This window comes from Bufo gargarizans, chromosome 3, assembly GCF_014858855.1.
Source record: "Bufo gargarizans isolate SCDJY-AF-19 chromosome 3, ASM1485885v1, whole genome shotgun sequence".
Taxonomy (NCBI): Eukaryota; Metazoa; Chordata; class Amphibia; order Anura; family Bufonidae; genus Bufo; species Bufo gargarizans.
In genome coordinates this window covers 356,772,534-356,916,712 of record NC_058082.1, presented here as the reverse complement: position 1 = coordinate 356,916,712, position 144,179 = coordinate 356,772,534, and the positions used below count along the sequence as shown (strand labels likewise).

Here is a 144,179-nt window from a genome sequence, read left to right as displayed (position 1 = left end):
GGAAGGCAGCAAATGTTGTACTTTCTGGTTACAGTGCATTTCTCTCTTAAATTCTGAGGAAAATGGGTTATTCCAGACATTGTTCAGAAGAACAGTGTACCTTGATAAAAAAAAATTGATTGGAGAAGGGAAAACATATAAAGAAGTGCAGAAAATGATAGGCTGCTCAGCAAAAATTATTGCAAATGCTTTATAATGGCAACCAAAACCTTAAAGACGTGGAAGAAAGCGAAAAAACTACCATTCGAATGGATAGAAGAATAGCCAAAATGGTAAGGCCAACAATCAGCTCCAGGAAGATCAATGAAGGTCTAAAGTTTCCTGTGAGTACTGTTACAATTAGAATACACCTATGTGAAACCAAGCTATCTGCAAGAAGCCCCCGCAAAGTCCCACTGTTGAAAAAAAAAGACATGTGCTGAAGAGGTTACAATTTGCCAAAGAGCACATTGACTGGCCTAAAGAGAAATGGTGCAACATTTTGTGGATTGATGAAAGTAAGATTGTTCTTTTTGGGTCTAGTGGCTGGAGACAGTTTGTCAGATGACCCCCAAACACTGAATTCAAGCCATAGTACACTGTGAAGACAGTGAAGCATGGTGGCACAAGAATCATGATATGGGGATGTTTCTCATACTACGGTGTTGGGCCTATTTATCGCATACCAGGGATCATGGATCAGTTTGAATATATCAGAATACTTGAAGAGGTTATGCTGCCTTATGCTGAAGAGGAAATGCCCTTGAAATGGGTGTTCCAACAAGACAACGACCCAAAACACATCAGTAAACATGCAACATCTTGGTCCCAGACCAACAAGACTGATGTTATGGAGTGGCCAGCCCAATCCCCGGATCTTAATCCTATAGAAAACGTGTGGGGTGACATCAAAAATGCAGTTTCTGAGGCAAAACCAAGAAATAGAGAAGAACTGTGGAATGTAGTCCAATCATCCTGGGCTGGAATACCTGTTTACAGGTGCCAGAATGTCATGGTGGGGAGTGGGGGAAACTCCCCACTGTAAAATGTCACCATATACTAAGCCATAGGAAGGGGAAAGGGAGCTGGTCACCTCCTGAAGCTTCCCTAAAATATCCCTAGTCTACTGGCTGTATGAGCCGCCTTCAATGGTAAGGGGGCTCATACCCACAAACCTAGAAGTCTAGGAATCCCTTCATCACCCTCAACATCGTGACAGGGCAGAGTCTCCTGGTAATCCATCACCACGGATGAAAGGCGTCTCCAGCGGCCCAGTAGCTGACAGGGAGAAAGACAATGCAGCAACTGCACGGCAGGTAAGAACACAATGTAACAACGGAACATCAAACATTTACCTGCCGCAGCAAAGATGGAATAACCACACCAAAACAACCTGGACCCCCATGTGGACACCGAAGCAAGGTGGCTCCAGGCAAGGCTGCTAATGTCTTTAGATTTACCCCTCCGGGAAACCAATGGGACCCCCTTTCGGAGGTAACACACACAAGGGAGACGTCTTGCACACATGCAGGGACAAACACCAACAACATCCTAGACATGCAACCACAAACAAGACGTACACCAAATCTCCAACTTAAATGACACACCACACAGCAGGGAGACACTACTTAAAGGGGTATTGCACACACAGGCAAAAGGCAACAGGTTGCCGCAGACAACAGCATGCGTGGCCAGCAATTCACGGCGCACACAGCAAAACCCGTGACACTGCCACAACATGCCAAAACAGCAACATGTTGCCACTGGCAACAGCAAGCGTGGCAACATTGTCACGGTGTACATAATAGGCCATGACACTCCAACCCCTCAAAGCCCCTCCAAACAGAAAAATGGAAGCTAGTGGAGCACAAAAAACAACAGGGTGGAGGGGGGAGAAAAAAATAAAAAGTAGCAGATTCAGCGCCAGTCCAAGGAAGTCTCTACAAGACTGCCGCCAGCACCTGGAGCCACACACAGGAACCAGGGCGCCAGCCACCAAACAGCCAGAAGAGACTGCACTGAATTCTGCGTCCACCTCAGACACGGTTCGCACCAAGTCGCTGCCAGCATGCATCCCCAACCAGCGTACATCAAAGCCAGTTCAACAAAGAATGCAGCCAGCTACCACAACACAAGCGACAGAACCACTGAGACAAGGACAAGGGGAGACCAAACAAAAGTGACGTTTCACACCTACTGCAACCTCTGTTATAGAGAACCGCACTGTTAACAGGGTTCCCCTTTCACCCTCCCTCCAGAGGATAAGCATGTGCACCAGAAAATGGCAGGTGACACATGCTGTGCCCTCTTCCGAAGGCATGAATATACTGAGGAGCCTAAGTTTGACATACAGTCACGGTGGGGAGTGGAAAATCCCCACCGTACAATGTCACCATATACTAAGCCATAGGAAGGGAAAAGGGAGCTGGTCACCTCCTGAAGCTTCCCTAAAATATTCCTAGTCTCCTGGCTTTATGAGCCGCCTTCAATGGTAAGGGGGCTCATACCCACGAACCTAGAAGTCTAGGAATCCCTTCATCGTCCTCAACATCGTGACAGGGCAGAGACCTCCTGTTCATCCATCACCACGGATTAAAGGCGTCTCCAGCGGCCCAGTAGCTGACAGGGAGAAAGACAATGCAGCAACTGCATGGCAGGTAAGGACACAATGTAACAACAGAACATCAAACGCTTACCAGCCGCAGCAAAGATGGAATAACCACACCAAAACAACCTGGACCCCCATGCGGACACCGAAGCAAGATGGCTCCAGGCAAGGCTGCTAATGTCTTTAGGTTCACCCCTCCGGGAAACCAATGGGACCCCCTTTCGGAGGTAACACACACAAGGGAGACGTCTTGCACACATGCAGGGACAAACACCAACAACATCCCGGACATGCAACCACAAACAAGACGTACACCAAATCTCCAACTTAAACCCACACCATAAATGACACACCACACAGCAGGGAGACACTACTTAACCACTTCAACCCCCCTAGCTGAAACCCCCTTGATGACCAGGCCACTTTTTACACTTCTGCACTACACTACTTTCACCGTTTATTGCTCGGTCATGCAACTTACCACCCAAATTAATTTTAACTCCTTTTCTTCTCACTAATAGAGCTTTCATTTGGTGGTATTTCATTGCTGCTGACATTTTTACTTTTTTTGTTATTAATCGAAATTTAACGATTTTTTTGCAAAAAAATGACATTTTTCACTTACAGTTGTAAAGTTTTGCAAAAAAAAACGACATCCATATATAAATTTTTCGCTAAATTTATTGTTCTACATGTCTTTGATTAAAAAAAAATGTTTGGGTAAAAAGAAAATGGTTTGGGTAAAAGTTATAACGTTTACAAACTATGGTACAAAAATGTGAATTTCCGCTTTTTCAAGCAGCTCAGACTTTCTCAGCACCTGTCATGTTTCCTGAGGTTCTACAATGCCCAGACAGTACAAACACCCCACAAATGACCCCATTTCGGAAAGTAGACACCCTAAGGTATTCACTGATGGGCATAGTGAGTTCATAGAACTTTTTATTTTTTGTCACAAGTTAGCAATTTTATTTTCTTACAAAGTCTCATATTCCACTAACTTGTGACCAAAAATAAAAACTTCCATGAACTCACTATGCCCATCACAAAATACCTTGGGGTGTCTTCTTTTTTGCAGCCTAGATGCGCAAAGCGGCCCAAATTCCTTTTAGGAGGGCATTTTTAGACATTTGGATCCCAGACTTCTTCTCACGCTTTCGGGCCCCTAAAATGCCAGGGCAGTATAAATACCCCACATGTGACCCCATTTTGGAAAGAAGACACCCCAAGGTATTCCATGAGGGGCATGGCGAGTTCATAGAAATTCTTTTTTGGGGCACAAGTTAGCGGAAATTAATTTATTTTTGAATTTTCTCACAAAGTCTCCCTTTCCGCTAACTTGGGACAAAAAATAAAAACTTCCATGAACTCAATATGCCCCTCACGGAATACCTTGGGGTGTCTTCTTTCCAAAATGGGGTCACATGTGGGGTATTTATACTGCCCTGTCTAAAAAAATTTACGCATTTGGATTCCGTGAGGGGTATGGTGAGTTCATGTGAGATTTTATTTTTTGACACAAGTTAGTGGAATATGAGACTTTGTAAGAAAAAAATAAAAATAAATTTCCGCTAACTTGGGCCAAAAAAATGTCTGAATGGAGCCTTACAGGGGGGTGATCAATGACAGGGGGGTGATCACCCATATAGACTCCCTGATCACCCCCCTGTCATTGATCACCCCCCTGTCATTGATCACCCCCCTGTAAGGCTCCATTCAGACATCCGTATGCGTTTTGCGTATCCGATCCATGTATCCGTGGATCCGTAAAAATCATACGGACATCAGAATGGAGCCTTACAGGGGGGTGATCAATGACAGGGGGGTGATCAATGACAGGGGGGTGAACAGGGAGTCTATATGGGTGATCACCCCCGTCATTGATCACCCCCCTGTAAGGCTCCATTCAGACGTCCGTATGCGTTTTGCTGATCCGATCCATGTATCCGTGGATCCGTAAAAATCATACGGACGTCTGAATGGAGCCTTACAGGGGGGTGATCAATGACAGGGGGTGATCAATGACAGGGGGGTGATCAGGGAGTCTATATGGGTGATCACCCCTGTCATTGATCACCCCCCTGTAAAGGCTCCATTCAGACGTCCGTATGCGTTTTGCGGATCCGATCCATGTATCCGTGGATCCGTAAAAATCACACGGACGTCTGAATGGAGCCTTACAGGGGGGTGATCAATGACAGGGGGGTGATCAGGGGTGATCAGGGGTTCATAAGGGGTTAATAAGTGACAGGGGGGGGTGTAGTGTAGTGTAGTGGTGTTTGGTGCTACTTTACTGAGCTACCTGTGTCCTCTGGTGGTCGATCCAAACAAAAGGGACCACCAGAGGACCAGGTAGCAGGTATATTAGACGCTGTTATCAAAACAGCGTCTAATATACCTGTTAGGGGTTAAAAAAATCGCATCTCCAGCCTGCCAGTGAACGATCGCCGCTGGCAGGCTGGAGATCCACTCGCTTACCTTCCGTTCCTGTGAACGCGCGCGCCTGTGTGCGCGCATTCACAGGAAATCTCGGCTATCGCGAGATGACGCACAGAAGCGTCCAGGAGGAATGAATCAACCACCTTCCGCGTTAGGCGGTCCGGAGGTGGTTAAAGGGGTATTGCACACACAGGCAAAAGGCAACAGGTTGCCGCAGACAACAGCATGCGTAGCCAGCAATTCACGGCGCACACAGCAAAACCCGTGACACTGCCACAACATGCCAAAACAGCAACATGTTGCCACCGGCAACAGCAAGCGTGGCAACAGTGTCACGGTGTACATCATAGGCTGTGACACAGAAGTTGGTTGACTCCATGCAACACAAATGTACAGCAGTTCTCAGAAAAAGTGGTTATACAACTAAATATTAGTTAAGTCAGTTTATATAGTGAACGTTTGAGTTTGTAAAGAAGAATACAAACACTGCTACAACACAAATTTGATATATTTTTCGCCATGTTTTGATTTGGAATAGAATATGTAGTGCTCCTAATGCATTTGTGTGTATGGAAATAAAAGCTATTAGAAGGACTTTGAGCTTTATTCACTTTTTTAAACACTGCTATTATTTTGAACACAACTGTATATCCCACCCCTCAGTTGTTGTTTTTTTGCGGGGGGGGGGGGGGGGCAACAGGTATATCACACTAGCTGCAATTAGTTATTCCAATAGCGTTTGTCCCTCTATCTAGCTGCGGTATCTCAGCAGATCCGCACACAACTGCTGCACAATACAAATGCACTATAATATACTTTCTATGTTAGAAGGTATATTAAAGGTATATCACACCCCTCAATCAGTTTTTTTTTGGGGGGGAAACAGGTATATCACACCAGTTGCAATTAGTTATTCCAATAGCTTTTGTCCCTCTATATAGCTGCGGTATCTCAGCAGAACCAGACACAACAGCTGCACAATACAAATGCACTATAATATACTTTCTATGTTAGAAAGTATATTATAAGTATATCGCACCCCTCTGTGTATCACACCTATCGATAGCACACCCATACCAGTCCTTAAAAGGACTTTTGTGGCCCTATTAGCTAACTTTTGGTGTCCCTAAAAGTCTGTCCCTGCTCCACACAGCAACCTCTCCCTACACCGGCAAAAAAGAGAATGTAAAATGGCTGCCAGAACGGGTCTATGTATAAGGTAGGGGGTATGTCCATGTGCTGAAACATCTCAATTGGCTGTCCTGTCCCACCTGATGGATGTGTCATGGGTCAAAGTTCGGCACAATCCAAAAGAATATGGCGCCGGCGGACATCGCCATATGTTTGCATGTTTGTCAAACTGCAAACGAGCAAAGTTCACCACGAATCGCAAGGCCATCTCTATATACAACCACCCATTCACTCGGTCACATAACAAATATCAAAATAAAATAACCAGCAGGGTTGGATTTCTTGGGATTCTGCGACCCCACAAATTTCTAATGCTGCACTGCCTCTCTGTGATCCTTGGTTGCATGACAGCTGTTGCATCTAAGATCGCTCTTTAGCCCCAGCCTAACACACATGAATATTGCACCAAACAGAACTGTTTTGAATTTATTTGAATGTACTACTTTTTGGGTTAGCTGCTTCTTTTTTTTATCTTTCATGTATATTTTCTACCTAATTTTTATTTTTATATATGTACCCATTTATAATATCCTCTGATCAATATAGACCATAGACCTATTGAGACCAACTTAGACTGTATCAAACAGAGGTGCCCATCCTCATTGGAAATTAACTATGTATACACTTTCCCCTGGTAACATGCGATGCACTCCAGAGAGGAATGCAACCACTCTCTATACCCACTACCAGTGCATTCCAAGTTGGAACGCTACCACGATACGTCACCGGAAGTCTCGGCATGTGAGTTCCACGGTGGAATGCACAGAGATTTATCCATAGTGACCAGAGACCACACCCCTGGTGACGTCAATTCCGGTGCCGCATTCCAGCATGGCAATTTTAAACATTATCAGATCAACCATGTGTATCTAAGCCTTATAAGCATGTAGGATGTTACTATGTGTTGTTGTTTACATTGATCTGCTCCCGAGGAAGGGGGTATTGCTTAGAAGCCCCCGAAACGCGCTGATCCATATATTATCTTTATAAAGAGATTTACCTCAAGCCTTTTGAAGATTGTGCTGCCTTCGGTCTCCAACATTCTACATGCGATCCTGGCCAGGGGGGTTAAATGTCTCAGGTGTCTTGAGCTTATCCTGCTGACCAGACCCCAGCAAAGCAAGTGGATACCATTATTTAACTTATCATTTATTTATTTGCTTATTGTGGGGTTTAGTTCTGGTAGGTAGGGTAAGCAGGCGTAGTACAGAGGCAATATACAAGGCGATAAATACAAAATAAGTTCTTAACTCAAAACGTCATTGTTTATTCACACTGGGCAGGCACCAAAAGGTGGAACACACAGTGATAGAGATTTCAGCTGATATTCCAGTAATGTCGGACATCATTCACACCACAACGAACATGTTTACAGCTTGGACCGCATGACTTTTTATGGCACAACACCATCTAGATTACTAGTAGGAAGTCTTGTTCAGTCTTTTGACTTGATAAAGGGGTCCGTAGAACCCCGAAACGCATTGTCTCCCAGTAAACTTCATGACATTCTACATATGGTTGTGATCCTGCGCCTTATGTCTACATGCTCACTTGACTCTTATGGTCCAGTGGAGCTCCAGTACAATTGTTCACCCAGTTGGCGGTCTGGCCCCTGCCTAAGGAGATTTTGGACAGAATCAGCAGCACCAACCAGTTACCAGTTACTTCTCCAGTTGGCCTTCATTGTGGTTGCGCCCAATATTGGTGCAATCTGAACAGGTGAGCATAATTAACCTGCCTTTGTTTGGAGGACACTGTTTATTCGACATACTCACTCTATGAGCGCCATTCCCTACCCGTGGCCATTATTTGCTATTCACACTTGAGGCAATTGCACAAAACAGCACGTAACTTTGCAGTCTTGGTGTTAATTCACACACAATGGAAAGTTCATATAAAACAAGTCACCTTGCTGGCATTTATGCCTCCAGTAGTCCAAAGCAGGCTTTAGGGGCCTGTTTCCCCAGCATGCAGCTCTCAGCACGGCACCAAGCCTCTGATCCCAAAACAGAGACTTCTCTGCTGAGCCCAGCTGCCTATTTAAGGACAGCCAGGTGCTGCCAAAACCCGGACCGACACTTAAACTCCGGTCCGGTATTTGTCCTCACCTGGCTGGAAACCAGCCCAGCCGCACATGCTGGGAGGAAAATACTTACCTTTCCAGACACAACCTCTAACTGTGTAACATAACCCCTTTGTTCAACCCTGAGGGGGTGGACACATGCCAGACAATGCACCCAGGGCAGGGAATCCGCATTTCTCTGCAACCGGCCTGCACTGTGTTCTACTGAGAACATAAAGATCTGCAGAAACAAAAACCATCTGGTGACCCGGGCCTTCCTGTCTTTGGCCTGGCTCATCCACTTGAGAGGGGAGTGGTCGGTCACCAGGCGAAACTTTCTCCCCAACAAATAGTAGCGGAGAGACTCGAGTGCCCACTTGATAACCAGGCACTCTATCTCCACTATAATGTACCTGCTTTCGGCTGGGGTGATCTTGCAGCTTAGGAAGACAACGGATGCTTCTCCCTGTTGACTTCCTGAGACAGTACAGCACCAAGGCCTTCTTCGGAGGCATCCATTTGTACCACGAACTACCTCTTGAAGTCGGGCGTCACCAAAACCAGTGACCCACACAGGGCCGACTTCAAAGCGGCAAAAGCCTCTTCCACCCGATCATCCCAGCGAACCATCACTGATTTTCGCCCCTTCAAGAGCCCTGTCAATGGCGTGGCTAGAGTAGCAAAGTGGGGAGCAAACCTCATGTAATAGCCCACCATTTCCAGGAATTACTTTATTTGCGTAGTGGTGACAGGTCGGGGCCAATTCCGTATATTTTGTTCACTTGGGGTTTGATGACTCTGCGCCCAATGACATACCCCAGGTACTTAGCCTCTTCTAACCCTATTGCAAATTTTCGGGGTTAGCGGTTAGGCCAGCTTTCCGAAGGGAGTACACTACAGCCTGCACTTTGGGTAGGTGACTTTCCCAGTCGGTACTGTGGATGACAATATCGTCCAGGTAAGCCAAAGCGTACTGACGATGTAGACGAAGCACAATGTCCATTAGTGGCTAAAAAATAGCGGGGGTGCCATGCAGACCAAATGGTAAGACCTTATATTGATACAGCCCCTCAGGCGTGATGAAGGTAGTTTTCTCTTCGGCAGCCTCTGTTAAGGGCACCTGCCAGTACCCTTTCGTGAGGTTCAAAACAGAAAAATACCAGGCTTGTCCTAACCTCTCAATGAGCTTATCCACCCGGGGCATGGGATACGTATCGAATTTGGAAACCTCATTAAGTTTTCGAAAGTAGTTACAAAACTGCAACATCCCATCTGGCTTGGGTATCAATACTATAGGACTGGCCCACTGACTTTTGGACTCCTCAATGACGTCTAGCTGCAAAATTAGCTGCACCTCCTCCAATATGGCTTGTCGACGAGCCTCGAAAACCCAGTATGGATTTAATCAAACTTTTACCTGAGGCTCAATGACAATGTCATTCTGGATTATGGAAGTGCATCCAGGGAGGTCCGAGAACACATCAGTGTTCCAACTAACGAACTCCCTGGCCTCCTGAGTCTGTTTAGAGGTGAGGCTGTCAGCAATTTTTACTGTGGCAGCTGCCTCTCTTTCATCAGACAGAGAGGCCGGTATCTCTTCTCCTAGAAAACCCGGACACAGACTGTCTTCTGTACAGGTTTCCCTATCTTTCCACGGTTTCAGTAAATTCACAGGGCAAACCTGCTCTTGCTTTCGCCGCCCTGGCGGGTGTACCTTGTAGTCTACATCTCCAATTTTCTCGAGTACTTCGTAGGGCCCATGCAACCTATCCAGGAACTTACTGTCCACGGTCAGCACCAGAACCAAAACCTGATCACCCGGGTTAAAGATCCAGACCCGAGCCTGCTTATTATAGACCCGACTCTGGGCTCGCTTAGCTGCCTCCATATGCTCCCTAACAAGAGGCAACACTGTCTCTATCCGATCTTGCATCTGGTTAACTAAATTACACTTTTATGTGGAATGGGTTGTTGTTCCCACGCCACTTTGGCCACGTCTAAGAGACCACGAGGGTGTCTGCCATATAGCAGTTTGAAGGGCGAGAACCCAGTAGAGGCCTGGGGTACCTCTCGACAGAAGGAGGTCCCAGTCCTTCCCATCTTTAGAATGGGGAAACACTGACCCTGCTCCAGGTTGTTGTGGTTCACCATCTACTATTAACACATTTTCCCAGGCACGAGATAGGGTGGGTCCCGACATTGGGCAGTACCAAAATTATCCCCGGAGACATTGAGGTCTGCCAATTCAGGACCCGATGGCAAGTCCTCCACGTCTCCCACCATCACACTTAGCTGGGTTGTCTCCCCCTCTTCCACCGAAGTGATGGTAACCCCCACCGCTGGCCAGGTTCCCAGGGTTCTGGTCTCCTCTACCCCCTCAGCCAGGCCACTCTGCTAGGGTTACCCCTGTCTCATGGGTATCAGTCAGTCTCATAGCAGGCGGTAGTGCTGGGAAGCCCAGGAAGTCTCTCCCTATTATAAGTTCATAGTGTAAATTTGGGGCAACTGCCACTTTGTGAGTCCATCTGCCAGCCCCTGTGGTTAGAGACACCAGGGCAGTGGGATAGTCTTTTAATTCTCCATGGATGCACAAAACTCTGACTTTCCGGCCAGTATACTCCGCTGACCGTACCAGGGGAGCCCTTAATAGAGACAACAGACTCCCTGAGTCCAGCAGAGCCTCCGCTGGAGTATCTCCTACCTCCACCTGGCACAGGTGGTTTAGAGTTTTTGGGGTACCTGCTGCAAACAGCTTCCTGGCATATAGCGAGTGACGGTAGCCATAGTTAATATCCATGGATTCCACAGGATGTGGACAGTCAGCTCTTACATGGCCAGGCTCCTAACACCGCCAACCAACAAGAATAAACTGAGATTAATACCTAACTAATAATCTCAGTTTATTCTTGTTGGTTGGTGTATTCATGTACACTGAGTGGGTTTTTACTTACTCTTTCCGGGTTTATTTAACATAGTATATTTAATTACCGTTTATGTGTATGTCTATGTTTTGTGTAACCTACTTGTAATAATCCTAACACTGCCAGCAGACTATCGGAGCCAGGTCCGTAGAGGGTACACACCGGGTGGGTTTGGTTGGAACAAGTCGCCGGGTCTGGGATGGAGATTTACGCGGGTTGACTGCCCCCCTCCCAAAAGAATCCCCTGTAACAGTCTTAGTAGCCTCGTAGCACTCCACCAGGTCCACCATTTCTAGGGCGTTGCCAGCAGATACCTGGCCGATCCAGTGCTGGAGATGGGGTGGCAGAGCCCTCCAGAACATATCAGCCAATAGTCTATCCAGCATAGCCATGGGACTCAGCACATCAGGCTGTAGTCATTTCTTGCAAGAGGTGGAGTAAGTCATAATACTGTGTCCTCGCAGGCTCAGCATGCCTAAACCCCCACTGATGTACCCGCTGGGCACAGACCAACACATTCACTCTCAGTCATGCCAAAATTTCACTCTTTAATTTTTGGTAGTCGACAGCTTGATCATCCGCTGGGAATCGGATGCCAGGAATGGAGCGACAATCTCAGCCAACTGGTCACAAGCCTGATACCGACTCAATATGCGGATAAACTTCGTCATTTTTTTTCATCTGAACACATGATTCCTACCTGCTTCTTGCTTGTGGGCCAATGTCTCATTGGCCCACAAGCAACTTAAACAGGGAGGAATCATGACTTCAGATGGAAAAAAATGACAAATATTCGAAAAAACTAATATATAGCACTATATTCAATATAGTGCTATATATTATTTCTTTTTAATATTCATCATTTTTTTCCATCTGAAGTCATGATTCCTCCCTGCTTAAGTTGCTTGTAAGCCAATGACTCATTGGCCCACAAGCAAAAAGCACGGAGGAATCATGTGTTAAGATGAAAAAAAATTATGAATATTCGATATAACGAATATATAACACTATATTCTAAATATTTGCGAATTCTCAAAGTGGCGATATTCACGATAAAAGTTTGATTTTCGAATATTCGTGCTCAACACTACTCGATATCTCTACATATTCAGTGTCTCCATCTAGTCCTGAAAACAACTTTACCTAGAACTCTTTTTTAGATCATGTATCCCCCAACACCCCAAAAGGGTACTCCTGCCCCGCCCAGCCAGGCAGATTTTGACCAGTTTTTTAACCATGATTCGTCAAACAGACTCCCCACGCCTGTAAGCACTCCATCAACATCCCGATCCTAAAAAATCACTCACTTTTACACTCTCGAACATAAAAAAAAAGGTTAAACACAGATCTAGAGGATGCAGGGGAGGTAGGAATAGATGCACCTCTGCATAAATCCAAACCAAAACATTGAACAAGGATTCGAAAGAATCAGAGAGAGAGATCTGTATTTTCAATGTATCCAATCATATACTTGCACAAAATGAAATAGAACTTCTCACCAAAGGTCTCTCTTTCTGCCCCACCAACCAACCTGACTTATTTCAACTGTTCGTTGACCTCAATAAGTTCATCCCCAAACTCACTCTCCATCCACAGACAGTTCCTAATGTAAACATCAATAGTACCAATGCCATACACGCCCCCATGGATCTTCCTGTCCCTGGTGCCGTGTAATCGGAACCCCCTATCACCCCTATCTCATCCAATATGAAAATTAGATCCTCCTTTTATTCCCTAGAAAGTAGGGGCCCTCACATTGAGAGCTTTTATAACATGGTCATGGCCAACTTTAGGGAGACTGTCTGTTCAACATCCACCACAGAGGATACAAACAATTTGAACTCTAACCTACAAAAAGCTCTGAACTCTCTGACCAAAAATAGGGACATCGTCATTAAAAGTGCGGGTGGTGGGATTATAGTCATAGACGCAACATACTACAAATCCGAATCCCCCCGCATTCTGTCAGATAGTGTGTACTATAAACCATTAACATATGACCCTACCAATCGATACAAAAAGGAATTAGTTGACCTTATAGACAACGGTTTCAGCACCGGAGTCATTCGTGAAAAAGAACCTTTTAAAAAACACTCCACCCTTTCATAGCAATATTTTATTTCCTACTAAAGATCAAAAAATAATTAACCAAGCCCCCAGGAGACCCATTATATCTGGCGTTGGATCCGTTAATTCGACCCTCTCAGATTACATAGATAGTATCTTACAAAGATACGTATTCGAACTGCCCTCATCTCATCACCACTCTCGAGACATTTAATTGGAAAGAAGGTTACCGTTGGACTACTTTGGATGTGTGCTCATTGTACAGCAATATAACCTATACCTTAGGTTTAACATCAATAGAAAAAATATTACGTTCAGACCTTTGTCAACCAAAATAATAACAACGACTGGAATCTAGAATTTACGTTAGAACAGCACCCTACCGAAGCAATTTTTCCTCATCTACATTTGAGAATAATTAACAAAATTACCACCAAAACACACTTTAAAAAGGTGGATACATGATTTAAACAGTTGTCACCATCATAGATGGAAAAACAATATCCCATATAGTCAAATGAAGAGGATTAGAATAAATTGCTTGGATGATAAAATAATGAAGGAACAATTAGATATTCTAAAGAAAAGATTTAAGGATAAGGTTTTCCTACGAAACTAATACAGAAATCAGAAAAAATAATTTTGACAGAAAGTCAGAGAGAAAGTTTGAAAAGCAAAAAGAGACAAGAGAAAAGTCTAAAACATTAAATTTTCAGTCTGGTTACACGTTACAATATGAAACATATGAAGATAACAAAGATCCTGAATAAACACTGGAAAGTTTTATTGAAAGATCCCATTTTAGGGAAAAATATTCCAAAAGTTCCCACCCTAACCTTCTGGAAAGCCCGGACATTAAAAAATCTACTAGCACCTTCTTGTCTGAAATTAACGAAAGGTCACCATAGCCGAGGGCCCTCAGAGAGTAAAAGCATAATTAGACCAGGGTCCTTCAAATGCGAGATAAAGAGGTGAAAATGTTGTAATATCATTAATTGTGGTATTACAGTGGTACTACCATCCCCTAGAGAACCCATCCCATTACGTCACAGTATGAACTGTGGCAACTCTGATGTTATTTACTTAATTTATTGCCCCTGCAATTTAATTTATATTGGCTGCACAACCCAAACTTTACGGGAACGGGTGAAAAAACACAGATCTAATATTAAACGTAACGTCGGCATCTGACATTTTGCAGTATATCATGTAGGGGACCCCCCTCGAATGGATCCCTCAATCCTACCAGACCCTATGCAGGAAATAAATGTTCTGGATTTACCAGCTGAACACTCTAGTACCATTTGGTCTTAATGAATCACTCGAGCATGTGAATTATAAAAAATGATTTATTACCCAGCCGAGTATTCATATATTCACCCCTCCGTTGACTCATTCTTTTAATGATTTATCCATCTATATATGTATTTACTATCTATTATGTGTACGGTTAATTTTATAGAGAATTTTATACCGAATTCCTTTAATAGTCTATCTATGTATGTATTTACTATTTATCACGTGTGTGGTTAATTTAATACAGAATTATATACAGAATTCACTAAACTATTCCTTTAATAATTTATCCATTTATATATGTATTATTTAATTATGGATTACGTATGCGGTTAATTTTATATAGAGTTTTTAGAGAACTAATATAATATAATATAATTGTATCGCTAAGGAGTAGAAACAGACATATATAAGGGAACCAAATGTCTCTCTTTTACATAACTACTCTTTTAACGACCCATTCCATTCATTTTTTAACTATTACATTTTATACAAAATAGTTTTTTCTTAGGAGGTGAAACCATGTAGGTGATTAATAGAGACTTTAACCACAAATTCTTATAATCATGTATTCAATTTATTTATGTATTCATTCATTTCTTATTGTATTTATTGTGTATACACGTATACAATTTTATAAATTTTTATACATATATATGGAGAATTTGGTGTCTATTCTATCCGATTAGTCCGATTCGTTTATGGGGTAATATTTAAAATCCTATATTAATTATACATAGATTATTTATTTATTTAATTATTTAATTTATTTATTTGAATGTACTACTTTTTGGGTTGGCTACTTCTTATTTTTATCTTTCATGTATATTTTCAAATTTTTATTTTTATATATGTACCCATTTATAATATCCTATGATCAATATAGACCATAGAGCTATTGAGACCAACTTAAACTTAATCAAACAGAGGTGCCCATCCTCATTGGAAATAAACTATGTATACACTTTCCCCCGGTCACATGCGATGCGCTCCAGAAAGGAATGCAACCGCTCTCTATACCCACTACCGGTGCGTTCCAGGTTGGAACACAACCGCTCTTCCCCCTGTGAGTGCGATACATCACTTCCGGTGACGTCACCAGAAGTTGCGGCACATGCATTCCAGGGTGGAAGGCACAGAGGTTTATTACTTGTTGCGGTCCACAGTGACCAGAGACCCCCCCCCCCCCCCCGGTGATGTCACTTCCGGTGCCGCATTCCAGCACGCCAATTTTAAACATTATCAGACCAACCATGTGTATATAAGCATGTAAGTTGTTACTATGTGTTGTTGTTTACATTGATCTTCTCCTGAGAAAGCCCCCGAAGTGTGTTGAGCCATATATTATCTTAATAAAGAGATTGACCTAAAGCCTTTTCAAGATTGAGCTTCCTTCGGTCTCCAACATTCTACATAAGATCCTTCTAAATGTCTCAGGTGTCTTGAGCTTATCCTGCTGACAGCCCCCCAGCAAAGTGAGTGGATACCATTATTTGATTTATCATTTAATTATTTGCTTCTCTACAGATCATTTTACTTAATGATGACTTTATCCATTATCTCCTTTTAACTTTTTTTCATTTTTTATTGTATTATAATGTAATCCTTATATACTTACCTATCTGTAGACCATCCCATAGTGGACCTGTTTACACTTATCATTTGGACATTTTACACTCTGGTGTGTGAATTTATTCCGAACGGTTATTTAGTTTCAATAATGGTTACATGGGGAGTGGCGCTACCTCTCTGCACCTGCTGATTCCTACAAATCAGCATTAAATAGCGGAAATAAGTCTGCGGAATATTCCACCTTCCACCACCGCCACATTCTTTTTGTGCTCACTCTTTTATACGATTAAGTGTTCAGCACTCACTAACGCTATTTTCAGCGGCCTTCCCCCACTCCAATCTTACACCCACATTCTTTCTTGGATATTATCTTTCTCCCCATCCATCATTGCTGGCGCCCAAAGTTTACACACTTTCTTTAAGGGATTCCACTTTTCCCTTGAGGATTTGTTTAACCTCCTCCCTTTTTTCTTTCTATTTATTTATATCAATATTGTAGGCCAGGGATCAGCAACCATCTACATTCCAGCGGCTGTGACACTACAACTCCCAGCATGCGCACTTACTTGGCTGTTCTTGTAACTCCCTCAGAAGTGAAAGGATTCTGGGAATTGTAGTTTCAGAGCAGCTGGAGTGCCGGAGGTTACTAATTCCTGGTGTAGGCCATCAATACTGTTCATGGGGGTCTGAACTCCAGGTCCTTTAATAATCATCAGTGTAAAAGGAGCCGAACGTTTCTGCAAGTCATGCCCCCCATTTTTTTGTTTGCACAGACACAATGGCTCAATCCATATAACAGCTGTGCCGAACACTGCATCTTGTCCTGTTTAAGTGAAAAAGCAGAGATACAGCCAAATGTACATGGATGAAGAATTCATAGGAGTGCCATGGTTCCTTCAGAGTGAAGATCAGTATTTTTTTATCTAAATTTCCGTGAATATGCTACCCAGGAAGCGAGATGATAAATTGACGGATGCAGCAATGTAGAGGGAGTGGGGAAAGGGGACGACATTACCTGCAGCTCTATGAAAAGTCACAGATAACACAATGATAACTCTCTGAGTACAGATAATGAAGCAGATGTTACTTGCAGTCCTATGTAAAACCACAGATAGCACAATGATAACTCTCCATATGCAGATATTGTAGTAGATTTTACCTGCAGTCCTATGTAGCACCATAGAAAACACAATGATAAGACTCTCAGGGCAGATAATGTAGCAGATGTTGCCTTTACTCCTATATAACACAACAGATAACACAGTGATCTCTGTGAGTACAGATATTAGATGTCATCTGCTGTGCTATTAAACAACACAGATAACACTGTGTTATTTCTGAGTACAGAGCGTACATGTCACTTGCAGTCCTATGTAACACCACAGATAGCTCAGTGTTCACTGACTCAGTACAGATAACACAGTGTTCACTCTCTCTGTACAGATAACACAGTGATAACTCTCTCAGTACAGATAGTTGCCCATCTGAAGAGTCCTCACTGCAGGGGCAGGGCCTCCTGAGACTCTGGCCAATGCTCTGGCTCCTTTACAAGCTGCATCTTGATATGGACCTCAGAGATGGAGGGAAGGGGCCTGCGGGGCCTGACCTGACCGCTGCCTGGCTCCTATTATCAATAGACTCCTCTGTCTAGCGCAGCGCTGGACAGAGGGGTCGGATGGTGTCTCAGTCCTCAGTGTCCCCAGTCAATCAGTCATGTCTGTATGTTTTTGAATGTGACTGGGCCTGCTGCTTTTGCCCTATGTGTAAATAATAGCTAGTCTTGCACTGCCTGGCTGGTGCCCAGGCCTAGGCCTAGTAGCCCAGGCTCCCTGACGGTGCGCATCCCGTACCAGTGTTACGTCTGCTACAGAGCTAGTTATGCCCCTAGTAGTCAACATTGCTAAACTCTTATATCAACAACTAATAAATTGATGCTGTCATCTAAATAGAGCCTGCTACCATGAAATGCTGTGCAGTCTGCAGGCAGCATGTTATAGAGCAGGAGAAGCTGAGCAGATTGATATATAGTTTATGAGAAAAGCTTCAGTAAAATTTGTAATGTTTTTAATTTACATATCTGTTCAAGAGCCCAAGTGTGTGGTCTTGAGTGACTGACACCTATGTACACACAATGCTACACGGAGGGCTGTCAGTCACTGATAGGACAGCCCCCTGAACAACTGACGTCAGCAAGAGCTGAGATTTAAATGTATAAATAACAAGTTTTACTTTTCTTCTGCTCTTCTGTGACATTTTTTCTTTTTATTAGGCTCTAGTAAAGAAGAAAAGTAAGTATATGTCCTTCCTTAAAGGGGTTTTAATCTAAGGCCTGACAATGTACAGAGGACCACCCAAGCCTATGCTTGGTAAGGCATGGTGCACCCCAATAGGAAATAAGTCCAGAGAGTCAGGGTCTGCAGTAAACCTGTGTGCTTCTTTACTGAAGAAATTCAGGTGCAAAACAATACAGGTGAGGCATAGGGCTGGCTACTCCAGTCTCCTCCCTTGCAGAAGAAGGGTTTGATGATGAGGAAAGGCCTGAGCTGTCTCTCTGTCTTTCAGAAGGCTGGTACCCTGACAGAAGGCTTGAAGCCCGCGGTCTGTAGTTCAGTAGTTTGTGTGGCTCCATCGTCACAGGGCTGGTCACCCATGGTCTGTGGCTCAGCGGCCCCCTCTCAGCGGCTTTTTCTGGTCACTTATGCAGACTGGCAAAGTCTCCCCCCCCAAGCACTGGTCCCTAACTGCAGAACACTATGGGCTCTGACAGCCCTTTTTATATACAGTTTCTTGCTAAACTAGAACCTTCTAGTGGGAAGGGTGGAGTGGAGAAACTCAACACAAAGTTACAATGTAGCAACTTTCATCTCTCATAGACTTGCATTCGAGCTTCAATGATACTAAATGGCAAAAACACAGCAGTTTTTCCAGACACAAACAGGTTTTCAGACATAGCAACATAGCTAAACCAGACATTCAAAAGGTCAGTCTGGTTTCGGTGGTAAACAGTGATGGCCAGTTACGCAGTGTTCGCCGACGAACACATGCTATCTGCCATCCTCACTCCCAAGTCCGGCGCTGCAAAGGTAAGTCCTTACCTGTGCCTGCGCCGCAAGACGCTCTGAAACACATGTGATAACCGGGAGCAGGTAGTTCCGGGAACAGCCTTTATCAGGCTGTTCTCGGAACTGCCTGCTCCCGGTGACCGCATGTGTTTCAGAGCGGCTCGCGGAGCAGGCACAGGTAAGGACTTACCTCTGCATCGCCGGACTTGGGAGTGAAGATGGCAGATAGGATGTGTTCGTCGGCGAACACTGCGAACTGGCCATCACTGGTAGTAAACAACAGTCTAGCCTTTTCCTTCGAAAAGATGCTCTTCTTTAAACCCTATGGTAGCTGTGGAAAATTATCAGCTTCTCATTCAAAGTCCCAAAAGTCTCTCAGTATTCATTAACCCTTTCCACAGAGCCTTGCAAATACAGTACAAATGAACAGGATATATATCACAGCAAACATAAAAAAAAATTGGTTACACAGTATTAAACAGTACAGTATTTCACAAAGGTGAGTACACCCCTCACATTTTTGTAAATATGGTATAATATCTTTTCAAGGGAGAACACTGAAGATATGACATTTTAATACAATGTAAAGTAGTCAATGTACAGCGTGTATAACAGTGTAACGCACAGCTAATGTCTAAAAAGCTGGCAACAAAAGTGAGTACACCCCTAAGTGAAAATAGCCAAATTGTGCTCAAAGTGTCAATATTTTGAGTGATCACCATTATTTTCCAGCAGTGCCTTAACCCTCTTGGGCATGGAGTTCACTAGAGCTTGACATCACAGAGCTGGTGGATCTTTGAGACCTTGCACTCCTCCACCTTCTAGTTGAAGATGCCCCACAGATTTTCAATAGGGGTTAGGTCTGGAGACATGCTTGGTGAGTCCAGCACCATTATCCTCAGTTTCTTTAGCAAGGCAGTGGTCATCTTGGAGGTGTGTGGGGGGTCTTCAGCAAACTGTTTATGGGCATTCTTGTGCATCATCTTTAGAAGAGGCTTCCTTCTGGGACGACAGTCATGAAGACCAATTTGATGCAGTGTGTGGTGTATAGTCTGAGTACTGACAGGCTGACATCCCCCTCCTTTCACCTCTGCAGCAATGCTGGCAGCACTCATACGTCTGTTTTGAAAAGACAACTTCTGGATATGGAGCTGAGCATGTGCACTCAACCTCTTTGGTCAACCATGGCGAGACCTGTTTTGAGTGGAACCTGTCTTGTTAAACCGCTGTATGGTCTTGGCCACTGTGCTGCAGCTCAGTTTCAGAGTGGTGAAAATCTTCTTATAGTCTAGGCCATCTTTAAATAGAGCAACAATTCTTATTTTCAGATCCTCAGAAAGTTCTTTGCCATGAGGTGCTATGTTGAACTTCCAGTGACCAGTATGAGAGAGTGTGAGAGTGATAACACCAAATTTAGCACACCTGCTCCCCATTAATACCTAAGACCTTGTAATACTAATGAGTCACATGACACCAGGGAGGGAAAATGGCAAATTGGTCACAATTTGGTCATTTTTACTAAGGGGTGTACTCACTTTTGTTGCCAGCGGTTTAGACATTAATGGCTGTGTGTTGAGCTATTTTGAGGGCACACTAAATTTACACTGTTATACAAGCTGTACACTAACTATTTTACATTGTATCAAAGTGTCATATCTTCAGTGTTGTCCCATGAAAAGATATCATATAATATTTACAAAAATGTGAGGAACGTACTCACTTTTGCGAGATACTGTTTAAGTCAATGCAAGTTAACCCTTTTAAGTGAAATAAAGTAAGAAGTTGATGTCTTTCATAGGGTAAACAGGGCAAATGTTCACAAATTCCCAGACTTCAAAGTACCCCTGCTCCAGGGCACCACATGTATTCCATGTATTATATGCATGTGCTACTATCCCATAAGGTTGTATAGGGAGTGAGAGGTTCCAACTGACTAGGCTGGGCTTGCTTTACCCTTCCTACCTAGAAAGAAGTGTGTAAAAAAAGTCTATGGCTGTCACCTTAGACAGCAAGGAACAGATCTTGGAGGGAGATTCAACTCCCCTACAGACTACAAGCCTGGAGTGGACTAGCCATATACCCTACAGGGAAATTCCCCAGATGGCCGATGCCCAGAAGGCTGCCCAAGCTGTCCTCATGGCCGAAGGCCAGGTACATGAAAATCTGATGCTCTCATGATTATTAATGCTGAATTCTCTTGAATTCAACTGTATCACCATCCTCAAAATGGTGATAGGTCAGTATTTTATGCACTGCAGTATTGCTGAACCTGCCTACTTCTGTTTGCCCTGTCTACTTGAGGTTTGTGTTGGCTCTGACTACTGTCAATTTGGACTTGCCTACAACTTGGGCCACATTTAGTTTTTTTTTTTTACAGGGCCATATTAAGCTCACAGTCCACCCCTGCTACAAGTAGTTTATGTTCTAGCACTTGGAAAGGAAAAGATCTACAGAAGGTTTATCTGTCACAAAAAGAGATTGCGAACTAGCTTGGCAAATATGGTAACCAGTAATTTGGCTATAGCCTCCTCTGCATGTGGTAGGAACACTATAAGCTACAATCTGCCCCTGTTCAGAGACTGCATTCCCTTGAGAACACTATTTATATATATATATATATATATATTTGATGATAAAGAAAGTGCATCCCTTTAGGCCAGAAAAAGGAGAGATTTAACAGTCGGATTGTAAGAGAGAGAAACTAGCCTCCTTATACAACCTATAGAAATTACTCAAGTTAACTGTAAAGACTGCATTTTATGTGAATAGTGGTTATGAGGATCACCTGTTGACCTGCTTCAGTAAAGTGCTGTGGATCTGTTACACCAAAACCGGTCTCGTCATTATACCACACCACACTACAGTTTACTCCATTATTTTCGCTGCATGGCCTCAGGAAACGCTGGGGAGGACAACCACTGTGACTTAGGCTACTTTCACATCTGTGCTTTCCCTTTCCGCTATTGAGATCCGTCATAGGCTCTCAATATAGGGGGGGAAACACTTCAGTTTTGTCCACATTCATTGTCAATAGGGACATAACTGAACTGAACGAAACAGAATGTACCAGAATGCATTCCGTTCCGTTTGTTTGCTTCCCCATCGCAGACAGAATAACGCTGCAAGCAGCATTTTTCTGTCTGCGATGTGGTGCGGAGCAAGACGGATCCATCATGACACACAATGGTGGCGGATCCGTTTTCTCGGACACAAACGAAAACGGATTCGTCCCCCATTGACTTTCAAAGGTTTTCATGACGGATCCGTCATGGCTATTTTAGATATAATACAACTGCATTCTATCAGAACAGATGCAGATGGTTGTATTATTATGACGGAAGAATTTTTGCAGATCCATGACGGATCCAGCAAAAACGCTGGTGTGAAAGTAGCCTAATAAAACTCCTACCTGCACTACTATTCCTATCCTCTCCACTTCCATATAAGGTTCGTTGCATTATACACAATAGGGAATTATAACAGGGTAAGTTTTATTAGCAGTAAGAACAAGGAAAAAACCCTTTAAGCATTTTTTTTTATTAAATACATTATTAGCAATGATTGTTAATGGCAAAGTATAATACCAATTGTTTTAAAAATTTCTATGTTCAAGCTTTAAAGTTATCATTGCAAAGCTGGTTTGCCTTCATGAAAATGATCAGACTATTATGATATAGACACACGGCTTAACATTAAAGGTGTTTTCTTGTTCTTGGTCTCAGCTGTATAACCACAGCTAGGAGAAGTCTGTATGGAGCGTTGGTGGAGTATGTGACCCGGTATCCTTTTACAGTGGATAAGTGGTAAATAATTTTGTCTTGTATGACCCTTTGCCTTTGAGATATATGCATACATATATTTTTTTTAATGCTGGACATATATTTTTACTGACACTAGCAATGCCACTGGGGCCTACACTTTCAAGCAACACGCTGGTGGACGCAGTTAAAAAAATCTAGCCTTCGGCCCATAGGGCTCTTATTAGGCCCCTGCTAGTTCACGTGATTTTCAGTTGCAGAAATGAATCTGTGGCATGTAAATATATCCTTTATGTCAAATGAATATGATCAGAACAGGTTTTTGGAAAATATCAATAGTAGAAATTCCACATATATAAAAAAAAGTAAATGCTTTTACTTAACGGCATATTAAGGCCAGTTAATATTCCTTTTAGATTACGACTTGGTCTTTGTACCGAATCTGGTTTCCACTTCTCCAGGCTTTCCCATGCATTTATTTCAGTCTTTCCTTTAAAGAAACAGTCTCCGCATGCTCTTACTTTCTTTATTGCTTGCTTGCTGTGGGCGAGGCACCTCACCTTTCTCTGTATCACATATAGGATGAAAGGAAGCATTTAGCACAGAAGCAGAATTTTTGTAGCCTTTTAGTTAAACAGTGGAGTAGGGGGGCGGTAAATCTTTGAGTTCCATTTTTGTCGCCTCCTTGTAGGATGGAAGTGCTGCCTGTAAGGCACAATAAATGATTTAACAGAAATATACAAGTTCACAAAAATATGAATAAATAGTGGGAAAGCTACAATATCACAATATAAAATGTATTTTAAATGTCTAATGCATATTTTTTAATAGCCCTTGCATATAGAATAGTTTATATATGGCAAGTCTTCAAAATGATAATACGTTAGAAATATAAATTTCATGATCCTCATAAACTACAACATATTATTACATGTATTGGCATCATAACTGCCTGGAGATGTAGATACTGTATGCAAGCACATAAGCAGATCTGATGCAACTAGTAAGAAAAAGGGCGTTCATCTAATCAAGAAGACCCTATTCTAAAGTTTGTGGGTTTGTCCCACAAAAATTATTCCACATTTTTCCAAAACTGAATACTTTTGTAATTGCATATAATTTAAATTCAATAAAACAGATCTGTATCACGCCCATGCTGTTTGTTCTTTTCTTCATCTCTCTGTCCACCTTGCTGAGTTGGATGTACATACTCAGTCCCATCCTTCATATACCACAAGCCATATTGTCTCTTAGAAGATGTGACAGCTACAGGAAAAAAGTTACAGCAGAAAGGATACACCCCTGAGCAAGGACACACCCTAGAGCTGCCAGCTTGAAATAAATGGCGAGATCTCTGGATCCATGTGAGGTACAGGGCTGGTTCTAGCTTTGTTAGAAACAGCTTGTCAGGTACTATATGATGTCTGTTTTTTACATACACTCTGGACATTTTTGTGGAAGTTTCTATTACTGTGCCATAACGCCTTATGGGACTTTGGGAATCATAAAATACTTACACATGCAGAAACAATCCCTTATACATGTATAGAATAGATTTCCAGTCTACAAAAATTTTGCAACAAGTCTGCTGTGTGTGGACTTACCCTAATCACCTTAGTAGGTATTGTTGGGTTGGAATTGGTGTAAAATAATACTGGGTGCAGTGGTGACCTACCTCAGCCCAGTAACTGTGTGGCAAGAGTTACCAGGCTGAGATACCATTGGGTAATTCGGTAAGAGTTGGTGAGGTGAGTATCACATATTTATTGTATACCAATAGCAGCCTGTTTTAAAGAAAATCTGCAGTTGGAAATGTTATGTGACTAATTGTGTGTACCACTCCTATGAGGACCTATAGTCAGATTCTGCAGTCATATGTTTCTCTCTTCCATCTCACCCCTGCTTCTGCAGACAGTGGACAGTAGAAATGCTTGACTGCAGTTTTAGATAACACAAGATGTTTCTGTAATGGAGACACATAGGCCACATAGGAGCAGTAAACAGAAAATGGTAGGAGATTTTTAATCAACACAAACATGCTTCATGTTTTATTTGATATAGACTGGAACATCTAGGCGAGGTAGATAATACTACATGGACAAATGGCATTCAATGCATGTCAACACATATACCTGAAGGTGAAGATCTTTATGCATGGGCAATTACCGGGCACATCTATTAAATATCTGAAGATGATGTAGCATTGACTTCTTTACCATGATTGATGCAGTGTTGATGTGTACATACTGGTGTGCATGCTTCAGTGGCAGACAGTGGGTCAGGAATATCTCCAGCCACTGTACAACTGCTAAGAACCCTAACGTACCCTATCAAGAACATATTTTTTATGGACTAATAAGGAGACCAAAATGCTGTAAGAGCTAAAGGTCTACTTAATGAAACCATTCTTATCAACATGTACTTTTCTCAGTGCTGTACTTTTAACTATATGAATGACTTTGCGTCCTGATTCCTGAATTTTATGGATTATTTTTAAATATACACTATGTGTTATATCCTGGGGATGGATTTAGTGGATATTACCTTTGAGATTTCTTTCAGCATAAACATGTCTTTTGATTGATTCTTTGCTAATTCATTCGAACCCTTGCAGAATCTCCAGGCGCAACAGATCATCAGTGCCTAGAGAAAAAAACATTTATACATATGTCATACATTTGATACAGTATTTTTTACACTTTTTGTTTATTCTATGTGTAGATCACTTTATACTTAGAGACAGTAGCGTACATAGAGAAGTAAGGTCCCCATAGCAAGGATCAAACCAGGCCCTCCACACAGGACAGAAGGGTTTCTGCCTAAATCCCTTTCAATGACCATAGGGCCATTTTTTTCTACTGCCTCATTTGCTAAAAATTGTTCCTTTAGAGCAGGCATGCTCAACCTGCGGCCCTCCAGCTGTGGCAAAACTACAACTCCCAGCATTCTTGGACAGACTACAGCTATCAACCTACAGCAGGGCATTGTGGGAGTTGTAGTTTTACAACAGCTGGAGGGCCGCAGGTTGAGCATGCCTGCTTTAGAGGGTAGAGTCCTGATCAAGTTTTCACCCCAATTAGAAGAGGGGATGATCCCAACTGGGCCCCCTCTTGCCCTGGGCCCCATAGCATTCGCATGGTCTGCTGCTATAGTAGTTACTATAAATGAGCGAATCGAAGCTGACAAAATGGAATTCGATCTGAATTTCAGGAAAAATTTGATTTGCAGAAAATGCTAATTTCCTCGAGCTTCGTGGTAAAGAATTGCAATTTTCCTAAAATGGTGGCTACACGTGTGAAGACTGAGGACATGGGGCAAGGAACTCTGGGAAGGCGGGATCACCCATATTGACATGCCTGCATGCAGCCAATCAGTAGCCATTTCACTTCTGCAGTTATGTCTGTTGAAAGCGTATGGGGGCATATTTCAGTACAACAAGAAAAATATATACACACTGCACTGTTGCAGTTATTTGTGGTCAAAGCGTATAGGGGAGTATTACAGTAAAATAAGAAAGATATATAAGCACTGCACTGTTGCAGTTATTTCTAGTGAAAGCATAAAGGGGCATATTTCATTAAAATAAGAAAAATATATGCGCACTGCACTGTTGCAGTTATTTCTGGGGAAAGAGTATAGGGGCATATTACAGTAAAAAAAGATAAATATTTTCTCAGTGCATATCTGCAGTTAATTCTGGTGAAAGCGTATAGTGGCCTATTTCAGTCCAACAAGAAAAATATATGCTCAGTTCACTTCTGCAGTTATTTCTGTTGAAAGCGGATAGGGGCATATTAAAGTAAAAAAATTAAAATATATATGCATTTCACTGGTGCACTTATTTGTGGCAAAAGCATTCAGTGGCCTATTTCAGTTCAGAAAGAAAAATATATACGCATTTCACTGGTGCATTTATTTCTAGTGATGGACGAACATCGTCCGGGACGTTTCGCGAACGTGCATTCACGATCAAATGTTCGTGAACCGCGCATTCTCGTCGGACTCCATTGACTTTAATGGCAGGTAAACCTGAAAAAACAGGCCACCAAATACTTACTAAAAGTGCACAAATATTCCCATAACATGGACAGTGACATAACAGAGGAGAATCATTGGCAAAAATTCCCACAAATAATATGTACTTTAATGAGGGGACATTATTATGTGACTGTGACAGATCCATCTGTATAGACCTATATTGCTGGTTCGTCTGTTTGCCTTCATTTCGCTGGATTTCCTGTCCGTATGCCCCTGTTCGTGTGTTTCCCCACATACCGATTGGAACTACTGAACGGATGGCCACCCAGGAGAGGAGGGTGCTGCTAGTTAACCTAAATGGCCTCATTGTTCACAAAGGACTTGAACCAACTTGAACTCCTGGTCTAATTCGTGCCATTGTGGGATGCTAAATGTCTGTGTATTGAAAAGGGTTGTGACATTGTGTGTTTAAATGGTGATGTCTGTTCTGTTGTCCCCACATGTGTATTGGTGATTTCCCTCTGTCTTGGGAGATAATTGGATTATTCCTCGGGTGTCGCCAGGGCAGAGAGGAGAAAACCATAATGCATTGTGGGGATGTATTGTCTCTGTAGTGCTGCATGTCTGTCCTGTGTCACAGTCTCCATTCTGGGCCCCTAGGGGCGTGTCCACCAGATGGGGACCTGCATAAAAATGGGCGGGTAGCCCTCAATAAAACATTCCCTGTTTGACTTTCAAGACGGAGCTTGTTCTCGTTTATGGAGGGATTTATTATTGGGACAGCGCTTTCGTATATTGCTAGCTGTGGAAGGAGTTCGACTGAATTGCTGATCAGGAGTTGCCACGTTCGTATGCTCCATTCAGGGGGTTTGATGATCGGCTGGATTAAAAACTGCATTCCTGGAGAAAGGGGCTTATTCACTAACCAGCGGCATCATCGACCTGGCGGTGAGTGTCGTAACAATTGGTGGCAAGCAACGGGATGAATCCTACCGCCCAGAAGGCCAGCTACAAATCCCAGGGTGGAAATGCAGTATGAGGAATTAAGGCGTGCTACCCTTAAAGATATATTGGAACACAGAGGACGATCAGCGAGTAATCTCAAGAAGAGAGAGATTATTTCTATATTATTGGAGATGGATGCAGCACAGGGAACGGAGAGAGCTATTGTGCCTGGCATACTGGATTTAACACCCGAGGAGGTACAATTTAACCGGGCAGTCCAGATAAGGCTGGCACACTTTGGCCCCAACCCTGCAGCAGATATTGTGGTCCAGGTGCAAGCAGCAGTAGCAGCACAACAGGCGCTACAGGGAAGAGGAGCTGCAGCAGCAGAGGTACCCCATAATAACAATGGAAGGAGAAAGGTACCTTTTGCTGCATTTAGACATTTTGTGGAAGCGGAGGGAGAGATTGACGGGTTCCTGGCCGATTTTGAAAGGCAGTGTGCCTTACACCAGGTACCCGCAGAGGAATGGGTCACTATCCTCTCTGGGAAATTATCCGGGCCGGGCCAGTGAGGCTTTTCGGGCCATCCCAGAGGAGGAACTTACAAGTTACCGGGCAGTAAAAGATGCCCTTTTGGCCAGATACGCTGTCACCCCTGAGGCGTACCGGCGGCGATTCCGGGACACTAACAAGCAGGCTGGTGATTCTTATGTGGAGTGGGCATGCAGGGTACACCGCACCACAGCCCACTGGATGGCAGGGTGCCAAGCGGTAACTGGGGAAGAGGTGCTGCAAGTATTTTTGTTGGAGCACTGCTTTGATCGGTTACCTGCAGGAGTCAGAGAGTGGGTTAGGGACCGCAAACCCGCTACCTTACCTGAAGCTGCTCGTCTGGCCGATGAATACACAGATGCAGGAAGGCTAGACCAGACAGCAGCCAAGGTCCCTACCCAACCACTACTGTGTATCACCCCCCAGCGCAACGCACCCCCACAATACCACCAGCGAACAATTATGTTCAGCCAGCTCGGTTCAACGCCCGGGATTACTCTCAGCCTATCCGGTGCTATGGGTGCAAACAGCTGGGGCACAAGAGACCGGAGTGCCCATTGAACAATACCAACCCAGCGCAGTCGTGGAGAAAACCAGCCGGCGGAAATCAGCAGCCACCCCAGCCCTTCGCTCACTGTCTTGAGCAGGAGGAATTTTGGGGTATACTACATGAGGCGGATCCAGTACAAGCAGCCCAGCAGGATAACCGGCAGCAGCACAGGCAGACCGTTAGACTAAATGGCAAAGTGGTCACTGGTCTGAGAGACACCGGGGCCACTATGACCCTGCTCCAAAAGCACCTTGTTTCGGAACACCAACACACTGGAAATACTGTGGCAGTGAGGGTAGCAGGAGGCGCCGTGGTCCGTCTACCTGTTGCCCGGGTTCATTTGGATTGGGGAGTGGGCTCTGGACATGTGAATGTGGGGGTTATGAAAGACTTGCCTGCTGATGTCTTGCTCGGGAATGACCTGGCCCCTTTGGTTTCTGCTTATGCTCCAATGGGACCTGCTGATGTCCACCCAGTAACTACCCGGGCCCAGACCCGTGTTGCTGGAACCAGCCCACCTGCCGCCGAGACCCAGGTAAGACCCGATTCCCCGACTGATACCCTAGGACAGACCTTTGCTAGCTGGGATTCCCCAGAGGAGTTTGGGAGGGAAACTCAGGCAGATCCGACTCTCCAGAAGTATAGAGACAGAGCAGATACTGGAGAGGAAGGAGTAGATGGGGAGCGGTATGAATGGGTGGGGGACAGGTTATATAGGATCCCTAAACCGTCCCAGAAAAGTGTTGCCCATCCGCCGAATCGACAGCTGGTGGTGCCCGCAAAATACCGGCAGGAGATTCTGCGGATAGGGCATGACGTTCCATTAGCCGGACATCTAGGGTCCCGCCGCACAGCCTATAGGATCATGCAGAACTTCTTTTGGCCAAATTTTAATCAGGCTGTGCGGATACATTGTAGTACGTGTGACACTTGTCAACGGGTAGGAAAGCGGGGGGACCACCCAAGAGCTAGGCTTATGTCTATGCCTATCATTGGGGAGCCCTTTGCCCGCATAGCCGTTGACATTGTGGGTCCACTGGCCAGGGCTAGTCCATCCGGTAAGAAGTATATTCTCACCGTGGTGGACTATGCCACTCGCTATCCAGAGGCAGTAGCGCTGTCTAATATAGAGGCAGAGACAGTTGCTGATGCCCTGGCTAGGATTTTTACTAGGGTCGGGTTCCCTAAGGAGATTCTCTCTGACCAGGGAACCCAATTTACTGCTGTGCTCACCCAGCAACTGTGAAGGGTGTGCGGCATTAAACCGATACTTAGTTCCCCGTACCATCCACAGACTAACGGCCTCTGCGAGCCATTTAATGGCACCCTCAAACAGATGTTGAGGACCTTTTCTGACACTTGCAGAGACTGGGAGCGATTCCTGCCTCATCTGTTGTTTTCTTACAGAGAGGTGCCCCAGGAATCTACTAGGTTCTCCTCCTTTGAGTTGCTCTATGGGAGGAGGGTCCGCGGACCCCTAGATCTCATAAGAGGCCACTGGGAGGGGGAGACAGAGCAGGAAGGGACCCCCATAGTGCCGTATGTCCTGGAACTCCGGGACCGCATGGAGAAACTGTCCCTGATGGTAAGAGAGAATCTCCAGGTGGCCCAGGGGAGACAGAAGAGATGGTACGATCGGGGAGCCCGGCAGCGAGTCTTCCAGGTTGGGCAGAAAGTGCTAGTGCTCAAACCTGTGAAGGCGAACAAGATGCAAGCATCTTGGCAGGGCCCGTATAAGGTGGTAGCTCAGGTGTGTGATACTGCCTACCTTATAGCCAGCTGTTCAGATGACAGGATCCAGCGATCCTTTCATGTGAACATGCTAAAGGAGTATCAGGAGAGAACGGAGGATGTCGCTGCAGTATGTGCCCCTGCTGCAGACGATACAGAGAGTTTACCCTTACCCGATTTGTTAGAGAGGGACTCCCAGACTGACCTTACTAGTCTTGTACAGCTAGGGGATAGATTAAGCCCCACAGAGAAGGGACAGGCAAGACAGCTTCTGTGGGAGAAGCAGGCGACATTCTCCCAAGAGCCTGGCTACACTACCCTAGCTGTACATAAGGTAGAGACCCCTGGACAGAACCCTCTACGACAGCCCCCATACCGTATCCCTGAAGCAGTCCGAGAAGGAATGCGGAAGGAGATACAGGAGATGACCCAGCTTGGGGTCATCGAACACTCTGATAGCCCTTGGGCTTCGCCTGTAGTCCTGGTGCCTAAGAAGGATGGGACCACCCGGTTCTGTGTAGACTACAGGCGGCTTAACGAGCGGACCACCACTGACGCCTACCCGATGCCCCGGGTAGACGAATTATTAGATCGTATTGCCAGGGGACGCTATCTGACCACCATAGACCTGTGTAAAGGTTATTGGCAGATCCCCCTGGCCGAGGATGCTATCCCCAAGTCGGCCTTCGTCACCCCATTTGGCTTGTACCAATTTAAGGTCATGCCATTTGGGATGAAGAATGCCCCGGCTACCTTTCAGCGTATGGTGGATAGACTTCTCGATGGATTCCAGGAATTTGCTTGTGCATACCTGGATGACATTGCGATCTACAGTGGGTCCTGGGAGGAACACCTAGTACATGTAGGGGTAGTTTTGGACAAAATTCGGGCTGCTGGCCTGACATTGAAGCCAGAGAAGTGCCATCTAGGCATGGCTGAAGTGCAATACCTGGGTCACAGAGTGGGGTGTGGGAGCCAGAGACCGGAGCCGGCTAAGATAGAGGCAGTAGCTAACTGGCCCACACCTATCACTAAGACCCAGGTGTTAGCCTTCCTAGGGACAGCAGGGTATTACAGATGCTTTGTCCCAGACTACAGCACTATTGCTAAGCCCCTGACTGACCTGACCAAGAAAAATCTCCCTAAGCAGGTCCTGTGGTCTCCGGCTTGTGAAGCTGCGTTTCAAGCACTCAAACAGGCTCTTGTAAATGCCCCTGTCCTGGCTGCCCCAGTCCCTAACAAACGTTTTCTCGTCCATACCGATGCTTCCATGTATGGACTGGGGGCTGTGCTGAGCCAGGTCGGGGAAGATGGAGGAGAGCACCCTGTCGCATATCTCAGTAGAAAGCTGTTACCCCGAGAAGTGAGTTATGCCGCAGTGGAGAAGGAATGCTTGGCCCTGGTCTGGGCATTGAAAAAGTTTAGCCCTTATTTGTATGGACAGGAATTTTCCCTTGTGACGGACCACAATCCCCTTGTCTGGCTTAACCGGGTCTCAGGAGACAATGGGAGACTGCTGCGGTGGAGTTTAGCTTTACAACCGTATAACTTCACCATCAGCTACCGACCCGGTAAGCAGAATGGGAATGCAGATGGATTGCCCGGCAAACCGACGTTCTTGCTACCTCCTAGTCCGGTCATCCCCAAGTTGACCCGCTAAAGGGTCAAGCCGGGTCTGCCGGAGTGTCCCACAAGGGGGGAGCCGTGTGACAGATCCATCTGTATAGACCTATATTGCTGGTTCGTCTGTTTGCCTTCATTTTGCTGGATTTCCTGTCCGTATGCCCCTGTTCGTGTGTTTCCCCACATACCGATTGGAACTACTGAACGGATGGCCACCCAGGAGAGGAGGGTGCTGCTAGTTAACCTAAATGGCCTCATTGTTCACAAAGGACTTGAACTCCTGGTCTAATTCGTGCCATTGTGGGATGCTAAATGTCTGTGTATTGAAAAGGGTTGTGACATTGTGTGTTTAAATGGTGATGTCTGTTTTGTTGTCCCCACATGTGTATTGGTGATTTCCCTCTGTCTTGGGAGATAATTGGATTATTCCTCGGGTGTCGCCAGGGCAGAGAGGAGAAAACCATAATGCATTGTGGGGATGTATTGTCTCTGTAGTGCTGCATGTCTGTCCTGTGTCACAGTCTCCATTCTGGGCCCCTAGGGGTGTGTCAACCAGATGGGGACCTGCATAAAAATGGGCGGGTAGCCCTCAATAAAACATTCCCTGTTTGACTTTCAAGACGGAGCTTGGTCTCGTTTATGGAGGGATTTATTATTGGGACAGCGCTTTCGTATATTGCTAGCTGTGGAAGGAGTTCGACTGAATTGCTGATCGGGAGTTGCCACGTTCGTATGCTCCATTCAGGGGGTTTGATGATCGGCTGGATTAAAAACTGCATTCCTGGAGAAAGGGGCTTATTCACTAACCAGCGGCGTCATCTACCTGGCGGTGAGTGTCGTAACAGTGACTTAAAGGGAAACTTTGAAAAATGGGCCCTGCTGGATCCTAGAAAATTTTTATTTTAGGCCACGGGAGTACAGGCCCCAAAAATTAGGCATTCACCTGACAGAAAATAACTTGTGATGAAGTTGCTGGAGGTACATTAGGCGGTCACTGGATCAAAATTTTACTGTCGGCCAGTACAGGCCCCAAAAATTAGGCATTCACCTGACAGAAAAGAACTTGTGATGAAGTTGCTGGAGGTACATTAGGCGGTCACTGGATCCAAATTTTACTGTCGGCCAGTACAGGCCCCAAAAATTAGGCATTCACCTGACAGATAAGAACTTGCGATGATGTGGCTGAAGGTACATTAGGCGGTCACTGGATATGAATTTTACTGTAGGCCACGGGAGTACAGGCCTGAAAAATTTGGCATTCACCTGAAAGAAAAGAACTTGTGATGATGTGGCTAGAGGTACATTAGGTGGTCACTGGATGCAAATTTTACTGTAAGTCAGTACAGGCCTCAAAAATTAGGCATTCACTTGACAGAAAAGAACTTGTGATGATGTGGCTCAAGGTACATTAGGCGGTCACTGTATACAAATTTTACTTTAAGCCAGTACAGGCCCCAAAAATTAGGCATTCATCTGACAGAAAAGAACTTGTGATGATGTGGCTAGAGGTACATTAGGCGGTCACTGGATCCAAATTTTACTGTCGGCCAGTACAGGCCCCAAAAATTAGGCATTCACCTGACAGAAAAGAACTTGTGATGATGTGGTGAGAGGTACATTAGGCGGTCACTGGATACAAATTTTACTGTCGGCTGCACTGAACGCTCTTTCGGACAGGACACTCGACGAGGGGCAAGCCAAGAGTTACATGGCAAATTGTGCCAGCTCTGGCCACAGGTCAAGCCTGCACACCCAGTAGTCCAGGGGTTCCTCACTTATCAGAGCGTCCACATCGGCTGTTAACCCGATGTAGTCGGACACCTGTCGGTCTAGGCGTTCCCTGAGGCTGGATCCGGAGGGAGGGTGTCGATGCGTTGGCTGAAAGAAGGATCTCATATTCGAAGTGATCAAAACATATTCAAATCGCCCACTTCTTGCATACGCTGTTGGATTGGTACCCACAACTGTTTCTCTGTGAGTGAAAATTCTTCTGCCAGCACCCGCAAAAGCAAAATGCAGCATTTCTCGAAGCAAGGCCTGGAAGTGCTGCATTCTGACAGCCCTCTGTGATGCTGGTAACATGTCAGCCATTTTGTGTTTGTATCGGGGGTCTAAGTACATTGCCACCTAGTACTGGTCCTTGCCCTGTATGCTTTTTATACAGGGGTCTCTCTTCAAACACTGGAGCATGAAGGCCCCCATTTGCACTAAATTGGAAGAGGTGGAGCGCCCCTGGCTCCTACTCATGGCCCAGGATAATGTCGTCCTCTGTCTCCTCCCCCCAGCCACGGACAACACCAGGAATTCCCCAAAAGTTTAAAGTCCCCCTCAAAGCCTGCTCTTCTTGCGCCTCCTCCCCCCAGCCACCATCCTCTTCTGACTCTTCGTCAGACTCCTGCTGACTTGTCTCAGATGGAATAGCCCCCCCTGGGAATTCATTCAGCATTGCGACTTCCTCATCTTCCTGCTCCTCGACGGCTTCATCAATGACACGACGCAATGCACACTCCAGAAAGAAGTCGCAAGGTAAGATGTCACTGATGGTGCCCTAGCTGCGATCAAATGGCCGCAGAAGTCTGCATGCGTCGCGCATGAGCAGCCACTGGCACGGTGAAAAGAAACCAAGCTCCCCAGAACCTGTCCTGCTGCAGAGTTCGTACAGGTAGTCATTAACGGCACATTTCAAGCATATACAATGAGGAGTTCCAGCGCATTGGGCTGTCACAAATTAGTCGTCTGACGGGCAAGTGGTGTCACCACTGAGCCATGGCCGTGTAAGATCTTTTAAAATGGCCAGAGATTTTCCTGGCCTGCTGCAAGACGTCCTGGACCCCAGGGTATTTGGCAATGAATCGCTGTACGACTAAGTTCAGGACGTATGCCATACACGGTACGTGTGTCATTTTGCCCTTTTTCAGCGTGCTCAGCAGATTGGCACCGTTGTCGCACACCACATTAGCAACTGTTAAATTGACCTGGGTTTGCCATTGCTCAGCCTGTGACCGCAGAGCTGAAAGCAGTGCAGGACCGGTGTGACTCTTGGCTTCCAGGCACAACAGCCGCAGCACAGCATGGCAACGTCTCATCTGGCACATCAAATAGGTTCAGGGGAGCTTGGGGGGCACAGTGGAAGAGGCTGTAGCAGTGGAAAAGGAGGAGTCAGCCGAGGAGGAGATGGAGGATGGAGTAGGAGGAGAAGAAGAGGCAGGCCTGCATGCAATCCGTGTTAGTAACACCAAATCCACATGGGAGCCACGGGTTAGGCTACTTTCACACTCGCGTTCGGTGCGGATCCATCTTGTATCTGCACAGACGGATCCGCACCGATAATGCAAACGCTTGTATCCGTTCATAACGGATCCGTTTGTATCATTCATAAAAAAAAAAAAGTCTAAGTCAAAACAGATCCGTCTTGACTTACATTGAAAGTCAATAGGGGATGGATCCGTTTTCAATTGCACCATATTGTGTCAGTGAAAAACGGATCCGTCCCCATTGACTTATATTGTAAGTCAGGACGGATCCGTTTGGCTCCGCATCGTCAGACGGTCACCAAAACGCTGCAAGCTGCGTTTTAGTGACCGTCTAAAAAACGCAACGGGGACCAAACGCAGCCAAATTGATGCATTCTGAACGGATCCTTATCCATTCAGAATGCATTGGGGCTGAAGTGATCTGTTTTGGGCCTCTTGTGAGAGCCCTGAAACGGATCTCACAAGCGGACCCAGAAACGCCAGTGTGAAAGTAGCCTTACATGCTTGAGAACCGTCGGAAGGTACACCCAGTGGACAGTAAAAGTTATGTACCTTTCCTGCCCATGTTTGCTAGAGCACATGTCTGTGGTCAGATGTATCTTGGCACCGACACTTTATGCCAGATATATATTAACTTGCCGCTGAACGTGGCCTTATAGTTCAGGGATGCCCTTCTGGTAGAAATACTTCCTTCCAGGGACCTTCCATTGCGTTGTGCCAATGTCCACACATTTTCTAAAGGCCTCCGAGTCCACCAGTTTATATGGCAGTAGTTGGCGGGCAAGCGTTTCAGACAAGCGGGAAGTCATTTGTTGGGCTCGTTTACGCTCGAACATTTGGGAAGCCTGCCTTCAGCCAGATGAACGTGACGACGGCATGGTGGAAGGTGGAGGAGAAGGAGAAGAGGCAGGATGTGGAGCGCTGGGAGTATGGGTTTGTGGGTTCTGATGGTGTTGCTCCCACTGGGCTCGGTGATGGGAGGACAGGTGCCTTCTTAAGGCGGTCGTCCCTATGTAAGTGTTGGGATTACCATGACTAGAGTTGAGCGAACACCTGGATGTTCGGGTTCGAGAAGTTCGGCCGAACATCCCGGAAATGTTCGGGTTCGGGATCCGAACCCGATCCGAACTTCGTCCCGAACCCGAACCCCATTGAAGTCAATGGGGACCCGAACTTTTCGGCACTAAAACGGCTGTAAAACAGCCCAGGAAAGGGCTAGAGGGCTGCAAAAGGCAGCAACATGTAGGTAAATCCCCTGCAAACAAATGTGGATAGGGAAATTAATTAAAATAAAAATTAAATAAATAAAAATTAACCAAAATCAATTGGAGAGAGGTTCCATAGCAGAGAATCTGGCTTCCCGTCACCCACCACTGGAACAGTCCATTCTCAGATATTTAGGCCCCGGCACCCAGGCAGAGGAGAGAGGTCCCGTAACAGAGAATCTGTCTTCATGTCAGCAGAGAATTAGTCTGCATGTCATAGCAGAGAATGAGGCTTCACGTCAGCCACCACTGCAACAGTCCATTGGCATATATTTAGGCCTAGCACACAGGCAGAGGAGAGAGGTCCCGTAACAGAGAATCTGGCTTCATGTCAGCAGAGAATCAGTCTGCATGTCATAGCAGAGAATGAGGCTTCACGTCAGCCACCACTGCAACAGTCCATTGGCATATATTTAGGCCCAGCACACACACAGGCAGAGGAGAGAGGTCCCGTAACAGAGAATCTGTCTTCATGTCAGCAGAGAATTAGTCTGCATGTCATAGCAGAGAATGAGGCTTCACGTCACCCACCACTGCAACAGTCCATTGGCATATATTTAGGCCTAGCACACAGGCAGAGCAGAGAGGTCCCGTAACAGACAATCTGGCTTCATGACAGCAGAGAATCAGTCTGCATGTCATAGCAGAGAATGAGGCTTCACGTCACCCACCACTGCAACAGTCCATTGGCATATATTTAGGCCTAGCACACAGGCAGAGGAGAGAGGTCCCGTAACAGAGAATCTGTCTTCATGTCAGCAGAGAATCAGTCTGCATGTCATAGCAGAGAATGAGGCTTCACGTCAGCCACCACTGCAACAGTCCATTGGCATATATTTAGGCCCAGCACCCAGGCAGAGGAGGGAGGTCCCGTAACAGAGAATCTGTCTTCATGTCAGCAGAGAATTAGTCTGCATGTCATAGCAGAGAATGAGGCTTCACGTCAGCCACCACTGCAACAGTCCATTGGCATATATTTAGGCCCAGCACACACACAGGCAGAGGAGAGAGGTCCCGTAACAGAGAATCTGGCTTCATGTCAGCAGAGAATCAGTCTGCATGTCATAGCAGAGAATGAGGCTTCACGTCAGCCACCACTGCAACAGTCCATTGGCATATATTTAGGCCCAGCACACACACAGGCAGAGGAGAGAGGTCCCGTAACAGAGAATCTGGCTTCATGTCAGCAGAGAATCAGTCTGCATGTCATAGCAGAGAATGAGGCTTCACGTCAGCCACCACTGCAACAGTCCATTGGCATATATTTAGGCCCAGCACCCAGGCAGAGGAGGGAGGTCCCGTAACAGAGAATCTGTCTTCATGTCAGCAGAGAATTAGTCTGCATGTCATAGCAGAGAATGAGGCTTCACGTCAGCCACCACTGCAACAGTCCATTGGCATATATTTAGGCCCAGCACACACACAGGCAGAGGAGAGAGGTCCCGTAACAGAGAATCTGGCTTCATGTCAGCAGAGAATCAGTCTGCATGTCATAGCAGAGAATGAGGCTTCACGTCAGCCACCACTGCAACAGTCCATTGGCATATATTTAGGCCCAGCACACACACAGGCAGAGGAGAGAGGTCCCGTAACAGAGAATCTGGCTTCATGTCAGCAGAGAATCAGTCTGCATGTCATAGCAGAGAATGAGGCTTCACGTCAGCCACCACTGCAACAGTCCATTGGCATATATTTAGGCCCAGCACACACACAGGCAGAGGAGAGAGGTCCCGTAACAGAGAATCTGGCTTCATGTCAGCAGAGAATCAGTCTGCATGTCATAGCAGAGAATGAGGCTTCACGTCAGCCACCACTGCAACAGTCCATTGGCATATATTTAGGCCCAGCACACACACAGGCAGAGGAGAGAGGTCCCGTAACAGAGAATCTGTCTTCATGTCAGCAGAGAATTAGTCTGCATGTCATAGCAGAGAATGAGGCTTCACGTCACCCACCACTGCAACAGTCCATTGGCATATATTTAGGCCTAGCACACAGGCAGAGCAGAGAGGTCCCGTAACAGACAATCTGGCTTCATGACAGCAGAGAATCAGTCTGCATGTCATAGCAGAGAATGAGGCTTCACGTCACCCACCACTGCAACAGTCCATTGGCATATATTTAGGCCTAGCACACAGGCAGAGCAGAGAGGTCCCGTAACAGACAATCTGGCTTCATGTCAGCAGAGAATCAGTCTGCATGTCATAGCAGAGAATGAGGCTTCACGTCACCCACCACTGCAACAGTCCATTGGCATATATTTAGGCCTAGCACACAGGCAGAGCAGAGAGGTCCCGTAACAGACAATCTGGCTTCATGACAGCAGAGAATCAGTCTGCATGTCATAGCAGAGAATGAGGCTTCACGTCACCCACCACTGCAACAGTCCATTGGCATATATTTAGGCCTAGCACACAGGCAGAGCAGAGAGGTCCCGTAACAGACAATCTGGCTTCATGTCAGCAGAGAATCAGTCTGCATGTCATAGCAGAGAATGAGGCTTCACGTCACCCACCACTGCAACAGTCCATTGGCATATATTTAGGCCTAGCACACAGGCAGAGCAGAGAGGTCCCGTAACAGACGATCTGGCTTCATGTCAGCAGAGAATCAGTCTGCATGTCATAGCAGAGAATCAGGCTTCACGTCAGCCACCACTGCAACAGTCCATTGTCATAAATTTAGGCCCAGCACCCAGGCAGAGGAGAGAGGTCCCGTAACAGACAATCTGGCTTCATGTCAGCAGAGAATTAGTCTGCATGTCATAGCAGAGAATCAGGCTTCATGTCAGCCACCACTGCAACAGTCCATTGGCATATATTTAGGCCTAGCACACAGGCAGAGGAGAGGTTCATTCAACTTTGGGTAGCATCGCAATATAATGGTAAAATGAAAATAAAAATAGGATTGAATGAGGAAGTGCCCTGGAGTCCAATAATATATGGTTATGGGGAGGTAGTTAATGTCTAATCTGGACAAGGGACGGACAGGTCCTGTGGGATCCATGCCTGGTTCATTTTTATGAACGTCAGCTTGTCCACATTGGCTGTAGACAGGCGGCTGCGTTTGTCTGTAATGACGCCCCCTGCCGTGCTGAATACACGTTCAGACAAAACGCTGGCTGCCGGGCAGGCCAGCACCTCCAAGGCATAAAAGGCTAGCTCTGGCCACGTGGACAATTTAGAGACCCAGAAGTTGAATGGGGCCGAACCATCAGTCAGTACGTGGAGGGGTGTGCACACGTACTGTTCCACCATGTTAGTGAAATGTTGCCTCCTGCTAACACGTTGCGTATCAGGTGGTGGTGCAGTTAGCTGTGGCGTGTTGACAAAAGTTTTCCACATCTCTGCCATGCTAACCCTGCCCTCAGAGGAGCTGGCCGTGACACAGCTGCCTTGGCGACCTCTTGCTCCTCCTCTGCCTTGGCCTTGGGCTTCCACTTGTTCCCCTGTGACATTTGGGAATGCTCTCAGTAGCGCGTCTACCAACGTGCGCTTGTACTCGCGCATCTTCCTATCACGCTCCAGTGCAGGAAGTAAGGTGGGCACATTGTCTTTGTAGCGTGGATCCAGCAGGGTGGCAACCCAGTAGTCCGCACAGGTTAAAATGTGGGCAACTCTGCTGTCGTTGCGCAGGCACTGCAGCATGTAGTCGCTCATGTGTGCCAGGCTGCCCAGGGGTAAGGACAAGCTGTCCTCTGTGGGAGGCGTATCGTCATCGTCCTGCCTTTCCCCCCAGCCACGCACCAGTGATGGACCCGAGCTGCGTTGGGTGCCACCCCGCTGTGACCATGCTTCATCCTCATCCTCCTCCACCTCCTCCTCATCCTCGTCCTCCTCGTCCTCCAGTAGTGGGCCCTGGCTGGCCACATTTGTACCTGGCCTCTGCTGTTGCAAAAAACCTCCCTCTGAGTCACTTCGAAGAGACTGGCCTGAAAGTGCTAAAAATGACCCCTCTTCCTCATCCTCCTCCTCCTCCTCCTGGGCCACCTCCTGTTCCATCATCGCCCTAAGTGTTTTCTCAAGGAGACATAGAAGTGGTATTGTAACGCTGATAACGGTGTCATCGCCACTGGCCATGTTGGTGGAGTACTCGAAACAGCGCAACAGGGCACACAGGTCTCGCATGGAGGCCCAGTCATTGGTGGTGAAGTGGTGCTGTTCTGTAGTGCGACTGACCCGTGCGTGCTGCAGCTGAAACTCCACTATGGCCTGCTGCTGCTCGCACAGTCTGTCCAGCATGTGCAAGGTGGAGTTCCACCTGGTGGGCACGTCGCATATGAGGCGGTGAGCGGGAAGGCCGAAGTTACGCTGTAGCGCAGACAGGCGAGCAGCGGCAGGATGTGAACGCCGGAAGCGCGAACAGACGGCCCGCACTTTATGCAGCAGCTCTGACATGTCGGGGTAGTTGTGAATGAACTTCTGCACCACCAAATTCAGCACATGCGCCAAGCAAGGGATGTGCGTCAAATTGGCTAGTCCCAGAGCTGCAACGAGATTTCGCCCATTATCACACACCACCAGGCCGGGCTTGAGGCTCACCGGCAGCAACCACTCGTCGGTCTGTTGTTCAATACCCCGCCACAACTCCTGTGCGGTGTGGGGCCTGTCCCCCAAACATATGAGTTTCAGAATGGCCTGCTGACGTTTACCCCGGGCTGTGCTGAAGTTGGTGGTGAAGGTGTGTGGCTGACTGGATGAGCAGGTGGAAGAAGAGGAGGAGGAAGCCGAGAAGGAGGAGGTGGCAACAGGAGGCAAAGAATGTTGCCCTGCGATCCTTGGCGGCGGCAGGACGTGCGCCAAACAGCTCTCCGCCTGGGGCCCAGCTGCCACTACATTTACCCAGTGTGCAGTTAGGGAGATATAGCGTCCCTGGCCGTGCTTACTGGTCCACGTATCTGTGGTTAGGTGGACCTTGCTACAGATGGCGTTGCGCAGTGCACACTTGATTTTATCGGATACTTGGTTGTGCAGGGAAGGCACGGCTCTCTTGGAGAAGTAGTGCCGGCTGGGAACAACATACTGTGGGACAGCAAGCGACATGAGCTGTTTGAAGCTGTCTGTGTCCACCAGCCTAAATGACAGCATTTCATAGGCCAGTAGTTTAGAAATGCTGGCATTCAGGGCCAGGGATCGAGGGTGGCTAGGTGGGAATTTACGCTTTCTATCAAATGTTTGTGAGATGGAGAGCTGAACGCTGGCGTGTGACATGGTTGAGACGCTTGGTGACGGAGGTGGTGGTGGTGGTGTTGGTGGTACATCCCCTGTTTGCTGGGCGGCAGGTGCCAACGTTCCTCCAGAGGCGGAGGAAGAGGCCGAGGCGGCAGCAGCAGAATAGGCCGAGGCGGCAGCAGCAGAAGAGGTAGCAGGGGGAGCCTGAGTGACTTCCTTGGTTTTAAGGTGTTTACTCCACTGCAGTTCATGCTTTGCATGCAGGTGCCTGGTCATGCAGGTTGTGCTCAGGTTCAGAACGTTAATGCCTCGCTTCAGGCTCTGATGGCACAGCGTGCAAACCACTCGGGTCTTGTCGTCAGCACATTGTTTGAAGAAGTGCCATGCCAGGGAACTCCTTGAAGCTGCCTTTGGGGTGCTCGGTCCCAGATGGCGGCGGTCAGTAGCAGGCGGAGTCTCTTGGCGGCGGGTGTTCTGCTTTTGCCCACTGCTCCCTCTTTTGCTACGCTGTTGGCTCGGTCTCACCACTGCCTCTTCCTCCGAACTGTGAAAGTCAGTGGCACGACCTTCATTCCATGTGGGGTCTAGGACCTCATCGTCCCCTGCATCGTCTTCCACCCAGTCTTGATCCCTGACCTCCTGTTCAGTCTGCACACTGCAGAAAGACGCAGCAGTTGGCACCTGTGTTTCGTCATCATCAGAGACATGCTGAGGTGGTATTCCCATGTCCTCATCATCAGGAAACATAAGTGGTTGTGCGTCAGTGCATTCTATGTCTTTCACCGCTGGGGAAGGGCTAGGTGGATGCCCTTGGGAAACCCTGCCAGCGGAGTCTTCAAACAGCATAAGAGACTGCTGCATAACTTGAGGCTGAGACAGTTTCCCTGGTATGCATGGGGGTGATGTGACAGACTGATGGGGTTGGTTTTCAGGCGCCATCTGTGCGCTTTCTGCAGAAGACTGGGTGGGAGATAATGTGAACGTGCTGGATCCACTGTCGGCCACCCAATTGACTAATGCCTGTACCTGCTCAGGCCTTACCATCCTTAGAACGGCATTGGGCCCCACCATATATCGCTGTAAATTCTGGCGGCTACTGGGACCTGAGGTAGTTGGTACACTAGGACGTGTGGATGTGGCAGAACGGCCACGTCCTCTCCCAGCACCAGAGGGTCCACTAACACCACCACGACCATGTCCACGTCCGCGTCCCTTACTAGATGTTTTTCTCATTGTTATGGTTCACCACAACAACAAATATATTATTTGGCCCAATGTATTGTATTCAAATTCAGCGGGATATAAATTTGAGGCCTAGTATTTAGGCGCTGGGTGACCGGTATGGATTTAGTGACAGAATTAGACTTGGAAATGCACAGAAGCGTGTGTGTGAAGTTATTCTGAATGACCCAATGTGCACCTTGAATATTATATACCCTTTTTGGGATAGATTTCAAATAGCTCTGATATAGCAGGAACCACTAAATTATGAAATTGCTAAATTGGGAATTGTACTTCAACCCAGAACAAAAAATGTGCTTTGACGGGCACTAAATAACTTTCCCAGCTACAACAGTACAGCGGTAACGAGAGATTTAGAGGGATTTAAATTTGAGGCCTAGTATTTAGGCGCTGGGTGACAGGTATGGGTTTAGTGACAGAATTAGACTTGGAAATACACAGTAGCGGGTGTGTGTGAAGTTATTCTGAATGACCCAATGTGCACCTTCAATATTATATACCCTTTTTGGGATAGATTTCAAATAGCTCTGATATAGCAGGAACCACTAAATTATGAAATTGCTAAATTGGGAATTGTACTTCAACCCAGAACAAAAAATGTGCTTTGACGGACACTAAATATCTTGCCCAGCAACAACAGTACAGCGGTGGGTAACGAGAGATTTAGAGGGATTTAAATTTGAGGCCTAGTATTTAGGCGCTGGGTCACCGGTATGGATTTAGTGACAGAATTAGACTTGGAAATGCACAGAAGCGTGTGTGTGAAGTTATTCTGAATGACCCTATGTGCACCTTCAATATTATATACCCTTTTAGGGATAGATTTCAAATAGCTCTGATATAGCAGAAACCACTAAATTATGAAATTGCTAAATTGGGAATTGTACTTCAACCCAGAACAAAAAATGTGCTTTGACGGACACTAAATATCTTGCCCAGCAACAACAGTACAGCGGTGGGTAACGAGAGATTTAGAGGGATTTAAATTTGAGGCCTAGTATTTAGGCGCTGGGTCACCGGTATGGATTTAGTGACAGAATTAGACTTGGAAATGCACAGAAGCGTGTGTGTGAAGTTATTCTGAATGACCCTATGTGCACCTTCAATATTATATACCCTTTTAGGGATAGATTTCAAATAGCTCTGATATAGCAGAAACCACTAAATTATGAAATTGCTAAATTGGGAATTGTACTTCAACCCAGAACAAAAAATGTGCTTTGACGGACACTAAATATCTTGCCCAGCAACAACAGTACAGCGGTGGGTAACGAGAGATTTAGAGGGATTTAAATTTGAGGCCTAGTATTTAGGCGCTGGGTGACAGGTATGGGTTTAGTGACAGAATTAGACTTGGAAATACACAGTAGCGGGTGTGTGTGAAGTTATTCTGAATGACCCAATGTGCACCTTGAATATTATATACCCTTTTAGGGATAGATTTCAAATAGCTCTGATATAGCAGAAACCACTAAATTATGAAATTGTTAAATTGGGAATTGTATTTAAACCCAGAACAAAAAATGTGCTTTGACGGACACTAAATAACTTTCCCAGCCACAACAGGACAGCGTTAACGAGAGATTTAGCAGGATATAAATTTGAGGCCTAGTATTTAGGCGCTGGGTGACAGGTATGGGTTTAGTGACAGAATTAGACTTAGAAATACACAGTAGCGGGTGTGTGTGAAGTTATTCTGAATGACCCAATGTGCACCTTGAATATTATATACCCTTTTAGGGATAGATTTCAAATAGCTCTGATATAGCAGAAACCACTAAATTATGAAATTGCTAAATTGGGAATTGTATTTCAACCCAGAACAAAAAATGTGCTTTGACGGACACTAAATAACTTTCCCAGCCACAACAGGACAGCGTTAACGAGAGATTTAGCAGGATATAAATTTGAGGCCTAGTATTTAGGCGCTGGGTGACAGGTATGGGTTTAGTGACAGAATTAGACTTGGAAATACACAGTAGCGGGTGTGTGTGAAGTTATTCTGAATGACCCAATGTGCACCTTGAATATTATATACCCTTTTAGGGATAGATTTCAAATAGCTCTGATATAGCAGAAACCACTAAATTATGAAATTGCTAAATTGGGAATTGTATTTCAACCCAGAACAAAAAATGTGCTTTGACGGACACTAAATATCTTGCCCAGCAACAACAGTACAGCGGTGGGTAACGAGAGATTTAGAGGGATTTAAATTTGAGGCCTAGTATTTAGGCGCTGGGTCACCGGTATGGATTTAGTGACAGAATTAGACTTGGAAATGCACAGAAGCGTGTGTGTGAAGTTATTCTGAATGACCCTATGTGCACCTTCAATATTATATACCCTTTTAGGGATAGATTTCAAATAGCTCTGATATAGCAGAAACCACTAAATTATGAAATTGCTAAATTGGGAATTGTACTTCAACCCAGAACAAAAAATGTGCTTTGACGGACACTAAATATCTTGCCCAGCAACAACAGTACAGCGGTGGGTAACGAGAGATTTAGAGGGATTTAAATTTGAGGCCTAGTATTTAGGCGCTGGGTCACCGGTATGGATTTAGTGACAGAATTAGACTTGGAAATGCACAGAAGCGTGTGTGTGAAGTTATTCTGAATGACCCTATGTGCACCTTCAATATTATATACCCTTTTAGGGATAGATTTCAAATAGCTCTGATATAGCAGAAACCACTAAATTATGAAATTGCTAAATTGGGAATTGTACTTCAACCCAGAACAAAAAATGTGCTTTGACGGACACTAAATATCTTGCCCAGCAACAACAGTACAGCGGTGGGTAACGAGAGATTTAGAGGGATTTAAATTTGAGGCCTAGTATTTAGGCGCTGGGTGACAGGTATGGGTTTAGTGACAGAATTAGACTTGGAAATACACAGTAGCGGGTGTGTGTGAAGTTATTCTGAATGACCCAATGTGCACCTTCAATATTATATACCCTTTTTGGGATAGATTTCAAATAGCTCTGATATAGCAGGAACCACTAAATTATGAAATTGCTAAATTGGGAATTGTACTTCAACCCAGAACAAAAAATGTGCTTTGACGGACACTAAATATCTTGCCCAGCAACAACAGTACAGCGGTGGGTAACGAGAGATTTAGAGGGATTTAAATTTGAGGCCTAGTATTTAGGCGCTGGGTCACCGGTATGGATTTAGTGACAGAATTAGACTTGGAAATGCACAGAAGCGTGTGTGTGAAGTTATTCTGAATGACCCTATGTGCACCTTCAATATTATATACCCTTTTAGGGATAGATTTCAAATAGCTCTGATATAGCAGAAACCACTAAATTATGAAATTGCTAAATTGGGAATTGTACTTCAACCCAGAACAAAAAATGTGCTTTGACGGACACTAAATATCTTGCCCAGCAACAACAGTACAGCGGTGGGTAACGAGAGATTTAGAGGGATTTAAATTTGAGGCCTAGTATTTAGGCGCTGGGTCACCGGTATGGATTTAGTGACAGAATTAGACTTGGAAATGCACAGAAGCGTGTGTGTGAAGTTATTCTGAATGACCCTATGTGCACCTTCAATATTATATACCCTTTTAGGGATAGATTTCAAATAGCTCTGATATAGCAGAAACCACTAAATTATGAAATTGCTAAATTGGGAATTGTACTTCAACCCAGAACAAAAAATGTGCTTTGACGGACACTAAATATCTTGCCCAGCAACAACAGTACAGCGGTGGGTAACGAGAGATTTAGAGGGATTTAAATTTGAGGCCTAGTATTTAGGCGCTGGGTGACAGGTATGGGTTTAGTGACAGAATTAGACTTGGAAATACACAGTAGCGGGTGTGTGTGAAGTTATTCTGAATGACCCAATGTGCACCTTCAATATTATATACCCTTTTTGGGATAGATTTCAAATAGCTCTGATATAGCAGGAACCACTAAATTATGAAATTGCTAAATTGGGAATTGTATTTCAACCCAGAACAAGAAATGTGCTTGAACGGACACTAAATAACTCGCCCAGCTACAGCACTAGGGACAGATTTAGCTGGATATAAATTTGAGGCCTAGTATTTAGGCGCTGGGTGACCGGTATGGATTTAGTGACAGAATTAGACTGGGATATGGCCAAAAAATGAACAGACTATTGCTGGTTAAATGCACTTGGTGTGACAGCTTCACCCTGATGTAGGCTTTAGCCAAAAAACAACCACACCATTGAGGGTTAAATGCACTTGGTGACAGGCGCAGCTTGCCCCTGATTTTGTATATGGCCAAAAAATGAACAGACTATTGCTGGTTAAATGCACTTGGTGTGACAGCTTCACCCTGATGTAGGCTTTAGCCAAAAAACAACCACACCATTGAGGGTTAAATGCACTTGGTGACAGGCGCAGCTTGCCCCTGATTTTGTATATGGCCAAAAAATGAACAGACTATTGCTGGTTAAATGCACTTGGTGTGACAGCTTCACCCTGATGTAGGCTTTAGCCAAAAAACAACCACACCATTGAGGGTTAAATGCACTTGGTGACAGGCGCAGCTTGCCCCTGATTTTGTATATGGCCAAAAAATGAACAGACTATTGCTGGTTAAATGCACTTGGTGTGACAGCTTCACCCTGATGTAGGCTTTAGCCAAAAAACAACCACACCATTGAGGGTTAAATGCACTTGGTCGCAGCTTGTGCTGGCGCACCACAAGACACAAAATGGCCGCCGATCACCCCAGAAAAATGAGACTGACAAACGGTCTGTGCAGCCTAAAAACAGTGAGCAATTGAGGATCAGCAGCTCAATGATCCACAGCTGCAGATCGATCAGTTAATCAAGTCCTTTGGAGGAGTTAATCTGCCTAATCTCGCCCTACTGTCGCAGCCGCAACCTCTCCCTACGCTAATCAGAGCAGAGTGACGGGCGGCGCTATGTGACTCCAGCTTAAATAGAGGCTGGGTCACATGGTGCTCTGGCCAATCACAGCCATGCCAATAGTAGGCATGGCTGTGATGGCCTCTTGGGGCAAGTAGTATGACGCTTGTTGATTGGCTGCTTTGCAGCCTTTCAAAAAGCGCCAAGAAAGCGTCACAAAAGCGCGAAGAAAGCGACGAACACCGAACCCGAACCCGGACTTTTACGAAAATGTCCGGGTTCGGGTCCGTGTCACGGACACCCCAAAATTCGGTACGAACCCGAACTATACAGTTCGAGTTCGCTCATCCCTAACCATGACTTATGCGTTGACAGCACAGGCTGCAGATGGCAACACTATTGTCAGCAGAGGATACATAAAAAAAAGCCCACACTGCGGAGCCATGTGCTGGCATCCTGGGAGTGCCAGATGTGACCGTGCATGGTGGATGGCTCATTCCAGATACATTAGCAGTCTGATTTTTGCTTCTTGTGCATGGTAAGTTCTGCCTGCTTCTCATCCTTCTCCTCCATATCTGCTGCTCCGTCTCTCCCTCTGAACTCCCCTACTCTTCCTCTCTTGTGGGCACCCACGTGATGTCCATTGACTCGTCTTCATCGTCACCTTCAACACCACTGACATTTGAGATCTCGAAGTAGGTAGCAACAGAGGGGACCTCCCTCCTTGGGCTGATCAGGGTACTGTCGTTAGACTGCTGGGTGGCGGCCGTTGCCACCTCCTCTTCCTCATCCGATGTAAAGAATGGCTGCGCATCGGTAAAGTTAGGGAATGGATGAGAAAATAATTCCTCTGACTCGAGTGGAAAGGCTATGGTGGTGGTGTCTTTTGGTGTCCTTTGAAGTAATCGCACACACCTTCTCCAACTTCCCACTTAGGCTCCGGCGTGGTGCACCTGCCCGACCCTACCACCCCTGTGGAATGGCCTGCCTCTTCCTCTAACTGTCATTTTCAAAAGGACCCTGTGGATAAATCCCTAGAAAAGAGCAGTATTTGTGAAAGCAGGTATATTGCAGGCCTCAATCAATTTTTTGTGGAAGCAAGTATATCAAACCCCTTAATTAGTATTTTGTGGAAGCAGGTATCTCGCAGGCCTCAATCAATATTTGGTTGAAGCAGGTATATAAATACCCTTAATCAGTAGTTTGTTGAAGCAGGTATATCGCAGGCCGCAATCAATATTTTGTGGAAGCAGGTATATCAAGCTCCTTAATCAGTATTTTGTGGAAGCGGGTATCTCGCAGGCTTCAATCAATATTTGGTGGAAGCCGGAATATCAATCCCCTTAATCAGTATTTTGTGGAAGCAGGTATATCGCAGGCCTCAATCAATTTTTGGTGGAAACAGGTATATCAAACTCCTTAATCAGTATTTTGTGGAAGTAGGTATATCGCAGGTCTCAATCAATATTTTGTGGAAGCAGGTATATTAATCCCCTTAATCAGTATTTTGTGTAAGTAGGTATATCACAGGTCTCAATCAATATTTTGTGGAAGCAGGTATATTAAACCACTTAATCAGTATTTTGTCTAAGCAGGTATCTTGCAGGCCTCAATCAATATTTGGTGGAAGCAGGCATATCAATCCCCTTAATCAGTATTTTTTGTAATCAGGTATATCGCAGTCCTCAATCAATATTTGGTGGAAGCAGGTATATCAAAACCCTTAATCAGTATTTTATGGAAGCAGGTATATTGCAGGCCTCAATCAATATTTGGTGGAAGCAAGTATATCAAACCCCTTAATCAGTATAATGTGGAAGCAGGTATATCGCAGGCCTCAATCATTTTTTTTGTGGAAGCAGATATCTCACAGGCCTCAATCAATATTTGGTGGATGCAAGTATATCAATCCCCTAAATAAGTATTTTGTGGAAGCCGGTATATTGTAGGCCTCAAACAATATTTGATGGAAACAGGAATATCAAACCCCTTAATCAGTATTTTGTGGAAGCAGGTATATCGCAGGCCTCAATCAATAATTTGTGGAAGCAGGGATATCAAACCCCATAATCAGTATTTTGTGGAAGCAGCCTGCAGGTATCTCGCAGGCCTTAATCAATATTTTGTGGAAGCAGGCATATCAATCCCCTTAATCAGTATTTTGTGGAAGCAGGTATATCGCTGCCCTCAATCAGTATTTTGTGGTAGCAGGTATATCTCAGGCCTTAATCAGTATTTTGTGGAAGCAGGTATATCATTCACCTTAATCAGCATTTTATGGAAGCAGGTATATCGCAGGCCTCAATCAATAATTTGTGGAAGCAGGGATATCAAACCCCTTAATCAATATTTTGTGAAAGCAGGAATATCGCAGGCCTCAATCAATATTTTGTGGAAGCAAGTATATCAAACCCCATAATCATTATTTTGTGGAAGCAGGTATATTGCAGGCCTCAATCAATAATTTGTAAAAGCAGGTATATTAAACCCTTAATCAGTTTTTTGTTGAAGCAGCCTGCAGGTATCTCGCAGACCTCAATCAATTTTTTTTGGAAGCAGGTATATCAATCCCCTTTAATCATTTTTTTGTGGACGCAGGTATATCACAGGCCTCAAACAGTATTTTGTAGAAGCAGTTATATCAATCCCCTTAATCAGTATTTTGTGGAAGCAGGTATCACGCAGGCCTCAATCAATATTTGGTGGAAGCAGGTATATCAATCCCCTTAATCAGTATTTTGTGGAAGCAGGTATATCGTAGGCCTCAATCAATATTTGGTGGAAACAGGTATATCAAACCCCTTAATCAGTATTTTTTTGGAAGCAGGTATATCGCAGGCCTCAATCAATATTTGGTGGAAACAGGTATATAAATTCCCTTAATCAGTATTTTTGGGAAGCAGGAATATCGCAGCCCTCAATTAGTATTTTGTGGAAGCAGGTATCTTGTAGGCCTCAATCAATATTTGGTGGAAACAGTTATATCGAACCCCTTAATCAATATTTTGTGGAAGCAGGTATATTGCAGCCCTCAATCAGTATTTTGTGGAAGCAGGTATATCAATCCCCTTAATCAGTATTTTGTCGAAGCAGGTATATCGCAGGCCTTAATCAATATTTGGTGGAAGCAGGTATATTAAACCCCTTAATCAGTATTTTGTGGAAGCAGGTATAATGCGCCCCTAAATCAATATTTGGTCGAAGCAGGTATATCAAATCTCTTAAACAGCATTTTGTGGAAGCTGGTATATCATACCCCTCAATTATTTATTTTGCCACAACAGTTATATCACACCACCCTGTTTATTTGGTGCAATAGGTATATCGCAGAAAACCAAACTTGAATGTTCAATACTGATTCGATACTCACGTAGAAAATTCCTGCTATATATTAATATACATCTAAAGTGTAACAAATATTGATCATGATGGACCAAAAGAACACAGACATATATAAATGTATGCAGAAGGGAAGACGAGTAATGTGCGCTAGGGGGGTAAAAAAATCACTAATATGTCCCTAAGTAATGCGTGGGGTGGCCTGTGGTCCTAAGCCTGTGCTATCTCACCCTCGAAATGCCCTAAATATTCCCGACGCGTTTCCCCAGTAACTGGTTTATCAGGCGAAAAAATGGGGCAAAAAGTGAAAAGTACTAAACAAATTGGTCCAGAAAAAACTACTCAGTAACAAACTGATAATAAAACCATAAAAAGCTAACAATACAGTAAAATCTGGTTGTTAATACATTAAATATCCAAAGCATCTATTTGAACACACATCAATCAATACACGTGATCAGGCCTAAAACTCAAGAAACATTGATTGCAACAGTTCCCAATTCTCAAAAATTGGGTAATAACCCAGTAGACCGTGTTGATGCTAATCCATAGGCAGTTAATACGCATCCGTGAGACAATCAATTGATAGTTTCAGACATCAATACTCAAAACTATACACATAAAATTGATAGCCGGCACAAGACAAATAGAGAAACCCTCAGGTATAGATGTATACAATGCCAGATTACCTGAGGTATGGTCAACAGAGCCTCAATCAATTAAGCCTGGTACATAATTAATCGCTGATCTCAATCAGTATTTTGTGGAAGAAGGTATATCACACCCCTCAATCCGTTTTTTGGGGGGCAACAGGTATAACACACCTGTTGCAAATAGTTGTTCTAATAGCGCTTGTCCCTCTATATAGCTGCAGTATCACAGCAGAACCGCACACAACTGCATGCACAATACAAATGCACTATATACTTTCTATGTTAGAAAGTATATTATAGGTATATCACACCCTCAATCAGTTTTTTGGGGGGGCAACAAGTATATCACACCCGTTGTGATTAGTTGTTCCAATAGCGTTTCTCCCTCTTTATAGCTGCGGTATCGCAGCTGAAATGCAAACAACTCCTGCACAATGCAAATGCACTATAATATACTTTCTATGTTAGTATATTATAAGTATATCACACCCCTCAGTATATCACACCTATCGATAGCACACCTATACCAGTCCTTAAAAGGACTTTTGTGGCCCTATTAGCTAGTGTTTGGTGTCCCTGCTCCACAAAAGCAACCTCTCCCTACAATGGCAAAACACAAAATGAAAAAATGGCACAGATCGGGTTCTGTGATAGGGTGGGGGTATGTCCATGTGCTGAAATGTCTCAATTGGCTGTCCTGTCCCACCTGATGGATGTGTCATGGGTCAAAGTTCGGCGCAATCAAAATAATATGGTGCCGGCGGACATCGCCATATGTTCGTATGTTTGGCGAATCGCGATCACGCAAAGTTCACCGTGAAACAACCGCCGGGCGAACCACAAGGCCACCATCTGTATTTATTTCTGCTGAAAGTGTTTACTGGCCTATTTTAGTACAAAAAGAAAAATATATTCTCAGTTCACATCAGCGGTTATATGTCTTTAAAGGATGGGTGGGAGTCAGCAGGGTGGCAGCAGTGGAGGCCGGGAGCCAAACGTGCCTGGGGTAGAGAACCTGCTTCGCAGCAGCCTACCTACCTGGGAAGTAGTGGTGCAGGGGTTCACGGAAGTAGCGGCGGTAGCAGTCAGTGCGGCAGTTATATGTGGTAAAATCTTTTACAAGTATTTCATGATAAATCTGCAGCATGTGTGGCTTCTACACACATTCAAAATAATCCTTCCCGGGTGACCAGGACGCTCCATGACCAGGAGCTGCTGTCGAGAGCAGAGGTTCATTTCTGAGACGTCCATATAGTGTGGGGGGAATCCGAAGACTCTTTCCATCTCCGCGCTCCGTTATATGTGGTAAAATCTTTATTTAAGTATTTTGGTGCAAAAAAAAATAGTATTCCTGCGTTCAGCGCTGCACTTATATGCAGTAAAATCTTTTGTGAATTATTTCGGTGGAAAAACGAATTTCATTCAGCGTTCAGCGCTGCAGTTATATGTGGTAAAATCTTTTGTAACTTATTTTGTGGAAAAAAAATGTATTCAGCGTTAAGCGCTGCACTTATATGCAGTCAAATATTTTTTTAATTATTTCAGTGGAAAAACAAATTTAATTTAGCATTCAGCTCTGCAGTTCTATGTGGTAAAATCTTTTGTGATTTATTTCGGTGGAAAAACTAATTTCATTCACCGTTCAGCGCTGCAGTTATATGTGGTAAAATCTTTTGTAACTTATTTTGTGGAAAAAAAATGTATTCAGCGTTAAGCGCTGCACTTATATGCAGTCAAATATTTTTTTAATTATTTCAGTGGAAAAACAAATTTAATTTAGCATTCAGCTCTGCAGTTCTATGTGGTAAAATCTTTTGTGATTTATTTCGGTGGAAAAACTAATTTCATTCACCGTTCAGCGCTGCAGTTATATGTGGTAAAATCTCCATTAACTTCCTCCTCTCCTCATTTTCATCCTCAAAACACTCACTGAATTGATCCCCCCCCCCAGCTATATATATAAGTAGTGTCAGCACCACCTAGGGGCGAATAAAGGTAAATGACACTGCCAGCCTGTTAAAGAGAATTACAGCATGATACCATAATACATTTGATATGACATTTAGCAAGAGTTTAAAGTGCCCACATATAGCACATAGTGGGACACTGCATCAAGATGAATCAGGCGTGGATCAGCCAGGATTTACACACACCGATGCTTGATGCATCAGACTAGATCATCCATGGTGCCACACCAACAATTTGACAAAAGAGATCGGTTTCTTCTAGCTACCTGCCTCAGCTACTATTCTGATGCTGTTACCCGCCTGATGCCACACATCTGATGCCAAATGCTCCTTCTTTTACCCACCATCTTCAGCGGGTACTGGTATTGCCACCAACCTCCACAGTATGTCACCTTGCCTCTGTGGCCTCCTGATGCTGCCACCACCTCCAGGCTCTGTCATTGTGCCGCTCTGTGGTCTCCTTATGCTGCTGCTACCTCGAGACTCTATCATTGTGCCACTCTGTGGCCTCCTCCTGATGCTGCTGCCGCCACCTGCAGACTCTGCCATTGTGCCACTCTGTGGCCTCCTCATATTGCTTCCACCTCCAGACCCTGTCATTGGGCCACTCTGTGGTCTCCTCATGCTGCTTCCACCTCACCACTATGTCATAGGTCCACTCTGTGGACTTCTCATGCTGTTCCCACCCTCCCCACTTCATAACTGGTTCACTATTTTGGCTTTTGGCCTGGCTAACATGATAATTTATTTGACACTTCTTCTGATCTGTCAAAAGGAAGGAAAAATGAGACACACAACGGATCCTGTCTGTGTAGCAGCTGTAAGGCCTGTATGATACCATCAGAATTGGCTTATGATTTGGTAGCCAAAAGCAGGAGTGGGTAGAAAACACAGAAGACATGCAAATATTCCATTCACGTGTCATCTCTGTTTTAGATCCACTTAGGTTTGTTTTGGCCTTTAGCAATACTGATGGATTATTGAGCAAATGCTGACCGAGTGAAGGCTTATGCTCCACAGACAGGATCATTTTTTTCTGGGTAATTGCTCTGACAGATAAGAGAATGCGGAAAATTAATCAGTGATGTCAACACATACTTACTGCTGACACCCTCTCCACTCTGTTGGGGGCCTCTACTTGTATAAGTGTTTAATAGAATAGGTTTTGTAGACATCTATGTGGAATCAGCTGATGACGGTGTAAAAAGAGTGAGCTTCTTCTTGACACTAACATCTACCTGTAAGGCTGAGTTGATACTTGAGTTATTTGGTCAGTTTTGGCCCAGTGACCGCCCAAATAAGTGAAGTATGCAGTGATTCTAAGAGCGACGCCTGTCATCTGCATGTCATATAGACTCACAGTATTATTTCACTACCAAAGCGTGTTACTGCAAGGCACAGTGTTCTACACCACTATAAAGGCTCTCAGCAGCCAGGAAATAGCAGTTTATAATGAGATTTGCCGCAAATAAATTCGGATCAAAGCAAATATTTCAAAAAAATTCGGCGAACTGGCCGAATAGAATTTTTGAAAAATTCACTTATCTCTAGTAGTTACGCCTCTGCTTAGAGATGTTGTGAGACATGATTGACACTACCATACAGTCAGGATGAAAAACATTTTCATTAAGATATAATCAAAGCAAGAAAAAAAGCCATATTCTTCAAAGGCCAAGTGTCCTGTTACCCTTTGTAGTGTCTAAAAAAACAAGATAAATACAGGATATGAACGCTAATCCTATTTATGAACTCCAGGTAGATTCTAATAGAGATGCTCCAAGACTCACTGTTGTCAGATACAGCAACAGAAATGTAAGATTTGTGCTACTTTCCCCATAAACAACTTTTATATCCAATTAAATGTAGGTAGTTTATTTGACCCAATAAATAATTTGGTCTTTGGAACAGAAACCTCTATGTCCAGAGCACACTGAAATATATTATGTGGTTGAGCAAATATTTTGTCATTAATGCTGTCAGTCATTATGAAAGCAGCATCAGCATTTAATTCACCAGCAATCACAGGTCAATTGAATGGACAGGCTCATTATCTATAAAGAATTTAGACCCCTTTGTGAATGAAGCATCTTCTGAATTTCTTACTTGTAGCCCAGGGGTACTGACTCTTATTGGAGTGATCCATCCTAGATACAGAGTCCTACAGGTAATGATCCATGAGGAAAAGGATGCAAAGTAGCTTTCCTCTAAAAGGCCAATGTTTTAAAGCTCTCTTATGAGTCAGAAATTTACTTTGGCACTAGCAAGGCATCTTTCTTCCTTCTGGAAGAGAGCTAATTGGCATATTTTTTTCTCATGAAGCATTGCCTGTGCAGATCCACACCTTAGTTGAATCTAGTACCCCACAGAGAAGGCATCTCATCTAACCAGTACCCTACTTTGTACTAATGAGGAGCAGGAACCCTGAAACAGCTGCCTGCAGATGGTTGAATGATTTGGCTGATGTTTCGAGGCTCTGTGGGTCTGATATTGACTTACATGGTAGCCACATGCAACATCAATTATTTAAAAGTTAAAGGATAACTGTCATATTTTCATAAAAAAAAATATTTTAGCTTGTGATACTGCAACAGCAGCATTATGCATAAGGCAATCTTAAGTTTCTTCACTTACCACTGCTTTCCTTGAGTTTTCCCCTTAGTTACAGCTGTTTTGAATCCTACATTATGAGGATCTTCTAAAGATGGCTCCTATGCCAGTTCTCTGAGGCCAAAACTGCATTCCCTCAGGACACATACAAACTATCTATAGCCAGCAGCTCCCTGCCAGCCAATCAGATTGAATTACTGAGAGACACGCCTCCTCACTCTGAAGCCTAATGCAGGCATGCAGTGTGAAGGACCACCTCTCTGTCTTCCTAGCTGGAGACAGATGAGCCATAGCAACGGTCTTTTAAGGGAGCAGTGGAAAGGGACAGGAGACATGGCGTATACATAACATTTGGTAGTTTCAGGTGGCAAGCTAAAGTTGACCGCCCAAACAGCTTTATTCCTAAAAGGTTTTTTCTTGGTGAGGTAACCACTTCAAAGTAACCATTTAAGTGGTCTTCTATTCTATTTTTTAATATAATGGACATTTTTTCTGTACACAAAGCAAAAAGCTATTCAGAGAGAGAGAGAGAGAGAGAGAGAGAGAGAGAGAGAGCAATATCAAAGGGTTTCTCCGGGAATTAAGAAAATTAAAATACATAACGCAATTTTCCCAATTTTTTTTAAACTTTAGAGATTGCAATGCACTGTACACATTAAAAAATAAAGGCTTTGTAGTCACCAATCAATAATGAATTGTAAATCAGTCATATCAAACAGTAATAGTCCTTTCTAACAATTGCCATACCGTGAATTTGTTTTTAAATCATTTTAATGGTGTCTTAGAAACCATGTAGTTGACATTTTCTAGTGATTTCATATACTAAAAAAACCTCTTACAGTACTTATGTATTTTCTGCCGCCATATTCTGCAGCACTTTACCGGGATTGTCATCGCTCAATCCCTGTCCACAGGGGACTAACAATCTCATTTCTATATCTTAAACACAAACACATACACAAACACATACACTAGTGGCAATTTGTACTGGAAGCAATGTGTCTACTGTATCTGCATGTTTTTTTGGAGTTTGCCGGGGAATGCATGCAAACATAGAGACAGACTCCATGAGATGTTGGTTCATATTTCAGAGCAAATAGATTGTTGCGGAAATGTACAGATTGCTGGAATTAATAGTCTGAGATTTAGCAAACTTTACCCGTTTGCTATCGGTCTCTTAGTACCATATCTCTGGAAATGATGCCGTGTTTATTTCTACCAGATCATTGTGCTGGTGCTAAGTAAGGGAGTTTATGGAGCGGACATGGTACATATTCCTCTTGCTAATTGCATCGCTCGGAATTGCTGAATCATCTTTCTCTCTCTTTTGCTCACTTTAATTATACAGCTCACTGTAAAGTTTAGAAATGCATATTCAGAATTGAAAATGTTACCTTATATAAGATCACAGCAGTATAGAGCACTGAGAAGATGATCATTTTCTTGATGTATTTCTCAGAAGACATGCTCGCTGAAAAATAAGCCTAAGATAAAGAGCAACGTTTATTACTATTTCGCCCCATAAACAGAATTGCTAATGCATTTTATAATCCCATAGATTTAAGACAGATAATAAAGAGCATACATTTCACATCTTCTAAAGCAGCTGGAATATTGATTTATTCTGGAAGCAATATGGAGTTCAAATTTACCTTTAGATTGCTTTGCACAGAATTAGAAGCCACATGAACAGAGTATTTATGCTGTAATGTACATTCAGATGCAGCAGAGTTGAATTTGTCAATGTTGCAGAGTCTCATTTGGCACAACTTGTGCGAAAACCAAGCTATGTCTCAGGGTCCACAATTATTGCTCTATTTGTTCAAATTACATGTCCTGCTGTATTACATTTCTAAGCATTTAAATTCATTTGTATTGAAAGCAGGAGACAATGCTAACTGCTTTATTACTTTCTTATATGAACCCCTTATGCCGTGCATGTACGGCTGGGGATGCTGTGCCAGATCGCATTCCACCGTACATGCACGGCATTCATTTAAATGCTCCCCGGCTGAGATTGTGCGCCTGAAGCTCCACTTACCCCACTGTGTCGGTGACCGAACATCTCCTGCTTGACGGGCAGGGACCAATCAGCTGTGGTCCCGGCCTCAGATCACTGTGATACATCTGTTCCCCATTGCAGACAAAAAATGTATTTTGTTTGACTATAATGGGGACGGTGGTGGAGCTCCGGCGCAGCGCAGCACGGCAGTGCACGGTAGAGGCTGCTGGACTAAAAAGTCGGACATGCAGTACTTTTAGTCCTGCGGCCTTTCGCAGTGCACTGCCGTGCTGCGCCGGAGCTCCGCCCCCATCCCCATTATAGTCAAGGGGGACGGAGCAGCAGTCCGGCGGCACAGAGAAATAGCGGCAGGACGGATCCGACAGGGTGAACAGCCTGTCGGATCCGTCCTGCCGCTAGTGTGAAAGTAGCCTTACTTTCCTGGTTAGTATTAGTTGTTAAAGTTACATAATGTCTCAACGGGTGTACAGCGCTGAGGAGGCTTATGCCATACTAGCCTCAGAGTCTGACTGACAGTGGAGAAGAAGAACCTTTTCTTATGCATACCTCTTCTTCTGATTCATCAATTGACGAATCCAATTTACGAATCCTCTCACAGAAGCACTAGAGTTAGCAGCGAATCAGCCTTTACAAATGACCCCAGATGGACTTCTGCTAATAACTTTGTATCTCAGGTGCCGGACTTTACGGCCACTACAGGCATTTATGTGAACACTGAGAAAGCTTATTTTTTCCACCTTATTTTTTTTCTGATGAATTGATAGACAGTGGTGGAGCAAACTAATCTTTATGCCAATCAATTTTTAGCTTCCCACCCCAATTCATACTATGCAAGACCCCTTCAGTGGACTCCCACGGCCCCTGTGCAAATTTGGGGGTCTAAAACTTAATATGGGGATATTTAAAAAACCATCACTATGGTCACATTGGTGTAATGACCTTTTACATCACACACCAATATACTGCACCATTATGCCCAGGGACCGATTCAAAGTTCTCCTGAAATTTCTACATTGTAACAATAATGCAGATTGTCCACCCCCTAATGATCCTGGATATGATCGTTTATACAACATCCGGCCCATTATAGATTATTATAATCTCAAGTGTTCCCAGGTATACACCACCCAAAAGCATCTGTCCATTGATGAATCCCTTGTGCACTTCAAGGGCAGACTGCATTTTTGCCAATACCTGCCCAACAAATGGGCCAGATATGGCATCAAAATCTACAAATTATGTGAAAGCCAAAGTGGCTATACACATAAATTCTGAGTTTACGAGGGAAAAGATTAAAAATTTGAACCCCTAGAGTGCCCCCTGTCCTTGGAATAGCAGGCAAAATAGTATGCAACTTGATTCACCCCCTGCCCCCGGCTAGGTCAAGGGTACAACTTGTACCTTGACAACTTCTACACAAGTGTCCCACTACTGAAATGCCCGTTTTCCAGAGACACTGTTGCATGCAGAACTAATGAAACCAAAAACATCTGCCTAAAAATGTTATAGACAGTTTGCAGTGATAACATGTTGCTTGTTAAGTACAAAGACAAGCGTGACGTCTTTGTACTTACTACTATACATGCTGACAGGTCCACCCATGTCCCAGTTCGTGGATCCACAGAATCAGTCCCCAAACCTGTATGCATCCAGAACCATAATAAGTTTATGGGAGGGGTGGATATGTCAGACGAGGTACTGCAACCATACACTGCCGTCTGCAAAACTTAGGCATGGTATAAAAAAATTGTCATTGCACCTGACGCAAATAGCCCTCTATAATGCTTTTGTAATATACAAAAGTGCAGGAAGCAAAGGAAAATTCCTGCACTTTCAAGAAAAAGTAATAAAGACCTTTTTATTCGGGGAACAGGAAGGGGGAGGGAGCAGGGCCTCTGGAAGTGAGAGAAGAATAATACGAGGACATTTCCCTGGGGTAGTTCTCCCACAGAGACATGGAGAAAGCCACAAAGGGTATGCTCCAGAAATGGAATCAGGAAGGACACAATACATCATTGTGAGACGTTCTCCTCAAAGCCGGGACTTTGCATAAAAGATTGTTTTAGAATCTACCAGACCTCTGTTGACTATAACTAAACCCCCTTTGATCATTTTATCAATCACCCCCTTGAAACTGTATGCTGGTAAAAATTCTAATTCCCCTTTTCTCCACATTTTAATTGGCATTCTAATAAAACTCATAACAAAGCTAAAAATTCTCATTACAACCCTAGATAAATAGCTTGACGGGTGTTGTTTTATAAAAGGGGACTAGAAATTTGTATGTTCTGGTAACTCAGAGCCTCTGACAATATACTCTTTGATATCATCTGAGACCCTTTTTTCTTTTAGCTGCTATATTTAGCGACTATGTCCTACCATATAAAGCTTTTACATCAATATTAGGGTTTTTGCGGGTATCGAAATATTGATACCCAATTGATACTTTTGACATTTATTGATACTAGGCTGCCCTACTGCGCAGCCTAGCATCACATAACATGAGCGTGCTGCTGTCAGCACGCTCATGTTCCCTCAGCAGCACAGGGGAGAAGGAGTCAGTCTTTCCCTCCCCCCTGTGCCGTCGCTGCTGCCAATAAGAAGAGAAACGGGAGGAGGAGAGGCGGGCGTACTGCGCCACCAATGATAGTAGAGGACCTTTCATGGGTCCAAACACTGTAAACTAACTGTCAGGATATGTAGAGCTGCGCCCAACTGAACTTATTATTATTCCTGGTCTCCACTCCATTTGCCCGATGTGGCCTACGGTATATTCTCCAGCTCTGTATGCTAATTGCTAGCATCGGAGCAATGGGGAGGAGGCTGCCCTTTTTCTCAATGGGAGTTCCTTCAGTGGCTGTAGCGAGATCCAATCAAAGCGCAGAGTGTCACAGCCAGGGAAAAACAACTTCTCACCTGGGAGAAGGAACGCCCATTGAGAAAAAGGGCAGTCTCCTCCCCATTGCTCCGATGCTAGCAATTAGCATACAGGATGGGAGAATATACCGGGGGCCACATCGGGTGAATGGAGCGGCACCCAGGAATAATAGTAAGTTCAGTGAGATCCCTGGGCGCCTCTCTACATATCCTGATAGTTTGCAATGTTTGGACCCATGAAAGGTCCTCTTTAACCTTAAATGCAGAATCACATAGCTGGCACCCTGCCTCTGACAGGGAGCTGCGATCAGCGGCAGTTAACGATGGCACCTGAGGGGTTAACTGCCGCTGATCTGCTGCCGGCACCCGCCTCCTGTATTAAAGGTTAATTATCATTGGTGGTGCAGTGTGCCCGCCCCCCCTCCCCAGTATCAAAATCATTGGTGGCGCAGTGCGCCACCCCCCCCCCAGTATTAAAAACATTGGTGTCACTATGGGGTCACTTCTTGGGGGTTTCCACTGTAGGGGTATTTCAGGGTGTTCTCAATTGCGACATGGCACCTGAAAATTATTCCAGTGAAATCTGCCCTCCAGAAGCCATATCGTGCTCCATCTGTTCTAAGCTCTGCTGTACACCTATATAGCAGTTGACAACTACATATGGGGTGTTTCTGTACACTGCAGAATAAGGGTATTGAGTTTAGTTTGGCTGTTAACCCTTGTTGTGTTACAGGAAAGAATTTATTAAAATGGAAAATCAAAAATGTCATCTCCATTTTCCTTTAATTCTTGTGGAACACCTAAAGGGTTAACAAAGTTTGCAAAATCAATTTTGAATAACTTGAGGGATGTAGTTTCTAAAATGTGGTCATTTTTGGGTGGTTTCTACTACGTGCCTTACACATGAATGTGTGCACTCTGTGGTCGTATTTCGGACTGCATTACACGGGCACTGTTCTGTGTGCAAGCCGCATCACGGATGTGGACCCAATCACTTCAAAGGGTCCGAAAATCCGTAGATGCGGAAGGGTGCGGAACAGCAGCACAGAACTAAATCCTACAGATGCACTACGGAGTGCTTCCGTGGGGTTTCCTCCCGTACTTCCGTTCCGCAAAAAGATAGAACATGTCCTATCTTTTTGCTGAACGGCTGGATCGCGGACTCATTAAAGTGAACATTTTTAAAATAATGCCAACATAAAGTAGACACATGGGAAATGTAAAGTAATAACTATTTTGTGAGGTATCACTATCTGCCTTAAAAGCAGAGAAATTAAAGTTTTAAAAATTACAAATTTTTCCAAATCTTCTGTACATTTTTGGATTTTTTTAATAAGTAAAGGTGATACATATTGACTCAAATTTACCGCTAACATAAAGTACAATGTGTCACAAGAAAACCATCTCGGAATGGCTTAGATAAGTAAAAGCATTCCAAAGTTATTACCACATAAAGTGACATATGTCAGATTTGCAAAAATCAGTCTGGTCACAAAGGTGCAAAATGGCCTGGTCATTAAGGGGTTAATACTGAACTACATTTCCCAGCATGCCCTGTAAACAAAATAAGAAGAAAAAAAAACACACACACACACATTGTTATAGAACTCCCCTTCAAAAGGGATTGTGGCAAGTTTAAAGCTTATTTCTTATACACAGGATAGGTGACAACTATCTGATCGGTTGGGGTCCGACTGCTGGGACCCACACTATCCCAGTGAATAGTTGTCCTGTTCCCTAATCCTGTCGAGCCTATGCACTGCTGCTCCAATCATTCTCTATTGGACTGCCAGAGATAGGTGGCAGTAAAAGGAATGAAAACATGATAACTTGCTTATTGAGATTGCCAGGGAAACGTGGAAAAAGACATTTTGGGTGGATTAAGTGATAGACAGTATGCCTCTAAGCCTTTGTAGCTAGTGATTGGGACAGTTAGAGATCTGTCTACTGTTCTATCAATGCCAGCAATACAGATCAATGTCAAATATACAGCACCTGAACAATTAACTATGCAACAGTCACACAGCAGGACCACATAGCATACAGGTAAATAGCATTAGTAAGAATTCAGGCCTAAGGCATTGAAGGTTATTGTGTGCATCTCTGCTGGTCTTAAGCAGTGAGGGGGTTAATGTAAAAATTCCTGGAGGTCTAGTGCAGTTAAGGGGTTGCTGTCAGTATCCCTGGTGGTCTAGGGTAGTGAAAAGCGTTAATATCAACATCCCTGGTGGTGTAGGACTGTGAAGGGGTTAGTGTCAGTATCTCTGGTAGTTTAGAGTAGTGAAAAGCGTTAGTGTCAACATCCCTGGTGGTGTAGGACTGTGAAGGGGTTAGTGTCAATATCTCTGGTAGTTTAGAGTAGTGAAAAGCGTTAGTGTCAACATCCCTGGTGGTGTAGGACTGTGAAGGGGTTAGTGTCAGTATCTCTGATAGTTTAGAGTAGTGAAAAGCGTTAGTGTCAACATCCCTGGTGGTGTAGGACTGTGAAGGGGTTAGTGTCAATATCTCTGGTAGTTTAGAGTAGTGAAAAGCGTTAGTGTCAACATCCCTGGTGGTGTAGGACTGTGAAGGGGTTAGTGTCAGTATCTCTGGTAGTTTAGAGTAGTGAAAAGCGTTAGTGTCAACATCCCTGGTGGTGTAGGACTGTGAAGGGGTTAGTGTCAATATCTCTGGTAGTTTAGAGTAGTGAAAAGTGTTAGTGTCAACATCCCTGGTGGTGTAGGACTGTGAAGGGGTTAGTGTCAGTATCTCTGATAATTTAGAGTAGTGAAAAGCGTTAGTGTCAACATCCCTGGTGGTGTAGGACTGTGAAGGGGTTAGTGTCAATATCTCTGGTAGTTTAGAGTAGTAAAAAGCGTTAGTGTCAACATCCCTGGTGGTGTAGGACTGTGAAGGGGTTAGTGTCAGTATCTCTGATAGTTTAGAGTAGTGAAAAGCGTTAGTGTCAACATCCCTGGTGGTGTAGGACTGTGAAGGGGTTAGTGTCAATATCTCTGGAAGTCTGTGGTAGTGAAAAGCGTTAGTGTCAACATCCCTGGTGGTGTAGGACTGTGAAGGGGTTAGTGTCAGTATCTCTGATAGTTTAGAGTAGTGAAAAGCGTTAGTGTCAACATCCCTGGTGGTGTAGGACTGTGAAGGGGTTAGTGTCAATATCTCTGGTAGTTTAGAGTAGTGAAAAGCGTTAGTGTCAACATCCCTGGTGGTGTAGTACTGTGAAGGGGTTAGTGTCAGTATCTCTGGTAGTTTAGAGTAGTGAAAAGCGTTAGTGTCAACATCCCTGGTGGTGTAGGACTGTGAAGGGGTTAGTGTCAATATCTCTGGTAGTTTAGAGTAGTGAAAAGCGTTAGTGTCAACATCCCTGGTGGTGTAGGACTGTGAAGGGGTTAGTGTCAGTATCTCTGATAGTTTAGTGTAGTGAAAAGGTTAGTCTCAACATCCCTGGTGGTGTAGGACTGTGAAGGGGTTAGTGTCAATATCTCTGGAAGTCTGTGGTAGTGAAAAACGTTAGTGTCAACATCCCTGGTGGTGTAGGACTGTGAAGGGGTTAGTGTCAATATCTCTGGAAGTCTGTGGTAGTGAAAAGCGTTAGTGTCAACATCCCTGGTGGTGTAGGACTGTGAAGGGGTTAGTGTCAATATCTCTGGAAGTCTGTGGTAGTGAAAAGCGTTAGTGTCAACATCCCTGGTGGTGTAGGACTGTGAAGGGGTTAGTGTCAATATCTCTGGAAGTCTGTGGTAGTGAAAAGCGTTAGTGTCAACATCCCTGGTGGTGTAGGACTGTGAAGGGGTTAGTGTCAGTATCTCTGGTAGTTTAGAGTAGTGAAAAGCGTTAGTGTCAACATCCCTGGTGGTGTAGGACTGTGAAGGGGTTAGTGTCAGTATCTCTGGAAGTCTGTGGTAGTGAAAAGCGTTAGTGTCAACATCCCTGGTGGTGTAGGACTGTGAAGGGGTTAGTGTCAGTATCTCTGGTAGTTTAGAGTAGTGAAAAGCGTTAGTGTCAACATCCCTGGTGGTGTAGGGCAGTAAAAAAGTTAATGTCAGTACCTGATGGTCTAAGCACAGGGATCAGAAACCTCTGGCACTCCAGACGTTGTGAAACTACAACTCCCAGTATGCTCCATTCACTTCTGTGGGAGTCCTAAGACTAGCCAAACAAGTTTGCATGCTGGGAGTTGTAGTTTCACAACAGCTGGAGCGCCGGAGGTTGCTGACCCCCAGTCTAGCACATTGAGAGGGTTCATGGCAGTTGTTTGGTGGCTTAGGGTAGTGAAGAATAACTTAGAAAGGTGATATACAATCTGTATTAGACATCAAGCAGGATTCACAAGTGACTTCAATGCCAGGGCTGCACAGAGACTTTTTGTAGAGCTGCTGTAAGTAATAATATAAAGGCAGACTAGATGGACCATATGGCCCTTTTTTGCTGCTGTCAGACTTCAATGTTCTTATGACTTTAATTATTGAGTGGCAGCTGCAGATTATATATTGCGGGATGTGTTTCTTTGGACTGCAGCTGTAACTTGATAAATGTTAAAATCAATCAGCAATGCTACAAAAAGTCTTTGTGCAGCTCAGACCTTAAGGGTTATGGAAGCCTTCACATCACATGTTTTGGGATTTCATCTCTGATAAGATCATTTTGTAATTGTTTTTAATTAAACATTCTCAACCATTTGTCTTCAGCAGCCACCATGTGTTTCCACACGTTGCAAACTGCTAAGAGCGAAATCCATCAGATGGGCTATATGACAACTTACTCTGTAGCCCTTATCTCTCGTCTACTGAAGCATCTTTGAAGGTGACATCTTTACAAGCAAATAAATAAAAAAAACTCAAATAAAAATATGTCAGTTTAATAAAAGATTGTCCAGGAGAAAAATATCGCCACTGCGACTGCATAAAATGACTTAAATTACTTATCACAGTATGAAAAATAAAGCTTTCAACTCTGCTACATCTGTATGTCTGAGCAAAGCAAATCATTGCATACAGTGTACACATTTATTATCCTTAAATTCATGCATTAAGCAAATCTGGAGTTTAGAGTTAAAGGGGTTATCCAAACTATAAAACATGCCCCCCAATGCACGGGGCCCTGATATAGGTTATAGTTACCCCACAGGCCGCGACAGAGATAAGCCTCCCTAGCCTCACCCGCGATGCTAAGGAGGCTTGTCCCGAAGCGGCCTGCTATTGGCTGTTCCAACTGCCACCATTGGCACCCCACCCCTCCCCCCGCCAGATGTTTTGATCTGTGCGCTATGGATATGCAGCGGCAGCTGTGTGGGGATCAGGAGCAACGTGGGTGCAAGGGAATGGGGTAAGTATAACCTATATCAGGGGCCCGAGCATTGGGGGGTATGTTTTATAGTTTGGATAAACCCTTTAATCTACAGACTACAGTGCATAAATATATTCAGAAACATTGTAAGCATATTTTCAAATAAAAAGGTTACATGTGTGATCTAGATTTGCTAATTTGATAATGTGTGCATTAAAATAATTAGTGCGCAGTATTTCTATTTAAAGGGGTTCTCTGGTTCCATAATTTAAGTTTGCCACAAGCCATATAGGAGACACAGCAAACATATGGAAGAAGGTGCTATGGTGAGATAAGACTTAGGCCTCATGCACACGACAGTATTTTTTCACTGTCCGCAAAACGGGGTTCCGTTGGTCCGTGATCCGTGACCGTTTTTTCGTCCGTGGGTCTTCCTTGTTTTTTGGAGGATCCACGGACATGAAAAATGAAAAAAAAATCTAAGTCAAGTTTGCCATTGAAATGATAGGAAAAAACGGACACGGATAACGGACACGGATCACGGACACGGATGACAATCTTGTGTGCATCCGTGATTTTCACGGACCCATTGACTGGAATGGGTCCGTGAACCGTTGGCCGTGAAAAAAATAGGACAGGTCATATTTTTTTCACGGCCAGGAAAAATGGATCACGGATGCGGCTGCCAAACGGTGCAGTTTCCGATTTTTCCACGGACCCATTGAAAGTCAATGGGTTCGCAAAAAAAACGGAAAACGGCACAACGGCCACGGATGCACACAACGGTCGTGTGCATGAGGCCTTAGGCCTCATGCACACGACCGTTGTGTGCATCCGTGGCCGTTGTGCCGTTTTCCGTTTTTTTTCGCGGACCCATTGACTTTCAATGGGTCCGTGGAAAAATCGGAAAATGCACCGTTTTGCAGCCGAGGCCGTGATCCGTGTATCCTGTCCGTCAAAAAAATAGGACCTGTCCTATTTTTTTGACGGACAACGGTTCACGGACCCATTCAAGTCAATGGGTCCGTGAAAGAACACGGATGCACACAAGATTGGCATCCGTGTCCATGATCCGTGGCCGTAGGTTGCTTTCATACAGACGGATCCGAAGATCCGTCTGCATAAAAGCTTTTTCTGATCTAGGTTTTCACTTCGTGAAAACTCATTTCCGACAGTATATTCTAACACAGAAGCGTTCCCATGGTGATGGGGACGCTTCAGGTTAGAATACACTGCAAACTTGGTACAAGACTGCCCCCTGCTGCCTGGCACCACCCGATCTCTTACAGGGGGATATGATAGCACAATTAACCTCTTCAGGTGGGGCACCTAAAGGGGTTAATTGTACTATCATATTCTCCTGTAAGAGATCAGGGCTTCCAGGCAGCAGGGGGCAGACCCCCCCCTCCCCAGTTTGAATATCGTTGGTGGCACAGTGTGTGCCCATCGCCCCCCCCCTTCCTCCCTCTATAGTTAAAAATCGTTGGGGGCACAGTGTGTGCCCATGGCCCCCCCCCCCTTCCTCCCTCTATAGTTAAAAATCGTTGGTGGCACAGTGTGTGCCCATCGCCCCCCCCTTCCTCCCTCTATAGTTAAAAATAGTTGGGGGCACAGTGTGTGCCCATGGCCCCCCCCCCCTTCCTCCCTCTATAGTTAAAAATCGTTGGTGGCACAGTGTGTGCCCATCGCCCCCCCCCCCCTTCCTCCCTCTATAGTTAAAAATCATACTTACCTGCTTGCTGCTGCGATGTCTGTGACCGGCCGGGAGCTCCTCCTACTGGTAAGTGACAGTTCTTTAGCAATGCACCGCACAGACCTTTCACTTACCAGTAGGTGGAGCTCCCGGCCGGTCACAGACATCGCAGCAGCAGGCAGGTAAGTATGAATCTTCTACAATTGTACTATTGCTAAGTAACCATGGCAACCAGGGATGCAGTAGCTTCCTGGTTGCCATGGTTACCGATCGGAGCCCCAGCGATTAAACTGGGACTCCGATCGGAACTCCGCTGCCACCAATGATGGGGGGGGGGGGGAAAGATGGAGGGGGTCGATGGGCACACACTGTGCCACCAACGATTTTTAACTATAGAGGGAGGAAGGGGGGGGCGATGGGCACACACTGTGCCACCAACGAATTTTAACTATAGAGGGAGGAAGGGGGGGGCGATGGGCACACACTGTGCCACCAACGATATTCAAACTGGGGAGGGGGGGTCTGCCCCCTGCTGCCTGGCAGCCCTGATCTCTTACAGGAGAATATGATAGTACAATTAACCCCTTTAGGTGCCCCACCTGAAGAGGTTAATTGTGCTATCATATCCCCCTGTAAGAGATCGGGTGGTGCCAGGCAGCAGGGGGCAGTCTTGTACCAAGTTTGCAGTGTATTCTAACCTGAAGCGTCCCCATCACCATGGGAACGCCTCTGTGTTAGAATATACTGTCGGAAATGAGTTTCACGAAGTAGCTCATATCCGACAGTATATTCTAACGTAGAGGCGTTCCCATGGTGATGGGGACGCTTCAAGTTATGTTCGGGTGTCCGCCTGGCCGTGCGGAGGCAAGCGGATCCGTCCAGACTTATAATGTAAGTCAATGGGGACGGATCCGTTTGAAGATGACACACTGTGGCTCAATTTTCAAACGGATCCGTCCCCATTGACTTGCATTGTAATTCAGGACGGATCCGTTTGGCTCCGCACGGCCAGGCGGACGCCAAAACGACTTTTTTTTCATGTCCGTGGATCCTCCAAAAATCAAGGAAGACCCACGGACGAAAAAACGGTCACGGATCACGGACCCACGGACCCCGTTTTTTCGGACCGTGAAAAAAAACTGTCGTGTGCATGAGGCCTTAGGCTGAGTTCACACGAGCGTGACAGATTAGGTCCGGATGCGTTCAGGGTGCATTCAGTTAAACTCGCACCATTTTGCAAGCAAGTTCAGTCAGTTTTGTCTGCAATTGCGTTTAGTTGTTCAGTTTTTTCCGCGCGGGTGCAATGCGTTTTGATGCGTTTTTCACACGCGTGATAAAAAACTGAAGGTTTACAAACAACATCTCCTAGCAACCATCAGTGAAAAACGCATTGCATCCGCACTTGCTTGCGGATGCAATGCGTTATTAACGCAGCCCCATTCACTTCTATGGAGCCAGGGCTGCGTGAAAAACGCAGAATATAGAACATGCTGCGATTTTAAAGCATTGCAGAACTGATGCGTGAAAAAAAACGCTCATGTGCACAGCCCCATTGAAATGAATGCAGGTGCAATGCGTTCACCTCATGCATTGCACCCGCGCGGAAATCTCGCCCGTGTGAACGCAGCCTTAGTATCTGGGTTACTACTTATAGCACATGGTGCATTTTGCACATTGTATTTTGTCTTCATATGAAATGATGGACAGTACAAATAATATAACCCAGTAGTTTACATACAAATAATATCACTGACCATTACTTACAATGTAATCTGTAGGCTTTAAGTTTAGGTAGGTGGGGACTTCACCATAACAACTACAAGTTATCATCAATCTAAGGCTCAACCGAAGATATCTCCATTCTGTTGCCTGGGTATCCAGCTTGAATACTGCCTGGAAGATATAAAAAAAATATGTCATAGGTGTGCACAGGGGCATTTACAAGAATATAAAAAAGGTTTAGTTTTTTTTCCAGAAATAGTGCCACTCTTGTGTTAAGTATTTCACATAATGGGGTGCCACGGCAATTCCATATTAGAACAGGAGAGACTGACCCAACAGGGTTATTATGGTTACATCAATGCAACATAATTTATAAAATGTAAATTAATGAAAGTTGTGCTTTATTATAGGGTGAAATAAGGTACTGTAGTTGCCCTATGGCAAATTGTATGACATTCAATGTGATTCTAGACACAGCCCATGGGCAAGGGTGGTGCTGTTTTTTTACTTTTTTTTTTTTTCAATCTCATACAAGCTCTTTAAAGAGCCATGCAATAGCTAAAGAAAGTTGGTAACTTACCATGTTGTTTGGTTTTAATGTTTCTTTCATTGAAGGTATCTCACTATAACTGGTAAAGAACATCAGAACACTTAGGATAAAATCCATGATCTGCAAAGCCAAAAATGGCATAACAAACCTTCCTTGATTCTAGAATATAGAAAAATAAGTATATAAAAAAAGTGAACAAAAGTCGAATAATGACCTAGCCACTTTTCTAGTTTCACTTACAAGTGCATTCATCATTTTTTACATGCTGGTATACATGGTGCTAAAATGTTGTATAAATGTAAATCCAGGTGTTAAAAATGAATGAGCTATGAATGCAATATAAAAGGAATAGGTTTTCACTACAGGATGTGAAGCTGCCATTCAGGATCAGGATAAAATATGGACATTGTTAAAGAAGACTGAGATTTATAAAAAAATGTAATACAGCACACATTGTGAACCCAGCACATCATAATGCATTACATACATATCATATAAATAGCCAAAACTATAGGCACCATTCTGGAACTTAGTGAAAAGACCAAACAGTGGCTTAAGAAATTAAAATATACAATGATGCATTATATTACATATTTGCATCCCCTAACCCCTAAGCTCTAGGCCTATTCATCATTGACGCTAACATTATTTTATTACGTTTGGCTATACAGTATATCCTACTGAACATTCTTTACACTAGTTTTCATAAATCTACCGTATTGTATTGTGCATATAATGTAGGTGCAGCAGTGAAATCTCATTGACAAATCTGTTTTTCAAACTCTAGCTCGAAAAATCAAGCCCTTACACAGATCCATAGCAAGAAAAAGAAAACAAGTATTGGCCTTGGGATGCATCTATGCAAAAAAAAAAGGTAAATTTTGCAATAAAATGTAAAAAAAAATTATGAAAAATAATATATATATATATTCGGTATTGTTGTAATCGTAGTAACCCAGAGAGTAAAGTTATCATGTTTATGCCGAAAAATTAATTTATAACGTAAAAATTGTGTCAGTATTGCCAGGAAAAGTCAATAAATTGTAATCAATTAGTTATGTGTACCCCACAATGGTGCCATTAAAAGCTACAACTTAGCTCAAGAAAAAGCCCTAATGCAGCAATATTGAAGGAAAAATAAAAAAAAGTTCTACATCTTGAGATACGACAAAGAAAAAAATATTTTTCTAATTTGCCACGTGTGGGAAGGAAATATGTTATTTAACTGGGACTGTATGTTAGAGGGGCTGAGGGGAGGGGTGTCAGTTACATAGGACTGTATGTTATAGAAGACTATAAGAAAGATATGTTTTTTACATGGGACTGTATGTTTCAGAAGACTGGAGGGTAAGGAGTGATGTTATTTATATGGGACTATGTGTTGGAGGGGGTTGAAGGAGGGGATTTAAGTTATTTACATGGGACTGTATGTTATAGAGAACTGTAAGGAAGAGAAGTTATTTACATGGGACTGTAGGGAGAGGACTGGTGTTATTTACATGGGACTGCATGGTATACCAGACTGTAAGGAAGATAGGTTATTTACATGGGACTGTATCATATCTAAGACTGGTGGGAGCCGAGTGGTGTTATTTACATGGGGCTGCATGGTAGAGAAGACTGGAGGGACAGGATGGGCATTATAATTTATGGGGGCACTACAGAGAGGATTATAACTCCGGGGGGTATGGCAGGAGGTATTATAATTACAGGGGGCACGGCAGGGAACATTATAAGTACTGTGGGCAGTGGTGGAGGGCATTACTACTACTGAGGGCTCTATAGAAATGCCTTATAGATTATAAGAAATGCCCTATAGGGAGGTCTCATTAGTACTGAGGGCACTGTAGGGAGCATTATTACCACTGGAGATACTATTTGGGGGTGGCTTCTGCCTGGCAGTGAGCCCGGTGATGTCACTGTAAAATGCTTTAGCCTGTAAAATGGCTAGGGACCATGTTTATATATGCCTGCATTATTGAGAAAAAAAAAATATTTGAATATATGCAAATGATCCTCTAGGAGCAACGGGGGTGTTACCATTACACCGAGAGGCTCTGCTGTCTCCGCAACTGCCGCTCCCTGTCTACTTTGACAGGGCCTGGCAGTGAAAATGTCATCCCACTGGGCCATGTTAAAGTGCAGAGGGCGCGGCAGTTACAGAGAGAGCAGAGCCTCTAGGTGTAACGTTTGTATATAATAAAACATCACTTTTCTCAGCAATGCGGGCACATAAGAACATGGGACCAACACAGATGCCTTCAGCTGCCAAGCGCACACAGGTCAGTCCTTTAATTTTTGGGGAGTCCTGTGGGATAGATAGCTGAAGGCCTAGGGAGCATTTTACCGTCAGCTATGGACTTCATTGGGGGGAGAAAGCTGGCACTAAAGTGCCTAGGGTAGCATCAAATCTAAATATGGACCTGGCTCCACAGCAGTAGCAGGATGTAGTGTCACACATCACACTGCTGGTCTGTGTATGAGGAGGAGCGGTGTGGCCAGGAATCTACTGTGCTCCTCCTCCTACACAGCCCAGCAGAGCAATGTGTGACACTACAAGCTGCTACTGCTGTGGAGCGCCAGCAGCATAACTGTGATCATGAGGAACTAGGTGAGTATATTTTTTTTACTTCCTGTGAAAGGGGCACATATCTGACCATTACTTAAAAATAAAATAAAAATGTAACTCACCTTAATCCACTTGCTCGCGTAGCCGGCATCTCTCCTGTCTCTTTCTTTGCTGATTGTAGTCAAAGGACCTGTGGTGACGTCACTCCGGTCATCACATGATCCATCACCATGGTAAAAGATCATATGACGGACCATGTGATTAACATGTGACATCAACACAGGTCCTTTGACTACAATCAGCAAAGAAAGAGACAGGAGAGATGACGGCTACGCGAGCAAGTGGATTAAGGTGAGTTACATTTTTATTTTATTTTTTCTTAACCCCTCCAGCGCTATTGTACTATGCATTCTGTATTCAGAATGCTATTATTTTCCTTATAACCATGTTATAAGGTAAAATAATACAATCTACAGAACCCCGATCCCAAGCCCGGACTTTTGTGAAGAAGTTCGGGTTTGGGTACCAAACGAGCGTGCAAAGCGCATGACAATGTTTTGCACTCGTGCGACCTCTTATCCGGGCCAAAAATATGACGCGTGTGTGAAAGAGGCCTATCTCTAAAAATAATTAAAATGATGATCACTCCTCCAAAAATTCCAAATTGTAGGCATGGTGCTTTGGCTTATCTATATGCCGACTTGCATCTCTTGTATATTATAGTGCTTATACTGAACATGCCACCTACCGTCATGACACCAGTCAGCAATGAGACGCTAATTAGAAACAGGACCACGAGAAGGAGATAGCTTGATATTTGGTCTGCTGCAAAATAGGAACAGACATCTAAAGTGCATATTAAAGTTTATTTTTCATTGTCCTGACATTCCACTAGAATTAATAAACTCATTTGTCATAATTATAATCATCAATGTAATTGCGCTAGTAAAATAAAGTTAATTAGAAATCAAAAGAAATTTAGTGAAGTTAATAATAAATAAGATTTAATGAGAAGTGAGTCAGTGCATGCAGCTAAATCAACTGTGCTTTATGTTTGCATTTGGTTCCTATTCATCTGAAATCCACATATTGCAGATCTGGTAAAATTAATCATTTGCATAGAATTTGCAGTAAGTCTAATTGTTAGCATTAAAGATGTAAGAAAATAATGGGTGAATTACGTTCTCCATATTTGTAATGTGCTTCTCGGCAATCATTGTGATATACTTTATGATTCATACCCTAATTACAGTCTCTTCTCGATATAAATGCTTTTCTCATAACTAACTGTAGAACTGTTAAAGCACTAGAATATTTGGAATAAGGGAGACAGTAATGTCTGCACAAAGCTGTTGTCATCATCTTCTCAATGGATCCTAATCTTTATCAAGGGGCAGAAGGTAGTGTGCTGTCCCCTCTTTAAACATACATTCCCCGACCAACCTCCTCACCATGGCCATGGTGCTGCATAACGTAAAAGATCAACTCATGTCAGATGATGTTACAGGGAAGGCTACCAATACTTTGCTCTGTGTTATCAAATTCTTTGGCACTTATGTTATTTTCATGTTGACCACTTTTATTTTTTAATTAGAAACCCAATGGTGCAGTGAGCCTCATGCTTAATTGCTGTTGTGACAAAAACCATGATAATTGCTCGATGATGCCTAAATGAGCTGCTTCTTAAAGTCTAATACATAACTTATTGGCTAGTAGTATGACATGTGACCACAGGGTCCACTGACTGCAATGGTCATATGCTGGCCGCTTGTCCACAAAGAGCGACCTGTTGGAGCATCACCACTCGATCGATGTGGGATTAATGAGCTGAGTGGTGATTTTTAACCCCTTTTTGACGCGGCAATTTTCCGTTTTACCGTTTTCATTTTCAGCTACGTGCCTTCTCGGAGCCATAACTTCTTTTATATTTCTGTTCATATAGCTATATGAGTGCTTGTTTTTTTCAGAACAATTTGTACTTTCTAATGGTTCCATTTAATATTGCATGGAATGGAATTCATGGGTTTTCTTTTTATGGCATTCACTATGCGGTTAAGGGTACTTTCACACTAGCGGTAGGACGGATCCAACAGGCTGTTTACCCTATCGGATCCGTCCTTCTGCTATTTCGCCATGCTGCCGGACTGCCACTCTGTCCCCATTGACTATAATGGGGACGGGGGTGGAGCTCTGGTGCAGCACGGCGAAAGGCCGTCGGACTAAAAGTACTGCATGTTCAACTTTTTAGTCTGACATGACTTTTTGATCACTTTTTATTTAACATTTTCAGTTATTTTCTGCCATTTTTTTTCTCGTTACGCCATTCACCGTATTGGTAAGCTTTCTTTTAATATATTTTAATAGTACGGGTGGGGGGGGGGGGGGGTTTGCACACAGTGATGCCCATGGTGTTGATTTTTTTTGTTGCTTATGTATTATTATTTTTATTTTGGAGGCGATTTCAATTTTTCTATATTTTTTGTTATTTCTTTTTTAAACTTTTTTTTTACTTTTTTTTTTTTCTTTAGGTCCCCAAGTAGAACACAAAATGCAATAATCAGATTGCAATTTGTATACAGTAATGGAATTTTCTCCATTACCCCATACATAGATCACTAAATATATATTCAGTGCTGGTACCTGCTGGCCTGAATTGTGATATAGAAGTAATAAGCCTGGAAACCTAGTATAGGCTCAGGCCCATTACATACAAGGAACGCCTTTCCTCATCTCCAACCGGGGGTACACCAATTGCGGACATTAGCTGCAGGACTCTGCTGTATGAAACAGCAAGCAACCGCTAGGTATGGCACTCGCTCTGGAGCAGATGGCATCTTTAACCCTTTCATGACCAAAGGTCATTGATGCCCCAGTGTCCAGGTCAAAATTTACAAATCTGACATGCGTCACTTTATGTGGTAATAGCTTTGGAACACTTTTATTTATCCACGCCATTCTGAGATTGTTTTCTCGTGACACATTATACTTCACGACAGTCATAAATTTTAGTCAATATATTTAACCTTTATTTATGAAAAAATCCCAAATTTACCAACAATTTAGAAAAATTCACAATTTTCTAAATTTCTATTTCTCTGCTTCTAAAACAGAAAGTGATACCTCATAAAATATTTATTACTTAACATTCCCCATATGTATACCTTATGTTGGCATCATTTTAGAAATGTCATTTAATTTTTTTAGGACATTACAAGGCTTAGAAGTTTAGAAGCAATTCTTCAGGTCTGAAGTCACTTTGTGGGGCTTACATAGTGGATATGCAATGAGCAGGGACACTGGTACAATGGCCAATAATGCAGTGGGTCAGGATATGTATATGTATATATATATATATATATATATAGTACAGACCAAAAGTGTGGACACACCTTCTCATTCAAAGAGTTTTCTTTATTTTCATGACTATGAAAATTGTCGATTCACACTGAAGGCATCAAAACTATGAATTAACACATATGGAATTATATACATAACAAAAAAGTGTGAAACAACTGAAAATATGTCATATTCTAGGTTCTTCAAAGAAGCCACCTTTTTGCTTTGATTACTGCTTTGCACACTCTTGGCATTCTCTTGATGAGCTTCAAGAGGTAGTCACCTGAAATGGTTTTCACTTCCCAGGTGTGCCCTGTCAAGTTTAATAAGTGGGATTTCTTGCCTTATAAATGGGGTTGGGACCATCAATTGCATTGTGGAGAAGTCAGGTGGATACACAGCTGATAGTCCTACTGAATAGACTTAGAATTTGTATTATGGCAAGAAAAAAGCAGCTAAGTAAAGAAAAACTAGTGGCCATCATTACTTTAAGAAATTAAGGTCAGTCAGTCCGAAAAATTGGGAAAACTTTGAAAGTGTCCCCAAGTGCAGTCACAAAAACCATCAAGCGCTACAAAGAAACTGGCTCACATGCGGACCGCCCCAGGAAAGGAAGACCAAGAGTCACCTCTGCTGCGGAGGATAAGTTCATCCGAGTCACTAGCCTCAGAAATCGCAGATCTTTGGTTCCAACCACCGTGTCTTTGTGCGACGCAGAAAAGGTGAACGGATGGACTCTACATGCCTGGTTCCCACTGTGAAGCATGGAGGAGGAGGTGTGATGGTGTGGTGGTGATTTGCTGGTGACACTGTTGGGGATTTATTCAAAATTGAAGGCATACTTAACCAGCATGGCTACCACAGCATCTTGCAGCGGCATGCTATTCCATCCGCTTTGCGTTTAGTTGGACCATAATTTATTTTTTCAACAGGACAATGACCCCAAACACACCTCCAGGCTGTGTAAGGGCTATTTGACCATGAAGGAGAATGATGGGGTGCTGCGCCAGATGACCTGGCCTCCACAGTCACCGGACCTGAGCCCAATCGAGATGGTTTGGAGTAAGCTGGACTGCAGAGTGAAGGAAAAAGGGCCAAGAAGTGCTAAGCATCTCTGGGAACTCCTTCAAGACTGTTGGAAGACCATTTTGGGTGACTACCTCTTGAAGCTCATCAAGAGAATGCCAAGAGTGTGCAAAGCAGTAATCAAAGCAAAAGGTGGCTACTTTGAAGAACCTAGAATATGACATATTTTCAGTTGTTTCACACTTTTTTGTTATGTATATAATTCCACATGTGTTAATTCATAGTTTTAATGCCTTCAGTGTGAATCTACAATTTTCATAGTCATGCAAATAAAGAAAACTCTTTGAATGAGAAGGTGTGTCCAAACTTTTGGTCTGTACTGTATATGTAGATAAGGCTGCCGTGCAGCCTGTATTTGTGGGAGGGGCATAGGCCCCGCCCCCTTGCTATATATTCCTAGGAGTGCAAGGGACGGGACGTGCAGCCAGGTACTTCCGGGTCACGTCCATGCCTGTTTCCCTGCACGTCCCGCACCATCGCGTTCAGGTCTAGGTGAGTATCGTAGGTCGGCGGTTCGGCAGGTCATGCGGCCAGAGGTAAGCAGGGAGTCCGGTGCCGGGCATCGGCGGCGGCAGCAGCGGGCACGCAGCAACATATGTACTCACCCCTGTGCAGGGGGACGGAGGTCCGTCGGGGGGAGGGGGGGAGAGAGAGATATTCATGGGCCTCTGCTCGCGGCACAGGGCAGGCCGGGTGGCGCAGGGCCGCTCTCGTTCCGGTCACGTGTGCAAGAGGCTGCTGCGGGGGCCGGTTGCTAGGCACACCCAGCGGCTCCGCCCCCTGCCACGCTCGCTCCGTGTTACAGGGATCCCTCCTGCAGCCGGAGGCGTCCTGTATGTCACAATCATCGCCGCATGTGCCCCCTTGTGTCAGGTCATAACCGCATGGGAGCTGCCACCTCTTGTCACCTGTCCCCTTTTTCCTCATGAGCATCGGCGGTACATTCAACCTGCGGCCTTCCCCACACCAGTATACACGGCACATTATACACTGCCATATAGACAAGCACTTCCCACTGACCACCATATACACAAGCGCTTCCCGCTGATTGCTGTATGCTTGCTGACCACCATATACAGAACTGCTTATACTGACCACTGCATACATGTGCGCAGAACACCCTGTACAGGCGAGCACGTCGCAATGACCGCCATATACATGAGCGCTTTCACTGACCACTAAACATGAGCACTTCACACTGATGGGAAGATTATACGCGGCGGGACAACTTCAAATATATATATTCTCATGGCAAGGTGTTTTTCAGTTTTTAGTCTGTGATGACTACCATTTGCATTACTTTATAGAAGTTGGCCCAGTGCCTGTCTGTTTCGGTCATAGTTTCTTACTTTGAGCCTAGTGTTTTTTCTTCTATCCCGGCTCAAGGACTGTGTTGTGGGGCTCTCCGTGCTGGAGCAGCACGGCCTACGGTCTTTGGCTCCGGCGGGAAAGCTGGGTTGGCCCAGTTTAAAAATAAAGAATAAAATAATAATTATTTATTCACATGGTTTTCATGCATCATCATATTGCAGTGACTACTTCTGTTCGGTTATCTGACGCTCCACGCCATTCCAAGGATTCCTTACTTACAAGTAGGTTGCACTTCCTGAGTTCCATACGGGTTTTGGTATGTGTCACGGAGGTTTGGCCACAGGCACGTTCACACGTCTTCCATGTCATGCCGCACCAATGGCATGTGGTTCCCCTTGGCACGTCCAGGTTGTCAGACCCGTCTCTCTCGTTGCTCGTTTGCTTGAAACGTTCAGGCGCTATTCTGTGGGCCACCCCGGTGATTCATGACTCTCCCTGGAACGTCCAGGTTGTCACTTTGTCTATTTGTGGTACGTCTGCTTGAAGCGTTCAAGCTATGTTGCATTTGTCTCTTCTGTGGCATGTGGTCCTGCCTGGAACTCCAGGTTGTCACTTTGTTCATTGTGGGTCGCCTGTTTATTGTGGTACGTCTGCTTGAAGCGTTCAGGCATCGTTGCGTCCGCCACTCCTGTGGCATGTGGTCCTGCCTGGAACCCCAGGTTGTCACTTTGTTCATTGTGGTACGTCTGCTTGAAGCGTTCAGGCAATATTACGTCCTCCACTCCGTGGCACATTGTCCTGCCTGGATCTCCAGGGTGTCTGTTATCTCATGTGGTACGTCCGCTTGAAGCGTTCAAGTGTTATTGTGTTGGTCACTCCGGTGACAGCGGGTCCTGCCTGGAACATCCAGGTTGCCATACTCGTCTCCTGTTACACGTCTGCTTGAAACGTTCAGGCAAAGTATGTCTGCCATGCCGGTGGCACGTGGTCCTGCCTGGAACGTCCAGGTTGTCATATTTGTCTCCTGTGGCATGTCTGCTTGTAAACGTCGGTCAAATGTTACATCCGCTACCCCGGTGGCACGTGGTCCTGCCTGGTACGTCCAGGTTGTCTGCCTCGTCTCTTGTTGCACGTCTGTCTGAAGCGTTCAGGCAATGTCGCGTCAGCCGCCTCGGTGGCATGGTGTCCTGTCTAAGCACGTCCACAGGGTCTTTTTCACCAAGATTGGCACACATCCGCCCTTGGCGGCATGCATGACCTAGCAGCACGCCCGGGGGGCATATCATCCTGGTTGGTGGCACTTCAGTCCTCATCATTTTTGCCTAAAACGTTTAGGCCATGTTTTTCTTTTTCCCTTAGGGGCAGGCGGTACAGCCTGACGCAACCAGGTTGGTAATATTCCCGGTGCATTTAGATTTCATATTTGTTTTTGTTTGTACGGCAGCACGTTGGGGATCTCAGTGCCTTTGGCTTCCCGTTAAAAAGGCCTCCACCTCGGTCAGTGGTACGAGCCTCCAGTACGGTATCGGTACCATTTTCATCAAATTCCATAACCAGGTGAGTATCAATTCTCATCCATCAGGCCGGTCTTAGTCCAGGGGCGGTCTTACTGGTAGGGGTCAAAGGGGGGGCCACCGGGATGTCCTAGGCATGCCTGGTGTCCACACGAGTAACAAGGGTTTTGTCCTCAGGTGGTATCCAGGGCATAGAATTATTACAACACGGTCAACATGTCCCAGGCCTCAGACATCGATGACGCCTCGTCCATCTCCGGGTCCGTGGTTTCCGGTCTGGCTGGTCATGGATCCCTGAGGAACTGGACAATTCCGAAGCTCGTGGTGGAATTGAATAGAAGGGGCATCAGTCATCCGGCTTCGGCCAGGAAAGCCGAACTTTATAGGCTGCTGGTATCTAGCCCGGTTCCACCCAGTGAGCAGCTGGCAGTACCTACCATCCAGTCATCACTGGCTCAGTTGAATGCCACAATGGGGAGTCTGGCTGCCTCAGTAGTGGACATCCAGCACAGGGTCATGGAGCTGGAGTCCAGGACCGCCACCACTTCGCAGTCAGTGGCGCCCGTGACTGCGGTGTCATGGCCGTTGGCGGGTTCCCCAGGTATGTCCTCTACTCCGCCGGCCATTGTCCCAGCTCATTTTGTGGCCGAGAATATTAGAAAGGATATACTGGCAGGCAAAGAAGTAAACCTGGCATCTATCCTCATAGCATCGCACGATGCCAGCGAGCACAGAACAATTGATTGCGGGGAAGTGTCAGTGGTGATGAGGTCAAAGGATGCCCGGTTGAACCGCAAGCTGTCCATACCGGAGTTTGTTCTCGCATTCAGCTTGTTCCGAGACGTCATCTGCTCGGCGCAGCCGAGTAGGAGGGAGGAGCTGGACGCCTATTTATACCAAGTCACTGATTTGGGTCACAAGTATGGGGGCTCGGCGTTCTATGACTATCACCGGTCCTTCGCGGCTAAAGCCGCAGCCTCCCTAGCACAGTTCCAGTTTATGACCAATTGGGCTGTGCTGGATATGGAGCTTTTCTGCAGGCATTTTGCTGGTCTCCGAGCCCCCACTTGTGGCGCATGCCAGTCAATTTTCCATGCCACGGAATGGTGCCCCAACGAGGCATCTGCACATCCGGACAGAGCCCTTCCGGGAACATCGGGTGTCCCCAGGGGCCCGGCCCTCATGGACAAGTTTGGCAGGCCTATTGTGTATCTGGGCAAGAGCCAGATATGCAATAATTTCAACTTCGGTCACTGCATGTTCAGTGGGTGCAGGGCCCTTCACGTGTGCATGGTCTGCTTTCGGCAGCAGGAAATCATCCAGGTAGTGGATACACCATGATTTCCTGCTGGTGGAGCACCCCTCCCGTCAGCCCTCCGGTTTATCCTCCCTGCTGGAGTTGTTTTCGGCGCTTCAGGTTCCGGTCGCCGCGGGGAAGACGGTCGGTCCTTCCTCAACGATCACCTTCCTGGGGGTCATTCTGGATTCTGTAAAGTTGGAAGCAAGGCTCCCAGAGGAGAAATTACAACAGATCCGGTTAGCCATCCAGGAGGCGGCCAAATCCTGCTTCCTGACCAAGACAAGTCTCCAATCATTGCTGGGCCGGCTGAACTTCGCCATGAGGGTCATGCCCCAGGGGCGCACCTTTGTGTCTCGGCTCTTGCTGCTCCTGCCATCAGCCCCGGAACAGGACAGTGTTGTCCGGTTGGACCAACAGGCCATGGCAGACCTGTCCATGTGGAGCACGTTTATGTCCTCATGGAATGGCGTCAGGTTGTTTATTCCCCCCCGGGACCCGTCCTCTCCCACGGTCTATTCTGACACGGCTGCATCCAAGGGCTTTGCGGCCATATTTGGCAACCACTGGCTGGCCGGTGCCTGGCCGTCCCAGATTATGCTGGACGGGCAGGCCCTTCGGTCTTCTCCCTTGTTGGAGATCTATCCAGTGGTGGCAGCAGCCCATGTATGGGGTCACGTTTGGTCAAACTCAAGGGTATTATTCATTACCGATAGTCAGGACTTGGTCGACATCATCCGCAATGGCAGAGCCAAATCCCCTAAGATCATGTCTCTCATGCGTAGGCTGGTGTGGTTGTCCATGGTACACAATTTTTGCTTTGAGTGCTCCCACATTCAGGGTTCAAAGAATACGGCTGCTGATGCGCTGTCCAGGTTTAACGTCGATGTCTTCTTTCAGAACATGCCACTCGCAGACGTAACAGGGGCAGACGTTCCGGCATACAGCGATCATTGATCAGCAAAGCAAAGGACCTGTTGCACCAGAGCTTGTCTGAAAATACAGTCAGGAACTACCGTACGGGCTGGAATTTGTTTAGGAAATTTGCCGAGAGTCATCCAAAGGGCGACGTGGATGACGTGTCATTTATTATGGCCTTCATCGCACATTGCCATGCCAACCTCGGACTCGCTCACAATACCATCCGCCTGTATTTAGCGGGGGTGCAACATCAGTTCACATTGGACAATCCGGCCCGGATTTCGTTATTTACATCACAGGCCATCAAGGCCACGCTCCGGGGCAATGAGAAAGCCGGTGCAAGCAGGCCGGTGGTCCGGCAACCCATGTCCGGCTCCTTATTTAGGCAATTGTCCCTGGCTCTGGATGGTGATCCTTTTGGGCCCTTGATTAGCACAATCATCAAAGCCGCCCTTTACCTAGGGTTTTACGGGTTCCTTCGTCCAGGGGAATTCACCACCTCCGTCCGCAATAGGCCGTCATCTCCAGAAGCAGCACTTGTCCTGGCATCACGACCTGTTTGTGCTGAGCATTCCATCTACCAAGACCGCTCAGACAGGGCCTCCAACCCTGGTGTCTTTCTACCCCTCACACAACGCCTGGTGCCTGGTCAAGGTGCTGCGTCAGTTATCTGTGGCCCTGCAGGCTGCTGCAGCAGACAGCCCCCTACTCCCCTTCAATGGAGGGCCGTTGTCCACGCCTCAGTTCATGTCACATGTGCGTTTTCGCTAGTGGCGGGGTCAGGTCACGACCCGAAGGGCATCTCGGGGCATTCCTTTCGTATTGGGGCGGTCTCTGCGGCATCAAGGCACCAGATACCCCCTCATGTCATCAGGTGCATGGGGCGCTGGAAGTCATCATATTTCGCTAGGTACGTTCCGAATCCCCAATCCGAAATCCGTGATGCTTTCTGTTCTCTTGCCCTGTAACGGTACAATAAAGTATCTGTGGTACGATTGTGTCTCCTTTTTGGCCCCTTTTAGGCCTATCCTCGCTACAGGCTTCCGGCATTCACCAGCCAGAGGTCGGCGCTAGCTCCTTCATCCAGGGACCGTCGCCCTGACCACAAGTAGATAAGGCTGCCGTGCAGTCTGTATTTGTGGGAGGGGCATAGGCCCTGCCCCCTTGCTATATTCCTAGGAGTGCAAGGGACAGGACGTGCAGCCAGGTACCCCTCCCTGTCATGGAACCATGAACCAGACGTACAACAAGAGATAAGTGGGAATAAGAAGGCTTTATTGAAAATCAAGCTGTAAGCAAAAGTCCAAACGGATGGCTAAACCGAAGCAGGGACTTGCGTAGCCAGAGGTCAGGAACCAGAAGGGTAGTCAGACGAAGCCAGGATCAGGAACCAGCGGGGTAGTCAGACGAGGCCAGGATCAGGAACCAGAAGGGTAGTCAGACGAAGCCAGGATCAGGAACCAGCGGGGTAGTCAGACGAGGCCAGGATCAGGAACCAGAAGCAGCAGCAGTCTTAGAAGCATGTGAACACAGGAGGACCAAGCAAGGAACTGAAGCCACAGACCTCCTATATATATGAGCTAGGCATCCAGCTCCTCCCAGTGGGAAGGAGAAGCCGCAGGGTGGGAGGCTACAAGAAACCCAGAAACCAAGATGGCCACCAGCACATGTCAAACGAAGGAGAACAGCAAGAAGGTAAGACCATGACACTCCCTCCCTTCCCCTTTATTAGCTCTTCCTTTAGGATAGGCCCCCTTTTAGGCCTATCCTCATTACAGGCTTCCGGCATTCACCAGCCAGAGGTCGGCGCTAGCTCCTTCATCCAGGGACCGTCGCCCTGACCACAAGTAGATAAGGCTGCCGTGCAGCCTGTATTTGTGGGAGGGGCATAGGCCCCGCCCCCTTGCTATATTCCTAGGAGTGCAAGGGACAGGACGTGCAGCCAGGTACCCCTCCCTCCCTTCCCCTTTATTAGCTCTTCCTTTAGGATAGGCCCCCTTTTAGGCCTATCCTCATTACAGGCTTCCGGCATTCACCAGCCAGAGGTCGGCGCTAGCTCCTTCATCCAGGGACCGTCGCCCTGACCACAAATATATATATATATATATATATATATATATATATAATTTTTTTGGAGTAGTTTGTGACGCCAATTGCAGCTTGCGCAGGTAGTGTAGCAGGGCCCTTTAAGATGTTATAGCTCACGTACCAAGTGAGGAATGCCAGAGTGGGACAATGTCTCTGTGTAGTGTCAACGGTGTCTCCTACCTTGGTACGGCTGGACTCCTGGATCCTGACTCACTTGCAATAAAATAAGTGTTGTTAATAGGAGCAACTGAAGAACTTTGGTATTAGTAAATGAGATCCAGACTGGTAATATAATCCAACTTGTCTTTACTTGATGCAGCATAAATCCATACAAGTTACAGCAATAGTCTTGGGTCCCAGCAGGTATAGGCAATGTATGGCAGGGATCAATATCTCTTCTGCTTCTATACTATGTGCCTGGAGAATCTGGCAGGCATTTATCTTCTGCTCTGTCTGTCTTCTGCTTGTAATGGGCCTGACTAGCTGAGGAGGAATTTGGCTTCTTCTGGACTCTGGATATGTACTCACAGCTTGGCTCACAGAGAATGCTTCTTCCTGGAGGCTGGAGGTGGCTGATTTTCTTGTCAACCAGCTGAGGCTGATGGCTCAGGCTGGAAATGTCCTCTGGTCTCAACCGAGACAAGGTCCTGGTCTGGGATCCCTATTTTCTGGGAGCTCCAACTAACACAGCCTACCCCTAGCTGGGGTGGCTGGTACACTAACTAAACTTCCTTCTCCTCCCCATGAGACAGGACATGGGACCAGCCCACTTCTGCTCTATGAGGAGGGGGCTTCCAGTATAGCAATACTAAACTGGCTATGGACCTGATCACACATTGCTGCCACCTGCTGGTGTACAGGTAAATTACAGCATAATATATGAAACAGGCCTAGAAATACATTAAATGACATTAATGACAATATACTTATATAGACGGACAATAAAATTACACTTAACATGTTGCAGCAGGGAAAGAGAGTTTAGTAACATACTTCAGGATGTTACAGATACCCCCCATAAATGACTCCATTGTAGAAACTACACCCCTCAAGTTACTCAAAACTGATTTTTCAAACTTTGTTAACCCTTTAGGTGTTCCACAAGAATTAAAGGAAAATGGAAATGAAATTTCTAAATTTCACTTTTTTGGCAGATTTTCCATTTTATTACATTTTTTTCTTTAACACATTGAGGGTTAACAGACAAACAAAACTCAATATTTATTACCCTGATTCTGCGATTTACAGAAACACCCCACATGTGGTTGTAAACTGATGTAAGGGCGCACGGCAGGGCACAGAAGGAAAGGAGCGCCACATGGTTTTTGGAAGACAGATTTTGCTGGACTGGTTTTAGATGCCATGTCCCATTTAAAGCCCCCCTGATGCACCCATACAGTAGAAACTCCCAAAAAGTGACCCTATTTTGGAAACTAGGGGATAAGGTATCAGTTTTATTGGTACTATTTTGGGGTACATTTTTTGTGAGGCAATGTAACCAAAATATTGCTGTTTTGGCACAGTTTTGTTATCTTAAATTTTTTACAAGATTTATTCGACATGGTAGATCATGTGCTATTTTTATAGAGCAGGTTGTTACAGACGCAGTGATATCAAATATGTCTACTTTTTTTGTTTGTTTGTTTCAGTTTTACATAAGGCATTTTTGAAAAAGAAATTGTTTTTGTGTGTCCATTTTCTGAACGCCATATGCTTTTTATTTTTATGTCGATCATCTTGTGCAGGGGCTCATTTTTTGCAGAAAGAGTTGAGGTTTTTATTGGTACCATTTTTGGGTACATAAGATTTTTTGATCATTCATTATTACACATAATGGCGAAAGGTGACCCAAAAATTGGCTGTTTTGGAACAGTTTTTTTAATTAATTTTTTTACACCGTTCATCTGAGGGGTTAGGTCATGTGACAGTTTTATAGAGAAGATCGTTATGGATGTGGCAATACTCAATATGTATACTTTTTCTTATTTATTTAAGTTTTACACAATAAAACCTTTTCAACCCAAAAAATTTTTTGTGGGAAGAGGTTTGATTGGTACTATTTTGGGGTGTATACGCCTTTTTGATCCCTTGGTGTTGCTTTTCTGTCTCCTCCGCTCCTTCTCTCTCTCTACAAAATATGTCTGACTCAAATCACCAAAAATATGTTTTGAATCCAATTAAAATAAGAATTGATTCACTCTCCCTGTTAGTGACTATTTAAGGGTGGATACATCTGTAGATCTTTGCTGACATTGATTGCAATTGCTACTGTGTATTGTAGAAAAATCTGACATTTCGATATGTATTGGTGAAGCTGTTCTGTATTCCAAGACTTATGAGATTAGAGATTGTGTAATAAGCCAGACTTTTTGGCATCATTATCTTTATTTTTAATTGAGGCCTATTGTTTTAACATAGTGTAGAACATTTTTCTGGAAGGAAGTGTGATTACTCAAAAATTAAATCCATGTATTTGGGTAAAAGCCTGTGATTCCCTTTTTTTGGCATGAGTATGCGCTATTTCTTATATGCTGTTTTATTATTTGTCTTTAATAAGGATGTGGTGATTGTAGCACCAACTGTCTGTGCATGTTACATAATTATTCATGTAAACAGTTATTATGATAATAATGATCTAGCAAGAGAGATTGTGTCTGGAGTGGAAAGTAGTTTCCACATATAACAGCTTCAAGCACATTTTCCATTGATTTTAGACAATAAAGATGCTTGTCATTGATTTGGGTAATATAAGTGTGATTGTAAATTGGGTAATGTTAAATAAGATTTGCTTTATCTCATTAAAAACTAGATTTGTTTTATTTATTTAGTTGTATTCTATTTGTAATTGTTTTTCAATTATGTTTACAGAAATTGCTTTAGAATCGCAATCCACATAAAGTGGTTACTTTGAAGTCACATCTTTTCATAATGAGTATGAGGAATCATAGCGTTTTATATATTGCAGCTTGAGAAAAGTTCCTGCGTGAGCTGAAAGATTAATCTGATATAAAGCATGAGTATTTTTATGAACAGAATATAAATTGATTCCATAAAATTTACCAAAATCTATAATTCATTCTATGTATCTCTCTGTCTAAATCTCTTCCTAGCTATTCATATCATATCTATGTATTTGTCACGGACACTTCCGTGACAGGTGCCAGGAGATCAGAGAGGCTGGCAACACGTCGGATAATCTGACTGGTTCCTTGTGGATCATTTGTGTCTGTGTTGTTTTGGTAATGACCACACCTCTTGCAGGTGTTGTTGATTTGGTCATTTAACTTCCCCTATTTATTACTGCTTACCCCTTCTGGGGGTGCAGTTTATAGCTTCAGTTTCTGGACTCTGGTCTGCTGGTTGTTGAATCTCGGTTGAGCTCCTGGTGCTGCCACGTGAGGTTAAGTGTCGTCTTCCCTATTTGTATTTTGTTTGTTGTATTTCCGTGTTTTTTGTATCTAGGCCTGAGGGAGACTCCTATTCATCCTTCTGGTGGAGGAATAGGTTATCTCAAGTCCTGTCACTATACCAGGGCCCTACAGGGTGGGTTAGAAATCTAGATTCCTGTGTATGAAATTTCCTACCATCAAGGTCAGTTTATACTGATAGGTAATCAGGAACTGGATTAGGGTTGTTCTAGGAGGTGATCTTCTCCTTTACCCTAGTTTCCAGGCCTAGTTCCTGTCCACTTTCCTCCTGTGTTGCTTGTGGAGTTTAAGATGGCCATACACTAGATATCTGGGGAGTAAGTCGGGGCCAGACACCTCTGATGGCAATTTATCACCTATGCGAACATCTTTAATTCCAAGATGCTTGCTCATACTTTTGGAGTAACCAGCCTACCATCTAATTTGTATGGTGGTATCCTGACTCTCCCCCAGTGGTAGATGTCAGAAGACACCATCCATATTAAATGGCAGACTGGTCCCACTTAATTGACATTTCTTTTATGTGTAAGGCCACCTAGTAGTCATACAAGTACTGTGAACAAACCTTTGTGCCTGTTTCTTATGGTCAAGATTTCTCTTGTTTCTTGTGTTTTTGAATGGGCAAAGTATATAGGGAGAAATTATTTTTGGCATTTGTTAAATTTGGTGCATTTTTTTATCCTAACATTTTTACACCCCCCTTCCCGCCAAAGTTAGTAACTTTTTGGAAATAGACAGAAACTAATTGAAACTAATTAGCATGGCTAACCCCATCCACTTCCTCACCCAGTTTTCAAAACTGAAGAGAATGGTGTTAAAATGGAAAAAGTCACACATTTTTGAGCATTAAAAATCTAAATATTCTCAAAAACCCTATTCTGGGCTACAGTGATTGATAATTCCTACAACAAATTTATTGTACACATTTCGCAAGGTTTCAACGTATATATGTGTGTATGTATGTTTCGCGATCACTCAAAAATGCAACCATCGATTTCAACGAAATTTGGTATACACATCCCTTGCTACCTCGAGAGAAATCTTGTGGGGGTCACATATCTGTAGGACGTACAGTTCCTGAGATATTCCCCAAAAATGACCTGCATTAGCCAATACAAGCCTGCAAGTCTTTCTCTTCATATCCCAACTGCCATACACATGGTCACATGACCCTTATCAGCCAACAGAAGCTCGCAGGCCCTTAGTCTCCACATACACACACTTTTACTCCAAGTTTCCATAACAACTCAGCCATTTTTCTTCACTGCTGTAGGTCAGCTTTAGGCTAGGGTTACACAACGACAATAAGTCGCACAACATATAGGGTACAACTACACTGCTGCATGTGTCGCACGACATTGATGTCGCACAACAATTTTTATAATGATAGTCTATGGTGTTGCACTGCGACATGTGACATACTGCGACGCGACAGTCGCAGATAAATCCATCTTGGATGGATTTATTGCAACTGTCGTGTCGGAGTCACAGCATGTCACATGTCGCAGTGTGACATCATAGCCTATCATTATAAAAATTGTTGAGACAAAATGTCGCCCGACACATGTCGTCGTGTAGCCCTAGCATTAAAGGGGCAGGGCGCTGTGGAGGTGTCACGGCTGAGGATGGGGAAAATCCTCAGCCGTGCGATGCCAGAAGATGTTAAGCGCTGCTTGGCCAGGACGACAGAATTAGGGAGCAGGTCACCTCCTATCGCGTCCCTAACCTGACCCTGACTCCTAACCATATGAGCCAACCCTGAAGGTGGGAGGGCTCATACACCGGATGCCTTGGGGTCCCTGCTAGCCCTCAGAATTGCTCTGGAACAAGGAGCAGGGTAAGACGACCTGTTCTTCCTAGGCACAGAGGAACAGGAGTCTCACTAGCCAGGCTGCAAAGGGAAAAGAACATAAACGGCCTATGGATATGGCAGGAGGATGAAAAGCACTTCCACACCTACCTGCCACAGACACACAGACTGGATCCCATGCAATACAAGCAAGTGTCCACACCCAAACACCAATGGACACAACACACACACAAACACACAGAACCTTAGATCCAGGTGCATAACATAACAAAGGAAAACATAAACTGAACATCACATAAACTTAAGAGTCACAATATGTTTATGACCACAAGGGTGGCCCCCACTGGCAGATGTAAATACAAGGAGGGTGTCTCCAGCAAAGCATGGCTGAAGCACCCCTCAGCTTCTGATCTCCAACAAGGCTTTATAGCCCAAAGTGGCCACACCCACGCGGACACACCCAGTGCTCACAGCCTAGGAAGGGAACTAACCCTTCACACACCAGACAAGGGCCCTCTACTTTCTTTACACACCAGACAAGGGAAGACAGCAACTTAAAGGGGAAGTGAACACACAAACAACCCCGTGCACACCAAACATGGGAAGTGCACACCAATTACACAAGTTGCCAAGTGCAACCGCACGCACAACACAGCAAGCTGCCACGACACAGCTCAGGCTGCCATGCTGCCACATAAATACTGTTGCCAGCGGCAACCACAGGTGAGGCAAATACCACAGCCCTCACCTGTGATTGACAACCAAACCAAACCGCTGACAACCGCATGCGGTTCAGGAGTCACGGTCATGGCCATGGCCGTGACAGGAGGTCACTGTTAAAGGGGCGAGCACTGTGGAGGTCACTGTTAAAGAGGCGTTCACTGTGGATGTTACTGTTAAGGGGGAAGGCTGTTGTGGAGGTCATACTCACTATTAAAGGGGCGGACACTGTGGAGGTCACTGTTAAGGGGGCAGGGGGCACTACTAAATCGGCAACTGCTGTGGAGGTAACTGTTAAGGCAGCAGGGTACTGTGAGTTCACTTTTAAGGCAGCAGGGTACTGTGAAGGTCACTGTTAAGGGCGAAGGCCGTTGAGGAGGTCACTGTCAAGGGAGTGGGGTGCTATGAAACTCACTGTTAAAGGGGTGGGCTGCTGTAAAGGTCAAAGTTAAGTGGATGGGCTGCTGTGGAGGTCCCATTTTAGGGGTGGCGGACTGTGGAGTTCACTGTTAAAGGGGCAGGGTGCTGTAGAGGCCACTGTTATGGGGGATACTGACTGTCAATATCTTTTAAAGACACACACAAACACTTCTGCTAGTACTATATATATTTTTATATATTTTTTTATATATATTTTTGCAATACAAAAAGAACATTCATGTAGTAACTCCATAGAACATTAATACATCTTTCTTTACAGAATTGTATATCACCAAATCTACATCACAATTTATAGTTTTCCTACCCCGTCCCCCTCCCACCCCAAAAAAACTAAAGAAGGGATCTCTCTCATCTCTCCCTATCACCATCCCCTCCCCCCATACCCCAATCCAATTTCCATCTTAATCAGTTTTTTAACCATTCTGCACACATACTCTCAAACCTCCACCTTTTAGCATTTGTAGCTATATGTAGTCTCTCGCAAGCCAACGAGCATTTGACCAGGCTGGATCATGTTTATTGTTGGTACGCTTTTCTCTATCCATTTTCTTACAATACATCTCCTAGCCTGAAATAACAGTTTAGTTATTAAAAATTTCCCGGAATTGCCTGTATCCTCCACCAAACCCAGCACACATGCCCTAAAAGTTTGAGGGATATCCACCTTTTGAAGTACCTTTATATAGCTAACTACTTCATTCCAAAAATTTTGAAGAGATTGGCACTCCCACAATAAATGCACATCCTCAACTCCAATCTCGCCACATTTTAGACATCTAAATACCTTGCTCTTGTAATATTTTATAAGTTTGGCAGGGGAGTAGTATAGACGGTGCACCACAAAGAATTGGATAAGCCTATGTGCTGGGCTCTGGGAGGTCTTGTTTATTACTTGAAATATTTTACTCCACCCTTCAGAATTTATCTGTTCCACTCTTCCATTCCATTTTCCCATATTAATCTTCACACCTTGTTTTTCCCTCATTTTTTTAAACAAAATATTTTACATATTTGATATTCCCCTCCTACCATTAATCATTTTTGAAATTACTTTGACTGTTGAAGGGCGTGAGGTAGCTATTCTTTTCCCCAACAAAGATTGTTTAAGAGCTGCTCTACGTTGAAAATAATAGAACCAATCTTTATTTACAAGACCATTTTTGCATTTAAAAATGGTCTTCAAACCCCATTATTTCTCCATTTCCCCCATATCTGGTCTGATTCCGTGTATCTGCCAGAACCTCTTATCGATACCTAATAGTGATTTTAAGTAATAGTTTCCCCAAAGCAGCGGATCGTCATAGTAATCTATCTTTTCCCATAATTGTCTAATAGCTTGCCATGTTTTATACATGAGTTTCATGGTAGGGGATTTATTAAACTGGGGATGCAGGTGTATACCAGCTTCTAGTATCTGGCATAGTCCAGTAGAGGTAACAATTTTATATAGGCAGCTTAAAACTTAATTATAAAGGTGGGATTTGCTTCAGTCCAAACAGTTTTTAAACTGTCCTGCCAAAGCATATGCTTGTAATTCAGGAATTGCCAGACCACCTTCTCCCGTCAGCAATTGTAACAATTGTAATCACATTCTTGGCCTTCTACCCCTCCAAATTGAATCACTCAAGAGACTCTGTATTCTCTTATAATATTTTTTAGGGATTTCAATTGGGGAGTTCCATAAAATATGGTTTATCATTGGAAGTAGACACATCCGAATCAACGATATTCTACCAGACATAGACAGGGGTCATTTTTTACGTATCTTATTTCTAATTTTCGCTATTGTAGGGACTAAGTTTAGTTTTATATAGTCTTGAGTGTTGGATGATTCCCAAATACTGCAGATTCTCTCCCTCTTTTATAATCTTCAGGCAACCAGGGATAAAATCCCCAATTGGGTCTAACGGAACACAGGCTGATTTATTCCAGTTAATGGACAGGCTGGCCACCTTCTCATAACTCTCGAATGTCGCAATTACTCAAAGCAAGGAGTCGTGGGACCCTACAAACAACATCAAGTCGTCCACATACAAAGGCATTTTTTCCTAGTGCTGACCAAATTTAAAACCCAGTATATTCATGTCCTGTCTTATCAGGGCGGCAAAAGGTTCCACTACCATAGCGAAAAGAAGCGGGGATAATGGACACCCTTGTCTTACTACCCTTTTAATGTCAATTGGATCTGGTATCTCTTCGCTAACTGTAATTCTTGCTTTTATGTCTGTATACAAAAGCTCTATCTAAGCTATGAAGTTATTCCCAAAGCCCATTTTCTTTAAAGTTGCTATCATAAAAAGCCATTCTACTGTGTCAAAAGCCTTACTCGGAACCAGTGAGACCATTAATCGTTTGACGCGTATTGGCACCTTTTATTTGCATATTTATATAACATCTTCTGATATAGATTTATCTGGCATAAAGCCTGTTTGATTACCATGAATTATCATGGATATCACCTCTTTTAATCTAGTAGCTAGGACCTACGCCATAAGTTTTATTTATTAGGGATATCGGACAATATGAGTCAAGTTTCTTTGGGCTTTTCCCTATTTTCAGGATCAACGTTATCAGCGCCTCTCGTAAGGAATCAGGTAATGTCTCACACTCCCTTGAAACCTCCTACATTTCCAAGAGCCTGTGGGACAACACTCCAATGAAAGTTTTATAGACTTCAAAAGGGATTCCATCTAAACCTGGTGACTTATTGTTCGGTATGGAACGAAGGGCCTTATTGATTTCTTCCAAAGAGATCCATACTTCCCATAGTTCTCTCTGTGGCTCTGACAACTGTTTCAATGATATATTCCCCATAAACCTATTTATTTCCACTATATTTCCATTTCAATTGTACGAATAGATGTCCGCAAAATATTCTCTAAAGAGCCGAATTATGTCCTCCTTTTTCCGAGACTACCTATCCATTGTCATCCTCCAGTTGGAAGATATAGTTGTTACTTCTCTGTGTTTTTATCAGTGATGCCAACAGTTTCCCTGGTATATGTCCCTGAGTATAGTATTTTTTAACATAGTTTAGTTTTTGATGTTCTGCTAACAGATATAATTCATTATTATACAGTAGTTAGTCAAGTTTTCCTCCCACCTTTGTGAATTTATTTCAGTGGGATACTCCACATATTCTTTTTCACTATCTCCGACCACCCATCCTAAATCAGCTATTCTCTTTTCTGACATTTTCTTCACCATTGTGTTGCTTTTCAAAAAAATTCCCTGCATACAAGCTTTCCCTGCATCCCATACAATCCTCGTGTCCACTATACCCATGTTTTTGTCTAAATATTCCAATATTTCAGTGCAAATCCTTTCATACCTATCCTGTGTAATTAAGGTATCTAATTGAATTCTAACCCGACCTTCTCTTACCAGTCTGTCTCCCTTAGTACAGACCAAACGTGGGCAATGATCAGATCATAGTACTATACTGTATATTTTAATCGAGTAGTACATAATAAATGGTTGCTAAGGCATACTAATAAAGTCTTGAAAAGAATGTGAAATCCTGTACTTTCAGGATTCATTTCCATCTTTGTTGCAGCTTATTATGACTTGAGCAGAACAGATTAAACAATTTATACAATTTATACAATCAGTGATTCAAACCATCCATGGATATTAATGTAAAAGGGAAGGACATAATAATGCAACATACCATTTCATTCCTACCTGTAATAAGCATAGGATTTCAATCAGTCATGCAATTTACTACATTCATAAAAAAGGCAATCAAATAACTGTTGTGTTTTAGAAAATACTCATGAACTCACCAATAAGGTGGAAATTACACAGCTTTATGTTGTTCCTTCTGTCCATCTCCATTGAATATTCGATAAAGAGTATAACGCTGACTACCTGAAACAAAGAAATACAGGCTCAATACCATGTACAAATTACGAGACATGGAATATTTTATATTATATACCCCTTGATTGATTAAGATAATATTGCATTAAATATAACTGCAGACAGAAACATTGGTCTGAGAATTATCCAGAAACAGTGGTGGTGTTATCCAAGAGCTTCGTAAACTATTATAGCAGAACCCTATTCACATCTATCGGGCTGAGCTGCCTCATAGACCAGATATTTTGGCATCATCGCAGTATCAGTAATTTTATATTTTTAGCACATATATGGTTGAGTTTCATTATTATTATTGTTGCTGAAAGTTATGATTGAATTGCTAACAGTTTGCAATGAAGGTCCAGCTGGGTGCTATCAGTTGGGGGGGGGGGGGGGGTGTCCTAGCACAGTCTGTCACTACCCAATCAGTGCTGTCAGTGACACACCCTCAACTGGCTCAACTGGTAACACCCATCTGGGCCTTCATTGCAAACTGCTAGTAATTCATTCTTAACTCCTAACAGGACTAATAGAGAAAAAGCAGAACATAGAGCCATAAGAATAGAAGATCCAGAATTGTTATTTCATGAGGAATGCAAGTAGTTACTAAAATAAGGGAAACTGTCAGAGATAGCTGTCAATAAGTAGCTGTCTTATTTTACACCTCTGCTTACCTTCTACCACTGATTCCATGCTCCTTTTATAACAAGGTTCTCTCAGGCAGGGGCAAACCTCCCATAGAGGCAGACCATGAAGCTGCTATGGAAGGGGGGCCCACAGTGGATGATAGACCATGCCCCCTAGTAAGCTTCATTCAGGAATTCCTATTGTCAGTGGAAAAAGTGAAAGGACCTTTGATGTCATCACAGGTCCTGTAAGGGAACTGCACATAGCATAGCAGTGATGGCTAACCTTGGCACTCCAGCTGTGGTAAAACTACAACTCCCAAGATGCCCCACTTGCTTGGCTGCTCTCAGAACTCTATAGAAATAAATGGAGCTCAGTGATGGCTAACCTTGCCACTCCAGCTGTGGTAAAACTACAACTCCCAAGATGCCCCACTTGCTTGGCTGCTCTCAGAACTCTATAGAAATAAATGGAGCATGCTAGGAGTCGTAGTTTCACCACAGTTGGAGTGGCAAACAGGGCCATCTTTAATATTGATTGGACCCTGGGCAAAAATTTACTTGGGCCCCCTGGATCCAGCCTTCCCACACCCTAGCATGCAATCACGGCCTCCACCACAACACACACACACAAAAAAGCCACACACCTGGTAGAGTACAGTGATATAAATACTTCCAGTTCTGAAGACTCCCGTGGCTCAGGCTGGAAGTGGGAACCACTATGCAGGAAGGAGACCAGGGCTCGGTTCACCCTAGCGTTACAGTGCACCCCAGAGTATGCAGTATAGCACCCTATAGTATACAGCAACCCACAGTATGCAGTGTAGCACCCTTTAGTATACAGCACCCCATACTATGCAGTGTAGCACCCCACACTACAGTATACAACACCTCACAGTATACAGTAGAGCAGTATAGCACCCCACAATATACAGCACCTCACAGTATACAGCACCCCAAACTATACACTATACAGCCCCCCACACTATACAGTATAGCAGTATAGCACTCCACAATATACAGCACCCACAGTATACAGCACCTCACAGTATACAGCACTGCAAAATATACAGAATACCCCTCCTCACAGTATACAGCACCCCAAACTATACACTATACAGCCCCCCACACTATACAGTACAGCAGTATAGCACTCCACAATATACAGCACCTCACGGTATACAGCACCCCAAACTATGCAGCATACCGCACCTCACAGTATACAGTACCCCACAGTATACAGCATCCCAAAATATACAGCCCCCCACAGTATAAAGCACCCCACAATATACAGTATACAGCACCCCCATAGTATACAGTAGAGCTGTATAGCACCCCACTATACAGCAGCTTACAGTATATTAGCATTACAGCCCCAGTCACCTTTTCCTGATGTAATCTTGTCAAAAAAAGCTCCACAATTATGGGAAACTTCTCCTGCAGCAACACTCCTGGACTTAGACAGGACCTGTGATGACCTCATAGCCATGTGACCAGTAATATTGCTAGGTTACTGGTCACATGGTGATGATGTCATCTAAGGTCCTAGAAAATCACATCTCTCACAGTACGCTGCCTGGAGTGCTGGCAGGCAGGCATGGCAGCACTCCCCTGTGTAGCTGATAGCCTGATACTCGGGGCAGTGACCAGCAGGGCTCAAGAGCAGCTGCCTTGGGCCCCCCAGGAGCAACTGGGCCTGGGGCAGCTGCCCCTTTTGCCCATTGTTAAAGACGGCCCTGGTGGCAAGGTTAGCCATCACTGTAGTATAGTGTAGTTCCCAGGTTAGAACAGTGCATCTGCCAGGACCTGTGATGACATCTTCTTCAGCATCACAGGTCCTGCAGGATATAGCAAAGGAACTGCACCAAGGATGGTGTCACAGGTCCTGGTGCATCTACCAGGACTTGTGATGACCACACTTATAGGTCCTTCAACCCCTAACAGCAAGGATTAGAAGTGAACAATGTGATCTGCATTGATCCATTGAGACTGGAATGGAGTCGTAAGAGGAGGTCCTCCACTTTTCTCTTCATTTCCCCCATGTCCTGTTTTTACTCATTGCTCACTGATATATAATACTGCAGACAGATACAATGACCACTACCTCATTTACCTCACACACAGTTCACACACAGTGGCCATAATGTGTAACTGACCACATATTTCTGTACACGGCATCGATTATACCTTGTATGTTTCACATCAGTACACTGCTCTACATATATATATATATATATATAATATATATATATATACACACACACACACAAACACATACACACTACATATAACACATGCTTATATGCAGTATGTACAGTTATATAGTATATACTGCAGTGTACTGATATGTAAGGTATAAATTACACCTCGTACACTTTTCTATATACTATATATCTATATCCACTGCATTTATTATATGTATATGTGTTTATTATATATGCAGTTTGTGTATACATGGCTGGCACTATATAGAAAATGTGGGGGGTTCAGCCAGCACAACCCTTTATGCAGGTCCACATTGCTATGGCCAAATACAGATACAAACGCAAAAACACAAATGCAATCGCACTCTGCAACCAGCACTCTGTCCTGCCTCTATGCTGGATGTTGAATGAGGCATTAGTGTACATTTTGGCCAAAGCATAATAAGCCACTCACCACGTCAAGGTCGCCTCTATGAGTGGTCCCTAACACTAGTTCCTACCTGTTATGGGCCATGACAGCCACACAAAGTCCAGGGAGCGCAGGTACAGCATGCACGCCAGGCACACTCTGCTTTTAACCCCGTCCGGTACCATAACAGCTTCCATCAGATCCAGGGATACAAGTACCAACATGCATGCTGAGCCCACTATATACTTCTCCTGGAGCCAAATGGCTACTGGTAGGCGCTATAAAAGCAGACTCAGTTTTATACTGACTTTAAAACCAGCCTCCAGGGCAGACTAACTGGTCAGGTGTGCATGACTGCATGGAAATAGCCACGCCTCCAATATATACTACAAAGAAAAAAATGTGGGGGTTCAGTCAGCACAACCCTGTATGCAGATGCACATTGCTATGGCGAAATACACATACAAATGCAAAAACACAAATGCAATCGAAATCTGAAACCAGCACTCTGCCCTGCCTCTATGCTGGATGTTCAATGAGGCATTAGTGTACATTTTGGCCAAAGCGTAATAAGCCACTCACCACTTCAAGGTCATCTCTATGAGTGGTCCCTAACAATAGTTCCTACCTGGTATGGGCCATGACAGCCACACAAAGTCCACGGAGTGCAGGTACAGCATGCACGCCAAGCACACTCTGCTTTTAACCCCGTCCGGTGCCATTACAGCTTTCATCAGATCCAGGGATGCAAGTACCAACATGCATGCTGAGCCTACTATATACTTCTGGAGCCAAATGGCTACTGGTAGGTGCTATATAAGCAGACTCAATTTTATACTGACTTTAAAACCAGCCTCCAGGGCAGACTAACTGGTCAGGTGTGCATGACTGCTTGGAGATCGCCACGCCTCCAATATTGACTACAAAGAAAAAAATGTGGGGGGGTTCAGCCCGCACAACCCTGTATGCAGGTGCACATTGCTATGGCGAAATACAGATACAAACACAAAAACACAAATGCAATCACACTCTGCAACCAGCACTCTGCCCTGCCTCTATGCTGGATGTTGAATGAGGCATTAGTGTACATTTTGGCCAAAGCGTAATAAGCCACTCACCACGTCAAGGTCGCCTCCATGAGTGGTCCCATTGTGTGGCTGTCATGGCCCATAACAGGTAGGAACTAGTGTTAGGGACCACTCATGGAGGCGACCTTGACGTGGTGAGTGGCTTATTACGCTTTGGCCAAAATGTACACCAATGCCTCATTCAACATCCAGCATAGAGGCAGGGCAGAGTGCTGGTTGCAGAGTGCAATTGCATTTGTGTTTTTGCGTTTGTAACTATATAGATAATGCCTATTGTCTGCGATTGTGGATAAGAATAGGAAATGTCCTATATATTTCTTTGCATTTTTGCATTGAAATGAATGGGTCCGCACCCATTCCTCAAAATTGCAGAACGGATGTGGACCCATTCATGCGGTCATGTAAATGTACCCTATGTGTTTTCAGTGGGAAGGGAGGAGAATACCACTGTCGGACACCTTTTAAAACCCAAAGCTCCCCATGCACATTAGATTGATGGCCTTCCCCAGTGAAGATGGTCGAATGAGTATGGGAGGCTTTCATTTTGCTCTGTGCTACCTACAGTATTTTCTGCAATCATGCGCATAGCTCGTCATTAACTGGAAATGTTTTCACCTTCCGTTTTAGTGGTAAGATAAGTTTCCTTTCTCAGTTTAAACTTGGGCTGCCCATGGGAAATAAATACGTAATCTCTGAGCCAAGATGCTCATCTGCAAGACAGCACCTGCAATCACTAATGTAACCACAGACAGCAGCTGCTGCCACATGCCCGCTATGCCTATCTATTACATGCCCAGCTATGTCTATATTTATGACTGGCGCAGCAATATCAGTATTTACAGCTTTTGTTGCTATTGTATTTCACAGAAACTGCACGTTGTTCTGCTTTACACTGTCGTATTGCAATGTACATTGACTCATCTTATACTACATACACCTCAGTGACTATAAAATATCAAGTATATACTTTATGGGTCTGAGGCACAGTATTCGAGCCATATACTGTGTATTTCAAAGGGGTCATTTGTACAAACAGTTATATATTCCTGCGAGGGTGGTGGAGAAACGATACTCTCAAAATGACAGCAGGCTGTTAATTATGAGCCCACTGTATTCTATGAGTGCTCCAGATATTTCTTATTTTCTTTCTTATTTTCATGAATAATGCAGGTTTCTCTTCATATTTTAAATGTGTTATTTGTGCTTTTTCAGAAGTTTTAGGCTTATAGTTTGAAGAAATAGCAAATAATGATGCTACAAATATGCAGTAATAGTTAATAATAAAAAATTCAACAGCAGTAAATGGCTCAGCTCACCTGCAATCACTTGGGGAGGCACGGCTCTTTAGGCTTTTTTATGGGAAACTAGACTCCTTGTTTTGAGTAATATTTAATGATATAGTGTTATCCTGGTTTTGCTAGACCTTTGACAATGATTAGGGTGGGGAATGTTTTTATTTTATTTGTTATTTATTTATTTTTTGAGCTGGGAGGGCTGGTTATTTTTTGTGCATTTTTTTTAGTTTTTGTATACCCTATTTTATCTTTTAAGCTTTGTAGGCCCCTCAAAGATTAGAAAAGGGGATTATTTTTATATTTTTGTTTCACATTCTACTTCCACTTGCATAGCAGACCGAATTTCAGTTTAATATGCCCATTAGGACTGTGCTGGAGTGCGTTTAGAGACCGTCTGCCCTAAGTATAACCAGTTAACTAAATAACAAACTATTGTTTGCACTGTTAGGCCCCTTTCACATAGGTTAGAATTCCGCACTGGTGCAATGCGTGAGTCAATGCGTGAGGTGAACGCATTGCACCCTCGCTGAATCGGGACCCATTCACTTCAATAGGGCTGTGCAGATGAGCGTTGATTTTCACGCATCACTTGTGCGTTGCGTGAAAATCGCAGCATGTTCTATATTCTGCGTTTTTCACGCAATGCAGGCCCCATAGAAATGAATGGGGATGCGTGAAAACCGCAAGCATCCGCAAGCAAGTGCGAGGGATGAGTTACCCAGGACCCCATTTACTTTATTATTTTCCATTATAACATGGTTATAATGAAAAATAATAGCATTCTTTAATTCAGAATGCTAGGTAAAAGGTCCATTGTGGGGTTAAAAAAAAAAAATTAGCTAAATCACTCATACCACTACATTGGCTGGACACAAAACCTCCCACAATTCAAGAATGGAAAGCTAAGGCTGATCAAATCTACAATTTTGAGGAGATGACTAGCTGGATAAATAGGAGTCATGATAGGTTCCTCAAGATATGGAAACTTTGGGATCTGGTGAAAGCAGATGGATAGGGCATTTGTGAGAATAGGACATTAAGACTACCTGCACAATATATGTTAAACAAGATGTCCTAACCAATTTAATGCTCATGGCTTGAGACAATTTTTCTCTAAATCCTAGGAGAGTTAGGCCTCTTTCACATGGGCGTCAGTTTTTTTGCCCGGATAAGAGCCGGGTGCGTTGCGGGAAAATGCGCGATTTTCCCGCACGAGTGCAAAACATTGTCATGCGTTGCACTCGCGTGAGAAAAATCGCGCATGTTTGGTACCCAAACCCGAACTTCTTCATAGAAGTTCGGGCTTGGGATTGATGTTCTGAAGATTGTATTATTTTCCCTTATAACATGGTTATAAGGGAAAATAATAGCATTCTGAATACAGAATGCATAGTAAACCAGCGCTAGAGGGGTTAAAAAAAAATAAATATGTAACTCACCTTAGTCCACTTGATCGCGAAGCTGGCATCTCCTTGTGTCTCCTCTGCGCTGAGCGGCTGAACAGGACCTGGGGTCAGCTGCTCCATTAAATACAGGTTAAGGACCTTCGATGACGTCACTCCGGTCATCACATGGTACGTCACATGATCTTTTACCATGGTGATTCACCATGGTAAAAGACCATGTGATGACCGAAGTGACGTCATCGAAGGTCCTTAACCGATATTTAATGGAGCAGCTCACCCCAGGTCCTGTTCAGCGCAGAGGAGACATAAGGAGATGCCAGGCTTCGCGATCAAGTGGACTAAGGTGAGTTAAATTTTTTTTATTTTTTTTAACCCCTCTAGCGCTGGTTTACTATGCATTCTGTATTCAGAATGCTATTATTTTCCCTTATAACCATGTTATAAGGGAAAATAATAATGATCGGGTCTCCATCCCAATCGTCTCCTAGCAACCGTGCGTGCAAATCGCACGGCATCCGTACTTGCTTGCGGATGCCATCCGATTTTCACACACCCCATTCATTTCTATGGGGCCTGCGTCACGTCTAAATCGGACAATATAGAGCATGCTGCGATTTCAACTGAACGCACAAGTGATGCGTTAAAAACAACGCTCATGTGCACAGCCTCATAGAAATGAATGGGTCAGGATTTAGTGCGGGTGCCATACGTTCGCCGCACGGATCGCACCCGCACGGAAAACTCGCCCGTGTGAAAGGGGCCTTAGAATACATCACTCTTCCCCCCCCCCCTCTTTCCCGTCCACCCCTTCCCCTCCAACCCCTTCCCCCTCTCTCTCATTTCCCCTCCATATCTAGTTAATTTTTTGTTTTTTGTGGTCCTGTTGGCCGCAAGTACTAATGGAGAAGTCAGTCAACTGGGTCAGAAGGCGCTGATTAGGCAAAGGTCATTGTAAGACCAAAGTGATAATAGTGCATCCTTGTCTTCGCTTAGGCATCTAGATACCGCTACGACCTCTGATTATGAATATTTTCTCTGTCAGATATTTGTACTGTCTTTTGCACGCTTGGTAAGAATTGTACTCGCAAATGATTTTGTAATGATATATATACTTTTTTGAAAATAAAGAATATATAAAAAAAAAATAAAAATGTTTACTTACCTCATCCAGTAGATCGCGCAGCTGGGCTCGTCTTTTTTCTTCTTCTTCTTGCAGGACCTGGCTGAAAAAGGACCTTCAGTGACGTCTATCTTCTATCTTCATTCAGCAGGACGTCACCGAGCTCACAACGTGGTGAGTGCGATTATGTCATCGAAGGTCCTTTTCCAGCCAGGTCCTGCAAGAAGAAGAAGAAAGAAGACAAGCCTGGCTGCGCGATCGACTGGATGAGGTGAGTTACATTTTTATTTTATTTTTAACCCACAATGGGCCTTTTACTTAGCATTCTGAATGAAAGATGCTATTATTTTTCATTATACCCATGTTATAATGGAAAATAATAAAATATACAGAACACCGATCCCAAACCTGAACTTCAGTGAAGAAGTCCGGGTTCGGGTCTGGGTACCACAGTCGCATTGCACCCGCGCGATACAAACTGAACATCGAAACGCAATCGCAGTCAAAACTGACTGCAATTGGGTACCTACTTATACGATTTTTCCTGATCGCTGACGGAACGCATCCCGACCTAATCCGGACACGCTAGTCTGCAAGGGCCCTTAGGGCTAATAGAAGGGCAGGCAGTGGTGACAGATTTGCCTTAATCTCTTCCTGCCCCTAGGGATTTTTATGCTATGTAGCTAGAGCTATTCCCTTTTTTGCTTGAAAATACTTTATGCAATTCAGTAACTAATTATTTTGTGAATACTAAGGTCCAATATGTATACTTTATCTAATATTTACAATAATTATAAACCAATCCTGGTTAAATATTGCAAAAATGCAATGTAATCCGAAAGCACCATGTTATAGAGCAGGATAAACCGAGCAGATTGATATATATTTTTGTGGGAAAAGATTCAGTAAAACCTGTCATTTATTGTAACGCTCCAAAGGGTGTGGACCCGCTATGCCACTTACCGGTTTGGCTTTGGGCCAAACTTGGGTGGGAGCGGAATCTAAGGCCCCATTCACACAGGCGAGTATTCCGCGCGGGTGCAATGCGTGAGTTGAACGCATTGCACCCGCACTGAATCCGGATCCATTAATTTCTATGGGGCTGTGAACACGAGCTGTGATTTTCACGCATCACTTGTGCGTTGCGTGAAAATCGCAGCATGCTCTATATTTTGCGTTTTTTACGCAAAGTAGGCCCCATAGAAGTGAATGGCGCTGCATGAAAATCGCAAGCATCCGCAAGCAAGTGCAGATGCGGTGCGATTTTCACGTATGGTTGCTAGGTGACGATCGGGCTGGGGACCCAATCTGTATTATTTTCCCTTATAACATGGTTATAAGGGAAAGTAATAGCATTCTGAATACAGAATGCAAAGTAAAATAGTGATAGAGGGGTTAAAAAATAAATAAAAAATAACTCATGGAGTCCACTTGATCACGTAGTTGCGGATCTCTGTCTTCTTCTGTAATGTTGAGCTGCTGGCTAAGGACCTGTGGTGACGTCACATCACATGATCCAATCACATTGTCCCTCACCATGGTGATGAACCATGTGATTGAACCATGTGATGAGAACAGTGATGTCATCAAAGGTCCTATTCCTGTGCACAGCAAAGAAGAAGACAGAAGAGATGCCGGCTGCGCGATCAAGTGGATTAAGGTGAGTTAAATTATAATTATATTTTTTTACCCCTCCAGCCCTATTGTACTATGCATTCTATATTCAGAATGCTATTATTTTCCCTTATAACCATTTTATAAGGGAAAATAATACAATCTACAGAACACCTAACCCAAACCCGAACTTCTGTGAAGAAGTTCGGGTTTGGGTACCAAACATGCATATTTTTCTCACGCGCGTGCTAAACGCATTACAATGTTTTGCACTCGTGCAGAAAAATCGTGCATGTTCCCGCAACGCACCCGCACCTTTCCCCAAATGCCCCTGTGAAACCAGCCTAGGTCTTCCCCTGGTTTTCACCCTTTATCCCGCTCCAAGATGCGGAAGCTGGTCTTAGCTGAAGGGGAGACACCAGGTCACTACCGCAAGAGTGGTCCCGGTTAAGTGGCAGAACGCCCCGGTGCAAGCACTGGGGATACAGGCAGGTGGAGCGAGCTGACACTGGATGGAAGGAGTGCGGCAGCAGAGTCAGATAAATCAGAGCTGAGTTAGTGATTTAGCAGAGCTGTTATAATAGCTCAGGTGCAGCAGGTGTAACAAGCTGAACAGCAGACAGAGGCGTGGTCGACAATCCGAATCATACACTTGAGAGCGGCGAGGTACAGGAGGATCAGGCAGAGACGAGGTCAGGATACAGGCTAAGGTCGGAAGAAGAATAACAACACAGGAACAACAAGCTGGAACCTTCACTGTAGAAAACTACAATATTGCTCAGGCATCACAGGAAGGGGGAAGCACCCTTATAAAGGTGGTGCCTGGCCGGGATTGGAGAGAAGTCGGAATCAGGGGTGTGCACGAACCCTTAAAGAAACAGGATGCGTGCAGCTCCTACAAGGTGCAACTGAAGCTGTCACCGCCCGCGACAGTACAGGAAAGCGGGTCCGGAGCCTGCAGCAGAGAGGAGAAGCCTTGTGTGCAGTTCGACTGAGGTACATAGCAGGATGTGCTGCACGCTGGCGGCTGCCAGCTGCCATTGTTACATTTATATCTCTGCTTTTTCTACCATCTGTTAACAGCATTGGTACAGAGAGTTCTAGAGAGGAGCATCGGCACAGAGAGGAGGAGATATCAGTAAGAGTTGGCATTGTGTGTATAAGTGTACATAGAGAGATAGCTGTCAGTCACTGATAAATGATATAAATGTAAAAACTACAAGTTTTACTGAATCTTTCCCAGAAAACTTTATATCAATCTGCTCTGTTCCTCCTGCTCTACAACATGCTGTCTGCAGACTCCATTGCACTTTTTGGTGACAGGTCCTCTTTTTTGACCTTTTGAGAAATTATTATTATAATTATTATTATTATTATTTTGAGTTTTGTTTTTGAGAGACACATTATTAAATGATAATAGCCAGGACGCCCTAATAGAACATATTGGAAAAAAAATAACAGTCTTTGAGAAGCTACATCAGAATAGACTACCAAAATGGCTGTCATGGCTAAACAGAAAAATGTACTTATCTCTGAAAGGAAAGAAAAGTATAAACTGTAATATGTTTAGCTGCTCTTTTTTCAGATTTATTAATTTATGTCAACCATATTTCTGGGTCAAAAGCCACTTTAATATTCACATTCAGAACATGTATGGTATTTGTAAGAGCATCGTAATATACTGTATCTCTTTTTTCCTAGATACATTTTTCAGAAATGATGGGCCCTATATATGTTCAAAATAACATATCTACATCTAGTTGTATAATAATTTCTAGCTGTGCTGATTCATAGGCAGTATTTCACAGTAAGGCCTCATGCACACGACCGTTGTTGTGTTCCGTTCCGCAAAATGGGGTTCCGTTGTTCCGTGATCCGTTTCCGTTTTTGTTTCCGTGTGTCTTCCTTTATTTTTTTCGAGGATCACCAGACATAAAGGAAAGTAAAAAAAAAGCCTAAGTCAAGTCTGCCATGCAAATGATAGGAAAAAAACGGACGTGGACGCGGATGACAATCTTGTGTGCCTACGTGTTTTTTCACGGTCCCATTGACATTGACGCGAACCGTTTTCCACGAAAAAAATAGGACAGGTTATATTTTTTTTATGGCCTGGAACCACGGATCATGGACGCGGATGACAAACGGTGCATTAGCCGCATTTTCAACAGACCCATTGAAAGTCAATGGGTCCGCAGAAAATCACGAAAAACCGAACAACGGACACGGAATGAAACAACGGTCATGTGCATGAGGCCTAAGTCATGCATCAGCACGATATGTTGGTACCTGTTGATAAATGGGATCTGTATTATATATTTTTATTATACAGTATATGTAGATGACTGTTTAATTAAACAATAAAATAAATACTGCAAATGGAAAATAAAGGAAGACTCTATGTCATTGTTTATAATCCAACATACCCAGATAGAGATGCTACACTACCAAAAAATAATTTCAAAAAGTTCCATAAATAGTTTCTATCAAAATTTACCTATTAGGGTATTCTAAAATTATACTGGCAAGCTGAATAGTCCAAGTACATTTGCAACGGCAGCCTGGGGGGAGCGTGTGAAGGATGGGAGTGGTAGTGGCTGTGTGTCACGGCCTGAGGTGTACACTGTGACACTGTTGCCACACTTGCGGTTGCCTGCGGCAACGTGTTGCTGTGAGAGCATGCGGTGGCAGTGTCTTGGCCTTCTGGGTGATTGCCGTGACATGGTTGCCACGCATGCTTTTGCCGGTGGTTACGTGGTTTGGTATGCTTGTGTGTGCACTTCCCCTTTAAGTGGCTTCCTTCCCCTGTCTGGTGATGTAAGGGTTAACTACCTTGCTGGGTGTGGTCACTTGTGCATCTTATACCTGTGGCTTTAGGTCAGGAGTCGGTTGTACTCCAGCCTTGGTGTGTGCTGGAATTAAGCTCCTTGTCTGGTTGTTCCATCTGTCCAGTGAGGGCCACCCTTGTGGTCATCAATGTTATCCCAGTGTCTCCTTCCCTTCCTGTCCCTATTTGTATGGAGTGGGTTAAGTTCAGGGTGTTTGTATGTCTAGTTTGGGGTTACATGTCTGGTGGTGTTTGATGTCATGTTTGCTAGACATTCCCCTGTCTTATGTTTATTGCAGCTATGGGTGTCCTGGGTCGCTGTGTGCTTTGTGTTGTGCTGTGTTCCAGTCAGTGTCTGGGTTGTGCACGGATTCCAGTCAGTGTCTCTGTGGCAGGTAAGTGTGTTATGAGTATCGCTTACCTGCCATCTCCATATGCTGTATGTGTTCCCCTCTCCTTGCAGGCTGGCCTCAGATAGATACTCCTGTTCCTCCATGACTGGGATGAACAGGTCGGCTCTTCCCTGCTCCTTGGTGAGGGATTACCACGGTGACTTAGGGTCTCTAGGAATCCTGAGTATGAGGAGTCCTACCATCGGGGTCCGCTCATATGTAGAGTTGAGCGAACACCTGGATGTTCGGGTTCGAGAAGTTCGGCCGAACATCCCGGAAATGTTCGGGTTCGGGATCCGAACCCGATCCGAACTTCGTCCCGAACCCGAACCCCATTGAAGTCAATGGGGACCCGAACTTTTCGGCACTAAAACGGCTGTAAAACAGCCCAGGAAAGGGCTAGAGGGCTGCAAAAGGCAGCAACATGTAGGTAAATCCCCTGCAAACAAATGTGGATAGGGAAATTAATTAAAATAAAAATTAAATAAATAAAAATTAACCAAAATCAATTGGAGAGAGGTTCCATAGCAGAGAATCTGGCTTCCCGTCACCCACCACTGGAACAGTCCATTCTCAGATATTTAGGCCCCGGCACCCAGGCAGAGGAGAGAGGTCCCGTAACAGAGAATCTGTCTTCATGTCAGCAGAGAATTAGTCTGCATGTCATAGCAGAGAATGAGGCTTCACGTCAGCCACCACTGCAACAGTCCATTGGCATATATTTAGGCCTAGCACACAGGCAGAGGAGAGAGGTCCCGTAACAGAGAATCTGGCTTCATGTCAGCAGAGAATTAGTCTGCATGTCATAGCAGAGAATCAGGCTTCACGTCACCCACCACTGCAACAGTCCATTGGCATATATTTAGGCCCAGCACCCAGGCAGAGGAGGGAGGTCCCGTAACAGAGAATCTGTCTTCATGTCAGCAGAGAATTAGTCTGCATGTCATAGCAGAGAATGAGGCTTCACGTCAGCCACCACTGCAACAGTCCATTGGCATATATTTAGGCCCAGCACACACACAGGCAGAGGAGAGAGGTCCCGTAACAGAGAATCTGTCTTCATGTCAGCAGAGAATTAGTCTGCATGTCATAGCAGAGAATCAGGCTTCACGTCACCCACCACTGCAACAGTCCATTGGCATATATTTAGGCCCAGCACCCAGGCAGAGGAGGGAGGTCCCGTAACAGAGAATCTGTCTTCATGTCAGCAGAGAATTAGTCTGCATGTCATAGCAGAGAATGAGGCTTCACGTCAGCCACCACTGCAACAGTCCATTGGCATATATTTAGGCCCAGCACACACACAGGCAGAGGAGAGAGGTCCCGTAACAGAGAATCTGTCTTCATGTCAGCAGAGAATCAGTCTGCATGTCATAGCAGAGAATGAGGCTTCACGTCACCCACCACTGCAACAGTCCATTGGCATATATTTAGGCCTAGCACACAGGCAGAGCAGAGAGGTCCCGTAACAGACAATCTGGCTTCATGACAGCAGAGAATCAGTCTGCATGTCATAGCAGAGAATGAGGCTTCACGTCACCCACCACTGCAACAGTCCATTGGCATATATTTAGGCCTAGCACACAGGCAGAGCAGAGAGGTCCCGTAACAGACAATCTGGCTTCATGTCAGCAGAGAATCAGTCTGCATGTCATAGCAGAGAATGAGGCTTCACGTCACCCACCACTGCAACAGTCCATTGGCATATATTTAGGCCTAGCACACAGGCAGAGCAGAGAGGTCCCGTAACAGACGATCTGGCTTCATGTCAGCAGAGAATCAGTCTGCATGTCATAGCAGAGAATCAGGCTTCACGTCAGCCACCACTGCAACAGTCCATTGTCATAAATTTAGGCCCAGCACCCAGGCAGAGGAGAGAGGTCCCGTAACAGACAATCTGGCTTCATGTCAGCAGAGAATTAGTCTGCATGTCATAGCAGAGAATCAGGCTTCATGTCAGCCACCACTGCAACAGTCCATTGGCATATATTTAGGCCTAGCACACAGGCAGAGGAGAGGTTCATTCAACTTTGGGTAGCATCGCAATATAATGGTAAAATGAAAATAAAAATAGGATTGAATGAGGAAGTGCCCTGGAGTCCAATAATATATGGTTATGGGGAGGTAGTTAATGTCTAATCTGGACAAGGGACGGACAGGTCCTGTGGGATCCATGCCTGGTTCATTTTTATGAACGTCAGCTTGTCCACATTGGCTGTAGACAGGCGGCTGCGTTTGTCTGTAATGACGCCCCCTGCCGTGCTGAATACACGTTCAGACAAAACGCTGGCTGCCGGGCAGGCCAGCACCTCCAAGGCATAAAAGGCTAGCTCTGGCCACGTGGACAATTTAGAGACCCAGAAGTTGAATGGGGCCGAACCATCAGTCAGTACGTGGAGGGGTGTGCACACGTACTGTTCCACCATGTTAGTGAAATGTTGCCTCCTGCTAACACGTTGCGTATCAGGTGGTGGTGCAGTTAGCTGTGGCGTGTTGACAAAAGTTTTCCACATCTCTGCCATGCTAACCCTGCCCTCAGAGGAGCTGGCCGTGACACAGCTGCCTTGGCGACCTCTTGCTCCTCCTCTGCCTTGGCCTTGGGCTTCCACTTGTTCCCCTGTGACATTTGGGAATGCTCTCAGTAGCGCGTCTACCAACGTGCGCTTGTACTCGCGCATCTTCCTATCACGCTCCAGTGCAGGAAGTAAGGTGGGCACATTGTCTTTGTAGCGTGGATCCAGCAGGGTGGCAACCCAGTAGTCCGCACAGGTTAAAATGTGGGCAACTCTGCTGTCGTTGCGCAGGCACTGCAGCATGTAGTCGCTCATGTGTGCCAGGCTGCCCAGGGGTAAGGACAAGCTGTCCTCTGTGGGAGGCGTATCGTCATCGTCCTGCCTTTCCCCCCAGCCACGCACCAGTGATGGACCCGAGCTGCGTTGGGTGCCACCCCGCTGTGACCATGCTTCATCCTCATCCTCCTCCACCTCCTCCTCATCCTCGTCCTCCTCGTCCTCCAGTAGTGGGCCCTGGCTGGCCACATTTGTACCTGGCCTCTGCTGTTGCAAAAAACCTCCCTCTGAGTCACTTCGAAGAGACTGGCCTGAAAGTGCTAAAAATGACCCCTCTTCCTCATCCTCCTCCTCCTCCTCCTGGGCCACCTCCTGTTCCATCATCGCCCTAAGTGTTTTCTCAAGGAGACATAGAAGTGGTATTGTAACGCTGATAACGGTGTCATCGCCACTGGCCATGTTGGTGGAGTACTCGAAACAGCGCAACAGGGCACACAGGTCTCGCATGGAGGCCCAGTCATTGGTGGTGAAGTGGTGCTGTTCTGTAGTGCGACTGACCCGTGCGTGCTGCAGCTGAAACTCCACTATGGCCTGCTGCTGCTCGCACAGTCTGTCCAGCATGTGCAAGGTGGAGTTCCACCTGGTGGGCACGTCGCATATGAGGCGGTGAGCGGGAAGGCCGAAGTTACGCTGTAGCGCAGACAGGCGAGCAGCGGCAGGATGTGAACGCCGGAAGCGCGAACAGACGGCCCGCACTTTATGCAGCAGCTCTGACATGTCGGGGTAGTTGTGAATGAACTTCTGCACCACCAAATTCAGCACATGCGCCAAGCAAGGGATGTGCGTCAAATTGGCTAGTCCCAGAGCTGCAACGAGATTTCGCCCATTATCACACACCACCAGGCCGGGCTTGAGGCTCACCGGCAGCAACCACTCGTCGGTCTGTTGTTCAATACCCCGCCACAACTCCTGTGCGGTGTGGGGCCTGTCCCCCAAACATATGAGTTTCAGAATGGCCTGCTGACGTTTACCCCGGGCTGTGCTGAAGTTGGTGGTGAAGGTGTGTGGCTGACTGGATGAGCAGGTGGAAGAAGAGGAGGAGGAAGCCGAGAAGGAGGAGGTGGCAACAGGAGGCAAAGAATGTTGCCCTGCGATCCTTGGCGGCGGCAGGACGTGCGCCAAACAGCTCTCCGCCTGGGGCCCAGCTGCCACTACATTTACCCAGTGTGCAGTTAGGGAGATATAGCGTCCCTGGCCGTGCTTACTGGTCCACGTATCTGTGGTTAGGTGGACCTTGCTACAGATGGCGTTGCGCAGTGCACACTTGATTTTATCGGATACTTGGTTGTGCAGGGAAGGCACGGCTCTCTTGGAGAAGTAGTGCCGGCTGGGAACAACATACTGTGGGACAGCAAGCGACATGAGCTGTTTGAAGCTGTCTGTGTCCACCAGCCTAAATGACAGCATTTCATAGGCCAGTAGTTTAGAAATGCTGGCATTCAGGGCCAGGGATCGAGGGTGGCTAGGTGGGAATTTACGCTTTCTATCAAATGTTTGTGAGATGGAGAGCTGAACGCTGGCGTGTGACATGGTTGAGACGCTTGGTGACGGAGGTGGTGGTGGTGGTGTTGGTGGTACATCCCCTGTTTGCTGGGCGGCAGGTGCCAACGTTCCTCCAGAGGCGGAGGAAGAGGCCGAGGCGGCAGCAGCAGAATAGGCCGAGGCGGCAGCAGCAGAAGAGGTAGCAGGGGGAGCCTGAGTGACTTCCTTGGTTTTAAGGTGTTTACTCCACTGCAGTTCATGCTTTGCATGCAGGTGCCTGGTCATGCAGGTTGTGCTCAGGTTCAGAACGTTAATGCCTCGCTTCAGGCTCTGATGGCACAGCGTGCAAACCACTCGGGTCTTGTCGTCAGCACATTGTTTGAAGAAGTGCCATGCCAGGGAACTCCTTGAAGCTGCCTTTGGGGTGCTCGGTCCCAGATGGCGGCGGTCAGTAGCAGGCGGAGTCTCTTGGCGGCGGGTGTTCTGCTTTTGCCCACTGCTCCCTCTTTTGCTACGCTGTTGGCTCGGTCTCACCACTGCCTCTTCCTCCGAACTGTGAAAGTCAGTGGCACGACCTTCATTCCATGTGGGGTCTAGGACCTCATCGTCCCCTGCATCGTCTTCCACCCAGTCTTGATCCCTGACCTCCTGTTCAGTCTGCACACTGCAGAAAGACGCAGCAGTTGGCACCTGTGTTTCGTCATCATCAGAGACATGCTGAGGTGGTATTCCCATGTCCTCATCATCAGGAAACATAAGTGGTTGTGCGTCAGTGCATTCTATGTCTTTCACCGCTGGGGAAGGGCTAGGTGGATGCCCTTGGGAAACCCTGCCAGCGGAGTCTTCAAACAGCATAAGAGACTGCTGCATAACTTGAGGCTGAGACAGTTTCCCTGGTATGCATGGGGGTGATGTGACAGACTGATGGGGTTGGTTTTCAGGCGCCATCTGTGCGCTTTCTGCAGAAGACTGGGTGGGAGATAATGTGAACGTGCTGGATCCACTGTCGGCCACCCAATTGACTAATGCCTGTACCTGCTCAGGCCTTACCATCCTTAGAACGGCATTGGGCCCCACCATATATCGCTGTAAATTCTGGCGGCTACTGGGACCTGAGGTAGTTGGTACACTAGGACGTGTGGATGTGGCAGAACGGCCACGTCCTCTCCCAGCACCAGAGGGTCCACTAACACCACCACGACCATGTCCACGTCCGCGTCCCTTACTAGATGTTTTTCTCATTGTTATGGTTCACCACAACAACAAATATATTATTTGGCCCAATGTATTGTATTCAAATTCAGCGGGATATAAATTTGAGGCCTAGTATTTAGGCGCTGGGTGACCGGTATGGATTTAGTGACAGAATTAGACTTGGAAATGCACAGAAGCGTGTGTGTGAAGTTATTCTGAATGACCCAATGTGCACCTTGAATATTATATACCCTTTTTGGGATAGATTTCAAATAGCTCTGATATAGCAGGAACCACTAAATTATGAAATTGCTAAATTGGGAATTGTACTTCAACCCAGAACAAAAAATGTGCTTTGACGGGCACTAAATAACTTTCCCAGCTACAACAGTACAGCGGTAACGAGAGATTTAGAGGGATTTAAATTTGAGGCCTAGTATTTAGGCGCTGGGTGACAGGTATGGGTTTAGTGACAGAATTAGACTTGGAAATACACAGTAGCGGGTGTGTGTGAAGTTATTCTGAATGACCCAATGTGCACCTTCAATATTATATACCCTTTTTGGGATAGATTTCAAATAGCTCTGATATAGCAGGAACCACTAAATTATGAAATTGCTAAATTGGGAATTGTACTTCAACCCAGAACAAAAAATGTGCTTTGACGGACACTAAATATCTTGCCCAGCAACAACAGTACAGCGGTGGGTAACGAGAGATTTAGAGGGATTTAAATTTGAGGCCTAGTATTTAGGCGCTGGGTCACCGGTATGGATTTAGTGACAGAATTAGACTTGGAAATGCACAGAAGCGTGTGTGTGAAGTTATTCTGAATGACCCTATGTGCACCTTCAATATTATATACCCTTTTAGGGATAGATTTCAAATAGCTCTGATATAGCAGAAACCACTAAATTATGAAATTGCTAAATTGGGAATTGTACTTCAACCCAGAACAAAAAATGTGCTTTGACGGACACTAAATATCTTGCCCAGCAACAACAGTACAGCGGTGGGTAACGAGAGATTTAGAGGGATTTAAATTTGAGGCCTAGTATTTAGGCGCTGGGTGACAGGTATGGGTTTAGTGACAGAATTAGACTTGGAAATACACAGTAGCGGGTGTGTGTGAAGTTATTCTGAATGACCCAATGTGCACCTTCAATATTATATACCCTTTTTGGGATAGATTTCAAATAGCTCTGATATAGCAGGAACCACTAAATTATGAAATTGCTAAATTGGGAATTGTACTTCAACCCAGAACAAAAAATGTGCTTTGACGGACACTAAATATCTTGCCCAGCAACAACAGTACAGTGGTGGGTAACGAGAGATTTAGAGGGATTTAAATTTGAGGCCTAGTATTTAGGCGCTGGGTCACCGGTATGGATTTAGTGACAGAATTAGACTTGGAAATGCACAGAAGCGTGTGTGTGAAGTTATTCTGAATGACCCTATGTGCACCTTCAATATTATATACCCTTTTAGGGATAGATTTCAAATAGCTCTGATATAGCAGAAACCACTAAATTATGAAATTGCTAAATTGGGAATTGTACTTCAACCCAGAACAAAAAATGTGCTTTGACGGACACTAAATATCTTGCCCAGCAACAACAGTACAGCGGTGGGTAACGAGAGATTTAGAGGGATTTAAATTTGAGGCCTAGTATTTAGGCGCTGGGTCACCGGTATGGATTTAGTGACAGAATTAGACTTGGAAATGCACAGAAGCGTGTGTGTGAAGTTATTCTGAATGACCCTATGTGCACCTTCAATATTATATACCCTTTTAGGGATAGATTTCAAATAGCTCTGATATAGCAGAAACCACTAAATTATGAAATTGCTAAATTGGGAATTGTACTTCAACCCAGAACAAAAAATGTGCTTTGACGGACACTAAATATCTTGCCCAGCAACAACAGTACAGCGGTGGGTAACGAGAGATTTAGAGGGATTTAAATTTGAGGCCTAGTATTTAGGCGCTGGGTGACAGGTATGGGTTTAGTGACAGAATTAGACTTGGAAATACACAGTAGCGGGTGTGTGTGAAGTTATTCTGAATGACCCAATGTGCACCTTCAATATTATATACCCTTTTTGGGATAGATTTCAAATAGCTCTGATATAGCAGGAACCACTAAATTATGAAATTGCTAAATTGGGAATTGTACTTCAACCCAGAACAAAAAATGTGCTTTGACGGACACTAAATATCTTGCCCAGCAACAACAGTACAGCGGTGGGTAACGAGAGATTTAGAGGGATTTAAATTTGAGGCCTAGTATTTAGGCGCTGGGTCACCGGTATGGATTTAGTGACAGAATTAGACTTGGAAATGCACAGAAGCGTGTGTGTGAAGTTATTCTGAATGACCCTATGTGCACCTTCAATATTATATACCCTTTTAGGGATAGATTTCAAATAGCTCTGATATAGCAGAAACCACTAAATTATGAAATTGCTAAATTGGGAATTGTACTTCAACCCAGAACAAAAAATGTGCTTTGACGGACACTAAATATCTTGCCCAGCAACAACAGTACAGCGGTGGGTAACGAGAGATTTAGAGGGATTTAAATTTGAGGCCTAGTATTTAGGCGCTGGGTCACCGGTATGGATTTAGTGACAGAATTAGACTTGGAAATGCACAGAAGCGTGTGTGTGAAGTTATTCTGAATGACCCTATGTGCACCTTCAATATTATATACCCTTTTAGGGATAGATTTCAAATAGCTCTGATATAGCAGAAACCACTAAATTATGAAATTGCTAAATTGGGAATTGTACTTCAACCCAGAACAAAAAATGTGCTTTGACGGACACTAAATATCTTGCCCAGCAACAACAGTACAGTGGTGGGTAACGAGAGATTTAGAGGGATTTAAATTTGAGGCCTAGTATTTAGGCGCTGGGTCACCGGTATGGATTTAGTGACAGAATTAGACTTGGAAATGCACAGAAGCGTGTGTGTGAAGTTATTCTGAATGACCCTATGTGCACCTTCAATATTATATACCCTTTTAGGGATAGATTTCAAATAGCTCTGATATAGCAGAAACCACTAAATTATGAAATTGCTAAATTGGGAATTGTACTTCAACCCAGAACAAAAAATGTGCTTTGACGGACACTAAATATCTTGCCCAGCAACAACAGTACAGCGGTGGGTAACGAGAGATTTAGAGGGATTTAAATTTGAGGCCTAGTATTTAGGCGCTGGGTGACAGGTATGGGTTTAGTGACAGAATTAGACTTGGAAATACACAGTAGCGGGTGTGTGTGAAGTTATTCTGAATGACCCAATGTGCACCTTCAATATTATATACCCTTTTTGGGATAGATTTCAAATAGCTCTGATATAGCAGGAACCACTAAATTATGAAATTGCTAAATTGGGAATTGTATTTCAACCCAGAACAAGAAATGTGCTTGAACGGACACTAAATAACTCGCCCAGCTACAGCACTAGGGACAGATTTAGCTGGATATAAATTTGAGGCCTAGTATTTAGGCGCTGGGTGACCGGTATGGATTTAGTGACAGAATTAGACTGGGATATGGCCAAAAAATGAACAGACTATTGCTGGTTAAATGCACTTGGTGTGACAGCTTCACCCTGATGTAGGCTTTAGCCAAAAAACAACCACACCATTGAGGGTTAAATGCACTTGGTGACAGGCGCAGCTTGCCCCTGATTTTGTATATGGCCAAAAAATGAACAGACTATTGCTGGTTAAATGCACTTGGTGTGACAGCTTCACCCTGATGTAGGCTTTAGCCAAAAAACAACCACACCATTGAGGGTTAAATGCACTTGGTGACAGGCGCAGCTTGCCCCTGATTTTGTATATGGCCAAAAAATGAACAGACTATTGCTGGTTAAATGCTCTTGGTGTGACAGCTTCACCCTGATGTAGGCTTTAGCCAAAAAACAACCACACCATTGAGGGTTAAATGCACTTGGTGACAGGCGCAGCTTGCCCCTGATTTTGTATATGGCCAAAAAATGAACAGACTATTGCTGGTTAAATGCACTTGGTGTGACAGCTTCACCCTGATGTAGGCTTTAGCCAAAAAACAACCACACCATTGAGGGTTAAATGCACTTGGTCGCAGCTTGTGCTGGCGCACCACAAGACACAAAATGGCCGCCGATCACCCCAGAAAAATGAGACTGACAAACGGTCTGTGCAGCCTAAAAACAGTGAGCAATTGAGGATCAGCAGCTCAATGATCCACAGCTGCAGATCGATCAGTTAATCAAGTCCTTTGGAGGAGTTAATCTGCCTAATCTCGCCCTACTGTCGCAGCCGCAACCTCTCCCTACGCTAATCAGAGCAGAGTGACGGGCGGCGCTATGTGACTCCAGCTTAAATAGAGGCTGGGTCACATGGTGCTCTGGCCAATCACAGCCATGCCAATAGTAGGCATGGCTGTGATGGCCTCTTGGGGCAAGTAGTATGACGCTTGTTGATTGGCTGCTTTGCAGCCTTTCAAAAAGCGCCAAGAAAGCGTCACAAAAGCGCGAAGAAAGCGACGAACACCGAACCCGAACCCGGACTTTTACGAAAATGTCCGGGTTCGGGTCCGTGTCACGGACACCCCAAAATTCGGTACGAACCCGAACTATACAGTTCGAGTTCGCTCATCCCTACTCATATGGTGAGGAGTCAGGGAGAGGATTAGGGACACTGTAGTAGGTGACTAGCTCCCTTATTACTCCTTTTGGCCAGGCTGATCCCCTTTTACCCTTTGACACCAAACGGTGGGGGGTTTCCCCCACTCCCTGATGTTGGGCTCCTGTCTGATGAAAATTGGGGTGCTCCTGGTGTTAGGTGTTTTGGCAGGTGCAAGACAGTAGTGTAGATGCAGGTGCAATGGCCAGCAAATGGTGTTGGAGTCAGTGACCAGGCCAGTTGGTGCAAATAAATAGCTCACTCTTTACATATGCTATTCTTTGCCGCATCTTGCGGATCGTAAACCCATTGAAGTCAATGGGTCTGCTCCATGATGCCGGGTGCACACGGCTGGTGTCTGTGTTTTGCACTTAAAAAAAAAGGACATGAACGGACCCTTACTGGTAGTTATACATGACAAAAGCAATCAAACCCTATATGTAGCAATACCTATGCACTAGGAATTTTGTTTTAATGCCCATTCCAACAACTGATTGGTGGAGATGCAAGTAGTCTGACCTCCACCTTTGAAAATTCATATATTGATGACTAGGGTATTAGTATGTATCTTCTGGAAAACCTCTTTAATTACTCAAGATAAGAAGTTGTTTTTGTGCTATTTAAGTTAATTTCTAGGCTAACAAATGGTCACATGAAACAGCTTTCTGAAGAAGCACATCAATCTATTTGTCTTGAGAATTCAAAGGCTGTGAACACATTCAGAGGCAATTATTTTCATGATTCCATTTTACTCAATTTGGGCTAAAAATCACTTTTTTCTGTTGGTCTTTACGAAAAAATGTCAGCAGTTGTCATAAAAGGTTAAGTTTTAGCCTCTTACTTTCACTTTTACTTTGAGCTGCCATTGGCTCGGTTTAGCTTTTATCTTTGAACTACTAACAGCTCATAAGTAGGGATGAGCGAACTCGAACTGTATAGTTCGGGGTGTCCGTGACACGGACCCGAACCCGAACATTTTCATAAAAAGTCCGGGTTCGGTGTTCGTCGCTTTCTTGGCGCTTTTTGAAAGGCTGCAAAGCAGCCAATCAACAAGCGTCATACTACTTGCCCCAAGAGGCCGTCACAGCCATGCCTACTATTGGCATGGCTGTGATTGGCCAGTGCAGCATGTGACCCAGCCTCTATTTAAGCTGGAGTCACGTAGCGCCACACGTCACTCTGCTCTGATCAGTGTAGGGAGAGGTTGCAGCTGCGACGTTAGGGCGAGATTAGGCAGTGATTAACTCCTCCAAAAGACTTCATTTAGTGATCGATCTGCAGCTGTGGATCATTGAACTGCTGCTATTCAATTGCTCACTGTTTTTAGGCTGCCCAGAGTGTTTTTCATTCACTTTTTTCTGGGGTGATCGGCGGCCATTTTGCGTCTTGTGGTGTGCTAGCACAAGCTGCCACCAAGTACATTTAACCATCAATAGTGTGGTTATTTTTTGGCCATATACTACATCAGGGGCAAGCTGAGCCTGTCACCAAGTACATTTAACCCTCAATAGTGTGGTTATTTTTTGGCTATATCCTACATCAGGGTCAAGCTGTCACACCAAGTGCATTTAACCATCAATAGTGTGGTTATTTTTTGGCCATATACTACATCAGGGGCAAGCTGTCACCAAGTGCATTTAACCCCGAATAGTGTGGTTGCTTTTTGGCTATATCCTACATTGGTCAAGCTGTCACACCAAGTGCATTTAACCATCAATAGTGTGGTTACTTTTTGGCCATATACTACATCAGGGGCAAGCTGAGCCTGTCACCAAGTGCATTTAACCCTCAATAGTGTGGTTGTTTTTTGGCTATATCCTACATCAGGGTCAAGCTGTCACCAAGTGCATTTAACCATCAATAGTGTGGTTATTTTTTGGCCATATATTACATCAGGGGCAAGCTGAGCCTGTCACCAAGTGCATTTAACCCTCAATAGTGTGGTTGCTTTTTGGCTATATCCTACATCAGGGTCAAGCTGTCACACCAAGTGCATTTAACCATCAATAGTGTGGTTACTTTTTGGCCATATACTACATCAGGGTCAAGCTGAGCCTGTCACCAAGGGCATTTAACCCTCAATAGTGTGGTTGTTTTTTTGGCTATATCCTACATCAGGGGCTTGGCTGAGCTTGCTATTTTATTGAGGGGTGAAATACAATTGCCAAAATAGCAGTACCCTAAATCTGGTGTTTCAGCTGTGGCCAGCCAATTGTAATACTGTCTGCTGTCTGGCAAAGGATATATTTTTGTTCAGGGTTGAAATACAATTCCCAACTTAGCAATTTTCATAAATTAGTGGTTTCTGCTGTATCAGGGCTACTTTAAATCTATTCATTAAAAGGGTATATACGATTCAAGGTGCAGATAGGGTCATTCTCAATAACTTCACACACACGCTACTGTGCATATCCAAGTCTAATTCTGTCCGTAAACGTATACCTGTCACCCAGCGCCTAAATAATAGGCCTAAAATTTATAGTCAGCTAAATCTGTGGTTATTGCTGTGGCTGGGCAAGTTATTTAGTGTCCGTCAAAGCACAGTTTTTGTTCTGGGTTGAAATACAATTCCCAATTTTGCAATTCTCTAAATTAGTGGTTTCTGCTGTATCAGGCCTACTTTAAATCTATCCCTAAAAGGGTATATTAAATTCAAAGTGCTGATAGGGTCATTCTCAATAACTTCAAACACACGCTACTATGCAATTCCAAGTCTAATTCTGTCTGTAAACGTATACCTGTCACCCAGGCGCCTAAATAATAGGCCTCAAATTTATATTCAGCTAAATCTGTGGTTACTGCTGTGCGTATATTAGTGTAATACGGTACCTAAATAGATAGCCAGATAGTGTTAGGTGTCTGTAAAAAAAGGCCTGAATTTGAATTCAATACATTGGGCCAAATAATATTTTTGTTGTTGTGGTGAACGATAACAATGAGGAAAACATCTAGTAAAGGACGCGGACGCGGTGTCATGGTCTTACCTTCTTGCCGTTCTCCTTCGTTTGACATGTGCTGGCGGCCATCTTGGTTTCTGGGTTTCTTGTAGCCTCCCACCCTGCGGCTTCTCCTTCCCACTGGGAGGAGCTGGATGCCTAGCTCATATATATAGGAGGTCTGTGGCTTCAGTTCCTTGCTTGGTCTTCCTGTGTTCACATGCTTCTAAGACTGCTGCTGCTTCTGGTTCCTGATCCTGGCCTCGTCTGACTACCCCGCTGGTTCCTGATCCTGGCTTCATCTGACTACCCCGCTGGTTCCTGATCCTGGCTTCGTCTGACTACCCTGCTGGTTCCTGATCCAGGCTTCGTCTGACTACCCCTCTGGTTCCTGATCTCTGGCTATGCAAGACCCTGCTTCGGTTTAGCCATCCGTTTGGACTTTTGCTCACAGCTTGATTTTCAATAAAGCCTTCTTATTTCCACTTATCTCTTGTTGTACGTCTGGTTCATGGTTCCATGACATTAGGACCAAACCATGAATTCTGACGGTACAGGGCCATCCTCGCTACATACGCTGGTTGCCAGACTTGATCAGCAGGATCACCTGTTGGGTCGGTTCGCTGTGGCGTTGCAAACCCTGCTTGAACGCACGGCTCATTTTGCTTCTGTTGCCGATGGGTCGGTTGTCGCTCCTGGGCCCGCTCCCACTGCCGCTCCGGTTGTTGCGCCAGAGTCTACCCTGACACCTGTTGCTGCGCCTGCGGTGTCTCGGGGTATGACCGGTTCTGCCCCCCTTCCACAGCGCTTTGGGGGAGAGCCAACTCAGTGCTGAGGTTTCCTTAACCAGGTGGGCATTTATTTCGAGTTGCTGCCACATGCCTTTCCTACTGAGAGATCAAAGGTGGGCTTCTTGATCTCGCTGCTCTCGGACAAGGCCTTGGCCTGGCCAGCCCTTTATGGGAGAACAACCATCCGGTGGTTGCCGAGTTTTCCGGTTTTGTTGCTTCTCTTCGGAAGGTATTCGATGTGCCGGCTCGTGCTGCCTCTGCTGCGAAGCTCCTTATGTCCATCAGACAGGGTTCACGATCCGTAGCTGAATACGCCATTGAGTTTCGTACCCTGGCAGCAGAGGTAGGCTGGAATAATGAGGCTCTGGTCGCTGCTTTCTCTCATGGTCTCTCGGATGCCTTGAAGGATGAGGTTGCAGCTAAGGACCTACCAGTGGAGCTCGAGTCTCTTATTTCTTTCCTGATTTTGATTGACACCAGACTCAGGGAGAGACCTTCCTTTAAGGAGAGCCTGCGGAGGTCTTCTAACAGATTGGCGCCTACGTTTGCTGTCCCACCCGTGCCTCCCTCTCCTCCCACGCCTCCTGGGGATGACTTGTCTGGGGGTGAACCCATGCAGCTGGGGTTTGCTCGCCTGTCCGAGGGGGAGAGGGTACTCCGGAGACGCGAGGGCCGATGCATGTACTGTGGTCTCGGTGGGCATTTTCGGTTGGCATGTCCGAACCGTCCGGGAAACGCTCGCACCTGAGATCCTGTCGGGGGCAGATCTTGGGTGGAGTCTCCTCGTCCCCGGTTTCCCGTGTTGACAAACCACTGATCACTGTTGTCCTCTCCTGGGTCGGGGGCTCGGTGACGACCCAGGCGTTGGTGGACTCTGGTGCTGGTGGTTTCTTCATTGATAGTGTGTTCGCTGCCGCCAATTCCATTCCTCTGCAGCCTCGAGGTTCCCCACTGGCTCTTGAGGCGATAGACGGCAGACCCCTTCTGCCGCCACACGTGACTCATGAGACCCTTCCAGTGGGGATAGCCATTGGTGCCGTTCACAGAGAGTCGGTCTGTCTCCAGGTTATTTCGTCTCCACACTACTCGGTGGTCTTGGGGTACCCCTGGCTCCAGAAGCATAATCCGACTTTCGATTGGAGATCGGCCGAGATCCTCTCGTGGTCACCGCAGTGTGGGGCTAGTTGCATCCATGGGCCTGTCAAGTTGCTGTGTACTTCCTCGGACTCTCTGTTGCCTCCTGAATACGAAGAGTACCGGGATGTATTCGATAAGGTGCGCGCGGTTGCCCTACCTCCGCACCGCCCATACGATTGTGCCATAGAGTTACAATCTGGTGCCGTTCCTCCTCGTGGCAAAGTCTATCCACTGTCGGTAGCGGAGAATGAGGCCATGGAGGAGTACGTGAGGAAGGCGCTTTCACGCGGACACATTCGCAAATTCTCGTCCCCGGCAGGGGCTGGATTTTTCTTTGTGAAAAAGAAGGGCGGTGAGTTGAGGCCTTGCATCGATTACAGGGGTCTCAATCGCATCACGATCAAGAACGCTTACCCGATACCCTTGATTTCCGAGCTGTTCGATCGCCTCAAAGGGGCCACGGTCTTTACCAAACTCGACCTGAGGGCGGCATATAACCTGGTAAGGATCAAGGCGGGCGATGAGTGGAAGACCGCGTTTAACACCAGGACCGGTCATTATGAATCCTTGGTTATGCCCTTTGGGTTGTGCAATGCGCCCGCAGTCTTCCAGGAATTCATCAACGATGTTTTCCGTGACCTGTTGCAGCAGTGTGTGGTGGTCTATTTGGATGACATCTTGGTATATTCTGAATCCATGGAGGCCCACATTATGGATGTCAGACGAGTGTTGCAACGGTTACGAGAGAACAGGCTGTTCGGTAAGCTTGAGAAATGCGAATTTCACCGATCCCAGGTAACCTTCTTAGGTTACATCATTTCCGCTGAGGGGTTCTCCATGGATCCTGAGAAGGTTTCGGCTGTCTTACAGTGGCCCCAGCCCAGTGGTCTCCGTGCCCTGCAGCGCTTTTTGGGCTTCGCCAATTATTATCGGAAGTTCATCAGGGACTTTTCTATGCTAGCCAAGCCTCTCACGGATCTGACCAGGAAGGGCAGTAATTTCCAGGTCTGGCCGCTCGAGGCCATCCGAGCTTTTGAGGCTCTAAAGTCCGCCTTTGTGTCGGCTCCGATTCTGTCGCATTCCAACCCTGGGTTGCCCTTTGTCCTCGAGGTGGACGCGTCTGAGACGGGAGTAGGCGCCCTTCTGTCTCAGCGTAGAACACCAGAGGGTCCTCTGCTTCCTTGTGGGTTTTACTCCCGGAAACTGTCTTCCGCGGAGTGCAACTATCAGATTGGTGACAGGGAGTTATTGGCCATCGTGCAGGCCCTTAAAGAATGGAGGCACTTGCTCGAGGGTTCGGTGGTTCCGGTTCTCATCCTGACGGACCACAAGAATCTGACCTACCTTTCTGAGGCCAAGAGATTGACACCACGTCAGGCCAGATGGGCTCTGTTCTTGTCACGTTTTAATTACGTGGTCTCCTACCTACCCGGTTCCAAGAACATCAGAGCGGATGCCTTATCACGGCAGTACTCCGAGCTGTCCGGGGAGGAGTCGATTCCGACTTCGGTCATACCTCCGAATCAGATCCTGGCCGCCATTCGCACCAGCCTGACCTCTCCCCTGGGTGAGCAGATTTTGGCGGCTCAATCTGGTGCTCCCTCTGGGAGACCCAACGGCAGATGTTTTGTGCCTGAAGAGTTGCGCACTCGGTTGTTGCGAACCTACCATAACTCCAAGGCCGCGGGGCATCCTGGAAAGAATCAGCTGTCCTGGTCTGTTTCACATCTGTTCTGGTGGCCTTCTCTACGTTCCGACATCGCCGCATATGTAGCGGCATGCTCCGTTTGTGCCCAGAGTAAGTCCCCTCGGCACCTTCCGTTGGGCCTTTTGCAACCCATAGCCACCGGGGAGCGCCCATGGTCACACCTGGGGATGGATTTCATTGTGGACCTTCCTGCATCCCGAGGCCATACGGTCATTCTCATGATTGAGGATCGGTTTTCCAAAATGTGCCACTGTGTTCCTCTCAAGAAGTTACCCTCTGCACAAGAGTTGGCCACGATTTTCGCCAGGGAGGTCTTCCGGTTGCACGGTTTGCCCAAGGAGATTGTGTCGGATCGGGGGAGTCAGTTTGTGTCCAGGTTCTGGCGCGCCTTTTGTTCCCAGTTGGGGATTCATCTCTCTTTCTCCTCGGCCTACCACCCTCAGTCCAATGGGGCCGCAGAACGATCCAATCAGGCCTTGGAGCAATTCCTTCGTTGCTATGTCTTCGATCACCAAGACAATTGGGTTGACCTCCTGCCTTGGGCTGAGTTTGCCAGGAACACGGCGGTGAACTCTTCCTCTGGGACGTCTCCCTTCATGGCCAATTATGGGTTCCAACCTGACGTGTTACCGGAGGTATTCTCTCCCCAGGATATTCCGGCTGTGGAGGATCACCTTTCCGTCCTACGTGCTTCTTGGGTACAGATCCAGAGGTCCCTTGAGGTCTCTGCGCAGCGCCAGAGACTCCAGGCTGATCGCAGACGAGCGCCCGCTCCTTCCTACCAGGTCGGAGACCGTGTATGGTTGTCCACCCGCAACCTCAACCTTCAAGTGCCCACTCCCAAGCTGGCGCCTCGCTTTGTTGGTCCCTTCCGAGTGCTTCGCAGGGTAAACCCGGTAGCCTATGCCCTTGCGCTTCCTCCTGGCATGCGGATCTCTAACGTGTTTCATGTCTCCCTGTTGAAGCCATTGGTGTGTAATCGTTTCACTTCCTCGGTTCCTCGGCCTCGTCCGGTCCAAGTGGGCAATCATGAGGAGTATGAGGTGAGCAATATCCTGGACTCACGCCTGGTCCGCGGTCGGTTGCAGGTTTTGGTCCATTGGCGTGGTTATGGTCCAGAGGAGCGTTCCTGGGTTCCCTCCGCAGATGTCCATGCTCCTGCTTTGCTCCGAGCCTTCCACGCACGCTTCCCTCAGAAACCGTTCCTTACTCCGCGGAGGAGGGGCCCTTGAGGGGGAGGTACTGTCATGGTCTTACCTTCTTGCCGTTCTCCTTCGTTTGACATGTGCTGGCGGCCATCTTGGTTTCTGGGTTTCTTGTAGCCTCCCACCCTGCGGCTTCTCCTTCCCACTGGGAGGAGCTGGATGCCTAGCTCATATATATAGGAGGTCTGTGGCTTCAGTTCCTTGCTTGGTCCTCCTGTGTTCACATGCTTCTAAGACTGCTGCTGCTTCTGGTTCCTGATCCTGGCCTCGTCTGACTACCCCGCTGGTTCCTGATCCTGGCTTCGTCTGACTACCCCGCTGGTTCCTGATCCTGGCTTCGTCTGACTACCCTGCTGGTTCCTGATCCAGGCTTCGTCTGACTACCCCTCTGGTTCCTGACCTCTGGCTACGCCAGACCCTGCTTCGGTTTAGCCATCCGTTTGGACTTTTGCTCACAGCTTGATTTTCAATAAAGCCTTCTTATTTCCACTTATCTCTTGTTGTACGTCTGGTTCATGGTTCCATGACACGCGGACATGGTCGCGGTGGTGTTAGTAGACCCTCTGGTGCTGGGAGAGGACGTGGCCGTTCTGCCACAGCCACACGTCCTAGTGTACCAACTACCTCAGGTCCCAGTAGCCGCCAGAATTTACAGCGATATTTGGTGGGGCCCAATGCCGTTCTAAGGATGGTAAGGCCTGAGCAGGTACAGGCATTAGTCAATTGCGTGGCCGACAGTGGATCCAGCACGTTCACATTATCTCCCACCCAGTCTTCTGCAGAAAGCGCACAGATGGCGCCTGAAAACCAAGCCCATCAGTCTGCCACATCACCCCCATGCATACCAGGGAAACTGTCTGAGCCTCAAGTTATGCAGCAGTCTCTTATGCTGTTTGAAGACTCTGCTGGCAGGGTTTACGAAGGACAACCACCTAGCCCTTCCCCAGCGGTGGAAGACATAGAATGCACTGACGCACAACCACTTATGTTTCCTGATGATGAGGACATGGGAATACCACCTCAGCACGTCTCTGATGACGAAACACAGGTGCCAACTGCTGCGTCTTTCTGCAGTGTGCAGACTGAACAGGAGGTCAGGAAGGAAGACTTGGTGGAAGACAATGCAGGGGACGATGAGGTCCTAGACCCCACATGGAATGAAGGTCGTGCCACTGACTTTCACAGTTCGGAGAAAGAGGCAGTGGTGAGACCGAGCCAACAGCGTAGCAAAAGAGGGAGCAGTGGGCAAAAGCAGAGCACCCGCCGCCAAGAGACTCCGCCTGCTACTGACCGCCGCCATCTGGGACCGAGCACCCCAAAGGCAGCTTCAAGGAGTTCCCTGGCATGGCACTTCTTCAAACAATGTGCTGACGACAAGACCCGAGTGGTTTGCACGCTGTGCCATCAGAGCCTGAAGCGAGGCATTAACGTTCTGAACCTTAGCACAACCTGCATGACCAGGCACCTGCATGCAAAGCATGAACTGCAGTGGAGTAAACACCTTAAAAACAAGGAACTCACTCAGGCTCCCCCTGCTACCTCTTCTGCTGCTGCCTCCTTGGCCTCTTCTGCTGCTGCCGCCTCGGCCTCTTCCTCCGCCTCTGGAGGAACGTTGGCACCTGCCGCCCAGCAAACAGGGGATGTACCACCAACACCACCACCTCCGTCACCAAACATCTCAACCATGTCACACGGCAGCGTTCAGATCTCCATCTCACAAACATTTGAGAAAAAGCGTAAATTCCCACCTAGCCACCCTCGATCCCTGGCCCTGAACGCCAGCATTTCTAAGCTACTGGCCTATGAAATGCTGTCATTTAGGCTGGTGGACACAGACAGCTTCAAACAGCTCATGTCGCTTGCTGTCCCACAGTATGTTGTTCCTAGCCGGCACTACTTCTCCAAGAGAGCCGTGCCTTCCCTGCACAACCAAGTATCCGATAAAGTCAAGTGTGCACTGCGCAACGCCATCTATGGCAAGGTCCACCTAACCACAGATACGTGGACAAGTAAGCACGGCCAGGGACGCTATATCTCCCTAACTGCACACTGGGTAAATGTAGTGGCGGCTGGGCCCCAGGCGGAGAGCGGTTTGGCGCACGTCCTTCTGCCGCCAAGGATCGCAGGGCAACATTCTTTGCCTCCTGTTGCCTCCTCCTCCTTCTCGGCTTTCTCCTCCTCTTCTTCCACCTGCTCATCCAGTCAGCCACACACCTTCACCACCAACTTCAGCACAGCCCGGGGTAAACGTCAGCAGGCCATTCTGAAACTCATATGTTTGGGGGACAGGCCCCACACCGTACAGGAGTTGTGGCGGGGTATAGAACAACAGAGCAACGAGTGGTTGCTGCCGGTGAGCCTCAAGCCCGGCCTGGTGGTGTGCGATAATGGGCGAAATCTCGTTGCAGCTCTGGGACTAGCCGGTTTGACGCACATCCCTTGCTTGGCGCATGTGCTGAATTTGGTGGTGCAGAAGTTCATTCACAACTACCCCGACATGTCAGAGCTGCTGCATAAAGTGCGGGCCGTCTGTTCGCGCTTCCGGCGTTCACATCCTGCCGCTGCTCGCCTGTCTGCGCTACAGCGTAACTTCGGCCTTCCCGGTCACCGCCTCATATGCGACGTGCCCACCAGGTGGAACTCCACCTTGCACATGCTGGACAGACTGTGCGAGCAGAAGCAGGCCATAGTGGTGTTTCAGCTGCAGCACGCACGGGTCAGTCGCACTGCGGAACAGCACCACTTCACCACCAATGACTGGGCCACCATGCGAGACCTGTGTGCCCTGTTGCGCTGTTTTGAGTACTCCACCAACATGGCCAGTGACGATGACGCCGTTATCAGCATTACAATACCACTTCTATGTCTCCTTGAGAAAACACTTAGGGCGATGATGGAAGAGGAGGTGGCCCAGGAGGAGGAGGAGGAAGAGGGGTCATTTTTAGCACTTTCAGGCCAGTCTCTTAGAAGTGACTAAGAGGGAGTTTTTTTGCAACAGCAGAGGCCAGGTACAAATGTGGCCAGCCAGGGCCCACTACTGGAGGACGAGGACGAGGAGGATGAGGAGGAGGTGGAGGAGGATGAGGATGAAGCATGTTAACAGCGGGGTGGCACCCAACGCAGCTCGGGCCCATCACTGGTGCGTGGCTGGGGGGAAACGCAGGACGATAACGATACGCCTCCCACAGAGGACAGCTTGTCCTTACCTCTGGGCAGCCTGGCACACATGAGCGACTACATGCTGCAGTGCCTGCGCAACGACAGCAGAGTTGCCCACATTTTAACGTGTGCGGACTACTGGGTTGCCACCCTGCTGGATCCACGGTACAAAGACAATGTGCCCACCTTACTTCCTGCACTGGAGCGTGATAGGAAGATGCGCGAGTACAAGCGCACGTTGGTAGACGCGCTACTGAGAGCATTCCCAAATGTCACAGGGGAACAAGTGGAAGCCCAAGGCCAAGGCAGAGGAGTAGCAAGAGGTCGCCAAGGCAGCTGTGTCACGGCCAGCCCCTCTGAGGGCAGGGTTAGCATGGCAGAGATGTGGAAAAGTTTTGTCAACACGCCACAGCTAACTGCACCACCACCTGATACGCAACGTGTTAGCAGGCAGCAACATTTCACTAACATGGTGGAACAGTACGTGTGCACACCCCTCCACGTACTGACTGATGGTTCGGCCCCATTCAACTTCTGGGTCTCTAAATTGTCTACGTGGCCAGAGCTAGCCTTTTATGCCTTGGAGGTGCTGGCCTGCCCGGTGGCCAGCGTTTTGTCTGAACGTGTATTCAGCACGGCAGGGGGCGTCATTACAGACAAACGCAGCCGCCTGTCTACAGCCAATGTGGACAAGCTGACGTTCATAAAAATGAACCAGGCATGGATCCCACAGGACCTGTCCATCCCTTGTGCAGATTAGACATTAACTACCTCCCCTTAACCATATATTATTGTACTCCAGGGCACTTCCTCATTCAATCCTATTTTTATTTTCATTTTACCATTATATTGCGGGGCAACCCAAAGTTGAATGAACCTCTCCTCTGTCTGGGTGCCGGGGCCTAAATATATGACAATGGACTGTTCCAATGTTGGGTGACGTGAAGCATGATTCTCTGCTATGACATGAAGACTGATTCTCTGCTGACATGAAGCCAGATTCTCTGTTACGGGACCTCTCTCCTCTGCCTGGGTGCCGGGGCCTAAATTTATGACAATGGACTGTTTCAGTGGTGGGTGACATGAAGCCTGATTCTCTGCTATGACATGAAGACTGATTCTCTGCTGACATGAAGCCAGATTCTCTGTTACGGGACCTCTCTCCTCTGCCTGGGCCTAAATATCTGACAATGGACTGTTCCAGTGTTGGGTGACATGAAGCATGATTCTCTGCTATGATATGAAGACTGATTCTCTGCTGAAATGAAGCCAGATTCTCTGTTACGGGACCTCTCTCCTCTGCCTGGGTGCCTGGGCCTAAATATCTACCAATGGACTGTTTCAGTATTGGGTGATGTGAAGCATGATTCTCTGCTATGACATGAAGACTGATTCTCTGCTGACATGAAGCCAGATTCTCTGTTACGGGACATCTCTCCTCTGCCTGGGTGCCGGGGCCTAAATTTATGACAATGGACTGTTACAGTGGTGGGTGACGTGAAGCATGATTCTCTGCTATGATATGAAGACTGATTCTCTGCTGACATGAAGCCAGATTCTCTGTTACGGGACCTCTCTCCTCTGCCTGGGTGGCGGGGCCTAAATATATGACAATGGACTGTTACAGTGGTGGGTGACGTGAAGCCAGATTCTCTGCTATGGGACCTCTCTCCAATTGATATTGGTTAACTTTTATTTATTTTATTTTTATTCATTTCCCTATCCACATTTGTTTGCAGGGGATTTACCAACATGTTGCTGCCTTTTGCAGCCCTCTAGCCCTTTCCTGGGCTGTTTTACAGCCTTTTTAGTGCCGAAAAGTTCGGGTCCCCATTGACTTCAATGGGGTTCGGCTTCGGGACGAAGTTCGGGTCGGGTTCGGATTCCGAACCCGAACATTTCCGGGAAGTTCGGCTGAACTTCTCGAACCCGAACATCTAGGTGTTCGCTCAACTCTACTCATAAGCCATCTTTTTATAACTACGATAAGGCTACATGCACACGACCGTATGTGTTTTGCGGTCCGCAAATTGCGGATCCGCAAAATAAAAAGGATGAAGTTCCGTATGGCACCCGTTTTTTTTTTTTTTTGCGGATCCTTTTTTTTTGGGCGGATCCATTGTAATAATGCCTATCCTTGTCCGCAAACTAGAAAAAAATAGGACATGCACTATTTTTTTTGTGGAGCAACGGAACGGACATACTGATGCGGACCCATTTAAATGAATGGGTCCGTATCCTATCCGCAAAAAAAACTGATCGGACACTGAAACAAAATACGGTCGTGTGCATGAGGCCTAAGAAGTGAACTATAATGAGTGTTTATGAGCTCTCAGGAGATCAGCGATAAGCTTCACATGAGCCATCAGCTGACAGGACACAGTGTAAACAGAGAGCCTGCTAATAGAGAATCACAACCCTGTATAGTGAAAGGGCTGAAATGTTAAATGTTTTTAGCTCAAAATGATTACACTGCAATAAAAAATAAAATAAAAAATCCCCCTAAAGGTGTCCATAGCCTTTAAGAATATACCTTCACTGGGTTATCTGTTATCCAGGTGAGTTACACACATGTCTAGCTATGCATATGAAGTAAAAAAAACTTAAACTTTAAAACACCTTTTTCCATTGCTCCGTGGCCCAGTTCAAGAACCTGTTGTAGGTGCTTTTGAAGAGGGATCAGCATGGACACACTGACTGGTCTTTGGCTGTATTTTCCCATACCCTGCGAGCTGTATAGTACTGTGTGTTCTTACACTTTTTATCATAGCCAGCATTAACCTTTTCAACACTTTTTTTTTTTGCTATAGCAGCAACTGTTCTGTGGGAATAGTCCAGACAGAGTAGCATTCATTCCACATCAATGAGCCATGTGTTCCTATGACAATGTCCCTGGTTTATCAGTCCTTCATATTTGGATCAATATCGGCAGGTCAAATCCTTATGCTTCATTTTTCTGGCTTTTAAAACATCAGCTTTAAAGGCCATGTACACCTTTGGAGGCAATTTTTTTTATGATTGCATTTTACTCATTTTGGGCTAAAAATCATATTTTCAATTGTCCTTTATTAACAAATATTGAGCCACTCTGCCACAAAGGGTTAATAGTTTTTCTGTGTGACTGGTACTTTCACTTTGTGTCAATCCTATAACCCTTATCTCTAAACTACTAAGAGGTCATAAACACTTATTTAAGCCACATTCTTATCAGTAAGATCAATTAGAGCTGAGCTATAATGAGTGTTTATAATGTGAAAGAACAGAGATAAGGAGTCCATCCAGGGCCATCTTTAACGCGGGGCTAAAGGGGCAGCTCCCCCGGGTCCAGTTGCTTCTGGGGGGCCCAAGGCAGCTGCCTCTTGAGCCCTGCTGGAGGCGCTAGCAGGGCCGCACCGCCAATTAGGCAAAGTGAGGCGATGGCTCCAGGCGGCGCGGCCCTGGTGACAAGTGGGGGGTGGCGGCAGGGCACAGGGAGATGAGCGCTTCCATTGTGGAAGCGCTCATCTCCATAGTCATCTGTATAGCCGTCCTCAGGACAGCGATGCAGATAGATGTGCTGTGGCGGGGCAGGGGAGGGAGAGACGTCTCCATTCCCCATTCCTCTGATAGACTACAGGCACATGATTGGGGGCATCTATGGGGTACTTGTTACTGGCACATGATTGGGGGCATCTATGGGGGCACTTGTTATTGGCACATGATTGGGGGCATCTATGGGGGTACTTGTTACTGGCACATTATTGGGGGGCACCTATGGGGACACTTCTTACTGGCACATTATTGGTGGCACTTTTTACTGGCACATTATTGGTGGCACTTTTTACTGGCACATTATTGGGTGGCACTATGGGGGCATTTCTTACTGGCACATTATTTGGGGCACTATGGGGGCATCTACAGAGGCCACAAAGAAGGGGTATTTTATATGCAGGAAGGGGGAGAGGAACACTATGGGGACTTCTACTGAGGCCAAATAGAAGTAGTATTTTATATGGGGGGGGGGGGTCTCTGTATAGGCTCATCTATGGGGGCACTAAGAAGGGTTATTTTATACTTTCAAATTATCGGAGACACTGAGGGCATCTACTGGGGCACTATATATGGGGCATTTTATACTGGTACATTATGGGGGCACTAGGAAGAAGGGGGAGAGGAGCACTATGGGGGCATTTACTGGGGGCACTATATAGGGGTATTTTATACTGGCATATTATAGGGGCACTATGGGGACATTAGCTCAACAGGGGGCATAAAAGGGGGTATTTTTTGCACTGGAACATTATAAGGATAATGTCGGCTACATCCACTTTATATAAATAAAGTCAGAGCAATGTAGCAGGGAAGCAGCCCTCTCCTCCGTCTTAAAGGGAGTCTGTCAACTCAATATGGCCATATACAGTGCTTACATTGTCCTATAGCACACCTATACATGAATGTAATAGAACCTTTGGTATTTTCTTTAGACTTGCAGAAGCTAGAAAAACAGAAACAAAAAAAGTTTAATTCATATGCAAATGAACACTCGCAAGTGCCCAGGGTTGGTCTTCACTGTGTTGGAGGCCAGGCTGCTCTGCCTTTTTTCATTGTTCCGCCGCCCCAGCCTTTGCATATGCCCGTCCTCTTATTCCCTTGCGTCATCCTTAGACCTGGCCGAGACCCCGCGCCTGTGCACTGCCTCGCCGGGCCAGAACATGCGCACTGTGATGCCCAGTGTGGGCACGGCATTGCTTTAACTACTGGGCATGCGCCGGCAAACGTCACATTGCCGCTGGTTTCGCGCCGTTCGCCGGCGCATGCACAGTAGTTAAAGCGATGCTGTGCCAACAATGGGCATCGCAGTGTGCATGCCCCAGTCCGGCGAGGCGGGTGCGGGATCTCGGTCAAACCAAAGGATGACACAAGGGAATAGGAAGGCGGGCAGAGGCTGGGGCGGGAAACAATAAAAAAAGGCACAGCAGACTGGGCTCCAACACAGTGAACGCCGCCCCTGGGCACTTGCGAGTGCTCATTTGCATATAAATCAAAGTTTGTTTTTGCAGCTTCTGCAAGTGTAAAGAAAATAACAAGGTACCATTACATTCATGTATAGGTGTGCTATAGGACAATGTAAGCACTGTATATGGCCATATGGAGGTGACAGACTCCCTTTAAGTCTGCTTTGCTTTGGGCACTTGGAGCAGCGAAGCCGTCCCAGCTGGGCACTTCGAAGCAGAATAAAAGCATTTTTTTTCTGGACATTTTTAAAGACACAAAGTACACAGGGATGTTTGAAATGCATTTGCAATCTTCTGTGGGGCAATGCTGTTAGTTATATTTGTAAAAATGAGGTGACAGACTCCGTTTAACAACCTACCGTATGTATAATTTTCACAACAGAGTTCAGAAATGACTACTGTGCCGTTTACAAATCTGACACTTTCAAAAGAAGCTGAAAAAATTGGTTCTGAAAAATAATTTGGAGAAGGAAGATTTCTGCTTCTGCTATTTCAAAAACTACCGTAACCTTGAATAAATGTATTATTAGTGTTAAAAGCAAGTTTATATCAATTATGTAATTTTACTTTAGTAATTGGAAAATGTAGTAACTTAAGAAATCACAAGCAAAGCTTTCATACTTTGCCAGAATTGGTAATAAAAGCAGATGCGTTGTTATGGAAAGTTGATTGAATTTAATCATCCTTTAAGTCAGTACAATCTAACTAGAAAGAAATAGAAAAAAAAAAAACATCTCTTCTCTTGACATCAGAATATCAAAGCTTTTCTTAGGAGAAGATACAGTCACATAGTTAGTCCTTAGTACTTCATTGAAAAAAGACATGCATCAAATATGGGCACCATTTAATACTATAGTTGCAGGCTTCCCACAGCTTTCACTAGGCCTGCAATGAGCAGATCATTGCTTGGATGGCTTCCTTTAGAGCAGGGGTGCACAACCTGCGGCCCGCAGGCCGCATGCGGCCCCCAGAGCCATGGTCTGTGGCCCCCGCCCTGCTGGGCAGAAACACAGCTTATCCTGCAATCCGCTGTGTTTCTGCACAGAGTGCCGCACAGCAGATGGATCACAGTTTTTGCTCCTGCACTGTAGCAGGATCAGAAAGGGTCCCCAGCTATTAGTGAGAGCGGGGAAGCCGAGGAGAAGGCAGAAGCACTTTATTAGCGCTTCTGCCTTCTCCTCTATGAGCGCTCTGCAGTGTAGACCCAGCGATCACGTGATCTCTGGGTGTCTCGGGAACAGAGGAGCGCTGCCCTGGTAGAAAGCCTCCGCAGCAGGCTGGTTTCCCTGTAACTGGGGCGCCTTTGGATGCTCCAGTTACAGTGGAAATAGTAAAAAATAAAGTCACTTATTGTCTCCCAAAGGTCTTTCAGTGACCTCTTGGGGACAAATTGTGGTAAAATTATATTTAAAAAAAAAGTTACAAAATGATTTTAAAAAAATTTGAAAACTAAATAAAAAATATAATAAAATATAAATAAAAGAAAAGAGAATCAAAATATTATGTGGCACAAATTTTTTTAAAATGATTGAAAAAAAAGAAATACAAAAATACAATAGAAAGGAAAAAGCGCTTAATAAAAGAGTGTTCACTGTCAAACAACAGTCTTTTTATGACACCGTGGGGGACATATGTGTCAAAAATATATTTAAAAAAAATTATAGAAAATTAAAACTTTTTTTATAAAATTATAAAAAATAATACAATAAAATATTAATACATTTCAAATAGAAGTAAAAAATAAAATGGAAAAAGTGCAAAATTTACAAAAAGTGACAGTGTCCCCTAAGGTCTTTTTATGACCTCTTGGTGGACATATTATGTAGCAGAAATATATTAAGTAAAAAAATAAATATATAAAAGAAAAAAAAGTCACCATTACCGCCCCATTCACATGAAACTTTTCATATTACATAGCAAAACGGCCTACACGAAATAGGGAACTAATTTTAATAATTTATCTTGGTGTCAGTTTGCATATTTAAAGTATAACTGTCATATATTTTTTTTTTTTGAGTATTGGATTGTTGTGGTTAATATCTCCTTGGTGGCTCTATTTCAACTTTTCACTGTGTATTCAATTACCCCTTAATTCCACATTTTTGTTCCCTGTACTGCCTACTTTTACCTGTGCTTAAAATCAGGTTGCTATGCAGGTCCATCCTCTGTGTTGAAGGACGGAGGATGCAGAAGCACGCAGCGTGCAAGGTCAGATTACTGACAGCCAGGGACTGTAAGTAAATGATTAAAGCCAGGTCCTCCCCAGCAACTGATAACAGTGCCTGGGCTGTGTGCACTTCTCCCTGTCCCTGCGCTTGGCAGACGCTCCCTCACTCAGCAGAGCTGGAGAATGCAGAGTTGGAGCAGCGCAGACCAGGGAAGGGAGATCTGCCGTCTGCTCAGTGTATAAATGAAAGCAACATGTGGTAAGAGGACCCCTTTGTGCTGCAGGAGATTAACCCTTTAGGGGGAGGGCTCTGGTTACTGACACTTTTGGGGGGCTATTGTTACTGGCTAGTGAGGGCAGGCGGGATTAGCATCAGGGTGAGGGCAGTGGCGGCCATCTTAACTGAATAGTGAAATTGCAGTTTGGTTGCTAAGGGCTGAATCTTATTAAATATGGGGTAAGACAGTCAAATAGTAACTGATTCTGGAATATCATGTTATTAGTAACTACATATATGAAAATTGAAATTGGGGTCTAAGTGTGACAGTTATCCTTTAAAGAATAAGGAGCTTTAGTTTGAAAAAATATATACTTTTTAAAAACGTTTTGTACAGTTTCCCCCAAATAAAAATTGTTGCAAAAATTATTAGCAAGGTAATGTTTGGGATTGGCAAGAAATGGTAATAACCAGTGAGCTCCATCCTCTGCAGTGAAGGAAAATGATGATTTATAAATAGGAGACAGGATGGAAGGAAATGTTGCCACTTTTCTGATTAAAAATGATTTTTAACAAGTTCCTGCAGCATGGCCTCTGAAATATAAGTCATACTTACCTGCTCCTCCCGGCTCTGGACCTCTGCGCTGCCCCCGGTGCCTTCATCTTCCAATTCCTGCTCTGTTTACACCTGACAGTGCATGGCCATGATCCAAAGAAGATACAGGCGGCACTCAGCTGTCAGTGATGCGGTGCGCGTGTCCAGGGAAGATCCGTACGTACTTGTATAGAAAGGACCGGCACTCGCTCTGGTGATGATTTTCAAGTGATTTTAATGGTCACATACAAATGGTAAGTGACGCGTTTCGGCTACTATGAGCCTTTGTCAAACATACCAGAGCGAGTGCCGGTCCTTTCTATACAAGTAAGTGCATGGCCATGGTCACTTGCACGGCTCCAGTCAATGACTGGCTTCAGCAGTGACACGTTGCTTGTGGCCACATCACTGCGTAAGCCAGTCATTGTCTGGAGTGGTGTATTACCATGTCCATGCACTGCCAGGTGTAAACAGCGGTGGCAGTTCAAAGGACCGGAGCCGCGGGGAGCAGGTAAGTATAACTCTTCGGTTTCAGGGGCTATGCTGCAGCACGATATTTTGGACAATTACTGGGAACAAGTGTTCATAGGAAGGCTCATATCTTATATCTGGCCAGTATAATCATCCAGCTGATCAGTCGATAAACAAGGAATCGCTCATTTGTCAGCTGATTTGCATATTTTATCAGGATGAAAGATGTCCGATTATCTGCAGCACATCTCCCCGTGTAATCTAAACGAAGATGGAACTACTGTGGCAGCGATCACTCCTCCCCAGTCACTTTACACTGGTTTGTGTAATAGGCAGATGAGCGCCGATCAACATTTTTTATTTGTGGCTTGAAATAGAGCAATGTGACAATGCGGCCCCCAGACCAAAAAAGGTTGATGCTTTAGAGAAAGGGTTGTCCGACGGGGATAATTAGCATGATGATTCCTTTACTTCCTTTACTCCATATAATTGCCTATAATTGTGGCCAGTGCTGCAACATCATAAATCACTTCCAATCATTTACAACTGGACTCAATATTAAAAGCCAAACAAAACCACTTTGTGGGGGATTTATCAAACTGGTGTAAAGTAAAAGTGGCTCAGTTTCCTATAGCAACCAATCAGATTCCACCTTCCATTTTTTACAGCTCCTTTGGAAAATAAAAGTTGGAATCCGATTGGTTGCTATGGGCAAATAACCAAGTTCTACTTTACACCAGTTTGATGAATCTCCCCCTTTGTACTTAATCCACCATGTTTCAGGTTCTATAATGTCATCTAAGCCTAATTAAATTCTCTATTTGTTTCACACCAGTAATGTATTATTTTCCCCTCATGGGTACGTATAATATCAATGTAGTTAAAGGATCAGTCTTTTGTCCATTCAGTGTATTTCTGATTGGTTTGTTGTAATCTCCTATTAGGGTTAATAAAGTTTACTGTAGATTTGGCACATTTGAACTTTTTTTTTTACAAACTTATCTAGAGTTAAACTTTCCCCAGTACCTCTGTTCTTAGAAAGATTATATCTCAGTCATATTTCTTTCCACTTCATATGAATAAAATACTCATAAGCAGAGCATAGGGTGGGCATGCTTCCTATTTTTGATGGTCATGAAAAACAGATAACGCTGTGCTGCCATACAGATGGAAAACATGGAGAAACGGAATGCTGCCACAGACAATATTGATGATGAACAAGTGGAAAATCGTCCATTTTTATTTAGCAGATAGCACATGCACACATTTTACATTGCTAATCTAAATAAGCCATAAATGGAACAGTCACAAGGAACATTTTTTGGCTCTTAAGGGCTCATGCACAGTAACTTTGTTTGGTTCCGCATCCGAGCCACAAAAAATGACCCATTCACTTCAATGGGGCTGAAAAGATGTGGACAGCACGTGTGCTGTCGGCATACGTCGCTCCGTTCCGCGGAGCAACAAAAAAAAATAGAACATATCCTATTCTTGTCCGTTTTGTTTCTATTATGGGCGGCCCGTTCTGCAAATTGAGGAACGCACACGGGTGGCATCAGTGTTTTGCAGATGGCATTGTCGTGTGCATGAGCCCTAAGGTATGGTTATGCAGTCGGGTTTCTTTGGAAGCCAAAATTAGGGGTGGATCATTAAAGGAAAGAAAGTGTAAAGGAAAAACACAATCTCTCCTTTTTTTTTTATTCACTCTTAGTTTTGCCTTTCAAAACTGTATGAAGAAACCTGACTTTATGGCCGTTACCTTAGAATAATGGTAATACGTCAAATAGGCTACATCAAAGTCTTGGTGTAACATGTTGACTTTTAGGATAAAATAGACAAAAGAAATAGAATCCCTTAGAAAATCGGGTACAAAGACCCAGATAGTTTACATGTTACATTTTAAGAAATATTGTATAGGAAAAATATAAATGTCAAAAAAGTTTCCATACTCAATAGATATTTTTCTGCAAATGTGACAGCCTGATATTTTAATAATTAGAATTGTTTGATTCTGGTTGTCTACATTGATTGTAAAAAAGACCCAAGTAGAAAATCAATTACTCACCAAATGATATATGGCCATCATATAAGCCGATGATTGGACCTGTAAGCCTATGGGTTTGGATGTTCCTTTGATTTGTTCTGGTGTCATGTTGCTTGCTGTAGTTTCTGCTGGGTCACTGTTTATAAGACATGAATGAATTTACTGTGAAGGCGAAGCCTTAAACCAACTTCCTTCCTGTGTTTATGCTTTTTAACGCATGAGTTAAGATGTGTGAAATGGTAAAGCTATCAGTATAAATGCACGGTTTTTCTCTTATAGTGTAGCCGGCACAATATACACAATGCACCCAACACAATTTATCTACAACTCCCCTAATATTCATGGTCGGCACTGTAAAGCCTATTGTCTATTGTCTCATGGCCTTCACTCCTCCTTTAAGGCTTATTTAAACAGGGCAGGGATCTCCTGAAAGACCATTTGTACAAATGTTCATTTAAGATCTTTGCCACATGTAAACTTTGCAAAAGTGAATGTGCTGTCAACAATAATGAAAACTCTGTAGAGCAAATTATGACATTTCCTATTCTTTAGAGACAAAGACAATCAATTTTTTTGGACTTTGTAACCAATATACCCTTCCAGATAAGTCGTGACCGCTTAGTACCCGTGGTGGATTTTGTTGATAATACCAAGCGCTGCTTCACCATATAGTCACCATTTTTACCAACTATGAATTAGATTCCTTCAATGTCTTTGTTAGTGTTGATCATGAATATTCGAATTGCGAATTTTAATCGCAAATATCGGCACTAAATATATTCGTAATTGCGAATATTCGATTTTTTCGAAAATACCAGTTCATGCAAATTTTTATGCGAAAATTTGTATGCGAATTTTATGCAAATTTAAACAATCAAGAAAATAATGCCTGGAGATTACGAATTCGTGAATTCTCGAATATATGGCGAATATTCGCGAAATATCGCAAATTCTAATATTGCCCCTGCCGCTCATCACTAGTCTTTGTGTTACAAACAGTAGGTTTGGATACCTCCAGTTTAAGAGGTATTAGTTTTCCTCAGACATCTTAGCGTTGAAACATGTTAGAACAAGTTCAGACTCACAAGAAAAACTTCAAATTCAAGATCCACAGAAAACCTATGGTTGAACTTAATTTCCAAAGCATGTGATCATGCATTCTGCTATTACACTACAATGATTACAGACAATCGATTCATTTATATTTAGGTACCAGTTTCTTCCATCTCTTTATAATTTATGTTGCTTGATTTATTTTTTAAATGATATATTCTTAACCTATTTCTATACATAAAATTAATGACCATTATCCTTTTAAAGTTGATATTAATTAAAAGGGAAATGAAAAATTATTGGACTCCCAAATATAATCCAGTATTTTGCAATATATTTAGATTCCTGAAAAAATATTTAGTCCATAGGAAGAGTCATGAAAATGTTTCCCTAATGTGTATGTTCTTGCATTAATTAGAACATTTAAACAAAGCTAATTGAAACAACAAATAATAATAAACGATAATAAACTAAAAATAATAAACAAGAAACAAAGAAAGGGTGGCACTGCTTCTCGTCCCATATATTAGTGCGTCTCTAGTAGGTAGTGCGTCTCCACGAGCGGGTCTTTCCGCTCACTCTAGGTGGTGCTCCAGACTTGGAGTAAGCTTTAATAATGCAAAATCATAAAGAAAACAGGCAGCACTCACCAAAGTAGTGAATTCTTTGTTTATTCTGAACAAAAGTATGCTCTGGATAGAAAGGCAGGTGCCTGAGGAAGTGCAGGCTGTGGCTACTAGCTGTTAGCCTGCGTGGTGTGCTATGTCCGCCTCTGTCTTGCTATCCAGGGCATACTTTTGTTCGGAATAAGCAAAGAATTCGCGACTTTGGTAAGTTCCGCCTGTTTATGATTTTGTCTTATTATATTAGTGTTTTAGTCCTGGTGCTCATAAAGTACCTTCATGTTTTGTTTTGTTTTACTCAGGAGCATAGTATGCAATAGAAATCCATTTCTACCCAATGAGATTACTATATACAGTATAAGGAGAGTCCTTCAGAGATGGGAACTGTTAGAAATTATTATGTAATGTCTTTTCAAGTGAAAATGAGATACAGAACCTAGTAGCATAATTTTACAGACTATGTAGGGAGTGCTAACTGGATTCCCCTTTAAGAATGATTGCAGACTTTGTGGAACAGACTTTATGTTCTTCACAAGAGTGGCCCATAAAGCTTAATGGTTACAAATTGAGCGAATCGAGCTTATGATCATAGATCCAAAGTCTATTCAAACAGAAACAGCATTGCCAAATTTTTTTTTTAACGAATCGACTTCTGATCTATGATCAGAAGCTTGATTTGCTCAACCCTAGTTACAAACAATCAGAGTAGCAAAGTAATTATTTATTTTTTGCTAGTCACACTAGATGACATGCCTGGCCTACTCCTGTAGAGCTCACGCTCAGCTTCAGAAGACCCCTCACACAGCCTCCACTCATGCATGCTCTTCTCTCAGCCCATTGACCACTTCATACTACGGTACATACAGTATGGTGTTTCAGACACACATCGATACTTCTTCCTGCTACCAGCTCCTTATAAAATCTCCTGGTATTTGCTACGACAGCTAATATTATAGCAAAAACGTGATGCATCTAGTTACATAACAAGTGGAAAACAATGAGAACAGCCACTTAAGCCAAAGTCATATTAGTAAGGGAGGCAGGGGTGAAGCTTACCCCAAATTACAGCTATCAAAATGTCCAGAAGGAGAACTGTACTACACTTGTTTCGGAAAGGGTGATAATGGTAGGTTTCTGAATATTTTAAGTATATTGGTAAGTTTCTCTTCCTGTAGATTTCATAGTGCATTCATTCTAGTAAACAAGGAAACTTCTACTCTATTAGGGTCCATTCATACGTCTGCAAAATGGGTCCGCATCCGTTCTGCAATTTTGCAGAACAGGTGCGGACCCATTCATTTTCAATGGGGCCGGAATGTGCTGTCCGTATCCGCACTTCCGGGACCGCACTTCCGAATCAGCACTTCCGAATCAGCACTTCAGTTCCGCAAAAAAATTTCCTATTTTTGTCTGCAATTGCGGACAAGAATAGGCATTTTCTATGAGCGTGCCTGCGATGTGCGGTCTGCAAAATGCGGAACGCACATTGCCGGTGTCCGTGTTTAGCAGAACCGCAATTTGCGGATCCGCAAAACACATACGGACGTGTAAATGGACCCTTACACTTGCTATAGATATTGTCAGTTTAGCAATTTAAATATGTGTGTTTTATTTCTCATGTATACTAGGTATTTTTTATTTGCTAATCCCATTTACAACACCTTTAACAGATTAGATTTTGTGAATCCACCCTGTGCTATCAGGGTACTTCCATGCTTAGTCTTATTTTTGAACAATTTCTGGCTTGTAAAAAAACAGACCATGAAATTCATGTGTTTTACAAGTGTTTTCTTGAGGGGTAGTGTTTTTTAATTAGACTTCTTTTTTTCCTATAGAGTCTATGGTAGCATGTCTGAAAAACTGCCACATTGCAATGTTTTTAAAAAAACAAAGGGCAAAAAATAAATAAACAAATAAATAAATGCGAGAAAAATGATAAAACATAGTGTTTTGTCGAGCATTTTATAATATTTTATTGGCAAACATGCTAACAATAAAGCAACATTTAAAAATAAATAATCCGACATGGGCACTCATCCACAAGATAGCTTAGTAGAGATGGGTAAATCGATTTGGCACAAATCAGATTCATTATGAATAGAGATGAGCGAATCAAAGTTGACGAAGTGGAATTCAATCCGAATTTCAGGAAAAAGTCGATTTGCACCGAATCCGTATTTCCTCACTCCTTTGTGGTAACGAATCTCATTTTTTCCTGAAATGGCTGCTGCGCATGTTATGATATGGAGCAAGGAACTCTGGGAATAAGGGATCACCCACAATGCCATGCATGCAGCCAATCAGCAGCCAGCCCTGTGATGTCACAGCCCTATAAATAGCCTCAGCCATCTTGGATTCAGCCATTTTCCAGTGTACTTAGTGCAGGGAGAGACGTCAGCAGGCACTAGAGACAGTGCTAGGAAAGACTTTTGTGGCTTTTATTTTGCTGTATAGAAGTTCAAGGAAAAGACAGGGAGGAATCATTCCACAGTATTGAAGCAGAACAGGGATCAATAGGGGAGTTTACAGCCTGGATAATAGGAACAATCCTATTACACCGTGCTGCACTATCTGCGGATCCAAATTGCCATTTTACAGAGAGAGGCCTGAGCTCACGGTTTAATCTAGAGGTTGTGTCTTGACCAGCAACCCAGCGGTTCTTGA

At 44.9% G+C, this 144,179-nt stretch overlaps 1 protein-coding gene across 1 annotated transcript; it reads right to left on the bottom strand.

The window, feature by feature from the left end:
• Window positions 1–22,723: 22,723 nt before the first annotated feature.
• On the bottom strand, window positions 22,724–142,586 carry LAPTM5 (lysosomal protein transmembrane 5). The gene is made up of 9 exons (XM_044285203.1): window positions 142,572–142,586; window positions 139,861–139,975; window positions 95,152–95,236; window positions 74,163–74,239; window positions 70,876–71,004; window positions 70,338–70,466; window positions 58,095–58,184; window positions 25,500–25,598; window positions 22,724–23,660 (listed from the first exon to the last, which is right to left on the bottom strand). Exons 2-9 carry the CDS (start codon window positions 139,945–139,947, stop codon window positions 23,586–23,588), a joined length of 771 nt encoding a protein of 256 aa, XP_044141138.1. The 5' UTR covers window positions 139,948–139,975; window positions 142,572–142,586; the 3' UTR covers window positions 22,724–23,585.
• Between the last annotated feature and the right edge of the window lie 1,593 nt (window positions 142,587–144,179).

Coding starts and splice junctions, on each gene's coding strand:
- LAPTM5 (XM_044285203.1), bottom strand. CDS start 139,947: ATGACACCAGAACAAATCAAAGGAACATCCAAACCCATAGGCTTACAG. Junction 95,237..139,860: donor TGATGGCCATATATCATTTG/GTGAGTAATTGA, acceptor TCTTTGTTTCAG/GTAGTCAGCGTTATACTCTT. Junction 25,599..58,094: donor CTGCTGTGATCTTATATAAG/GTAACATTTTCA, acceptor TTTTTTCTCTAG/GCACTGATGATCTGTTGCGC.